Source organism: Erigeron canadensis, chromosome 1 (genome assembly GCF_010389155.1).
Source record: "Erigeron canadensis isolate Cc75 chromosome 1, C_canadensis_v1, whole genome shotgun sequence".
Taxonomy (NCBI): Eukaryota; Viridiplantae; Streptophyta; class Magnoliopsida; order Asterales; family Asteraceae; genus Erigeron; species Erigeron canadensis.
This window is the reverse complement of record NC_057761.1, coordinates 38,697,170-38,841,348: the sequence shown is the minus strand read 5'-3', so window position 1 is coordinate 38,841,348 and position 144,179 is coordinate 38,697,170. Positions and strand designations below refer to the sequence as shown.

General features: G+C 32.3%; 11 protein-coding genes and 1 pseudogene across 14 annotated transcripts; 5 read left to right on the top strand and 7 right to left on the bottom strand.

Annotated features, from left to right (window-relative positions):
• The first annotated feature begins 6,080 nt into the window (after positions 1-6,080).
• On the top strand, positions 6,081-9,340 carry LOC122584843 (ACT domain-containing protein ACR4-like). The gene is made up of 7 exons (XM_043756908.1): positions 6,081-6,260; positions 6,478-6,599; positions 6,911-7,025; positions 7,546-7,613; positions 7,797-8,390; positions 8,475-8,579; positions 8,691-9,340. Exons 1-7 carry the CDS (start codon positions 6,257-6,259, stop codon positions 9,030-9,032), a joined length of 1,350 nt encoding a protein of 449 aa, XP_043612843.1. The 5' UTR covers positions 6,081-6,256; the 3' UTR covers positions 9,033-9,340.
• An 8,916-nt stretch (positions 9,341-18,256) lies between these two features.
• Positions 18,257-23,573, bottom strand: LOC122584787. Its single transcript, XM_043756846.1, has 10 exons — positions 22,404-23,573; positions 21,718-21,760; positions 21,548-21,593; positions 21,205-21,416; positions 20,990-21,035; positions 20,688-20,802; positions 20,313-20,380; positions 19,539-20,129; positions 19,343-19,447; positions 18,257-18,796 (listed from the first exon to the last, which is right to left on the bottom strand). The coding sequence occupies exons 1-10, from the start codon at positions 23,398-23,400 to the stop codon at positions 18,443-18,445; spliced, it is 2,577 nt and encodes an 858-aa protein (XP_043612781.1). The 5' UTR covers positions 23,401-23,573; the 3' UTR covers positions 18,257-18,442.
• A 16,016-nt stretch (positions 23,574-39,589) lies between these two features.
• LOC122586175 (cytochrome P450 CYP749A22-like) lies at positions 39,590-41,610 on the top strand. Its single transcript, XM_043758281.1, has 5 exons — positions 39,590-39,869; positions 39,936-40,162; positions 40,310-40,542; positions 40,643-41,033; positions 41,153-41,610. Exons 1-5 carry the CDS (start codon positions 39,590-39,592, stop codon positions 41,579-41,581), a joined length of 1,560 nt encoding a protein of 519 aa, XP_043614216.1. The 3' UTR covers positions 41,582-41,610.
• A 7,469-nt stretch (positions 41,611-49,079) lies between these two features.
• LOC122578270 (cytochrome P450 CYP749A22-like) lies at positions 49,080-52,514 on the top strand. 3 transcript variants are annotated; one of them, XM_043750200.1, is made up of 7 exons: positions 49,084-49,210; positions 49,490-49,816; positions 49,904-50,127; positions 50,618-50,850; positions 50,942-51,320; positions 51,409-51,839; positions 52,183-52,514. In XM_043750200.1, the coding sequence occupies exons 2-6, from the start codon at positions 49,543-49,545 to the stop codon at positions 51,835-51,837; spliced, it is 1,539 nt and encodes a 512-aa protein (XP_043606135.1). In that variant the 5' UTR covers positions 49,084-49,210; positions 49,490-49,542; the 3' UTR covers positions 51,838-51,839; positions 52,183-52,514. The 3 variants fall into 3 exon arrangements, with proteins under 3 accessions (XP_043606143.1, XP_043606135.1, XP_043606130.1); XM_043750208.1 differs by having other exon boundaries at positions 49,080-49,816; positions 52,180-52,514; XM_043750195.1 differs by having other exon boundaries at positions 49,084-49,816.
• Positions 52,515-55,696: 3,182 nt separating this feature from the next.
• On the top strand, positions 55,697-57,611 carry LOC122592023 (annotated as a pseudogene).
• A 3,316-nt stretch (positions 57,612-60,927) lies between these two features.
• LOC122585161 (selenoprotein K-like) lies at positions 60,928-62,449 on the bottom strand. The gene is made up of 4 exons (XM_043757269.1): positions 62,314-62,449; positions 61,430-61,533; positions 61,195-61,333; positions 60,928-61,110 (listed from the first exon to the last, which is right to left on the bottom strand). Exons 1-4 carry the CDS (start codon positions 62,330-62,332, stop codon positions 61,073-61,075), a joined length of 300 nt encoding a protein of 99 aa, XP_043613204.1. The 5' UTR covers positions 62,333-62,449; the 3' UTR covers positions 60,928-61,072.
• Positions 62,450-67,665: 5,216 nt separating this feature from the next.
• Positions 67,666-74,695, bottom strand: LOC122597772 (nucleolar protein 14). 2 transcript variants are annotated; one of them, XM_043770343.1, is made up of 14 exons: positions 74,417-74,695; positions 74,083-74,217; positions 73,480-73,633; positions 73,062-73,141; positions 72,916-72,975; positions 72,636-72,806; positions 72,415-72,543; positions 71,655-72,305; positions 71,262-71,454; positions 70,990-71,183; positions 69,213-69,317; positions 68,973-69,112; positions 68,608-68,886; positions 67,666-68,139 (listed from the first exon to the last, which is right to left on the bottom strand). In XM_043770343.1, exons 1-14 carry the CDS (start codon positions 74,639-74,641, stop codon positions 67,872-67,874), a joined length of 2,784 nt encoding a protein of 927 aa, XP_043626278.1. In that variant the 5' UTR covers positions 74,642-74,695; the 3' UTR covers positions 67,666-67,871. The 2 variants fall into 2 exon arrangements, with proteins under 2 accessions (XP_043626278.1, XP_043626286.1); XM_043770351.1 differs by lacking the exon at positions 73,062-73,141 and having other exon boundaries at positions 74,417-74,509.
• Positions 74,696-80,475: 5,780 nt separating this feature from the next.
• On the bottom strand, positions 80,476-88,486 carry LOC122597789 (truncated transcription factor CAULIFLOWER A-like). Its single transcript, XM_043770362.1, has 8 exons — positions 88,224-88,486; positions 82,484-82,559; positions 82,221-82,285; positions 81,991-82,090; positions 81,840-81,881; positions 81,165-81,206; positions 80,856-80,980; positions 80,476-80,611 (listed from the first exon to the last, which is right to left on the bottom strand). Exons 1-8 carry the CDS (start codon positions 88,406-88,408, stop codon positions 80,476-80,478), a joined length of 771 nt encoding a protein of 256 aa, XP_043626297.1. The 5' UTR covers positions 88,409-88,486.
• Positions 88,487-98,843: 10,357 nt separating this feature from the next.
• On the bottom strand, positions 98,844-115,675 carry LOC122597798 (MADS-box protein 04g005320). Its single transcript, XM_043770374.1, has 8 exons — positions 115,491-115,675; positions 111,016-111,094; positions 103,523-103,584; positions 103,205-103,304; positions 103,011-103,052; positions 99,588-99,629; positions 99,030-99,166; positions 98,844-98,922 (listed from the first exon to the last, which is right to left on the bottom strand). The coding sequence occupies exons 1-8, from the start codon at positions 115,673-115,675 to the stop codon at positions 98,844-98,846; spliced, it is 726 nt and encodes a 241-aa protein (XP_043626309.1).
• Positions 115,676-120,963: 5,288 nt separating this feature from the next.
• On the top strand, positions 120,964-127,598 carry LOC122582918 (microtubule-associated protein 70-2-like). The gene is made up of 11 exons (XM_043755350.1): positions 120,964-121,428; positions 121,521-121,606; positions 123,407-123,472; positions 123,566-123,736; positions 124,251-124,421; positions 124,527-124,682; positions 124,769-124,915; positions 125,024-125,095; positions 125,178-125,696; positions 125,778-125,965; positions 127,062-127,598. The coding sequence occupies exons 1-11, from the start codon at positions 121,233-121,235 to the stop codon at positions 127,099-127,101; spliced, it is 1,812 nt and encodes a 603-aa protein (XP_043611285.1). The 5' UTR covers positions 120,964-121,232; the 3' UTR covers positions 127,102-127,598.
• A 4,244-nt stretch (positions 127,599-131,842) lies between these two features.
• Positions 131,843-132,941, bottom strand: LOC122603323. The gene has a single exon (XM_043776003.1). The coding sequence runs from the start codon at positions 132,861-132,863 to the stop codon at positions 132,123-132,125; it is 741 nt and encodes a 246-aa protein (XP_043631938.1). The 5' UTR covers positions 132,864-132,941; the 3' UTR covers positions 131,843-132,122.
• A 4,649-nt stretch (positions 132,942-137,590) lies between these two features.
• LOC122592013 (receptor-like protein EIX1) lies at positions 137,591-141,341 on the bottom strand. Its single transcript, XM_043764233.1, has 2 exons — positions 137,965-141,341; positions 137,591-137,791 (listed from the first exon to the last, which is right to left on the bottom strand). The coding sequence occupies exon 1, from the start codon at positions 141,339-141,341 to the stop codon at positions 138,000-138,002; it is 3,342 nt and encodes a 1,113-aa protein (XP_043620168.1). The 3' UTR covers positions 137,591-137,791; positions 137,965-137,999.
• Positions 141,342-144,179: the final 2,838 nt, after the last annotated feature.

The following is a 144,179-nucleotide window of genomic DNA, read 5'->3' as shown; positions in this document are numbered from 1 at the left end:
CTCTTCAAAATGTTCAAAAGTTGTTTATCGTTCAATTTAGTAGAAATAAACATTTCCTATAAGTAGTTACATAATACACCATAAATAAATATCCATCTTAGATATATCTTTTAAGGGTTTTGATAATAACAATTTTTAAGAATATCAATATAAATTATTTATATAAGTTTTAGTTTTTATAAATGTAATAACTTACTAATAACAATAAAAAAAAAAAAAATTAAAGTTGTTATTACCATTTTTCATTTTTGAGTTTTGTTAATGACAGTCCTAAGGGCTGTTAGTATTAATTAATTTGATGCATTAAAATTTATACTTTATTTAGCGAAAATTTAGGAGGCGGTTATTGATATATAAAATACTACTTTTTATGCATGTAATGAGCTGTTGATGACAACCCTTAGAAGCTATCATTATCATTTTCCTTTCATTTTTTAAAAACAAAAACATTTACACATTGAAAAACAATCCCAATCATCTGAGAGTGGAAGAGGGGAAACATGTGCGAGAGACAAAAGGGGCCGCGGTAACCGCAAAGACATGCGCATATGTGGCCGCACCCGATATTTGACCCCCCACTCCCCTCACACTATGCGGGGCTCTAAATTTCACACTTTGCAAATTTAATACTTTATACTTTTACAAACACGTCCATCCGACTTTCGTTTTCTTGTGATTTAGATACCGATAACGTGTATATTGTGTAATGTTTATTCATATGACATTACCAAATATAGGATCAAATCGTATCCAGCCATATTCATTAGTCAAATAAGATTTCATTTTGAGGTATTTAATGCTGATAAAATGAATAACCAATAAGCTTATATATATATCTATCTATATCTATATATTTAATAAAACAGTAGTTATCCTAGCATTCTAAAGCCATTTAACTCATCTTAAAACTATCCTTATACTTTGCCACATAAGATTTTTTTTTATGTGTCATCTCCATGAATTTTTCCATTTAATATATACTACATTCATTTTTCGTTACAATATGAATAAAATAAAATAACAATATATTAAATAAAATAGTCTAACTTTTTATTTGTTTCCAAATAAATAATTGGTAGCACTTTTTTTCAATATATAAGTTTGTTAATTACTAACCTATAAATACGTCTATATCAATATGTGTTTTGTACGAAGTGTCTAAGTCAGTATATCAAGTTTATTTCACAAAATTGTTATTGCTAAATGTATGTATGTATTCTAATATTTTGTTTTTCCACTCATTAATGTAGTGGATCTGATATTAAGAAAATTTTGAATATTAGATTTTTAAATACTTTCAATTAATTTTATATAATTTTTTATTTAAATGTTGCTTATTAGAAATCTTATTAATTAAATACTAAAAGTTTTGAAAATATAATTCAGGAAACCGTGCATCGCACGGGGCAAAAATCCTAGTATATATATATATGTTTAATGTATCCTCAACTTTGATTGTCGGATATGAATCCATACTCAATAGTCAACATAATCACATTTAATCTATATCACTATATAAAACATCAATTCATTTCCTATTTTCTCAAAATACAAGATTAATGTACCTAAGATACCTTCACCATTCAATACAATTACAAGATTTACTAAAAATACACCTAATAAAATAGTTTACAATATTTATCTCCCGACTTCTAATATAACTAAACTATCTTCTTTTATACAAATTATCTTTATATAAAAAAAACCCTACACTATTCGCCACTCACTGCCGATACCGACATCATCTTCGAATTGCGCAGACATTAATCTCAATATTAATAAGTAATCACACGCTTCTGTAACATTCACTAACCCAATTCAAATAAAGATTAGATTGGTAGCATGAGATTTGTTAATCAACATATTGTACAAGACTACAAGTATCACAACATGTTTAACTACCACATTTAATTACGCACGGTTTTTATTAACCTACCACATTTAAACATGTACAAATATGTTATATTTGTACAGTATGATAACTTAATAAAAGTTACGGTACCAAACTCATTCCTTCAAGTGAAAAATGTAGTTATAAACTTATAATCATATGTTATTATGGATAGTTAAACATCAACCTCTAATCACAGCAAATAAACGTAAAAACTTCTAAATACATGTCAATTAAGTTGTAATCACAAGTAATTAAATATGATCATATATGAATTAACATTGATCAATCAATAATCATATATAAATTTTAGATTTCAACCTATCCTCACATTGGGATGTTATAATGCAATTTTTTTAATAAATTAATCGTGACGATGTACAAATATCATTACTCTATTTATATTTATACGGTAATTTTTGGCTTAACGATATGTGTATTCATATATCCAATTTCAATTTAAGAATAAACTCATACTGGGAAAACCTATTTGTATTCTTGAAAGTATTTTGCTCACATAAGAGTCTCCATACTTCAAATTCTCTATTGATATTTGGTTATAATTAGATGACCCGTTTACGTTAATGGAATACATCCATTAACTATTTTTGAAATATTTTTTCCAAATAATCTGCATGAAAGCATTTCATATATTATATTAGTATTAAGATTTGTTAAATAGAAAAACTTAGAGCCATGTTTAACAAATTCTTAGGACCTATGTTTAACAAACTCTTATTATTACTAAACGAGTAAAATATTATAAAGGTTTTTTAATTTGTTGATTATCTTAAACATGTTCTAAAACATTACACGGAGTAACAAATCAAAACAAAATGTTGCCAAATGTTCATCTTACAAGACCAAGATACGTGCTCTACGTTTGGACCTGTCGTTCCAATCGGGTTGTAGTTAGGTAACTGCTCCCTACCATTTTCAGCTTTTGTTCTTTGCTTTTTTAAGAACATGTAAGATGAAATGAATTAACTTGCTTGATGGTGTTTACCTTGTTAGTTTACCAAATACTATTTAGTTTATTGATACCTTATGACCAATAATAGCTTTTTTTTCCCCTCAAAACAAATAGCAAAAACATTAATGTATAAAAAAGTTTTAAAATAGTCCATTGTCTTTCATCTCTACTTCTCTACTATTTTATAAAAATTATAACACTCCATCTCTTAACAATTTTTAACACTCTTTCTCATAAAAATGTCTCATGCAAAATGACTATTCCACCCTTAATGAATTAATTATTTCTCTTTTCTTATTGGTTAATTTAAACATATCCACTTAAAATACTTATAATACCCTTAATAAAATTATTTACAACATAAACTCGTCAACTCCTAAAATAACTACACTAATTTTTTTACATTAACTATTTTTAAAAATAATAACCACATCGCTACCACCGCCGCCAACACCATACCGCTGTTACCACCACCATCACATTGCGCGGGTAAAATGCTAGTTTAGACATATATATATATATATATATAATAGCCGATTTTATTTATGAAAATGTTAAAATTACTCTATGCAATTTGACTATAATATCCTTACTCTTTTCCTACATCATCATCTTCTTTATTCACTAATTTAATTATCTCCACTAATATATCTAAATTCCATTAATGTTATAAATTACATCACTAGTTGCTCAAGTTTCAAAATAATTACACTAACCACTTTATTAATTACGTTTACATTAATAACCTACATTATTCGTCGTCACCAGTTACGACACCACCCGTCACTAACACATTACCATCACCGTCAATTGCGCGGGTACCATGTTAGTATAAATTAAAATATAATCATAATCATTTACTTTTAAAGATCGCAAAACAATAAATCAACGTGAACATTTAAATATACATTAATCTATAACATATATTCAAACTTTCAAAGAAAAAAGTATTCCTCATAAATTATTCATACTAATGTTTATATCATAGATGCGACAAAAACTAATTATTGTTTATATGATTTTTTATGAATTAACCAATAATTATACTAACCATGAAAGCTTAATACAACCCATATGTGACATGGGTCAAAATCTAGTGAGTATATCAATATAACTTTTTATCAATTTTCCAATTGGTTGATTATTAGACCAATGTAAAAGGTTAAATCTTCGAAAACCCAAAAAATTAATTAAAATGTAAAAAAACTAACAGATTACAGTCCTTTCAACAGGGTCGACCCTAAGGAACTATGGGCCTTGGCTGAGCCGAAAGAAAAAGGTCCTAGGCTAGGAGTGATGAATTTGATCACCCAATGACGTAAAAACAAATATACATGCATACGTAACATCTTAATCACTCAAACAAAATGCTTATAGTATTAAAAGTAGTGATATCGTATATATATATATATATATATAACATATAATAATAATAATGTGTATATCAAATTTACATATATATAATTTAAAAAAACGAGGCCCTTAAAAGAAGGGTCCTGTACGATCGCCCACTTCATCCTATGCCTTAGCCCTCATGCTGTTCAGAGTGCTAATTAAAATATACCGAGTAAAATTACTCATGTGTATTTTTTAAAATGTTAAATAGACATGCTCTATAAAATCATAATATAATTAATTAATAAAAAAATGTTGCCAATTGTTGAACTGAAATATAAGACCATGGTACGATCGAATTGTCGTTCAATCGGGTTATTATTAGGTAATTGTTCCCTACCCTTTTCAAGTTGTGCCTTTTTGGAGAATACGACGCAAGATGAGATGAGAAAAAACGTGTTTTGAAGGTGTTTACCTTGTTGCCAAATGCTTGTTAGTTTATAGATGTTTTTTAATGTAACTGGAAGGTATGTATTTTGTCTTATTTACAAAACAAAGATTGTAAACGTACTTTCGAGTTTAAATTTTATTGACCACACGATATGAACGCATAAAATTTTGTTGTATACAAAATATCCCTCGAAGTGATACAATAAGTTTCTGCTTGTTAACCACATTCTTTAGGTCTATCGTTAGCAAATGCTTTCAAAAACATTATTACCAAACTAACTCGAAAGAGTCAAAACTAACAATATGCTATTAACCAAAAAGTTATGGGTTTAAATTTTGTAATATACTACTGTAACTGTGTAACATATATATAAATTATTATATTATATATGGTATTTATATCTATATCTTTCAAAAAGAAAAATAAAGCTATTAATTGAAAGATTAATTTTAAACTTACATATATAAATCCGAAGGAAAATGATCTATCATCCTAATTTATCCTCTTAAAAATTATCCTAATAATATGATCATGTCACATGGTGCAATCAAATAATGAAATTACGAGAGTGAATTAGTGAATTACACTTATTAGAAGGATGAGTTAAAATGATTAATCATTTCCCAAATCTGAATTGAAGACTTATATAAGGCATACACGGATACATATGAGTTTTTTTTTTTTTTTTTTCATTTTTTTGAACAGGAGTCATAGACAATCTATTTAGTGTTAAAATAATAAATCATTTGATTAAACTTATTTGAATATATAGACATCTATACCATCTAATAAAATTTATCCTTAAATTTTTTGCCTTTGAAAACCAAAAATATCTTTCTTCTTTATTCACTAATTTAAACATCTTCATCTAATATACCTACAATATCTTAATGAAATAATTTACAGTATAGATCATCCAACACTTAAAATAACTATAATATCATCTTTAACATTAATTGCTTTTACATTCACCACCATCGTCGCCCACATCACCGTCCCCAGTACCGCCGCCACCACCGTCACCACTCACCACCACCTCCGCCGCATTGTGCGGACACAATTCTAGTACAAAAGAATGTTCGTATTATCACCACTCACTTCTTGCTATTTATCTATCATTTTTTTTAAATCTTTTTTGATTAATAAAATATTAACCTTTCAAAAACAAAATTAATAAAATATTTACTTTTGACAGACAGTTTGTAAAGTAGTAAAGTCTTCCTCTCTCCACACACTTTGGAGATTATTACAGCCATTTACCAAACCACGTTCTTTGGTACTAGAAAAGTAAAACTAATGTCTACTTAGCGCATTTTAGCAATTCCACAATATACTCGCTATCATGCTCATATTAAACGTTAAAATGCGCCTGCCCCTTCCTTTTTAAAGTAACCCCTGTAGGCCTGAATTTTTAAAAACAGCCAGTTGTATTTGCGTTTAGCACGTTCATGTTCATGTGTTTAAAGAAACCAACACAAAGTTAGTACTACTAATTTACAATCCTTTTAAAAGAAACAATCACACACACACACAAAGAGAGAAAATACTTAAAATCCAAGAAAACAAGACTGACCCAAATCAAAGTTTCTTTAGATTTTCGTTTCAAATGGGTATGTTTTTATCTCTACATCTTTCATGTTTTTAATTTTTACTTTTGTCCGTGTGCATCATGTCATTTCATGTTGCAAATATTTTTGCAAGGTGTGTTAGAAGAGTAGTAATATATTTGTTTTTTTGTTGTAACTTGAATTCTTGATCATTTAATTTAATTCTGCCTATTTTTGTTTGTTAGTTTTTAACTTTATATATATATATATATATATACAGAAACCATAAGTAGGACTTATTCTCGAAACATGGAAGAAGAATATGAGAAATTTATTCGTCGAATGAACCCACCTCGAGTTGTTATCGATAACGAATCCTGTAAAAGTGCTACCATCATTCAGGTTTATATATCTTCACTACACAGCTCCTTTTTTTTATTACCTGACTTGCGAGATTTGAACAATAAGATCACCAGGTTCATAAGTTGATAAAAATGAGCTTATTGGTTCATCAAAATTTCAACCAGCCCATAAAATAAGCTATAATTGGACTATTCTGTCTAAATTGGACTGCTGTTGAGCTGGAATTCTTGACACCTAACTTTTTCATGATTTGGGCTGTTTTTTATTTTCTTGCAATTTTATTGTGCATTTATAAGTAACTAATTAGTTAATGTAACAAACATGTACTAATAATTAATTTGAAAATATAGGTAGACAGTGCTAACAAACATGGCATACTTTTGGAAGTGGTGCAAGTGCTCACTGATCTCAACTTCATTGTTACAAAAGCTTATATCAGTTCTGATGGAGGCTGGTTCATGGATGGTACAATGATCCCCATCCTCTCATGTATATATATATATATCTATACTCCCTTAATAAGCAAACTACCCCACCCCTCTTTTAACACCTCTACCTTTAAAATGTCTTTTATGCCCTCCTAATTTACACTGCCCTATTTTTTCTCCATCACGCTCATTACACACACATACGTTCATCCGATTTTCTCTCCCTCCCCCCTTCTCTGATTTTCTCCCACCATAAACACCATCCACCACCGCCCCAAATACCACCATCCACCGCCGCAATCCACCTTCTATGTACGCTATCCCCCCATAAACACCATCCACCACCGCCCCAAAAACCACCATTAAACCACCATCCACCGCCGCCGGCTTATTTTTTTTTTTCTTTTTCATCGCCGCCGCCCCACAAACCACCGGCGTTTTTTTCTTATTTCCCGCTGCATCGCGCGGGTACAACGCTAGTATATATATATATATAAAATGTATACATTAGTTTAGTACTAAATATTCAATGATGATATATTATTATTTTGGGACAGTATTCAATGTGACTGATTCAGAAGGGAACAAAATAACAGATGAAGAAATCTTGAATTACATTCAAAAGGTAAAGATTCTTTTCCTATGTTTGATTCACAAAAGGTTTTTATCCTAAATGTCTTCTTGTATATATCTATCTATATATGCTATATATATGTATAGATGACTTGTACAACACAACTTCTATATATACATGGTCCAAAAAAGCAATACTAACAATATGACATTTTGTGTTAATTTGGTCTCTCAGGTTCTTGGGTCCGAAACTAGCTTCACAACATCTATGAAGTCCATTGGGGTCGCATCCTCAATGGACCGAACAGTTATTGAGTTAATAGGAACCGACAGACCCGGATTACTATCTGAGGTGTGCGCGGTTCTTACACATTTAAAATGTAACGTTATAAATGCTGAGGTGTGGACGCATAACACACGGGCAGCATTTATAGTCCAAGTGACCGATGATGAGTCAGGGTTAGCCGTTATTGAACCCGAGAGGCTATCTATTATAAAACAAATGCTTTCCAATGTTTTAGAAGGTAGTAACAAAGCACGAGAGGCTAAGACCGTGGTCTCAAATGGGGTAACCCACACCGAGAGACGGTTGCACCAAATGATGCTTGAGGACCGTGATTTTGAAGGGGAGAGTAGTTTTAGTAGTTTAGCCCAAACAGAACGGCCCGATGTGAATGTGGTTAATTGGTATGATAAAGATTGTTCGGTTGTCACTATTAGGTGCAAAGATAGGCCTAAACTATTGTTTGATACCATTTGCACTCTGACGGATATGGAATATGTCGTTTTTCATGGGAATGTAGATGCCGATGGGACTAAAGCTTACCAGGTATGCTAACTTTTCGTCTTTTTTTTTTTTTTATTGATTATACTTTATATTAACACGCTCATAATGTGTTTTTCGTGTTTATAGGAATATTGTATTAGGCATGTAGACGGATCACCTGTGAAATCAGAAGCCGAGAGGGAAAGAATGGTCCAGTGTATCGAAGCTGCCATTGAAAGAAGAGTATCTGAGGTAAAACAGAATAACTTTTTATTATTATTATTATTATTTTTTGTATTATAGAAAAGATGGTAATGTTAATGATAATATTAGTAGAGACTAACTATGACTTGTTTTATGAAGGGCTTAAAGCTAGAACTATGTACAACGGACAGAATTGGGCTTTTATCTGACGTGACACGTATATTTCGTGAGAATAGCCTTACAGTCACCAGAGCTGAGGTGGCAACACGGGGCGGTAAAGCTGTAAATACGTTTTATGTTCGTGATGCCTCGGGTTGTCTGGTTGACTCCAAAATCATCGATTCAATAAGGAAAGAAATCGGGCAAACAATACTTAAAGTAAAATACAACCCTGAAGACTTGAACCAAAGTCCTCAACAATCTCCCACTAGGTTCCTCTTTGGTGGTCTCTTCAAGTCTAAATCTTTTTGCAACTTTGGTCTGGTTAGATCCTACCCTTAAAGTATATGTTGAAAGCGTGTTTGTACTACTTGTTTAAGCCTAGATTCACGCTTAGTTACACATATGTATGTCGGCATGATGCAAAATAATGTTTTGCATTACGCATAGCTTATATTAGAGATAAAAACACAAAAAGTCCCATGTAAATTCGTCGCCTTTTCTTTAATTCTTTTTTATGACCCAACTAGCTGTTGGATCATAGTCTCTCAGCTCATGGAACTTATGTTAAATCTGTCTAACCTTAGCTGAAAATTGTATGTAAATATCATCAGGGTTCAACTTATTATATATTTCTTCTTTGTGTTGAACAAGTGGTTTGTTCTTGATTAACTTCTAGTTATGGCTTGAATAAAAGTCTATGTGTTTACATTGCAATATTGAATTTTGATGTGCCTTTTCCATCTTTATCAAGAAAAACTAGAATTAAAAGTTGATTTGAAGTTGAAAATGTCCAAGTCAAATTGAGAAACATGAATAAGTTGGTAGAGACTATGCAAATATTTGGAAGTTTCATTCATATGGTTAGATTTGAACCAGCAACATTGACCCAACTAATCTAATGTGACACATGCATATGTACCTTGTACTGAACAATGTAACAAAGCTGCTACATTTCAGATTCAAGAAAAAAAAACATAGGTTTTTAATTGTTTAAACCATCACCTATTGGGGAGCAGTTTAGAATTAGGAATTGTTGGTATTGAAAAAGATTGACCAATATCAAAAGAAAGCAAGAATCTTTTGACAAGAAAAGTAGTCTTTGATTGAATATTCAAAGATGATATCAAATCCACATAGACTTAATTTCAAAGAAAATAATAGACCTTTGTTGGTTTCATACTTCCATATTGGTCACGACCATGTTAATTAGTATTTTGACCCTCTACTTTTTGCGGCGAGGGTTGCTGCAAAAAACCGGTCGCTGCAAAAAACCTAAACACGCCAGCTTTTCACTAACCACGCGTTTAAATGTTTGACCGGTGTAAATACACTTATTGCAGCGAGGGTCGCTGCAATAAGTTAATCGGGACCCATTTTCGGAATAAAAACTGTCCACCCATCCATTTCATCATTTTCATCCGCCTTTTCATCTAAGATTTCAACCAAACCCATCCACCAAAACGCCTCCGGCTACTAACAATCCGGCCACCACGACACCACCAAAACACCTCATATTTTAACAATCCAGTCCCCTTGTTGTAACAATCCGGCCACCATGAAGTTTCGGGATCATCACCCCCGCCAGCCACCACTACCAGCCACCGCCAGCCACCACCGTCGGTCCCCTTTTACAGGGAAGTAGTATTAGTAGCGACATCTGGACTTTTAGGAGCCCACTATTTCCTGGCCGCCGTTTGATTTTCCGGCTATCCTCCCCCAAATTCCGGCCGCCGTTTGATTTTCCGGTCGTCCGGCCATCTCAACTTCTGGTATGTATTTTCCGCTTTTTGATTTTTATTATATGTGTTTTTGATAGTTAATTGATTATATTGGTATGTTAGTATAGTTTTTGTATACATATTATTTTTGTTAGGATTATTAGTTTACTTTAGGATTTTAATAGGTTTGTTAGTATAGTTAGTTTAGTTTTGTTGATAATTTAGTGATTTGTATTACAATGTTTAGTGATTTGTTAAGAGCCCACTAATTTGTTAGTTTTGTTAGGATTATTAGTTTACTTTAGGATTTTAATAGGTTTGTTAGTATAGTTAGTTTAGTTTGGTTGATAATTTAGTGATTTGTTAGGAGCCCACTAATTTGTTTTGTTAATGATTTGTTAGAATATTTAGTCATTAGTGTTAGGTGTTTTAGTGTTTGGTTAGAATATATTCTTAGATGAAAAATTACGTAGATTAAAATTTGTTAAAAAAATGATTAAAATAAATAGCCAAGATTATGCTAAAAATATATGTATCAAACTAAATAGCCAAGATTCTGTAAAAAAATTGATTAAAAAGAAACTACTTAAAACGTATAAAAAATTAGTTTAACAAAAATATAGAAAAAACTATATATAAAAATTAAGTTAAAAAATATGACGTGTAAAAATTTTAGTTAGTTAAAAATATATTCTAGAACTAAATAGCCAAGATTATGTAAAAAAATTGATTAAAATAAACTACTTAAGACGTATATAAAAGATTATAAAAAATTGATTAAAATTAAAAGTATAAAAGTCAACATATATTGTATAAACGAAGTTCAAAAAATTATTATAAAGTTAAAAAGATATATATAAAAGTAATAAAAAAAATAAGTTATAAAGTTAACTAAACATTTGCATAAAAAGTATATACAAAAAATATAATTGAAAAGATATATATAAAAGTAATAAAAAAAAAGTTACATTGAATAAAATATTTGATAATTTTGGATCTTTCTTAACCTTGATCATTTTGTTATATGTATATGTGATAATTTTGTTATATGTGATAATTTTGGATCTTTTCTTAAACCTTCATTTTGTTACGTTGAGTAAAATTTGTGATAATTTTGTTATATGATTTGTATTTTGCAAAAAATGTATAATATGATTTGTATTTTGCAGTATAAATGGCTACTTACCATGGCGGTGATGGTGGTAATGAAGACCCGCGTAAACCATGGTGGAGGATAACATGGGGCTGCAAAGGCAGCGGCGGTAAGGAAAATGGTTGTTTATAGTTCATATTTTAATTTAATATATTTTTACTAATTTGTTTTTTTAATTTTTGGTAGCCCCAAAAAAGGGAAAGGGGGGGGGGGGCTGTCAAAACTTAAATCTCGAGGCCGAGTTCGCCAAAAGAGGTCGTCTGTCGATTGACTTTCACCCGCAAAACGTGGCAGGCGATCGGCCCAAACTATAGCATGTACAAGAGCCTCATTGACACACTGGTCCGCTACATCCCTCAGACCTACGACTATTGGGACCATGTGTCTGCCAAAAGAAATGAGTTTATCATCCCGACATTAAATGTAAAATATTTATAATTTTTAATTTCTTCTTTGATGTTTGTATAAATTTTTAATTTCGTTAACTATTACTTTTATAAATTGCAGACGAGGTTCAAATTGGACCACTTCATTCATATTCCTAACCCCGAGGATCCTATCAAGTAGGGATTCAAATAGTGTATTGATAGGGACTGCTCAGATCAGTATCGGCTCCGAAAGAGCCAGTTTAAGAGAGCCCGCTTTTCCAAAAAGGGGGGGCCTGAAAGCAGTTCCCCAGTTGGAACAAGCTGTTCCTCAGAGGGTATGTCGCAGGAGGACTGGAGAGCTTTGTTGAGGTACTACCAGAGGGAGGACCGGGTCAAGAAGTCGGAGACAAACAGCACGAACAGGGGCAAGTAAGTTCTTGCGGAGACCCATGGTCGTAAGTCTTACTCTCAGTACGTCCACTAGGAGAAGGTTAGTTATGAAATATATAAGTATTAAATATATATATACTTGTGTTTAAAAGTATAAGTTAAAGAATGTATATTCTTATGATAAATTGAAGTGTTTACAGGTTGAAAATAACCAGGACGTGGACTTGGTGGATTTGTTCGAGATTAAGCACAAGAAGAAGAAGGATAAAAAGTGGGAACACCCCATGACCGAAGAAATACATGTAAGTGTCTCTCTTTAAGGTTTTTTATTTTTTAGTAATAAATGTAATCAACTTATGTATAATGTAACGTTTTTTATAGGCTCAGCTCAAGAAGAAGAAAGAGGAGGTTGAACAGGACCCCGTTCCAACACCACAGCCTGCCATTGTCATGGAGGTGCGGGGACCCTGGGCGGGGCATCATCGAGGCATAGGGCGGGTCATCAGGCAGATGGGTACCCAGGCATATGACTATACGCATCTTACAGAGGGACAGGGTGCCCAGCCTTATCAGTCAGGGCCTAGCCAGTCTCATCAGGCACAGCCTACCCACGGGACTAGCCAGGCACGTCCAGAATTCGACTTGAACAATGACCTACCTCAGACTAGCAATTCCTCCTTATTTGAGGAATTATTTAACTATGCTAGTTATGCACAAACTTCTTTTCCTCCTCAGCCGGCCCAACAGTTGCCCACAGCCCCTCAATTCTCAACCGGATCGTATCATGTCAACTTGGATGATGATGATGATGATGAGGTCGATGATGCTCATCATTAGTATTTTGTGGTTATGAACAATATATTTTGTGTCGTATGAATTATGTTTGTGGTGTATATGTATTTATCTTTTCGGATGTGTTGATGATGATGTTCATAATAACAAAAAAAACGTAAAAAAAAATGTCTCAACTATATAAATAAATAATAACAAAAACAGCAAATATAGCTATAGAATACGTCAATTATTATTAGTAATCATGATAACAAATATAAGTAAAAAAATACATCAACTATATCTAGTAATTATAATAACTATTATTACAGACGTTAAAGAATTACAAACCAATAATTATACAATATAAGTAAACTATTTGTCTATGGCATGCGTAAAAATGCTTCCATTTCCTTTCCCCTTTTAATGATGGCATGCTAAATTTGTCTATGTTCCTCCATATGTGAACTTTACACAGTAAATGGTATGCTTCCAGCATAACGGATTTGCATGCTTTCATTAGCGCCAGATCCCCGTCCGTGAGTACCACGCACACAATAAACCCTTCACCTAATGTCGACTTCAAACACTCCAACACCTATCTGTAATTATGCTTTTGTTCGCTTATGATAAACGCATACTAAAGGTCCTGTTTGTTGGAGTGACACCGACGATCTCGACCAACGGCATGTTGTACAAATTGGTTTTGTACGTGGCGTCTATTTGGATAACATAAGGAAATGCACGCCACAACTTAAATGATGTCGGATGTATAAAAAACAGATTCTCCAACTAGGGATGGCAAAAAGACCCGTACCCGATGGGGAAAACCGAAACCCGATATTTTTGGGCCGGGTTCGGGTCTGCGGGTCTAGGGGCGGTTATGGGGATGATATTATTTTTTTTCAGGTCCGGGTCCGGGTTTGGTATTAGATTTAAACCCGCATACCCGACCCGTATACCCGAAACCCGCCCCAAACCCATGTACCTGGCCCATATATATAAATATTTCTATTTCTAATTTGTATTTAAAGGAATGTAATGTCAACTCAGTTAACGTATTCGTGAGTAATAATCACAGTATAGTATGGAATGTATTCATTCTTCATTTTATCAGATTAATAATCGTGAATGGAAGTTCGCTACTTTGCCTATAGAAGTTTTTAATACATTGTAGTATTGTATATTGTTATATTGGTATTCTGAACTTACAATCTTAAATATACATTTGATATTTTTATCATGTACGTCATGGTTCAAACAACAATAAATATATTAACGGATCCCCGATTACCCTTGGGGAAACCTGTTACCCGACAGTTAGTATATAAATGGGGACCAGTCGGGTCCGGGTCCGGGTCCGGGTATGGGACGAGGATTTTTAATCGGGTCCGGGTCCGGGATTACATATACCCGGACCATACCCGGCCCGTTGCCATCCCTATCTCCAACCGACCAGATACACTGTTTGTTATACGATAATACAAGTAATTATGCTCCTTAAGCAAACTGAACATAACCTGTGTCGGTTGAACAATATGGCGTACGTATGTCGTTTCAGATACTCTATCATATTAAATAAATAAAAAGATATGTAAATTTGATATAATAAACCTGCATTGGAGTGTTCCCATGTTTTTCGGCCGCCTTCTTCCGCATAGCTTTTTGGAAATTGTAAATGTCTTCGCTGCGGGTCAAGTTTCCTGGAAATCTTTCTTTCAATAGATTTAACATCTTACGGGGCGTAGTACCGCGATGATATTCATCTTCCAGAAATGATCTCTCATCTTGAGTCAACCTTCTTGCGTACGCGTAACCCTCCAGATTCTCAGCTGGATAGTGATTATGTGTGTCGTCTATAACAGTTTCCCTCAAACCATCATCAGTCAAACGACCGATTAATCTAAAGGGGCACTGACATTTAAGTGTCTTTTTAACGAGCCCGCTTATCCTATCATCCATTTTCCCAGAAAGATTACCGACTATCGTCACTTTATTTTTTACACCAGCTAAGTTGGAATTTATTCGTCGTTTGATTAACACATAACCAAGCTGAAATGCTGTACTTTTGGCCCAGTTGAACAATTTTTCGTGTGAATCGAACACCTAAATAAGTTTTTTTTATTTAAATTATCATTAAATTGTATACTTATAAATATCTAACATTTTAAATATGCAATAAATTTAACAACGAAACACAAATTAAATGGTACTAAAAAAATTGTTTAATGATATTTGGTATAAAAAGTAAAGTGATTTCTTTTAATGCAAGTATTCTTTATATTAATTGGGAAGGTAAGTGATTCTAAAAGTTAACAATGATACCTGATCGGTGTGAAAAACCCTAGCGTCGTAGTCAAAATGAGGGTTCGCTAGGTTCTTCCAAGTGAAACTCAAAACCTTCCGCACCTGATTCGCCCCATATACTTTCAAAATCCATCTGAAATATATATACATATACATAAACAGTATGAAAAATTCAATGCTTAAATTTTTATAAAGATTACAAACGAACCTTTATAACTAGTATATATATATACTTACTATATTTAAACATATATATATATACACCTATATATATTGAAAATCTATATATATTGAAAATCTAATAAACATGAACATATATATCTATAAACATGAACATATATATATATATATATATATATTGAAAGTCTATAGAGAACATACCTGATTGGTGAAACGAAAACGAAATTATATGAAAATGACGCTATGCGAGTTTACATATATAGAACTGTCCGTACACTGTGGACTTGATGGTCCACAGTGTACGGGTATGTACGAAGGAGTTTTTGCAGCGAGGGTCGCTCCAATAAATCTGGTCAAGTTACCAAAATAGTGGTTGGGTCACAAGACACCTTTTCATATTAGAAAATCGTCCTCATTCAAAATTTAATACTATGATATTATCATTTGGAGTACTATGATATATCAGATCAAATGATCAATTAAATTTGGGTTATGTGGAAAAGGGTACATCTGTCATTTAATTTGGTATGAATGGTTTTAATATGTTATTTTTTCATTGATTTGATTGGAGTAAAGATAAATAGTCTAATGTTTTGGAAGGTATATCCGCACTGGTGTAGAACTTTCTAAGTCGAGCCAAATACTCGTTATAAGGTAAGGCGTTGAGTTGACCCGAATTGGTTAATTACTCTCGAGTATCTTCGCCTTGACGCTTTGACCCCCTTAGTACTTTCCGTATAGACCTGATCGAATACTCCCAACTCCTTTTACTTGTGGGCCTAACGAATTTTACAACCTTGTATATTGATAATATTGAAATTTGAAAGGATATGTATATAATTTAAAAATGTTAGAAGGATATGCATGAGATTTTATTTTATTCCTATGATCCTATAGATACAGTAAGATACATTGAATTATAACACTGTCTAGACTATCATCATCGTACATATAAAGCTATTCTAGGAAAATGTCTCAGTGATAGGTACTATGACAGACAAGCTTTTACTCTATTATACCGTAACATACATGATGCATGTGTTAAATTTGTATTGGACGGGCCACTATTGCTATTTCCAAACTAACCACAAAGAATTTCCATGCATCTGCACTGTCTTTCTATGCTGATATGCAAACATGTTTCACTCAAGCCAACAAGAATATATAATCAAGAACACACCTTTTATCAAAATAAGTTTATAACCAAAAAAAAAAAAATCGATATCATTATGCTGACAATCGACATTTACAAACAGCTTGGATACATTGTTACTTGAAAAGGTTAAACCCGAAATCACGTAATAATGATGATACCTTGATACAATGAATAAAATACAAAAATGATAAACCCCATAGATAGTTAAAACCTGGTCAGCAGACAGCAATGGTGGTATTGCTAATTTGCTATATGCATAGGCAAAATAGTTTTGAAGGCAAAGAGTTACACGAGAACGGTCACATGGATAATCTATTTAGAACGTGCAGAACGGAGTTAAAAAGACTTGTCATTACCAGGTTTGAGTAATGTAGACAAATTAAAAAACATAATCGGTTAATTTACTTTTAATCTCAAATGAAAGCAAACCCACAACCTATTAATACGTTAATAATGTAAGAACACATTGTCATTATTAAAACCCATAAGATTTATTTGAGAGTTTACATGATTTAAATAACTGATGTTCAGGTCAGATGTAATTTGCCAGCCACATATTGCGGATTCACGATATTTCATGGAGTTTGTTATGTTCTTCTTTGGGTAGCTGCAATTCATTTTGGAGTATGATGCAGGTCCGAATTTGTATGGGGAACTATCAAAAACGAGCTAGGGTGAAAACCAGTGGCACGACCCCTAATTTCGGGGATTTTTTCCTGGGTCTTCTCAGGTTTTTTTCATCCATTTTAATTCCTTCGCAGTTAAAGATTCGGACTAAAGGGTTTTAAAAAGGTGTTCTTCTTTTGTAAATTTGTTCATGTATATTCTTTCATGCTTGTACATATTTAACTATCTAGCATTTTGCTAGTAGTTGTTTATAAATAAAATCATCTCTCTGCCTTTAAAAAAAAAAAAAATTTCACAAAAAAGCCGAACCACGTACTGTACGAGGATAAGCTCTTGGTCATTACTCCCACAGTCCTACTCATTCGTAACAATATTACTACCTAGTACCTACATATTAATATTAAATTATCAATAGCCCATTGCATATTTGCATCATTGTAAGGTAATTACATATTAAATATAATCATTAATTTTTCTGGAAACGACTCTTTTTTCAATTTCAGTAAACAAACTTAATTTCCTTCCGATCATTGGACTGCTTACATCTGAAATTTACAAATTTTATCCAGACCATGCCAAAGACAAAGCAACGGGCCACCTTCGCTAACTTAATCATTCAGTAACCATCAATGACGATTTTAAAAACCATTCATGAGTAGTTTCAGAATGAATCCAAATTTGAAATTCTGGTAGTGTAGAATTTGCATATTCAGCGTGTTTAGTTTTTGCCTCTCAGGATATACCGATCATTTGAGATCCTTTCGTCTCTAAAGTTAATTTATTTTGCGAAATCTTACTTCTGAAAGTCGATACCAATTAAAAAACAGAGACATGTTAATCGTTTTTCACCAAAAACCATCCATTCTATGAATGATAGCATCATGATATGTATGTTATGCCCAAAAAGAATTTGTATTACTGTACATTAGATTAGATTATAGTAACATAATCTATTGAGATGTTACACATGAATAATAAATAGTAGTGAAACTATGTACAAATTAGCTACTTTCATGTAACAGCCTGCAAACTATTAAATTAGGTATCTACTTGATGAAACGTCAAGCATTGTTGCAGGTTTACTTTAAAAGGGAAAATACCTGATGCTCGGCCAATCCCACCCAACCGAGAAAAGTTTTTAAAACCTCCTTGAAGGAAGACCTGGTTAAAGCTTCCTGAGTCGATTGATATGAATCTGTACGTTTGCCTTTGACGTGAAGTATATTCTCTCCGATTTCCTTTTTAACGTCCTCTATAATCTTCATACTTACAGGATATCCCAGATTATCATCCAAGTAAAATGCAAACACGGCTTTGTCACCTGTAGTTGCAACCTCCGCCCGTGTAATGTTTAGACTGTTCTCACGCATGATGCGGGTGACATCAGATAACAACCCAACTCTGTCTTTTGTACGTATCTCGATCTTCAACCCCTGTATCAGGAGTATAATTGTGAAACTAGAACGAAAAAATGTACCCCCACATATATTGCACGAACGAAAAAATATACCCCCCACATACATTGCATGCTTAAACCCTAACTTTATAGAGGTTACAAAGGGTAGAAAAAAAAACTAGATAGCTATCAAGTAAAAAGTAACTAGATAAACTATATAATATAAACTATAACCAAGGAATTATAGAACTCCTAATTGGGATGGAGCAAGGATTTAGCCAAAGTACATCAAAATTTACCTAACCTATCACGTCTTGCTAATCTGCTATTGTGTGTATCATACTTACAAACAATCACTTTTTCGGGTAATCGTGGTAAGTTGGAGTCCATAGCCACACAAATTGAGGTTATGACCAGTTTTTTTTTTTTAATAGATATTGCATCCTTATCTATCAAATGGCATAGATCATTCAAAGTTAAGGAAATTGGTAAGCACTCATATAGGAGGGGCACAATTCAACACGTACGCTAGTGAAGTAAATGAATAAAAATATTATATTGAAATATTGCGCTTACAGCTTACCTTATAAACTCTTCTCTCTATTGCTGTTTCAAGATATTTTATCACTTTCTGTGTCTCTGTATCTGATTTGAACGGTGATCCATCGAGATGTTTGATCCAAAATTCCTACATATATGACAGAAACTATTTGAGTCGGAAGAAATCTAATATGTCAGTGATATCTTTCAATACACATATAAAGATGAATATGGCAAACCATGTATGCTTCTGGCCCATCAGCAAAAAAGTTCGATTGGAAAACACAATACTTGAGGTCTGTCAGTGTGCAAATGGTATCAAATAGAACCTTCGGCGTAATTTTGCACCGAATTCTGATGGCCGAGTAACCATTATCAGCCCAGCTAACAATATCTGCTTTTCGTCTTCTATAATCATCTAGTGTCAGCCCATCTTGGTAGTATCTATCAGCAAACATTATTTGGTGAAGTCTTCTGTCAAACCATGTACACCCATAAGAGAATGTAATCACAGCTTCCCTATTATCACGGCCTCCCTTAAGGACAATCAACAGAACTTTTTTGATCTTGGAGAGCTTCTCTGGTACAATGATGGGTGATTTTGTCTCCTTGTCACTTACATGCATCACGGCTGCAAGTCTAGTGTTGTGGGTCCATACTTCAGCACTCACTACATTACATTGCAAGTCGCTGAGTATAGCCGTTAGTTCTGATATCAACCCAGGTCTATCGTTTCCTATTAACTCAATAGTTGTGTGACCGGCTGGAATAGATCTCTCCTCACATTTCCTTCCCATGGGTGAGGTGGGACTTGAATATACAAGTAGAACCTGTACATACAGCATCACTATTTACAAAGTTCGTATACATTAAAAAAGAACAAGTGATATGTTGAATCCTGTTTACAGTTCTTTACTAAAAAACACGAACACAACTTGAAAATAGTGTACACTCTATGATTGCAACAGAAGCTACATTAGAATAACTAGTCATGAAACATGGAAATAAAATACCTTCTGTAAATTCTGTATTCTGTCTTTATCAGTGACTTTGTTCCCTTCTTGATCAATAACAAAGAAAACTGTAAGAAAGGGTAAAATCTTATGCTTCAAATCCAAGAATAATTATAGATACTTTGTTAATCTACATCAAGTTCAAAACACTATTTCGCATATAGTAAGAAATATTTTTGATGCACCTACGTAGAAATTATTCTGCAATCTTTTTATCGTTAAATTATATATTTTAAAGGACATTACTTGGAAAATATTAATTAGTTCGTTTAAGATGAATTTTTTCGTTTGCTCAAGAAGCCCGTCAAATTAAATGCTAGAAATAAACCTCAATGAAAACGGCCAGGGGGGTCAAGAGAAAAGAGCATATTATACCATCCATAAACCACAATCCATCAGAATCTCTGGAAGCTTTAGTAATTTTGAGATGAAAATCAGTCAGAACTTGGAGAAGTTCTAATAGCACTCCGGGTGTGCTAGTACTATAAACCTGCATAACCATGTAAAGGTGCACCAAGAAGTTACAAAATGGCCGACAAACAGAGAATGTTGCATATACACATGATGGCATATATTGAGAGTTTGAGTTATTAAAATTAGATATCCAGTAAAAACATTATACGAGGCAACACATGATACATCCATATCATTCCAGGTAGCCATTATCACTTATATACCTTTATGACAGTAGCATTTTCGCATGATTCATTATCTACCACTGCACTGAAAAAAATTGAGAAAATTATAAGTTATGGTGGCAAGTAGGTGTATATAACGAGAAGCTGTCTAAGACATGTGTCAATTATGAGCACATTTAACCAGTATTATGAACGAAATTACTCTTGACTTTAACGAGAACAGCTTGCTAAAAATGTTGAAATGGTATCGATACCTGGGTAGGTGCATTCTCATAGTCAGTTTGTCATACTCAGACAAGCTATTAGATATTCCAGACATCATACTGCTATTCGTAGACACACCAGCTTCTACTTGATTACTTTGCACATCAGCCGCAGCGAAACCCAAAGCCTTGTTTTCAGAAAATGATTTTGACTTTACAAAGTTCCTAGGTACTGTGGTGAGGTTTGACTCGGAGCTGGGAAACTGCAGAAAATCCATTTCAATCAGTATGAAGCATACACATGACTACCGTTTATTACCTCTTCAAGAACCAGAGATATAAGGTGAAGCAAGAAGATGAAAGTAGGAAAAACATAATGAAAGGATAGACATGCCTGTTTGACGTTATCACTTTTACCCGACCCACTCTCAACTGCATGTCTGTATAAATCAAAGGGTGAATTAATGTCAAAACATATTAGAACAAGAATACTGGATAAATAAAAGTGTGAACTAATGTCAAAATACTTGGATATGAAATACAGGGTACTGGATACAAGGATACCTGAGTGAGCCTGCATCTGAGTTTGAAGAGCTTGAACAGTCAACTGATAAATTTAATAACCAAACTTAGTGACAAAACATACCAAGGGAATCAAGTGTGAACAACTAGATTTTAGAACAACGTCACGTGATAAATCGCATTTTTAAATTATTGATTAACATGATACCAGAAGATCCTGTTCATGAATGATGTTTTCTTAGATCATGGCCCATAAAATCTTGAGAACTTATTTAATTATTATTCAGAAAAGTGAGAATCCGTTTTGAGAAGTAATTTACATCTCCCGCAAAATTACCGTAAAAGTAATTACCCTCTTGACCAGGATTCTCAATGAGTTCACGCGATATGATGTTCCATATTGACTGGAAATGTCTCCTTTCAGGGCTGCCCTTAAATTATAATCATCTTATCATATTTCAAAAATACAGAAGACAGCAAATTGATCTTGGTTAATAGGATTTATTTTTAATGTACAAACCAAAAGGTAATTACAAATACTCTAATAGAATAGGTCATGTTGGAAGGGCATGTGAAAGATTTGACTAGAAGTTCATTGATGCAATCTTCATAGGATAATCAGGTGGTAATAAGGGAAAGGAAATACAATATATAACCAACAGTCCAAACATCATTGGGTATACACACACCCACGCACAATATATTGGTGTTATAAAATTGTTTCTCACCTTGGCCAAAGTAAACTTTGATGAAATCATCTTCATCAGAAGAAGAATATTGGGGATTTTGTAATGCCAAAGCAGCTTCTAGCTTTGCCACAACTTCCACCATAGCAGGTCTTTTATTTGGACGCTCTTGCAAGCATTGCAGAGTGATGTCCTGAAAGATACGTAAGCCATCATCAGCTATTCTCCCCTTGAGACTACGGTCAATGACCCTATCCACATATCCGTCTCTTATGCATTGTGGAGCCCATGGTAATAGCTTCTTTGGCCTACCAGCCACTGCAAAATCTAATGACCGCTTACCACAGAGCACTTCCAGTAACACGACACCAAACGCATACACATCGGTCTTTGTTGATAGCTCTTTTGTCTTCCGATAGTGAGGATCCATATACCCAGGTGTACCTTTCACGCTAGCACTAATCGGAGTATCAGCGTGGTTGCTGAAATACTTCTTGCATAAACCAACATCTGATATTTTAGCTGCCCAATCCGCGTCTATCAGAATATTGGAGCTCTTCAAATCATGGTGAACAACTATTTGATTACTTCCTGTGCCAGTGTGAAGGTACTCCAATCCACGGCCAACACCTATGCATATCTTTAGACGTTGTTCCCAACACAGATCAGATGAATTCCGCTTTTTCTTGTATATATGATCAGCAAGCGTTCCATTTGGCATATACTCATACACAAGTATCATTTCCTTGGCATCTTGGTAATCGCAGTAGCCAATGAGAGATATGAGATGCGTGTGTCGGCTCTGTGACAGTAGCTCTACCTCTGTCCAAAACTCATTTGACCCCTGCTTGGAGTCAGAATTCCTTCTTTTCACAGCAACAGTTGTTGTTTTTCCTTGGATAGCAATTTTGGCTCTGTACACAATCCCAAAAGAGCCTTCACCAATGATCAAGTTAGTGGAGAAATTGTTTGTGGCGGATTTGATCTCATGAAGTGAAAATTTACGACATGAAGTCTCTGATACAGATGGTCTAGGCATGTTTAAGGTAGTTTGATAGCAAAAAGAATGCCCCGAGCATCATATATTATATAGGAATTGTGACCAGTAACTAGCTTTACAGGCTCAAATAACTTCCTTAATAAGTAATTGACCAAATATGTCACATTCAAACTTGCTAACAACTCTTGCAGGTGAAAAAGTCTTGACACATATACGAGGAAATGCCAAAGAAAAAAAGAGGTAACTTTGCAACAAATCTTGGAATAAGATATTCAAACTTAGTTCAAACAGCACAATCCAAATCCAATTTAAAATTAAAGTATACAACTATTATATATATTACTAATGAACATGTATATATATATATATATATATATATATATATCATAACTGACGCTTCAGAAACACAAAGGTGTGCATTTTTAAATTAAAAAATCATTTGGTTTGCTGACTTTCTTGCCTTTTCAACCATTTGAAATAACATACCTATGTTTTGTCCCATTGTAACACCCACACCCACCCACAAGGAAAACATTGAAATATATTGAATATGTTTTTACTACAATTGTGAAGTTTACCAGGAAGGTTAAGTCACATTGCCTATATATGCCATTGCATGCATCCATCGTTGATTTCCAATACAAGACGCCCCCACCTTCCCGGCGAACTAATGACCCCGGCGAGAGTAGCACTCAGGCGCCGACCATGACTGATGCAATGGTTTGGGTAAAAAAACGACTTCATATGTATGTAGATTTTCCTTTTTACCTTTATCCGTGAAATTCATAGTTGTCCAGTGGCTCACAGATCTGGCGTATGAGCTTCATGTAGTTGAAAACCGGAGTTGCGCCGGCGGCGGTGGAGGAAAGTGGAGTTAGCGCGTCGGCGGCTTCCAAGGAGCTGTTTTTACTTTTTTTTTTACCGGGAGATAAAAAGATGAAATGCTATATTGCTATGTATGTAAAGATAAAGAAAATCAAATTCAAAATCACTTGAAGAGCTAGTTGTGTTAAAAAATTCCAAATAAATGAATCTTTTTACAACTTTTACCTTTTTTTTTAGAGTTTAACTAACCATAGGTAGCTCAAGTGGTTGAGCACATGCCTTACAAGCAGTAGGTCTTGGGTTCAAGACTTTGGAAGTACATAGAAAGTCTTTCTATGAAGGCTTGGTTTGGGTATACCTAGGTTCAAATCTGAGGAGGCAGGGTTTATCCCTATTGATCGTCATGCCTTCGGGCGGATTAGTAGGAGGGTTTTCCCCCATCGGGTATTTGAAATAGGCATTTTTACTTCGAGGGACTCTCTAACGCGGACCCGGTTAAGACAACGTATGTTAGACCTTCCGCTGTCGAATCACGACACGAAGTTCTTAAGCGAAATTCACCTTTCAAAAAAAAAAAATTCTCTTTTTAACTTATGGAAAAAAAAAAATCATGTGAGAAATATTTAAATTAAAAAAAATAAATTATAAATGTTAATTTGATGTTTGAACGAAATATGTATAAACAACTTTGTCCAAATATGAATATATCAAATTATATTTAATACTAGATTTTAGACCCATGTTTAACACTGGACACATAGTTTATAATATTACCAATATTAAATATTCATACATTTAATTCATAAAAGCTTATAATATTGAACGTATACGGTTCTAAGTGTTATACTTTGCAAGTTGTAGTACAATAATAACATATTCGTCACTACCATTATTAGCTGAGACATATTGATGGAATTGTTTGTCGTAGTCATTCCACAAGACACATGCTACAATAAATTCTTTATTATAGAACTTTTGAAACCAGTTGTACTCATAATTTGATATTCTTATTAAAATAATTAGGAATTAAAAAATATAAACATATTTGTGATCCTGTATTTGACAAGTATATGTATTTGATCATGATGCGGACTTATAACACGAATAAGTTTACTTTCAATCACATGTCCTATGATAACTAGATTACAACTAGGATTGTTTTCATATTATTTGATAACAATTAGGATTCTTGATTTGAGTGACAATTGAAACTTTAAAAATTTAGATATAAATTAAGTATTGAGGGCTAAAAAGTGTAAAATATTGATGGAAAACAAAAAAATGTAAATTAGTGAGATTTTTACTACATATTAATATAAATACTAATATAATAATATATTTGGATAATGATTATTAAAGTTTTTAATTTATAGCTAATCTAAATGATGACATAAACGAGAGTTAATTTGATGAAATTGAGCGATTTGATTGGTTAATAAGTCATTAATTCAATTGTCTTATAATATAAATTAAGATTAAGATTATCAATGTTGTAATGGTTCTCTCATAAACCTTATTATAATTTTTAATTTCTAAGTATAAATATTTTGGTGTAAAGGGAAAAAAAAAGTTAAAAAACTTAATAAATTTTACTAAAAATTGTTAGTATTTACAAATTACTATGAATCAAAACAACATGAATCAAATTTTTTTTTATCTTTTTATTTCTTTTTTATAAAAATTAAAGGTTCTATCATCATGTCTTAAAATAGAAAACTCATTCTATTTTAGTGAAAAATAAAACTATTATGATTTTATATTATGGTGGATATTCACCTTCCATATTATAGCTCTTGTAAATCTCTAGAATGTTCTATATATTGCCTATAAATATAAGGCATATTGTAATCCTCATTAATAAGATGAACCTCTCTTTTCTCTCCCAATTCTTCTTCTCTTCTATCTTCATATTATAACACGTTATCAGCACGATAGTCTTTAAAAACCCCAAACAAAATAAACTCTCGGCTAACGACTTCTCTTGAGGTATAACTTTTCTTCTCTTTTTCCGAAACATCAATAAACACTCAAAGCAATTTCAACATGCGTATTAAACAAAGTTGAAAACAAAGGTTTTTTTTTTCTAAACTCTGCGTCAACTATCTTTAATTGTTTTTTTCAATCAAGATTTTCATATGGAGTATCATATCAACAAGTTTTTATAAAAGATCAAGTTTTTTTTTCTTCAAACCTTACTATTGTCTTTATTGTACGTATTCATCATATGATATCAAATTAATGTTATGTTTTTATTAATATTTGTTATAATCATCGAATGAAACAAGTTTTTTTTCTTTTGAATTATGATGGTCCGAATTCGCTATTAACAGTAGTTGAACTTGGTTACGGCCTTTCTATCTCGACAAGTAGTTGGATTTGGGTGACTCTCATTCTTAAAAAGAAAAATATATGTTTTGTTCATGCTTCTGTTATTTGTGTTATACATAAGTATGTATGAATGAATTATCTGAATTGACTGTTAACTGTTGATAAACTTGATTACGATCATCTTTAGTTCGACAAGTGATTCGATTTGGATAACTATCATTTGAAGTACAAATTTAATTGATGACAAGAAAACAACTCGTCGGCTTCATGCTTGTTTTATTTGTTTTACAATGGGTAAAAACTCTAATAATAAAAACATACTCTCGGTCGAATGAATAGTCAACTATTTTTTTCAATTCTAATGGTTTCTTGAATTCATAAACAAATTTTTTTTTAACCTCCATTGCACAGATTTTTTTATAGTCTATTAAACAAAGTTTATTTTTATAAGATATAAATTTAGTTTGATGACATCTGTTATCTTACTCTATCGTAATGGTGATATTTATCAAAAACAATATTAAATCATGAGAATAGTACATGTTGTTAATATTTATTAAACATACAATTTTTTAATGTATGTTTCCAATCCACAAGTGAATCAAATTGCTTTAGTAATAGAAAAAATTGTTATCATTCAGCTAAAGGTAAGTTGATCCGCAAGGTATATATAGTTTTGATCTATTAAGAGTATTTTCATCGTAGAAAGTTCTGATTTATTATTATAATTATGATATTATAACATAACCTCAGTTATGTTTAATGAACTTATTGTTCTTCTTAAAGATTGCTTAAAGCAATAAACGACTATATAACAACGATTATGCATAAAAGAACAAATTGTTCTTTAAAGAACTTATAGTTCTTCATAATATTGCTTGAAGCAATTCATGATTTCATAACATCGGTTATGCATTAAAGAACTAAATGTTCTTTCGATATTCATCAAAGTGAATCATAACGTATTACTGTTATGCATAAGAAACTTAAGGTTTCCTTTTTCTTAATTTTTAAGATTGCTCGAAGCAATTCATGGTTTCATAACATGAGTTATGCATAAAAGAACAATATGTGTTCTCCATATTCACTATGGTGAATCATAACTATAGTTATGCATTAGAAACTTAAAGGTTTCCCCACTAATTGTTCTTTCGATATTCACTTAGGTGAATCATAACTACGGTTATGCATAATAAACTTCAATGTTTCCTTATCAATTATTTTTCGTTATTCACTAAAGTGAATCATAACTACGGTTATGCATAAGAAACTAAAAGTTTCATCGTTTTGGATTGGATGAAAAATAACATGATCAAAGTTATGTTAAAAGATCATGTAGTTCTTTGCTACTCTTTGATATTATTCAAAGCATAAATAATTGTAGCTCATAAAAGTAAATAACAACAGTTATTTACAATGACAATTGAATTCAATATGAGGCTAATAAACTAAGGTTTATTATGCAAGAGCTACAAGTGCCTACATATTCTCCTGTTTTGTAGTTACAATGAAAAATCTTGCAAAGTTGGAAATAATTATATCGAATCCATCAATCTCCAAATAATCTTGGAGACACAGTTAAAGTTGATGATAAAACTTGTAACACCCCAACAAGGCGGAATCATGGGGTATCACAAGAAAAACACAGCACGACATGGAAATTATGTAGAGTAAGTCTATATGCATAAAAAGGATCAAGTAATCCATACGAACCATTCAATAATGCAAGTATCCGGATCACACATAAGCATAACCCCTAATTCGGGAAATGAATCACGGATCCAAGAAGTCCAAGTCCAAGTCTAGCATGATCAAACAATCAACCATCCAATACGTCTATAAGCTAAACTGTTCACCTAAAAAGTGTACTAACACGCGTCAACATAAAGTTGGTGAGTTCGTAGGGGCAAGTAATAGGAAACAAGTGTGTCAGGATAACAACCGTTAACGATATACGAGGATTAAAATACCAATTCATGTTCCAAGGGAAACCCTAAAAGGTTTCGCGTTATTACAAATCAACACATAACACCAATCAACACATATCGGCACGACTTACATATATTTCAAAGGCGTGTTCATTTCGGCATGACTTACATATATTCCAAATGCATGATCAACTGCATGACTTACATGATCAACGACATGACTTACATATATTTCAAATGCATGATCAACGACATGACTTACATATATTTCAAATGCATGATCAACGACATGACTTACATATATTTCAAATGCATGATCAACGGCATGTCTTACGTATATTTCAACAGCATGATCATAACAAACATTCATGAATACGTTTACGGAAAACAAAGCATTTAGGTTCACAAATCATCGTTTAATATCAAATCATTTCAAATGTGCAATATCAACGTTACGTTACAACTAAGCATTCATATACAATATACACGTTAAACAATATTGTTAACAACAACGTTATGCCACAAATGTGGACTTATTCGTTATGCCATCGACATGGCGGAATCACGTTATGCCACAAATCGTGGACTTACTTGTTATCACAAATCTATAATACGTTATAGGGGAAAATATTATCATGCAATGTCCTATGTCCCGTTCCATATCAAAACGTTTTCCATCATCCAACAACATAATGCACATACACTTCATACGATTTTACTTTCAAGGAACCTTTGATGCTTATATATAAGGTCACCTGCAGCCTTCCCACCACATCTCCAATTCATTGAAAGTAAGATCGTCTTATATGTATGTACAACTAACCAAATCACAATGTGTATACATAAGCGAAAGCATAATTAACCAAGCAGCAAGTCGATGTGTCAACGGAACAATCAATCAATCGATTAAGCAACAATAACAAGCACGTACACTTTTCGGCCCAAATCTCAATTGAGTAGGGAGGGTTTACGAAACTCACCTTTGTCGGCATAAACAAGTTCAGAATGATCACAAACGCACAATATTCGTCACACGATCCCAACCTATAGTTATACATATATGTATATCAATACACGTTCATAATTTCATTATTCGGGACTCGTTCGATCATAAGAATCAAAACGATGTTTGTTGGATTGATACGAGGTTAAAAGGATGTTAAGAATCGACTTGACAAGGATTAAACGAGTTAAAGACATACAAGAAGGAAGTAGGCTACAACATGGGTAAGAATGGTTTGACTAAAAAGTCAAACGTGACCAAGAACATCCAAACCCTAATTAGACACTTGAAACCGGTTTGTAATGCTTCAAAACTAAATTTCATGCTTTATTAAACATGAAATAACATTAACGAACATAACCCACTTCAAAAGTTTAACCCATGACTCACAAAATCATCAAAACCCGTTTTTGACCCACTTTGACTTTTGCAAAAACCCTAAATCAGTCAAATTGCCTTTTTGAAGGCTTGGAACTCATTTGGAAGTATATATGAACGAAAATTAGGTACATCTACTGCAAAAATCGATTTAGAACATCCATTTTTAGTTTAGATTCGGATTTGACCTAGTTTACCCACTTTGAAACCCTAATTTCGACCCATTTCACTTTTGACCTAAAATTTCACTCAAGAACACTTGGATTTGACTAGAAACATGATTATAAACATAAAATGGTGGATTTGAAATGAGTTTTACTTACCAAAATTATCTTCAAGGAGTCAAACCTGAATTTTAGCTAGATGGAAGAATTTCTTGGACTTTGACCTTCAAATCTTTGATATGTTGTTTTAGATCATGAAGATTATTATTCTAGTTTTAATCTTGCTTAAATTTCCATAAATATGATAGAAATCTAGAGAGATGGAGATATGTGTTTGTGTGTGTTCATGGGAGAGAAGTAGAGAGAGAAAGGGAAGATAGAATGAGATGGATGGAAGGGAAATAAGTCTAAGATAAGGGGGTGTGGGGTTCCAGCACTTAGACTAATACTCTACGAATTAGTCTCATTCTGTCTATTTAGACTAATACTCTACCAATTAGTCTCATTATGTCTATTTAGACTAATACTCTACGAATTAGTCTATTTTCTGATTTCGCCACATTTAGTCTACTAGAAGCATGAGTTATACACATGAAGGATGAATCCGGAAAGAAAAGGCAAATGTTACCTGCATAATTAACGAAAGTCAATGGGTCCATCACCACGGATGTTACAATTAATCACATTGTCAAATAGGTCAAAATTCGCGAATGTTACAAGACCACTTTGCAAGAGCATGCAAAATCAATGATTTTTCTCGGACATCACCTCGATCCATGAGGATTTCAAAAGCAACAATGAAAAAGTCATTGGAATCATGGGAACAATTGAATATTTAGCGGTGAAATACCCATTGTAATTATGAGAAATCTCAATGGTGAGTTGACAACTATTACAAATCAAATGCTCTTAATGATTCTTTGTTGAGAATCATAACTACATGACCAATGGACTAAAATTATTTTTGATTTTGTTGGATCAAAAATCGTATGATTTGCTAATAACATCAATTTATTACGCAACATGGTTATCGAATACCATGCAATTATGTCAAATACTTGAAAGCAATATCATAACTAGAGTTATGTTTATTTGACATGAAGTTGGTTCAAAATTTTCCGTAGAGAATAATATGGATATCCCATTGATTACTACTACTTGTAGTTCGTAAACAATAAAGAACATGAAGTTCTTTGATGATCTTTTTGCTTATATGCAATAAAAATAACAATAAGTTATTGATTTAACTATATCATGTAGTTCAAAAGTTCTTAATGATTCTTCGTTGGGAATCATTACAATAAATTATTGTGCAACAATGTACAACTTTTGTTGGATCAAAGTTTGGTTTGATTATGAATATCCATGTGATTATGTCGAAAAATTGACATAAAATACTATGATGAATTAGCATATCAAAACTTCAAGTTTTTGAAATACTTCAATTTTCTTGAAGAATAGGATCACCAAATTGGTGTGATATAATCACGAAGATCCATTATAAAGAGCTCAATATGAGAGCACATCAAAATTCGTGACAATGGTCATAAGTATTCCATGATAATCATAAACATGTGATTCTCCTAAAGACTTGCTACAGTTAGTTGCACATGAAGTTGAAACTCGTCAAATATACGCGAGTACAACTTCACATGGATGATCATGAAGTAGCAATATGATAAAAATTTTCTAAAGCCGTTTAACGGTGTGGTATTCATTCACTAAAGTGAATGCAATTACATGTGTCATGGTCATGGAAATTCAAATCAAGGTGTTTCTTTTAAGAACACGAGATGACACTAGCAATGATCGACTTCTATATGATCAAATGAACATGAGAGTTTACTAATCATATTGTTTCTATTATGAACACGAGTTGTCACAATGAGTGACCAAATTAGTAACTAAAGAAAAACGACTATATACAATATGTCGTTATTTGACTTCAAAGACATTTATATATGTATTCAAGATTGTCATATTATCGACATATTATTGGTTCCTAAAAAGCTACTTCGATAGCTAATAGAATTTGATCAAAAAGGAACAACATATAAGAGTAATTGATACAGTTTGGTATCATAGTTGTATATGAACTATATAATGCAAAATGCACTTGAATCACATCTGGTCATAACAAAAAGTTTATGAACCATGATTTTGTTATTATTGTTTGGCATGACCGGTTAGACCATCCCGAGTCATTATGATGCAAAAGAGAATCCGTAGATTCTTCAAAGTAATGAGTTCTTAAGCTCTCAGAAAATATCAATTATTCACCAATTGCTAGCCAAGTAGGGACGAATTCCCTTATATATCTAAAGATGATACAAGAGGATGTATGTGGCCTATACATCTAATATACCATTTAGTTATTCAAAAGCGATGCATCGTCTAAATGGTCATATATCATGAATAACGCAACATGAAGTTTGCGTTAAAAATGGCTTAGCTAATAAGATTGCGAGTATTCGTAAATGGTGGTGAATTTTAAAGCGCTTATTAAGCGTCTATTGCAAATTAAATGATTATGAGAGCAAGATTTTGAATTATATGTTTGGGGAAATTCATTATACAATGTGTTCTTGCATCATGCTAACAAAATAAAATATTTCCTCCCCGTTATCTTGGATATGGTATATATCCTATGACAATGCAAAATGATGTATTTCAAAAGAGGAATATATTCAGGGGGAGAGATCAAAGAATTTATAATGATTATTGTGTGAGCTTACTAACATGAACATAAGATTCATATGGTGATTGATTCACTTGAGTTGGCAATTGACTTACCTGCTCACTAAATCAAATAAAGTCATATACATTGATTTTCAATGCTCCAATGGTGATCGTATCTCAAAATGATGACTTATATGAGTCTATGGCACACACATAAAATGATATTGATTCCAAATAAAAAGCATCGAAAAAAAATGAAAGGGGCAATAAATGTGATGGGCATATCGATGTAAAAAGACCCAAACATGTGTCTTAAAAAGACAATAGACATGATGGTTTATGAAGAAACGATGATATTTGAATAATGAGGAGATCTCTTACAAATATATATCATGTCAAGTATGGAATCGTATCGAAATAATGGAATCGAAATAAGATTGATGTCGACAACAATTATATGTGCTATATGAAGCTCAATACTATGCGTGCGAAATTCTTAAGAGCATATATGCTATGAGGTGAAAAAAAAAAACAACTGAGATACGATGGCTAAAATAGCAAGATAAGTAATGCTACCGAATATTTAAAGCCTCTTATCGTGCACGAAATTATGGACATGAAATCCATGCATAAGAATGTGTAGCATACTTTATATAAATCGGTCTTTGTACTAAAGCGAAATGAGAAATTGATATATTGAGGTATATGGCGCAAATGATGCTACGATAGATTTTCGCAAAGACCTAGATACATTTCTCCCATGGTTAATCCTATTATTGGTATATTTGAATACCGTGATATACAAATAGTTATTTGTATCTCCTTACTATCATCAGAGCCTGCAAGTGGCTTAAAGTTTCACATGGATATAAAATGTTTGGAGCATGTATCATATTTTTCATGATCAACATATATGTGAATGATTCTTATCAACAATATTGGTTATGAGATTATTGTCATTATATGGAAAAACAAGATATGTGTATTGCAATATCATCAATTACATATTGACATCATTATGTTTTAATGAGGAATAATTTTGCAAACTGGACATTCAAGGGGTAGATTTATAGATTGTTAAATAATGGATGATCCAAATTCATATTAGTGAATCTCATGAAAAGATTGATATAATACAACTTAGTGTTGTGTTATCTCGAAAATTGAGCATTTACCAAATGAGACATTTGTCCACTTATGAAACTATATTGACTAAAGGTCAAAAAGATTCAATACAAGGCTTCGAATCTACACACTAGTATTGGAAGAAACTCACAACATATTTCGGTACATGATATCAAAAGATTTCAATGTCAAAGATGGTTGAATATATTTGCTTAAGATGCCCAAGAAGAATGTGTTCATAATATTGACAAGATATATTCAATAGTATCACTTGAAGATAATGTTGTGTTTATAGATCAAGCTCAAACAACGATATAGTTAATCTTGACATATGATCAACAAGATGGTGACACAATCAATCTTCATCAAACCTGATCGGACAACTTTTGCAGATTATTGAGTCATTTGTATACAAGATCGACATTTGATATTTTGAAGACGGATATTCAAATGAGGGGGAATATTATACGCGTTGCACTCTTTTTCCCTTCACCGAGTTTTTATCCCACTGGGTTTTTCTTGGTAAGGTTTTTAATGAGGCAACAAACATCATATTTGCGTATAATAAAGTGTGAATATCCAAGGGGGAGTATTATGATTTTATATTATGGTGGATATTCACCTTTCATATTATAGCTCTTGTAAATTTCTTGAATGTTCTATATATTGCCTATAAATATAAGGCATATTGTAATCCTCATTAATAAGATGAACCTCTCTTTTCTCTCCCAATTCTTCTTCTCTTCTATCTTCATATTATAACAAAAACTAAAATACTAAAATACATTTTTCATGGCAAAATGCGTCATAACTTACTTATTTTTACAAATTATTATGAATTGTTTGGTACTCTATCAGTCTATTGTTATGAAATATTTGTAAGTCTTTAAGGTTGTTTTGGAAATATTTTTAATATAGGTGTCATCAACATTCAACATATCCTCTTTTGACCGAAATTAGGTATTATTATTGTTGTCTTCGTTCATCATTAACTTTCAACAAGCAAAGTTGGATTGATTGAAAAATCTTTTACCTGTAAAAACAAAGGATTTTGATACCAACTAAGATACACAAAAAATTATATCCTACAGTAAAAAGTTTATATGGGATTTTAATGACAAACCGCAAACGTACACAACATTTATAAAAGCTAAAGACAACGCATAGGATTGTCGTGAGCAAAATCCAAGAACAAAAGTCAAGTATTGGATTTCCTTTCAACGTAAAATGACCAAAAGTTTTTCTTAAAAAGGAGTCTTTTTATTGAAAAATTATTGAAAAGAAAGGGGGCAATCTATTTGTTTAGAAGTTCAAAAGTTTGCGAGAGCAAAAGCAGGAGCAATGTTTTGAAAATCAGACCGGACATTAAACTGGTATTATAAAATTTTACTGGTTGGATGATCAAAAAGAAGTTAGACCGGGTTTAAAAAAGATAGGCATTTATCAAAGTTATACGAAAGTTTTTTTTAATTTAAACACAACATAAGCTTAATATGTCATAGTTCTAACATCCAACATCTAAAACAAAACCAAATTTTAACACAAAATCAATAATTTAAACAAGTTCTAACACTAAAGATTTAAATTATAAACAAATTCAAATATCATCCAATTTCACTTCAAACATGAGAAATCTAGATTCTAAGGCCTCTCTTTATACATATTACTTCTTTCCCAATTCTTCCACTATTCATCAGCTTTCTCTCTCCTAGAATACCCCAAGAACACCCCCTCCTTATACTACCCACTTTTTTCATTATTCATTCATTATTTTATTATTTCATTTTTCTTTTTCATAAAACTAAACAAACATATTTTATTATAATTAAAACACATTACATTACTTAAAAATATAACATTACATCCCTAAAAACACATTAACCTGCAAATTTAAAAATAACAAAATTATATCTAGGGTGTTAAAGTGAAACATGTAAATACATAATGATTATTTCACATACAGTTAAAGTTCAGGGGTTAAAATGAAAATATGTATTAAATATAAGAGTTAATTTCATATTTACCCTCATTAAACCATACAAATATCAAATATACCCAACCTAAATATTAAAATATCAAATATACCCAAATCACTAATTTAATAATATTTATACATAAAAAAAATCAATAATAATAATTTTTTAATCATAGAATGACAATAATGTCCTTTAAAATTGTTAAAATCCTGTTTATTTTCATTTTCATAACATGCTTTTATGAATCAAAATTGTTATGATAACGCTCTCCATTATTGTTTTGTTAATTATTTCTTTTTTTTTGTTTGTTTATTTTTCTCAATGTTTAGACTTTAGATGATTCATAAGGTTTGAAATTACCCATTACGTAGTCAGTGACCTACTGTGTTTTGTCAAAAACATAATCTGCTAAGAACGTACAAGATAGTTAATTTAGTATTTTATAATGCATATTTAGTTTATAAAAGTTTGGATGCAGCCGTGTAGATTCCATGATCAGACTAATAAGAACAAGAAGTGTTTTATTAATCACATGGAGTAATTTATCGAGAAGTCTTTTTGTTAAATACTCGTATATGGCATTTCAATAGTTACACATTTTAAAATTCTTTGATATATGTAAGAGAATGTTGCAGATGCATTATCGTTGTTTCAAGTAGGGTATTGTAGTCATTATATGATTAAAAAATAATTATCATTGAAAATTTTTTATGTATAAATGTTATTAAATTAATGGTTTGGGGATATTTGATATTTTAATATTAATGTGGGGTAAATTTGATATTTTTAATGTGAGATGGGTATATTTGATATTCACATGGTATAATGAGGATAAATATGAAATTCACTCTAAATATAATAATAGGAATCAGTGTTGTCTTTTTCATTTCCCATACCCACATCACCTGCAACTTATGTACTGCCGCCTTGCCTAAACTCATTTTATTCGTTTATGTATGTAAAAAATTGTAACAGCCCATATATATATATATAGTGTATATATATATATATAATATAATAAGTGAAAAGAAAAAATAAAAAGAAAAATGTTTTTTTTATTTAGTTTTGCACCGTTCATCGTCGACTTGGACCCCACAAACCAACCAAAACGCGCGTTCAAAGTTAGAACAAACGGCAAGGACGCAGGGGTCGACGCAGACGTGCTAATATCGTCCTCCTCCGAGTGTGCGTCTGACGCGGGTATAAGGACCGGCCTAACGCCTCTCCTTATAGGATACTACTTTATCCACTTCTAACCCATTTCTAACACTATTCATCTCTTCTATACACACCGAGACACACCCCTTCTAATAACCCCACTTCTAACCCACTTCTTACACTATTCATTCATTATTTTATTATATCATTTTATTTTCACAAAATTAAAAAAACACATTAAATTAAACTCTTTTTAATAATGATAACAAATATTATACAATTTCAACAAAATCTATATAGAAATTTAAGGTCTAAAAAGTAGAAGTTTAAAATTATAATAACTATTTTGTAAATAGCTTAAACTTCAGGGCTCAAAAGTTAGATTACATTTTTTTTTGTCTTATTATCCTTCTTCTTCATATGTATATGTGTATATATATATATATATATCACACACAACACACCTGCAACTCGTTTTTTTTGTTTTAGGATTAAAAAAAATGTTTTTTTTTTAATTTGCAACGGAAACCATCAACTTGGGCCCCCACTTTCTTCTCCTTTGCCGCGTCTAAATTCGGAAGCAACTAACCAGACGACAACCAGACGCAGGTGGTGCTACTAGTATCTTGGTGTTTCACTGTGTCGGACGCGCGTGGGACGTGGCTAGAAGCCCTATAAGGAACGGCCTAAGAAGACACACCAAATACACAAAAACAAATAGAATTATAAAATAAATAAAGATGTTTATAAACTAAAAAAACATCATAGCCTGTACCTCATTCACTCATATCAAGGATTTGGACAGACATTTGATCTCTTTTCATCTCAACCTTTAAAAAACAATAAAAAAACAAAAAACAAAATAGAAAAGCCTTTATCCCCCCTTCCCTTGTATCTGTGTCACATTCCTTCCACCAGTAACAGTAACGAAACTTGAATGATATTACAGGGGTAAACAAAAACTTTTATACGGATTATAGATACAGGATATAGATATAGAGGGGTAAAAACACTTAAAAATTTTTTTTAGGGGATATCAACCCTTTTTAATCCTTCTAATGTTCCGCCTCTGCCTTCCACCTTGAAAACCAAACACAAACCATTAAAAAAAAAAAAAAAATCAACAAGTCCTAAATATCCTTAAAGCTCTCGATTAAAGATTCTCATGATTTACAAAAGATCCCATCTAACAACAAAACATCAATCAAGGATCTGCTAAAAAAAGAAAACTAATCGAATTCTATCTTACAAATCGACCCATATTTAAAAACTTAGTCAACTCACTTGTCATCTCTCAAAACCTTAATTCAACACCCATGTAGTCACGATCATACTCACGCTTTCAAAAACATAGTTTCACGATTTCACACATTGAAAAAGGGGGGTTTGACCAAGAGTTGACCGGTTCATCAGCGGTTTGGTTTGGTTCCGGTTGGACCAGCCGGTTCGAGCGGTTCAAAGTCAGGCATACGACCGTTAGGTATTGAACCGGAATTCTAAAATTACCGGTCCAACCCGCGGTCCGATCGGTTGGTCCGGCCGGTACAAAAACATTGCAGGAGAGTCAAACAAGTAATTTGTAAAAGTACTAAATCCGGGGTTTGAAAACAAGTAATGTGGTTAAGGTCCGACCTTGCCAAACTTATCAGGATGTTGTAAGAGATTTTGGCTAGTTACAAGCAAACATTAACAACCAAAATGAAAACAATTATCACATGAAGGCTGCGATTACAAAACAAAACCATGTCACATGAAAGTTACACATGAAAACAAAAGGCTAGGCATAACCAGAGTATAAGAAATTTGGCTCTTTCTTCTTATCGCACAGGATTTAGACACGCGTTTAATTATATATTGATGCACAACCCGCGTTTGTTGTTCTGTCTTTTCAAGGTACTTCATTTATACATGTTTATGTATATCTGGAATGCATCAGGATAAGGTTACCATTATAAAGACTCTGGATAGTTACATACGCGTCATGCAATCTAATAATAGTAAGATTCTCCTCCTTGTAGAAGTATATGAACGCAAACAAACTCTGGATGATCGATTAAGTATCTATTTTCTGTGATGATTCAACTTTGTACGTAATTAATAAACCAATTAATCAATGTATATATATATATATGGTTTGCACAAGACTAATTTAAGGTTACGAGCAATAGTACCCGCGCAATGTGGCGGTGAGATGGTGGGGGTGATAGGTCATAGAAGGTGATAAGTCATAGAGTGTAATAGCCAAATGCTTTAACTGTACGGGCTCCGTACTCGAATTTAAAAATTCGTCGAAAGTATATCGAATGACATCTCTAATGAAAGAACATGAAATTTTAAGAACACCCATACAATTTTTATAATTTATCTATATACGGTTCTTGAGATAAAAGATTTTGAATAAATTAGAGGAATAAAATGATTTATGAAAGAGAGAGAAAAAATGAGTGGTTGACATTTAAGGGTATTATAGGTATATTAGGTAGAGATGTTTAAATTACTGAATAAAGAAGAAGAGTAATTTAAGTACTTCAAATCATCTTTTGAGAATTTAAAAAATGGCAAAATGCTTTATAAGATAGTATAGATAATTTAATCCAAAATTTGAGAGTTTCATATATAGAGCTCATCATAGTTTATATTTCCATACTCACACACTTGGCCAAAATGGTGATATCTTTGGGAATTTTGATGATAGGAATAATGCTAAGCTCAATAGTTATATTTTCTCTGATGAAATTTTTTCATAAGTTTTGGTGGGTTCCAATGCGCATAGCCTATGTGATGAGATCGCAAGGAATAAGGGGCCCTCCTCATAGCTTCATACATGGAAATAAAAATGAGATTTCTATCATGAGAAGCAGGTCGATGAACTTGCCTATGGATATATCACATCACATATTTCCACGGATTCAACCTCATTTCGATTCTTGGTTCCAATTATATGGTTGGTGTTATATATATATATACTACATATGTCATATAAGTGTTTTAAGTGTTTATTTTGATGCAGGAAAGAATTTTGTTTATTGGGTTGGTCCTCAAGCCGAATTAGTTGTCACAGAACCAGAGTTCCTCAAGGAATGTATGAGTAACCGAGAGATTTCGATGGGGATACTAGATATAGATCCTATTTCTTTGAAGATAATTGGAGGAGGAGGTATAGTTTTATCTGAAGGTGACAAGTGGGCTAATCAACGAAAAATAGCAAATCATGCTTTCCATGCTGAAAGGTTGAAAGTAAGTTCATATAATCTGTTAAAAATTAATCAGGGGTTTAGCAATGAGTAAAAACTAGATTTAATTATCTCCTAGTTTATTTAAAGAAAGTGAAAAAAGTTACCCGGAAAACAAATTAAGTCTTCTTTCTTGTTTGTTTTGCTACAGAACATGGTTCCGGTAATGATAGAAAGTGTTGCCATTATGCTTAAACGATGGCAAGATGCCGGCGACAAAGAGGTGGATGTCCTTGACGAGTTTAGAATATTGTCATCAGACGTCATTTCTAGGACCGCCTTTGGTAGCAGCTATGAAGAGGGAAAGCAAGTTTTCCAATTGCTCAGAGACTTATTCGTATTAGTTGGCAAAAACTTTTACAAAACCCAACTTCCTGGTTTGGGGTAAAGTTAATTAGTTAATACATCTTTTTTCTTATTAAAGGATATACATACATGACTCCTTGAAATGATCATATATTATATATTTTCATATATTTATCAGCAAGGTATTCAAAAGTAAAGAAGATGTGGAATCTGACAAAATGGAAGCTACCATTCGAGATCAAATAATGCAGATTATAACAAGTAAAGAGAAAACATTAGTTTCAGGAGAGGAAGACAAATCAAGTGATGATTATCTTGGACTACTTTTAAAGGCATATCATGATGAAATGGATGGAAGTAGTTACAAGCTTTCCATACAAGATATTATTGATGACTGCAAAACTATTCACTTTGCGGCCCATCAAACGACCACTCTTTTGCTCTCGTGGGCTACTCTTCTTCTTGGAGTCCACACGGATTGGCAAGAAAAAGCACGAGACGAGGTACAGGAGGTATTTGGTGATGATCAACAAAACCTAACTTCAGAAGGGATATCAAAACTCAAGATAGTAAGCTTAGTTATTCATCTAATTAATCGATCATTACATTTTCAACTTTTATTTTTTTTAAAATGATTTTGTAAGTTTTATTTAAAACTACTTTGACATTAATTCTTCATGTTATACAGATGGGGATGATAATCAATGAGACTCTAAGACTATACCCTCCTGGAGTGTTTGTACACCGAAAAGTTTGGAGGCAAACAAAAGTTGGAAATTATGTTCTTCCTGCTAACATAAAATTGCATATACCCGTATTAGCACTTCACCATGACCCGAAAATATGGGGAGAAGATGCACATCTCTTTAAACCAGAAAGATTCTCGGAAGGGATTTCTAAAGCAACCAACAACAATCCAGGAGCTTTCCTTCCTTTTGGTTATGGACCTCGATATTGTGTGGGCTCAAATTTTGTAATGAATGAAGCTAAAATCACTCTCTCTATGATCTTACGCCGTTACAGATTTGCTCAGTCCCCAAACTATGTTCATTCACCAGTTCAAGAGGTGATGCTTCAACCAAAGTTCGGTGTCAAGATAATGATTCAACCTCTGTAATATATAGACATATATTTAAGCCTTCGATATATCTGTTCATTAACATTCAAATGGTACCCACAATTGAACAACAGAACACGGGAATCGAACATATATATGATAGAGATATATTGGCAATAACTTAATTAAGCATATATTTTGAAAGTGTGATAGTGATACATTAGGGAGTTAATGCCTAAAATGGTGTATTTGAAAAAAGTAATTACCAAAATGGTGTGTTTTAAAAAATATTTACAAAAATGGTGTTTTTCTAAAAATTATTTATCAGAATGGTGTTTTTGTAAATTTTTGATTATTTTGCCTAAAAAAAACTAGATTTTACTAAGTTTATCATCTTTAATAGACCATTAAAATTTAAAAGCTTGAAACCAAACTAATATTTAACCAATACGAGCATATGACCCGCGCGTTGCGGCGGAATTTTGTTTTAAGAGTGACAATTTGTTATATGGGTAGATATGGTAATTTAGTGTTGTAGTATATGGAGAGACATTTTTGGAACCATAAATGTGGTGGAAGGGGCTTTTTTGGAAAAAAAATATGCTTAATTTTTTAAGACATACCATAAATAAAATCTTAAAATGCTTTATAAAGGAGTATAGATATAGATATTTAAGAACTTATCATAGAAATAAATTTTAATATTTCGTGATGTAACGATAATCGATCAACGTAAAAAAGTAAAATCTAAAATACGATACAAATTAATGTATCATTCTCTTTTTAGTTCTATAGATAAGTAGTAATCTCAGATTACAACATTCTACCAAAAAATATTCAGGTAAATATATAATAAAGGGAAAAATCCATAAAAATCAATATTTTTACCAAAAATTCTTAATAGGTTCCAGATGAAAACTAAATAAGTTCCATTTAATAAAAATTTAGTGTAAAAAGGTTATTTTTTATGAATTTTTCCATATATTAAAAAAAACAAGTTAAAGAATGCAACGTAACTTCTGTTTGATTTGTAAATTAAATTTGAATAGAAGAAAAGTAAGTTAGGTTTTATTTTATATGTCTATTTCATTACAGAAATTAAATCAATATTTCAAGGAGGTTTTTAAATAAAAATTGTAAAAAGTTCCTAACATATGTTTTTGCAAGGAGGGTCCAATAACTACTTTAAAAAATTGGTTTCAAGCTTTTAAGTTTTAATGGTCTAGTAAAGATGGTAAAATAAGCAAAATTTAACTTCTAAGTAAAATAATATAAAACTTACAAAAACACCATTATGGTTAATAATTTTTTAAAAAACACCATTTTAGCAAATATTATTAAAAGTACACCATTTTGCTAATTATTTTTTCCAAACACACTATCTTGGGCATTAACTCTACATTAGGCTTAGTGTTTGTGATACATATATGTCTTAACTTTATATGGTTCATGTTAAATCTTGGTTGGTTTGCATTTCATATTTATTTATATATATTATATGTGCTTAAGAAATAAAGTGATATTTTAACTTCTATTATAGTCTGTATGTAGCTTCAATTCCATATATACATTTCATATATTGAAGGTGCTCTAATATGAATTATAAAAAGAATAGGAAAATGATTAATCAACTTAATTGGTGTGTTTAAAGATATGTCTAAAACTTTAAGAATTTGACATGTGGATTCCACTAATTCTCTTTACTAATCTTGCCTCCTGATTTTTCCACATGTCATCATCTTACAATTAGACACGTCTTTAAACACATCAATTAGGTTGATTTATCATTATTCAAAAGAATATGAGGCTTTCGTTATACACTTGATGACAAAAAGCTTTTGATATATGGGTCAATAATTGTTGATGTAATGTAAATCATACAGATGTGTAGGTGAATAACTATCCAGATATTTGGTGTGTTAGTTAAGATAGAATTTGTAGCATATGCATTTCTAGTTATAACTCAAGGATAGTAATAGCTGGGTTGTACGTTATGTATATGTAACTGTAAATGAATGTGATAAAAGTAGATAGTAAGTTTGAACTCATTTTCACGGCTTCAATTATCGTTTTTATTGTTTTCACGCTTGTTATTGATATGCTACCAGACGAGAAAGAAGAAAGAGGAAAATGAGACATTCAATTATTATTTAACGAGGGTAGTTAGACAATGCTACCAAGGCGATTTCTTTATGACCATGAAAGGACCCCGATGCTAGTTGTTTATAAAAGTTCTTGTATGAAAATACGAATAAAAACAAGTTTAAAGAATAGTTACAGTAAATCAAATGATATATAACAATGATATATATATATATATATATATAGGGGGACAATCAAATAAGAACAGATTTAAAATAAGAACGGTGAGAACACCTTAAAATCATCATTTTGATGCATTAAAAGTCCATAAAACTGACATAGTGCATAACTAATTATCATTATTTAAGTGTTTAACAACACATTGATTCATCAAAATCGAAAAAACCACGTTTTTTGTTGAATGCATCATTTTGATGAATATGCATTCAAGATGGATGCACAAAACAAAAAACATGATTATTTCGATTTTGACGGATGAATGTGTTGTTAAACACTTAAATAATGATAATTAGTTATGCACTATGTTAGTTTTATGAACTTTTAATGCATCAAAATGATGTTTTTAAGGTGTTCTCACCGTTCTTATTTTAAGAGTGTTCTTACCGGAGTGTTACCCTATATATATATATATATATATATATATAGTGAAAAGTTAGATTAAGAACCCAAAAAAAAATAAGAACTCTTGAAAACCTTTTTGATTTAATCTTAACCATTCAATATTTAATCAATGGATATAAATAACAATGGCAATATGGTAATTAAGTAGCATAATTACACCGTTTAAAAGATTAAAGGACAATCAAGGAATTTAGGATTATTATCTTTTAGAAACCGTCAATATTTATATGGATTTTACTAATTTTACTTAAATATTAACGATGCATCCTACGAAACCGTAATGGTGGTTGTGACAATTAAGCGATAAGTGCATTCACAAATTATATTTTTTTTCAATCCCATAGAATAAATAATTGTTGGTCCAATTAAACCTGTTGCAAATTGCAATTAATTAAATCATCCATCAATTTTGTTGAAATGCATTGTGGTCGAGTGGTTGTTGAAACTAATTTTTCAAGTTTCAAGCAACATTTTCAATTGCCTCAATTTTTTCTAAAAAACTTTATGAGCATATATATATATATGTAAAAACTCTAGAAATAGATTTTGTGCAAATATTTTATACAAAAACAACAAAATTAGTTGGTTGCAAAAAATTTATATAAAAACTTCATAACATTAGTTGGTGATCACATGTGCATGGAGAGTCATATGAGCATATGTATGCAAAAAATTAATACGGAAACTTCATAAGATTAGTTGGTGATCACATGAGCATGAAGAATCATATGAACACATGTATGCAAAAAATATATACGAAAACTTCATAAGATTAGTTGATGATCACATGTGCATGAAGAGTCATATGAGCACATGTATGCAAAACCTTCATAATATTAGTTGATGGTCACATGTGCATAAAGAGTCATATGAGCATATGTATGCAAAAATTTGTACATACATTTTGTACGAAAAATAAAAACAAAAACTTTATAAGATTAGTTGGTGATTATATGTGTATGAAAAGTCATATGAGCATATGTATGTAAAAGTTTTGTACATATATTTTGTGCAAAAAATTTATTAGAAAATTCATAAAATTAGTTGGTGATCACATGTGCATGAAAATTCATATGAGCATATATATACAATGTATTTTACCAATAAATGTATTATGAAATTAATTGGTGCATATGTATACAAAATGAGTAATATAAATGTTTGTTTCATGCTGTTAAAAAAATGTTTGTTTCATAACTCAGTTTTGTTTTGTTTAAAAAGATGCATGCATGTTCATTGAAATAAAATAATCTTTATATGTGTGATATAAATGAAATTGAATTGTTGCAAGAAATCTCGCGTCCGATCATAAACCGTAATTGTTGTTCTAACCGACGGAAGTATTTGATTTATTTATATCATTTAGTTAGTTAATTAGAAAAGTACAAGTTCACCCTTATTAATATTGATGGAAAAGAGTTCTTAAAAGTTATTGCTTTTTTATAGGTTCTCAAAATAACCTTTCCCTATATATTTTGAGAACTCCTAAAAAAAAAAAAACCCAAGAACCATTTTGGACCACACATTTTTTTTCTCTTTCTCTCTCTTCAATTAAATAATAAAATTCACCCAAATCATTCAAAATGTTCTAACTCATAAACCGTAAATTGTTAGACAAAACAAAAAGCATGGGTAGTCTTCAAATTTCGTCCTCTTTCATTAGAGATCCAATTTGATACACTTTTAACGACTTTTTAATTTTTGTTTTCTTTTTGGTAGTTACACATAACTTACACATGTGTAGGTTGAACTTACACATGTGTAGGTTGAACAAAAATTATGATTCGGAACGGGCTTCGCCCTTAAGGATATTCATAAACCAAAGCTAGTGAGGGTGACAGGTCATAGGGGGTGACAGGTCATAGGGGGTGACCAGTGAGGGGTGATCTACCTAACGGGCTCCGCCCTTAGCCGCTATTTCTCCGCCATGGACTGACGGGCTCCGTCCTTGGCTACCATGGCTCTGCCATGGATTGACGGGCTCCACCCTTGACCTTCATTGTTGTGTGCATATGTTTATTTACTAATTTACATGTGAAAACAATGATCTTACACATGTGTAGGATGAACCTACACATGTGTAGGATAAACGCGATGGGAAAAAAAAACGAAATTAAAAAGTTGTCAAAATTATATCGAATTGGATCTCTAATGAAAGAGGACGAAATTTTAAGACTACCCATGCTTTTTGTTTCTTCTAACGATTTATGGTTTGTGAGATAAAACATTTTAAATGATTTGGGTGAATTTTCTTATTTAATGGAAGAGAGAGAAAATATAAGAAAATGAGTGGTCCAGAATTGTTCTCGCGTTCTTTTTTATTTGTGAGTTCTCAAGTAACCCTTCCCCCCCTTCTCTCTCTCTCTCTATATATATATATATATATATTGTATACTAATAGAAAAATCAAATGTAATAAATTGAATCCAATATTCTTAAAAAATGACTTAGTTTATATTTAAAAATGAAAAATATTAAATCTTTTAAATATTAGCATAAAAATCTTTCTAAATATAGATGAATGTAATATGTGAATTTTACTTAATCTCTTTTGTTATATTACCATTTGTAAATCTACATGTCATATTAATATATATATTAAAAACAAAGTTACGGAAATGCGTGCAAAAAATAGTAACGGGCCGTTTTATTTCTTTGGGCCCATTTTTATTTTCTTGGGCCGCTTTATTTTCTTTTGGACCCATCTTATATTCTTAATTTTGGGCTTGATAAATTATGTTTTGATATTTTAAATTGCTTCCAATTTGTTTACAAAATATCACTTATTTTAATTGCATATTATTATTTTTTAAGTTTTTAACACTTTTAAAATTATCTCATCTTAGTACAAATGAACTATCACATAGTATATATACACATAACAGTAGGGTGTATGTTTTGGATATATACACCTAACCATCTCCGAAAATTTTGATTACTATACTTATTAGTTTCAATGTTATTTCGGTTGATGTTTTATTATTATGGATTTTTTTCACTTTTTATTTTCAATGATTTAAGAAATCAGCTTTAATTATGTTTTTATTATTAATTTGTTTTTTTATTTTAAATATTCTACTTTCATGCTTATTATCTTTTAGAATTTATATAATATATTAATCTGTTATAAAATTATATCGTCGATTTTTTTCTAATTTATAATTGCTTACCTATTAAAAAATCAATATCAACTCAGGTTTTGAGCTAAATAATATTTCTAAAAGCATGTAATAATTTTTATATAGTACGAAACACAATAAATATAATGTCTTCCGGGGCATCGCCCGAGTAACATTTCTCGTTATGAATTAAAATAATTAATCATTACCTCTAAAAAAAATGTTAGATGCTAGACCCAACTAGATAAAGGAAAATGATAAAAACCAAATACTTTGTGGGGTAAAAAAACCCAGGTTGAAGGAACCCAAAATATTCTTCTAGCCCAAATGATAAAAACCAACTAGTTTGTAAAGTAAAAAAAAAAAAGTGGCTTCTGCGGACTGCGATGGATTCAAACCGAATATTGACAACTATTCTAAGGCTATCTCCAATGGAAGTGTCTTTGGGCTCCCTTAGGTACCCTTAGATATCCTTTGTCGTTGAAGCTTGTCCAAAACTAAGGATTTTTTGAAGGATGCCCTTACCTAAGGGCATACCCTTACTTGTCCTTACCTAATATATTTTTGTTTTTAGTAGAGGTAAAAGGATATGTAAGGATGTTTGTATGGTTGGAGATAAAATTATAAGATTTGAAGGATTTGTAAGGATGTATAAGGATTTGTAAGGATATGATGTGGCAGCTCAAAGACGCCTAAGGGCATCCTTAGCAAGGCTATCTCCAATGGAGGCGCCCTTAGGTGCCCTTGGATATCCTTTGTCGTTTTAAGGATTTTTTGAAGGATGCCCTTACTTGTTTTTACTTAATATATTTTTGTTTTTAGTTGGAGGTAAAAGGATATGTAAGAATATGTAAGGACATGTAAGGATGTTTGTATGGTTGGAGATAAAATTATTAATTATAGGATTTGAAGGATTTATAAGAATGTATAAGGATTTGTAAGGATATGATGTGACAGCTCAAGGACGCCTAACATTGGAGATAGTCTAATGACTCATTTGCATTTTGCTTTTTATTTAACTTTTTATAAAATATTGACATGAATGTAGGACACATGTCCAGAACCGAATAGAGAATGTGCTATTCACATAGATTTACAATAGCAAAATGTTAAACAAAACCTTTTAGAGTTTTACTAAATATGCATAAAAAATTATATATTTTCATATTAAAAGTTCATCTTTGATTTTTATGGTAAGTATATAACTAATTAATGCATTTTAACGAAATCCCTTAAGGATTCGTTTAGGAAAAATCCTTTACAATAAATAGAGCTTGAATTAGCACGATACCAACACAATACGACAAAACGACAATTAGTGGTGGAAACGGTGACGAGTTTTACAAGTGATTAATGTAAAAATAATTAATTAAAAGCATATATAGTGTATATATTTTAAAACAAAAAGCTGATGACATAATTTAATTAATTAAAGATAAATGGTGATTTTATATCTAATTTTAAAAAAAAATATATTAGGTTGATTATTATTTTGATAGCAATGTTTTTTTTTTTAAAAAAAATTTTAGGGAGGGAAAATGACCATTTATCACGTATCAAACTTAATGGTTTGGCCGTTTGGTACAAAACGATAAGACTAGAACACTAAATACACGTGTAGTTTGAGGTACATATATTATCCAAGAAAACAAAACAGGTGTACACTGAATGTGATGTTTTTGGTTTGTCATGTCCTCCTCATGTTTTATCATTCAATTTCTTTTGAAAGGCTTTTAAATTTCTTTGGAAAGTCAATTGATTTGTCAGTCATCCATAATTTGTTTCTAGAATATCCGATTGGCTTCCCGCCGGTGTCCACATTCCACATACACTACACTATACTTTAGTAAGTTCTGTTCTGTTTTATTTCTAAACTTTGATTCCCTTTTAATATCCTTTTTCTTTATATTGTAAAACAAAAAAGAAAAATGTTTCTCCTGAAAACTAGGATATGATATAATTTAGGTTGCAATTTTTGGTAATCTGCAACTATGTACGTATTATTTTTTGGTACTTAATTTATGGTTAATGACTTTGATTTTGTATATGAAGTTTGCTACTAATTAATTTGATACATGAATTGTTAATTTTAATTACTTTTTAATTTGACACATTGATTGTTTAGTTAACTAAGTAAGTAGGGATCGACACACGTGATTTGAATCCTGGATTAGGAAAATGGGGACTATTTTAGGACTTTTGATATGCCTAGTATGCTTTTGGATCGTGTTAGCTCTGTTCAAGTTTTTTCGGAAATATTGGTGGGTTCCGATGCGTATAAAGTATGTAATGACATCACAAGGAATAGATGGACCTCGTTACGATTTCATCCATGGAAACACTAAGGAAATTTCCAACATGAGAAAAGAATCCATGAGTTTGCCCATGGAGATATCACATTTCACATTTCCGCGAATTCAACCTCACTTTGATTTGTGGTTTCGTGTATATGGTTAGTGTTAAACTCGAATAGTGATTTTGTCATTTGAGATATGTTCATAGATTGAAACTTGAAACTGTTGTTTTGATGATAATGCAGGAAAGAATTTTTTGTATTGGCTCGGTCCTCAACCTGCATTGGTTGTCACAGAACCGGAGCTCCTTAAGGAAATAATGAGTGACCGTGATATATTGATGGCTAAACAAGACGTGGGGCCTATTTTCAAGAAGATTTTTGGACAGGGTCTAACTTCATCTAAAGGCGATAAGTGGGCAATACAGAGAAAACTAGCAAACCAAGCTTTTCATGCCGAAAGGTTGAAAGTAAGTTCATGTTAGATAGATTATCATGGATTTTAGCTTTGATTTAAACCAAGTTCAACTCTTATTTTGTTTGATCAACGAGTTGCGCATGTTTTTTTACCAGTGCATTTGTTTCATAATTGTATATCCATGGTGATCCTTTGAAGTTGATATTGTCCCATTTTTACTAGCATAAGGAGTTGAGTTTTTTTCAAATATCATACTAAATTACATACAATTCAACTATGAAACATCTCTCGGATAACACTGCAAGTTGCATCTTTAATGCTGATAATAGCCCATGTAATTAGTTCTACTGTACCATTGTAGCCAAATAAATGAATATTAGGCGCACCTGACCCGAATAAAATTGTAGTTTACATGTAAGCACATTTATATTGATTTTGGATCTGGATAACAAGTCTAGCTCCTGAAAATGGGAAAGAAGGCTTGTTATGGAACAAAAGGAGAAATATCAGGGGGGCAATTGATTATGTTCATTTGGATGTAGAATATGGCTCCGGCTATGATTGAAAGTGTTGACATGATGCTTAAACGGTGGAAAGATACTGGGGTTAAAGAGATGGATGTCTATGAAGAGTTCAAAATACTGACATCAGAAGTCATTTCTAGGACGGCGTTTGGCAGTAGCTATGAAGAGGGGAAGCAAGTATTCCAAAAGCTCGGGGTTTTAAACCTATTAGCTGCCAAAAATTTGTACAGAGTTAGGCTTCCTGTCTATAGGTAAATTCATTTAATATGTGTTTCCAATGTATAAAGGTACTTTGGGTTGTTTAAATAAGTGAAACTGTAGTATGTTTTTTGACCTTCGCAGGAAGGTATTCAAGCATAAAGATGATGTAGAATCTGATAAACTGCATGCTGAAATTCAAGATATCATCATGCAGATGATAAGAAGCAGACAGAAGAGCGTCATTTCAGGAGATGAAGACAAATCCACAAGTGATTATCTCGGGTTACTTTTGAAGGCCCATCATGACAAGGGTGAAAATTCCAAGCTTTCCATACAGGATATAATTGATGAATGCAAAACTTTCTATGCTGTCGGCCATATTACAATCTCTCTTTTACTCTCATGGGCTACTCTTCTTTTGGGAATTCACACTGAATGGCAACAGAAAGCGCGGAAGGAGGTGCAAGAAGTATTTGGTGAACAAAACCCATCTTCAGAAGGCATAACAAGACTCAAGACAGTAAGCTTATTGATCAAACATTCTCATTTGTAGTTCCTTTATATTCTAATCTTATCTTGTAAACTCAGTGGTTAGTCGTATCATACAGATGGGCATGATAATCAACGAGACACTAAGACTATACCCTCCTGGAGTTACTATAACCCGGAAAATTCCAAGGGAAATGAAAGTTGGTAATCTGGTTCTTCCTGCAAACATAAATGTGCAAATACCAGCGTTTGCACTCCAACAAGACCCAAAGATATGGGGAGAAGATGCCCATCTCTTCAAACCAGAAAGATTTTCTGAAGGGGTCGCTAAAGCAACTAAAAACAATCCAGGAGCATTCCTTCCTTTCGGCTATGGACCCCGAAACTGTGTAGGCTCCAGTTTTGCTATAAACGAAGCTAAAATTGTCCTCTCAATGATCTTACAACGTTACAGCTTCACTCACTCCCCAAGCTATGTCCATGCACCCGTTCAAATTGTGACATTACGTCCAAAGCATGGTGTTCAAGTTATGTTACAAGCTCTCTAAAGGTCTGCTTCTTGTGCTTCTACACACTTAAGAATTGTCTGCATTCATATTGTGGGATTTACCATCTCATTTTATCTTCATAATATGGGTCCAAAAATAAATATGTGAATTTAAGAAAAAGAGGCAAAATGGATAGACATATTAGCAATCTATCCTGATATATAGTTTTGTATATTATGTATTGTTATCGTCTTTGCAAAAGTTTTATGTGCTTAATATAAACAATGTTATCTATAATGATTGCAATACAAATTACTTGCATTTGTATACTCCAAACTCTTTTTTTTTTAACATGTTATTTTAGCAACTTAAATGTGGACACTTATTCTCTATGATGAGTAGCAGGTATGCATTGGGAGGATTTTGTCAATACTTGAAGATGGAGGGCTGAAGCTACAAGGAAATAGAAGATTGAAGCTGAGGGACTAGAATGCTGTTTTCTATACTTGAGGGACTGGACTTGTTTCTTGCTGCTCTTTATATACTCAACCATATCCATCTAGGGATCTTAACATTCCCTAAATTATTTTCTGACCGTTATCTCACAATACTCTCCTGAGATGTAATCATTTAGGGGTTTGTTCAAATTAGTTTTGTGTTTATTCTAAATCTATTTTATTTCATGTATAAACTATTTCTGTTAGTATTTATCTATCAATCATATGGCTATTTTGGTATATTGTGAACTTGTGATTGAATCATCTCGTGTTAGTATCAAGTTTTATATAAAGTTTAACTAATTTTACATAACCTTCAATTAGCTTATTTTTGGCCTTAATTAGATTGTGGTAGCAAGGGAAAAACAATATTGGAAGACATATCTTTTCGAGTGAATCAAATATTGGATAACTAGCTAAATAACCAGGTTCAACCCGAGCATTTTAAGATAACTTTGCTAATCAATAATCAATAATGTTTACTAAAAGGAATAATTGCAAGTTTGTTTTATTCTTACACATAAAAAATTGATATGAAAAATAGTGAATCAAATAATGCAATAATAATTGAACACGATGGAATAAAGTATTTTAGCATTGACTATATATCATATATATGAACGAAACTGAAAATATATACGGGAATGGAAAAAAAAGTTATAACCATAATCAAGGGCGTAGCTACATAGGGGCCGGGAGGGGCGCCTGACCCCCGAAATTTTTTTTTGGAATGTAAGGGTATATTATTTTCGTGTAGAAAAATTTCGATATATACTGTTTCGACTCCCTATTTTAATTGTGAAATAGCATTAGAAAAAAAAATTAGATTCCGACCCCCCACTCAAAAATTTCTAGCTTCGTCACTGACCATAATAATGTATTTAAAGATTTAAATGGATATAGACAATTAACTTTTCATTTGCTCCATACTTTAATGTTCAAAAGAATGAAACTTTTTTATAGAAATTATTACTTAAAATCAACTATTTAGTGATTAATGTTTAAAAATAAATATGTTCGGTCCGGTTCTTGGACCGTGAACACCCCTATTTTCTAGTTATATAAAACAATATAATAATATATGAGAAAATGACCCGTACTGCAGACTTTACTTAAGTTTAGGTACTGCCACTTTAAAAAAAGGTTACAAATTAAACCTTTGAATTTGATAAACATACATAGTCTTCCTTGATTTTTACATGACCTCCCCTGACTTTTACATAATCCTCCTTGTTTTACCTAAAATAAGTACTGCATGCTTTACCTAACATTTCCCCATAATATATTATCACAACTAAAATTATTATCACTACTATTTCTAGTTATATACAAAGAGCACTACAGTGTGAAAGAGAGGATGACCCTGACCAACTAATAATATTTTAAGCAAAATAGGATTCCCAATATTTATTATATTTAACATATTATATTATTGCTAGTCATATTATTCTAAGTATCTCTATATATATAATTCTCTATCTCAAAGTGTATACGTGACATGGTTCTTTACTCGTCATATCATTTTTTTCTTAGGTAACGATCTTACGTCGTTAGTTTTTTAAACGTTGACACATAAACTATCACATATGCATTTAATTTTATATCATCCCTATTACAAAAGGGGATTAAAACACCTTAATGCGATACCCGAACCCACATCCATTTTTTATATATGGATAACAATCTAGCCAATCCGTCTAAATTGATGTTTGTTAATTGTTTTGTATCCCAAATATAAAAAGCTGAGAAAATCGACTTCCCAAAACGAATAAAATATACCACTCAAACAATGAAGATTCCATGTACAAACATATAAATAAAATAAATATGCATCACGTTCTCAATAACATTCATACATAAATTTGTTTATTGTTTTACCTCCATCTTATAATTTGATATATAACTTATGAGCTAGACATCTATCTGTAGTTTTCATGTCCATAATTTTTTTCATCTTTAGTTTAATTAGTGGCTCATGCCTGATCATCTTAGTTTTTTAGTTTTTTTATTTGTTTATTTTATGAATGATATGTCATTTAAATTTAAACTTAATATATGTCTCTTATAATAAAATCTATGATTTATATATACAATTCTACAAATATTAATATATAATAATAGATTTCATACCTATGTAATAAATATTTTTATACAATAAATATTCTTAGGATTATAGCTTTTACGAATATTATGTATATGTTCAATATCTTATTAAATTAAAATAATTATATTATTTTGCAAATATATATATTATGTAACCAATATATTCCTAAATACGTATTAGATAAACAAAATTCCAACGTTTTCGTTGTAAATGATAAGGTTGCAAACAACATGAAAAATTTTGTTTTCAAAAAAGTTTTGGCAAATTTATAGCTAATATTATATTATATTATATTTTTATTTAGTTTGTTTCCTTTCATTAATCTTTGCACCTTTCTATTGGTTAGACTATTTAACACTTTCAGTTTTGTTGACTAAAAGCAGGGTGGTTGAATCAGTGGTAAACACCATTATTTTTAAAGACATGGGTCATGGTTCCCATGCAAAGGTTGGGGGTCTTTTCTACCATTTAGGTGAAAAATGAAAGCAACCTCTCTACTTTAATAGTGGTAATATCTGCCTACATCTTAACCTCCCTCAAACATCGTTAAAGTATTAGGGCTCAAAATTTACGAAAAACGACACTAAACAGTTTCGTTCTTTAATTTTGTTGACGTTAGTTATATGGACATTTAGTCATCGGTATATAATAACTTTTGGATTTTGGTAATAATTCATATCACATGCATTTAAAGCGATACATTATATACATTTAAAAAAACTCATCGTCTAAATTTTATAATAAAAATACAACTTTTTATACATGAATTGTTTGTCCAACTCATGAATACGCATGGGTCTTTTAGACAACCTTTGAGTTGTTATTAGCAAAACTCAAAACTTTTTAACCCAGATTGTTTAGGCTTATTTATTCAATATATATCTTAATTACTTTCTTTTTCTTTTAATTTAGTTTCATAATTTATTTCAATGGACGATTATAAGTATGTACCCATTGATTATTATTAAAAGAGAGCAAACAAAGCAATAAAAAAGAAAAGACATTTTTTTTTTTAGTTTTGTGAAATCTTTTAAATTAAAGAACTTACCTTTTGGCAAAAAAACAAAACTTTTGTTTCTTATTTGATTCGAAAAAAAAAAAAGTCAAGTTTGGAGTTTGTTTATTATTGAATATTTAACTCATGTATCTTTCTTTATGTTAAATTATGATTTTATGTATTGAAACATTAGATTCTAAGACATGCAATACAAGTGTAAGAGTTCGAGTCTTGAATATTTGGTGAGAAGATAAAATATATAAGTAAAGTAAATAACACCAATGTCATCTTTTATATGCTTTCGGTCTCAATACAACGATAATGTATGAGGAGGTTGAGATGTAAACAAGTTATGTTGGAACTTATGTTAGGAGATATTCGAACATTATCACTTCTATCACGCATCTTCCATTTTAACAATTTTAGCAAAACATATTATGTAGAGATAAACGTGCAACGCACGAGACTAACCTAGTTATTAATAATGCTATTACATAAAGTATTATCAAAGCAGACAAAGACTTGTTTGTTATTCATAGCCCCAAGGGTTATGACTTATGAATAGCAATGGCCGAAACAATAAACACGTACAAACTAATAACTTTAAAAACAAACCAATCATCATATATATCGCCTTATTTATTTATTTTTTATCTTTTGCTAACAAAATACCTCTATGATAAAGTAATCTTTTGATTTGTATATTCAGTTTTACCAAATGATTACATGCCAATGATCAATGCATGACTTTCAGTATTACTGTGTTTTTTTTTTTTTATCAAACCGATGCTTTTGACCAACGGTTTAAAATTCAAAGAAAATTTGATACATTCGTTTAGCATCTACATATTGTATTTGATGGTGTCGGCTATACCAGGAGTTCCTTTTTCATAACAAATGTCAAGCTAATATCTAATTAGCTATAAGCATCTACTCTAAATAAGAAAGTTAATCACTAGCATCTCTTTGTTTTGAATAAAAGTGTTGATATGATGTTAAAAAGGTGAAAAAATCATGAAACTAAAGAGATGGAAGTCTATGAAGAGTTCCGAATAATGACATCCGAAGTCATTTCTAGGACTGCGTTTGGTAGTAGCTATGAAGATGGGAAGCAGATTTTCCAAAAGCTCACGGCGTTAACCCTACTAGCTGCCAAGAACTCATACAGAAATGGACGTCTCAGATCCTGGTAAATTTCTACTCTTTCGAGATTTTATGTATTGAAAGATATAACTCTTTAAATTGATATCAATGTCTCAAATTTTCACAGGAATATATTAAAAAATAAAGATGATGCAGAATCCGACAAATTAACTGCAAGCAGACATTCGTGATCTCATTATGCAGATGATAAGAAACAGAGAAACTATGATAACATTAGGAGATGATTACCTGGGACTACTTTTGAACTCAAATAGTGATATCAAGGAACATTACAAGCTCTCCATAGAGGATATTATTGATGACTGCAAAACGTTTTACTTGGCCGGCCATGGAACAACCTCCCTTTTGCTCTCGTGGGCTACTCTTCTTTTAGGAATCCACACCGAATGGCAAGAAAAAGCCCGGATCGAGGTACAAGAAGTCTTTGGTAAAGGAAATCCTTCTTCGGAAGGCATAGCAAGACTCAAGACAGTAAGAATATTGATTTATAACTCTCATCTATTTGCTCCTTATCTTTTATGCTGTTGAGAATTTCGATGTGCACTTTCTTGACTCTTCTTATTATGCAGATGGGCATGGTAATCAATGAGACATTAAGACTATACCCTCTGGGAGTTGTTATCCGAAAATTTCGACAGGAAACTAAAGTTGGAAATCTGATTATCCCTGCAAACATGAATGTGCAAATACCAGCATTAGCACTTCATCAAGACCCCCAAATATGGGGAGAAGATGCACATCTCTTCAATCCTGAAAGGTTCTCCGAAGGCATTATCAAAGCAACCAACAATAATCCAGGAGCATTCCTCTCTTTTGGTTATGGACCTCGAAACTGTGTAGGTTCCAATTTTGCTATAAATGAAGCTAAAATCGCCCTCTCGATGATCTTACAATGTTACAGATTCACTCGCTCTCCAACCTATGTCCATGCACCAGTTCTGCTTATAACACTTGGCCCAAAGTCAGGTGTTCAAATAATATACGTAAGCAAGGTCTAGGTTGCTACAACATGAGGTTCTAAAACATGAGACAAACGGGACATACATTCAAGGTTGGCTATGAAATTTGTCAAACTATTGAGAATAAATGGAGACTGCACAAAGACTTCCATCTACACAACTATTGGAGGTGCTAATTAGCATCAAATCTTTCATGTAGTTTGACAACCTGGTTTGGAAAATCAACATCGCGTATAGTATATATCCAGATAATTAAATCGTGACTTCACTATTAAATGAATAACAGAGATACTCAGATAAATGGAACAAAGACCCCAATGATCGAACATGAAAGGTACGTAGTAAGTAGCTAGTTCCGACATATATATGCATGGATGATCAAAGTTTGACAAGATTATTAAAAAAAAAACACAAATGATATTGCGATATATATATAGCCTGATGATCAGGCTTATATATGCTGGAAATCATGACATTATACCCTGGCCTCCTCATAATAATTAATAATTGGGATGCTTGATCTTGGATCAGGCTTATATATGCTGGAAATCATGACATTATACCATGAATTGCCTCCTGCGATACCATTCTATGCGGCTTTGGGTGTTTTTCTTCTTCTTTTTTTAACCTTTTCTTTTTTACTGTAATAATAATTTAGGGTCGATCGTATGGGATATATATAATTTTGGAGGGTTTTATTAGTATATTGGGCTAGGATTATGTAACATACATCCTAACCGAGTAGTATTTGTAAATCAGATGTTTTGGATTGTATCTTATCTAAATTGTTCAAATCGGAGAATTCAGCTAAGATTTTTATCTATGTATATGTGGTTGTGATTTAAAAAAACAGATGCTTTTATTACCGCGATTTCTTAACTTAGTATCATGAGGTTAAAAACTTCCGATGTTATGGGTTCTATAAGAAAATCTTTTAGCTTGATTATTGTTATTACTATATGCGATGTTCCTATTTTTATACCGGTTGGTTTAATTTCAATACCTTCCATTTTGGTTCAGCTGTTGGTTTAATTCTTTGTGGCTTGGGTTGGCACTGGAAAGGCTGAAAAGACTTACAATGGAATGGCTTGAAAAGTGAACACCACTGCAAGAAAGCTGCATTATTTGTGTTAAATGAAGGCCTACATTTCAAATTTTGTGTTGAAAATGTTACCTTGTAACCTCCATAGTCTGATATCTATTTCTATTAGTCGTATACTTTGTTATACTGTGATTTTTCTGCTTTTGTTAGTAATTAGTTTCCGTTTTTTTGAAAAGTTCAACTAATTCCAAACATTTAGCTTTCAGAACTCGAGAAGACCAGGTAATAATGTAATATGCTAACATCATATCAACTTTTGTGTTGTGAGTTGAAGTTCTATTTAATAATTCTGACCATCTGATCAATCGAGTTGAACAGGAGGATGGAAGAAAAGCTAGCTCCTTATTCACATCACAAGAGGTATTTCTCAATGCAGTTTTTGTGTAAGGTATGGAGCTTTTTGTACAGAGGTATAGTTTATAGTTATTGGCAACTTGTAAGTGAATAAGAAAGTAAATATATATTGATAATTGAGGGAAAATCTCTGAAGGGTATAGTTTATACGAGTCGATGTGTGATCTTCATGTGTGCATATATTTGGGGGGGGGGGGGGGGGGGGGGGGGGGGGGGGGGTTCACATGACCAGAGTATCCGCTTATAGAGATGCATTGAAAAGCTTCATATAAAATTATCAAGAAGGAATACAAGTCATGGAGAAAAAGGATGACTCTAAACCCCTTCAACAAAATGATGACCCAAAAAAGTCCATTAGATCAACTCTATGTACCCCAGATGTATATTTCGCTTTTTTCTTATTATAAAATTGATCAGTTTATGAGTGTTGAACCATTTTATTATGATATTAGATTGTTAATTTCTAACCATCCTAAGATGTTTTGTTAATGAGAGATGAAATTTTTTTTTATCATACATTGAAACACCGAGTCACTTCATAACTTTTGTTTAGCATGTAAAATTCAAGTTTTTGGTTTTAATATAATACACCCAATTCAGCACCTCTTATTTCTGCTGACTGTGTTCAGGTGTCTGTAACAAAGGAAGAAAAGAAGTAACTCAACACAAACCTTGGATATTCGTATCTGAGATTGATCCTATTATAAATTAAATACTCATCTTTGTATGCCCAGACATGTACTTAAAATGTACGTACAAACTAGCCAATGAATTGAATAGTAGACCAAGCCATTGGACATGTTGAACATTGTACCTCTTGACAAAAAAGAAATATGATTCAAGTGGTGTAGTAATTATCGATAGATATACAACACAATACATCATGGTAAGGACACTGATAAACTAACAGAAAGCCAATAACGTTATAAATTATCGCTGTCACGAAAACTCACGTGCTATGAACTGGAGCCGTTGAAACGCGTAGGTACTAGACTAGTAATAATATATGGAAATATCAATAGAAGTTAGACTAATCAATACAAGTTACATAATATCAATTAAAAACGGAAATAAACAAATACTCCATCCGTTTCACTAAACTTGTCCACTTATAAAATTTCAAGGTCAAACTTTCAATATATATTTCAAAGTTATACCAATAAAACATACCTCTAAAACACAATTAGTTCATATAATTTTCATCAAATATTATATAATACAAACAAACATATTTATGGCCAAAGTTCGTAAAGTTTGACTTTGAAAATTTGAAAGTGGACAAGTTTAGTGGGACAGAGGAAGTACATCATCTACATATACAACCGATCTTAAAATCTTGGAAAAACTAAACTAAACAAGAACATCTTAACTTACCCAGTCATCCATTTCAAAGAAGATGAAAATGGGGAAGAAGAAACTTTAACCGTTCTACCCTGCTAGTAGCATTCAAAATCGTGTACAATATAAGCCTAAAATGAAGGGGTTCTAGGGTTGATTGTACGATTTAGCAATGTTTTGTGGTCGCAAACAGCCTAATTGGAACACTCTGACAAGTACATCTTTTTAATGATAACAATAAACACTATCAAATCGGTGCGATCTGTCCAGTCAAGTCTTGCTTCCGCCATAGGTTGCAAGTAAAGAGGCAGTCACTTCTTTCCCCTAGATGGCGGGATTAAGAGACAGAGGGAGAAGTAATCGACCTACAGTCCTACGCTACTACATGTCGTTAAGCCTTTGTCATACATGAGTCAACAAAGAAAACTTTGGCATTTTGAATACAATTAAACAAGTTTCAACTTGTTTGATCCATGTCGTTAATCTAAATTAGGTTAACCAGTTTCAACTTATATTAGGAATAGAGCACAAACCAAATCAAACAATTTACACATTTTGGGTTGAAACAAGGCACAAGTCACATCTAGGTATAACGTACATAATAGATTGATATGATACTACTACAAAGACAACCATTGAAAGGACTAGATGATATTATACAGGCATAAAGGACAAAGATGTTATTTGAACAGAGTAAATGACTATGAAAAAGTTATAAGAATGGAAGTGTGTACATGAGCATTATAAAAGATGGCATACAAATTAGTATCAGCTATGATATTAACCTCCACAGCAAGATCCACAAGCTGGAAGAGAGCCTGGAGAAAAGAGCAAATTGCATTATTATCATTAATATTTTTTTAAAAAAGGACTGTATAGAATGAAATATATATGCGACTTACTGTGGTCAATGCCTCTAACGTTGTCTAACCCACGTGGGGGTCCACGTGGCCCACCACCATACGGGCCACCTCCAGGACCCCCGCCACCCCATTTGCTGCTGCTACCTGAGCTTTTCTTATAACCATCAGACTTCTCCATCTACAAATGTAAAGATAACAAACTTTGTATTAATAATTAAATTCGACAATAGTGACCATGTTAATTAGAAGTAAAAGGTTAGAAGTGAATATATACCGAAAACATAGTCATGAAGAACACACGGAAGAAATTAACGATGGACCAAAAGAAATCAGTGAGCGTTCTGAGTCGCCATATGGTTCGCTTGGATTTCACAACACCTGCGGACAATGGGCCAGGCAATCAGACATCACCATAACTTCAGCCATACACATTTGCAAATTGAAACTATACAGATGACAACGGATAAACGATAACAAACACTTTCTGAATAACTATACACCAAATAAGACCAACAAGGAGTTAGCCTAGTAGTAAGGAAAACACTTGATGACCTTAAGGTCTCAGGTTCGATCCCCGCTTGGCACAAAAAATAATTCCTCGTTACCAATGAAGCCTAGACCCACAGACGAAGTTTAAATACGCGGATCCGATCGGGATGCCAAAATCATGTGGGGATTAGAATGGAGGTATTGTACCGGCGTCATATGGATCATACGGGGTGAGTCGAAGGGTATCCAATTGTGATACCGGGGCTAGGGTTCCCTCCATTAGCTTTTTGTAAATAGGATGAATAAGATCTTTTGTAAGGGCAGATTTCAGCTATTCTACCTATCTCAATCATTCAAAAATCAGTCCATCACAAGTTCACAACTAGTCCAACTTTACTTTTTTTTTTTTCCTTTATAATTAACATATATACAGGGAGAAATAATAATAATAATAAGCAAGAACTTTATGATCACAATAAATACACCATATATTTCTATATATAAAATTTTCTACATCTACATATATATTAATATATATGCACAAACATTAAAGTAATTACATACAGTAATTTATTATGAATAAGACAACCCCCAATTCTTATATTTATTAAATAAATATAAATACAACGAAATTGGTTATCAAAAGATATAATTGAAATAGAGAGATACCTCGTTCGACGTATGCCATGGAGGAACACGTTCGTTGACTTCCAGAGTCTTCTCGCTCGCGCTTAAGATCGGCGAATTTTGGTTGGAAAACTCGATTTTATATGAGACTTTGAGTGGGGTGTTACACGTGGAAAATTGTTATTGGTTTAACTGACGTAAATTTAAGGGGTATCGGGGGGTTTGCTTACTTTGTTGCTTTTTTAAACTTTTTTTTTTCTTTGGCCAACGGGAAATTATTTTTAGAAAATGCTACTCTTTTTATTAAAATTTTACTTAAAAGTTTATGTTAAATGTATGTTACACTATGTTCATGAGATTAATTTATAAGGGAAAAAAAAATAGGCAAATAAGTTTGTTTCCTTTAATATCATCTTAAATATGAGATTGAAAATTTTTAAAACAAAAATAAATAAATTATCTCTTTAAATCATATTATTTCACTTCATTTTTATTTTAAAAATAAACTCAAGAACATAATTAATTTTATAATTCATTATATTTCTTTCTTTTCTTTTCTTAAAAAAACTTAAGAACATAGTATAATCATAACTTTAAGAATCCGTTTAACAAAACTCATTATATTATATATAACAAGACACTAAAAAACCTTAACATCAAGAGCTTTACAATAAAACACTGAAAAATAAAAGTAACTAAAACCCAAGTTATAACAACCAGAAAGGACGTTAAAAGACATCCAATCCTCCCAAGACACACTATTACGATTTTTGAACAACCAACCAAAAAAAGTTTATTTATACTACTAAGATGCTAGAAAAAGCATGGACCAAAAGTTATACATTGCCGCACCAAAAAAATAATAAGAGACATATCTGTACTTACAAGATGTAAAACAAAAAAATATATAGAAAAGAGGATTTGATGATACCTAAAAATAAAAGGATAAAGAGGTTAGGGTTTTGAATTGAACCAATCTTTCCCAGAAGATTGGTTACAAACTAACGTAAATGAAATGTGTATTATTCATGTGTTTCAAGTTCGTTCATGTAGATGTTACTGCCGCCTATAATGTTAGGCTTGTGGTAGTTTTAAAGTTTTGTTGGCACCGCTAGTCTCTAGAATACAAGATTTGTCATGCTGTTGTGAGCCGTCACACATGCTGATAGAATCGAGAGCCCACCCTGATGAAATTGAGAGCCCACGATTAGGTGACCATGGATGGTTTGGTCAATTAATTATATGATTGTAAAAAATTCTTTAAGTTGATAACTAAAAATAAATATAAGTTAAGTATTTAGGGCTAAAAAGTGTAAATTATTGATGGAAAACAAAAAAGTGTAAATTAATGAAATTTTTTCTACAAATTAATATAAATATTAATATAATAATATATTTGGATAATGATTATTAAGATTTATAATTTATAGTTAATCTAAATGATGATATAACTTAAGTGATACAATAAAAGCTTTTTCTTTTCTTTTATTAACCGATTTATTGTAACAACACGACTCAATTTAATAGAAAAATAAGGATATTTTGGTTTTTTTTTTAACAACAGACTAATACTCCACATATTAGTCTACAACAGACTAATACTCCACAAACTTCTGCACAAACCCATTTTGACTCAAAAATTTATTTCCACATATTAACAACTAGTAAAACTAATCACAAACACTAAACATTTTTGCTGAACTTCCAAAAATTTTCTTAATGACATTTTAAAACATTTCTACTCAAATCCAAACTTCCCACTACCAATCACTGATACAAATAGGACATAATCTCTTCACTAAACATTTTTAAAAAAAGTTTCAAAAGTTCAAGAGCAAGTTTACCACGAAATGGGTCATTTTACCCAAGTTGACACATTACAAAAGACGACTTTCAAAATTGGAAATTTCGGCATGACCCATTCGTAAAATCATAATTGTTAATATGTGGAAATGAATTTTTGGGTCAAAATGGGTTTGTGCAGAAGTTTGTGTAATATTAGTCTGTTGTAGACTAATATGTGGAGTATTAGTCTATTGTTAAAAAAAACAAAATATCCTTATTTTTCTATTAAATTGAGTCGTGTTGTTACAAGTGGTATCAGAGCCAGGTTTCGATCCTAGGACCTGTGTCTACAACAGACTAATACTCCACAAACCCATTTTGACCCAAAATTTCATTTCCACATATTAACAACTAGTAAAACTAATTACAAACACTAAACATTTTTGTTGAACTTCCAAAAACTTTCTTAATGACATTTTAAAACATTTCTACTCAAATCCAAACTTCCCACTACCAATCACTAATACAAATAGGACATAATCTCTTCACTAAACATTTTAAAAAAAAGTTTCAAAAGTTCAAGAACAAGTTTACCACAAAACGGGTCATTTTACCCAAGTTGACACATTACAAAAGACGACTTTCAAAATTGGAAATTTCGGCATGACCCATTCGTAAAATCATTATCCAAACTTGTTATGGATTATGAGTTTCTCCAAAACACTTTTAAACAAAATCAATACATTACAACTACAAAACGACCCATTGAAAATACCCAAAACTCGAGTCTAACACTAGATATCATAATAATTTTCCAAAAAGACATAACAAGAGTACAATGAGCCGATAGTTCGAAGGGGTTACCATGGGTCCTATTACCAATACCATTATCCGCATTTAACCAAAGCAACCTATATCCATTAAGCATCTTTAACTTCAATCCTTACATTACTTAACTTTCTTCCGCATCCGGGACAACCTATAAAAAGGGTAAACAACTAAAAGAATAAGCTAAACGCTTAGTGAATGCATACACATATAATCATAAACAAGTTACCATACAAAAGTGCATCAATTATATCCTATCAATTGATAGGCATCTCATCCATATCATTCATAATACTAGTAGGACTTTACCCACCTACTAGTCGTAATCAACAATTTGGCTAGTAAAAATTTACCCACCTACTAGCTCTCATAAACAATTTGGTTAGTAGGAATTTACCCACCTACTAGCTCACAAAATCAATTTGGCTAGTAGGAATTTACCCACCTACTAGCTCACACAATCATTTTCAACATGGCCATGGACAATATGGCTAGTACAAATTTACCCATCTACTAGCTCTTGCAAACAAATTGACTAGTAGGAATTTACCCACCTACTAGTTCTATTTAACAACTATCAAATGGGTCATAGGAATTTACCCACCTATGACCTCTAATAACAAGAACGTGATTATATGCATATACACTCACCTTATTTGCGACTACAATTGCAAGATGACCATAAAACAACGTATTTGCAATCAACATATCAATTCACATTAAAAACACACATATGGTCATTCATCACGTATAAGGTCACCTAGCCATAATCACTAGCATTCCAACACCCAACCCATCATTTACACTCTTATATTAATCTTGGGTTAGTTCACATAACATGTATCTCTTATATCATTTTCATATGGCCAACTCACTTTCATACAAAAAGTACCATTTTCATCATTTGACCAAGCTGCCTTCAAACGAGTGTAACTCAAGTTCTACTTACTCTTTTAACATGATTCCAGTGGCCAAATTTACATGACACATATACCTACCTTTTATCTTTAGTGACCAATACGTGAATTGTCCTTCAAAGGTGACTTCTGGTCGTTTTAAAAACAAAAACTGCTGCTGTTAAACAGTTTTGACGTTACTGACTTCAAATGCCCATAACTTGAGTTCTACACAATATTTTGACCTCATTCTAGTGGCCACTTCTACTTAACACATTTATGTACATTTTCTTTTTAGGACTCAACAAGGGAAAACTCTGTCATGAGGGTGTTTAACTCGTTTCAAACTCAGGGACAGAACCTGTCTAACTTTGTTATCACTAATACTCATCAAAATCTAACATGCACCCTACTAAAAAAAAGCCCTAAATTGATTAGATTGCAATAACCCTAACTTGTATTATATAAATTAACTCATATATATGAAAACCCCCAAATTTCCCAATTTATATACTCAAGAACCCTAATAAAAATATAATACAAGAATTAAAAACAATACCTCAATTTGCAATTATAGATGGTGATTTCTAATTCATGCAAGCCAATTAACCTTTCTTCTTAATTCCCTTTATAATTTTCGGATTTAACCTCCCTCTTAATCTCAAGAATCAAGTAGAAGATGATGACTATTATTATTATTGTCATTTCTTGGGGAATTATTTGATTTAAATGAGAATTATTATACAATGACATAGAAGAAGATTAGAAGAAGAAATTGGAAGAATGATGAAGAAGAAGTTGTTTAAAGGAAGAGAATGATTCACAAGGTGAAGATAGCTAGACATCCTTTCCACATGCCACGTCCCATAATATTTTTGGTGGGTAAAATACCCGCTATCCACTAAAGTTCCAACTAAATTAAACCCGCATCTAAAAATGAAATACCTGGAAATTATTTTAATGTTAAAACTATAATAAAGGTTTATTTTCTTTACTTTAAAATTTCGGGATGTTACATTTATGTATCGGATTTCATTCGCCGCATGGTTGGGAACTGATGATTGGCTTTGTCTACACGGATTTTGGATTTGTTCATAATGATCAAATTATATCTGGCCTTATTTCAACTTTTCCAGTCATTTCAGATACAATTTTAAAATATTGGATTTTTCGTTATTTAAATCGCGTATCTCCGTCACTTGTGATTTATCATTCAATGAATGACGGAAAATTTATCTACTTAATCCAATTATAATGTTTCTTACTTTGCAGTTGTACATAAGCAAAGCATTGAAAATGGCTTTCTATTTCTACCCAGCCCGGAGATTCATCCTTCCTATATTCCTATATATATATATATTAATTTAATCGAGTCAAAACAAATTATTCTAGTAAATAACAGAATCATGGATAGGAAACTCCATTAGTGACCTACCCAAATTTATTGTATAAATATATGTTCGGGATCAATGGTTGGATTATGCAAACTAGAAATACTTTTTCTTGGATAAAGGAACAAATTACTCGATCTATTTCCATGTCGCTCATGATATATATCATCACTCGTACATCCATTTCAAATGCATATCCCATTTTTGCACAACAGGGTTATGAAAATCCACAATAAGCGATTGGACGTATTGTATGCACCAATTGCCATTTAGCTAACAAACTGGTGGATATTGAGGTTCCGCAAGCGGTACTTCCCGATACTGTATTTGAAGCAGTTTTTCGAATTCCTTATGATATGCGAGAGTTAATTTGATGAAATTGAGCGTTTTGATTGGTTAATAAGTTATTAGCTCAACTGTCTTTTAATATATATTAAGATAAGTTTAAGATGCATGTTACAACTTGTATTAATATGGGGGTAGTCGGGTGATACTTGTGTAAAGTTCGGTTATTATAATGGTTATAAAATGACATCCCTAAACGGGTCAAATAGTCAAAATAATCATTTTGGTGATATACGGCTAAAATTCATCCCAAATTTCATCTATGTTTGTGTATAAGCACTAGAGTTCCCAAAATCCATCAAGGTAACTTCTAGAATACATTGCCCAAGATACAGCTAAATTGTAAACATTTGTTCTACTTCCTCCGTTTCTTGCCCCCTTTGCCAAGTTGTCCAGATTTGAACGCATGCTCTTGTTCCTGAAGAAAAGCTCTCACTCTACCGTACTCCTCCACCTTTTCTTTATCTAAGCGTGCCTTATCTTTAGCCTTTGCTTCCGCTAAGAAATAGTTATCCTTTCGCAGCTCACGAGCTGCTCCTTTAGCTTCGCGCTTTACAAGTCTCTGTAACTTTCTCTCCTCGGCTCGTTGACGATCAGGATCGTAGTCTCTACTACTCACAAAGCTGCCAAATATAATCAACAAACAAGAAACTTAATCAGTCATTTAAGCAGGCAATTCTTGACTGAAAAGTAGTTCCAGTCAACTAAAAGTTAGATAGGGCCAATTTCGGCCCATTACTGAATGAATTGCTTACTTTAGTTCAAGTTTTCTCTACCAGGTCAAACAATAAAATTTTAATTTTTAAATAAGAAGATTCGGGTCAAAGAGGTTGGATGGTCAAACGGGCCAAATTTGCACAAATTGTAGACGCGTAGACACATTTTGACTCTGGCTTAGTCACATAGACACATTTTGACTTAACCTGAAATGTTAGCCAGTTTGACCCGTTACCCAACCTGCCCTAGTTACCCACTTTGCCACACCTCTAGAAAAAAAATGAAACGGAAAGTAGAAAAGAGAAACAATAAAAGGGCTAAAGAACATGTCTGGTGGTTGCCATGGAAAGTAATCAAAATTCAGAAAGAATTACTTTTCTTCAAACTTCGGATTAAGTAACTTAATCGGAACTGGTTTTTGCTTCCTCATTTGCAATGGTCGACGCAACATGTGGTGCTCATCAGCTTTCTTCTCTATCAGCTGAATAGTAGCTTTCATTTTGTCTTGTAAAACAACATGCATGTGATCTTGTCCTGCTAGTTGCACTAGTAATTTGGAACTTGGCAAGAATATTTCAGGAAATGATTTAAACTCTTCATAAATGTTAGCATATCCTTGTAGAGTATCAACTACTACTGCAAGCATGCTCGCTCTGTATAAAACCACAGTTATTCAAGATTAAATAAAAAAAACAAGAATTCAATAATATGAATATGGCATGTCAAAGCAACTACAAACTTGAAATTCTCAGAGGTGAAATAAGGGGAGTCATCTGGCGAGTCCATCAGCATAAGAAAGTCCAGGGGCTTTATCTCATCCACAGTCCCACGTATACATAGAAGAGGCTTTAGGGATCTCAATTCCATTAGGTTATACAACTGCAACAAGATTCACTTGTAAGTGTTCAAGAACACAGAATCTTCTTTCACCAATATATTGGGATCTTTATTTCAAACTCCTAAAACTGTAGAAATTTACCTCAGAGTCATGAGATGGTTCAGGCTTTTTATTCAAAGCTGCCACTAACAAGGTCTGTAAAAACACTAATGCCTCCGGGCAGAACTTTTTTGACTGCTTGCAGACCTACATGGTAAGACCATAATCATTTACAATGAAAAAGGGATCTCTTGGTTGTGAACAATACATATCAATTTGCAGTGTGCCCTTGTAAAGGTATACTTGGAAGTACAAAAAAACACTATATATGAAGACATTGTACTTTTTTAGCTATATATATATATATATATATATTATATTATATATATAGGGGTATGATATAACGAGTCCACCTAAAAAAGGTCGATTGATTTTCATAACTTACACACCACCATCATCATCTACTACGATATACAAGACTTTTTTGTAAAAACACTAAGACTTTCCGGCGGCGGGCCCACTGGAAAATCATGTGTAAGTTACTTACACATGATTTTAGATATATATATATATATAGTAAAAAGATAAAATGAGAACCAATAAAATGTCGAGAACTGTGAGAACCTTTTTAGATAAGGATAATTTTGTACTTTAATAATTATATGACAATTAATACTAATTTAATTTCTTGAACCCCTTAAATATCTCCATAAGTTATGCTTCCCTATTTTTAAGATAACAAGATTAATCAATTTTTTCCCACGTTTGTTTTGTTCTGCACTCTTGAAAACTTTTTTTTTTAACCTGATAAAAAAAGTTCAAAAGATTTAACTTGATTAAAATGTAATATCTATAGCAAGAAAAACAATTTTTACGTGTTCTCTTTATAAATGGTTTCCTAATATTGTACTACTAATGAATAACATGCTAAAAATAAATTACAATTTGACACTTTATGTCTCATCGTTTAATAAAATCTTAACAATTATATAATATAAAGTTTTAAACGTAAATCACATTAATAATTTATTAAAAAGTGTATTACAATTTATTTACATATTAAGCCATATTTTATAAAATTATTTACGCGTGAACATTATCATACACAAATGTAAATAAAAGTTGTTTACATGTGATCATCATCGTACACATATATAAATAAAAGTATACATGTAAACATCATCGTACACATGTGTTAATTAAAGTTGTCTACATGCGAACACAATTCATATATGATTTTTTTTTAAATACACTAGCAAACTTTGTAAAAAAAAATAAATTGTACGTATACATGTGTGAACATGTTCATGTACATGTGTACTAACCAAAAATTTATAGTTTCTAAAAATGAATTATTTTTGTGATTTATATGTTCAAAAGTTAAATATAACAACCTATTCATAAATCCTATATTATTATTAATTAATTTAATAAAGTTATGTTAGCGAATATTAAAATAAAATAAAAAAATTTATACGTAACGATGGATAAGAGTCTTCATCTTGACAATTATTAAATAATTTTGAAATCAAATAACTCCTTATACTAAATGTGGGTGCCGAATTTTTTGGAGATTTGTTTTGGAAGAGACGGTTTGTTTATTTTTTTATTTTATTATTAATTTATAATTCCATGTTTACCCTTTTATATTTAATAATTATTTATTTATTATTTTAAATGCATATTAATTCCTAGCCATTGATTAATCTCATCTAATGGTTTAAAATAGTTCTCGCAGTTCTCGACAAATATTTAGTTCTCGTAATAACCTAACTATATATATATATGTGTGTGTGTGTATATATATGTATAAAAAAACATATAATGAAGTGTAAGAGACCCCTTAAACAAATGGAAGAGTGGATTAAACTGAACTTACAGAAAGAACCATGGAGCACAAGAAGGAGCCAATCGCCACATCACGGCCAGATATAATTGGACAGCGCATCAAATACTCACACATCAATAATATTGCAGGGGTCATAACAGCATGACGAAAATCTGAGCAAGGAAATATCATGGACCACAGCCTCAAAAGAAACAATGTCTTCATAGTAGGCCAACAGCTTTTCTCTGCAACAAAAGTCAGATTTGGCTTGTTTAATATAACTGTAAAAATCCAAAACGAAAGGGATGGCAATAAAATAAAACCTGAAATCTTGACATCCTCTGCAAATAGTGTCCGAGTTCGAAGCAATCGTTGGCGAGCACATATGGCAGCAAAGTATGGGATTTCAATACTCATTTCCATCAGCGGCTTTACTAGTAAATTTAACAACCTAAAATTCAATGGCTTTTTGTTTGCTGAAACAGAAAAATACTGCAGCAATAGGCCATAGAATACCTGAGACAGAAAGGTAAAATGAACAATCTCACTAATGGTAACTGATTATAAATTATAAAGAGTAGATTGAAGTATGATAAAGCATGCAGCTACAAGAAACCAAGTTATGGATGATCTTCTAGCAATTATACACCAGAAATTGAGTAAAATTAGAATGAAAATTATATGATAAATATATATAACCTAAATATTAACCATACTTGGATTTTCTTTCGATTTTCTGCAGCAATTTTAATTGCATTGAATGCACGAATTCGCCTGATTGCTTCAATGATTTCATCGTCAGAACGATTATCTAACAGCAATGACAAGTCATCCATGGTTTTTGGAGCTTCAATTGTATATGGAAGCTCCCCTTGTAGAGTTTCAGGAACTTTGACAGATGCATCCTTCTTCTCAGAATCTTTATTAGTTCGTATAACCTTTTTATGATCCTTTGGTTTTACCTCATCATCCTCTCCTGCTTTCTCCTCCAAGTCTGTGTCATCATCTTCATCATCATCATCATCACTTTGTTCCCAGTCTTTGAGAGATCGTGGCACTTCACTTGCCAAGTCATCTTTCTCTGCTTCATCATCTTCTCCCTCTCCATCCTCCTCCTCCTCCTCATCACCGTCATCGTCATCATCACTGCTGTCCTCGCTTGAAACATCGACTTCATTTTCTTTTCTCAACATCTGTTGGATCCAAGCCAATTTGGTTTTTGGTTCCTCATCAGCAAAAGAATCTCCAAGATCATCCCCAGAAATAGACGTTTTAAGTTTCTTGGAGGCTGTCTTTTCCTGATCATCATCATCATTATCTTCATCACTTGTATCATCAGCAGCATGCATCCGTTTTTGCCTCTCTTCCTAAATGACAAGCAATTGTAACATGTTAAAAAAGTTAGATGGAAATGAAAGAACATTATAACATAAGTCCTGCAATGACTGTCATATTGTCCATTACTGCATTTCATACCTCCAATTCTTCTAGCTGCTCTTTTTCATCTTGTGCAAGTTCTTCGGGTGTTTTTGTCCTATTTGATGGACGAGCACGAATATCCAGCACCATTTCATTCAGTAATTTATCATAAGTATCAGCTTTCTCCTGCAATTGATTGATTTGAAAATAATACATGAAAACAAAGACCAAAAATTGATTTAAAAGTTCATATATCTCTTTGATGACATAAATCATACCTGATCAGGTTCATATTTACTGAAACTAACTTCTTTTGTGCTGTTGCTTGCAAAATCTTTAACGACATTTATTTGATTAGGTTGTGCCAAAGAGGACTGCAAAGATGTAAACTGCTCATCCAACTTTTTGATCAAGAGATCATTTTCTTCCTTGTCTCTTGCTTTCTCTGCCTAGAATCATATCAGCAATGGAAGGATAGAATCATGTTATGCGCAAAAGTTAGTAAAAACCATCAAGGAATGCTCCAAATAAAAACATAATAGTAGCTATATACCCCACCTTAAAAAATTTGCTCTTGGTTATTATCTCGCCATACACCTCCTTGCTAGTCTTTTGCCTCTGAAATCAAAAAAACGCCACATTAAACAAAAGATATGAGTAGATAGGACACACCAGCATTCATATAATCCAACAGCTACACCCACATTTTCTTCTCCTCCGCCTCCACTTTCATGAGAGCCAGGGGTACCCTCGGCACTAAGCTGTTTTAAAATGAAAGATTTCTCTGTAAAAAAACGAAAACAATTTTTTAAAAAAAAACAAAAAATAAAGGGTATATATAATAATGTGACTTAAAGCATAAGATATGCCTTCAACCACTTTTGTGAAAATAACTGCACTCTAATAGAAAAAAGGCAGCAGCCTTAATCTATCAGATAGTCATTATTTATCATATTAAACCAATGAGCTTCATTGATAACCCACCATTTCACCATCTAAACTATAAAATTGTGTAGCTTTAAGTACTATATATCTTCTGTTGCAATTTGCAATTGCGTTGTCAATTGTCATTTATCATAAGAAGCTTCAGATAAAGCTTTAGGTAAACAAATGCGAACTTACTTTCAGCCTCTGTTGCTTCCCCATCTTCCTCATCATCAAATGGCACCACTTCTTCAAAATCATCTCTTTCAGGATACAAACCGCCATCTTGCATCCCATACTCATCTTCTTCCCCATCGGATAGATTATATTTGTTTTTCTTGCCAAGTCTCCCCTATTAAAAGTACAATAAAAAAGATCAAGAAAATCGAAAGTATTGATTGCCCAGCTTAAAAAACATGCATTGTATATACAGAGTTTAAAAAGGATACAACAAACTTAGAGCTTCAATCATAAAAAGAAAAACTCTTTAATAGTTAAAAGCGGTGATGAACTTATCTTTCTTTATCTCCTCAAACCTCAAGCAACACGATCAAATTGATTCAACAATAATAACATACCGAAAACCGTTTTTATCCATATTTTACCATAATATTAGTTACTCATAGCTACCTATTCCATAGATAAATAAAGCTTACTAATTTCCGACAGCTAAGACGTTGCATAACTCATAATCCTATTTAAACCGTTACAAGTAGTAAATACATCTTAGTTGTGCAATTCATCCTATAACAAAACAGCAAAAAACACAAATTCAAACTTTTATACTAGAAACTAAATTACCCGCATTTCTCGTTGTGATCTGAGAATGGCCTTATCAAACTCACCAAGCTCCTCATTTCCCTCTCCAATTCTCTTATCCACAAAAACCGACGATTTCCCACTTCTCTCATAATCTTTCAACAATGTCTTCTTCCTCTGCAAATTTCACAAAACAAATCAACACCCACATTCCAAAATACCCAATATATACATATACTGATATACATACATACATATATATATATATAATATAATCTATGATAATGGGCAATCTAAAAATACAATCTTTAAACAACCCAACAATTCCAAATGAGCAAATTACATACAAACAACCTATATCTATCAAATCACACACCTTTTCGATAGCGAGTGACCGAGCAAGCCCAATTCGGCGTTCTTCTCCCTTTCGTTTCTTTCCGAGGATATCGAATTTACGCCGAGACCAAATAGTTTCAAAAGGGTTATCTTTTGCAACTGGAGCTTTGACTTTCATAGCTATGGCGTTTGGATTGATCTTTTTCTTGTTTTTCTTTTTCTTGTCATTATTATTGCTTCCAGTAGCTTTTACTACTTTCACCATTTTTGAAGCAGCAGCAGCAGAAAGCTTTAGAATTTGCAGGGTTTATAGACAGAATTGAATGATGTGCTGAAACAAGAAAGAGAGGGGTTTTAGGGTATTGAAATTAGAAACATAATTTTATGTATTGGGCTGGTTTATATGGGCTTGTAATATGGGCGATGTTTTGTAAGGTTGTGGGCTGAATTAAGTAAGGTTTATTGGGTTCATGGTTTTAGCCTTTTTTTTCTTTTATTAGAATTATACAACTTATTTATTTATTTATTTACTTTTCTTTTTGGGCTGAGGCAAGTATATATCTTATTTTTTGTTTTTTTTTTTTCAAATAGGACAGTACCTCTTATTTATCGGTCGTTAATTATATTATTATTTTCTGCCATGTTCGTTCATGTATATTTTCCAAGGATTGGAAACTAGTGTATATTTATTATCACTAGATTTTAGACCTAGACAGATTTTAGACCTAGAACTGTGTTCAACACTGTACACGAGACTTACGATATTATTAATATTAGACATTATTACTTGTAACTCATAAAAACTTATAAGTTCAGAGTTAAAGAGATAAGTGGATACCAAATGTTCAATTCAGATGTCAAAAATGTTAAGCTAGTAGAAGGAAAATAAATGTAATAAAAGAACATTGGAAGCATATACCATGCTTCATCATTTGAAAGACTTCTTTATAGGCGAAATTTGTTGTAGTGTTTTTTGTCTTTTTATCTTTATCACATATTAACACCTTCAAGCCTCTCTCGACTTAACTCGAGATACACCAATGTACAATTGTTCGTGTGTGAAAATCGGGCTTTATAGATAGAAACCAATTTTAATAACATTGTAAAAATAATTATTTTAGTTATTTATTTTTTATTAATTAAATAAAGTTATGTAAAAAACTAAATGATGACATTAGCAATAGTCAATTTAATGAAATCAAGCAATATAATTGGCTAATAAGTTATTAGTTCAACTGTGTTTTAGTATATACTAAAATTAAAATTAAAATAGGAAAATAATTACTATTAAAATCTTAATATATTTACATTAAATTTTATTTATTTTTAATTAATTAATTATATATATATTAGTTATTATTTTATTAGATAAATATTAGCTATTATTCTATCGGATATATATTAGCCATTATTATTTATTTACTATATTAAAGTTATTGGATAAAAAATGTAAATTTGTGATGAAAAAAAAAAAAGTGTAAATTTGTTATTATTTTATTGGATAAATATTAACTATTATTCTATAGGATATATATTAGCTATTATTATTATTTATTATATTAAAATTATTGGGTAAAAAGCGTAAATTTGTGATGGAAAACAAAAAAGTATAAATTAAAGTCAAAATTGAAAAATAAAAGAATAAGTTATTAGAGCAACTGTGTTTTAGTATAATAAAAGATTGTTATTAAATTTACGAAAATAATATATATTTTTCATACTTTTTTGCTTATATATAAATCTTAACTACAATCTTGACCTAGTTAGTTTAGACTCGTGTTTCTCAGTTGAATTTTGGTCTCTTTAGTATCAGGGGCGGAACATTTAAGGGGCAAGAAGGGGTTTAGAGCCCCCTAAAAATTTGGGTATTATTTAACAATTACTTAAAATTTTAGTTAAAATTTTTTTATATATATACATTTATCCCCTAAAAAAATGGGAAAATTTCTTTACCCCCTCACAAAGGGTTCATCTTCCGCCACTGTTTGGTATATGTGATAATCAAATAGGAGTATCAATTAACACGTATGCTGTTAATTTTTAATTCTATAATAAACACTTATCCATGGAAATATTGAATACGTACGAGTATATTTTATCGATTTATTTTGTTGTCTTCCTAAAAGCAAATTACTAAATTAGGTCCATGTTTCACTATCAATTATTTAGTACTATAGGAGCTTAAAAGCCCTAAACTTTAAAAAAAAAAATTCCAATTATTACGGTAGCCTTGTTTGGACATACATTTTAAATTAAAAGTTTCAGTCTCAAAAAACCCCTAAAAACCCTGAAAGGTCTTTAAAATAAAACTTGGTGGAAGAAGGGTTGAAATATAAAAGCTTCTGCTCCTAGTCCCATTTTTAAGCTACAGCTCCAAGTCCTTGACCACAGCCCCAACTCTAAGTTTTTTTATCAAACATACCCAGAGTATTGATATAGATGGGTCAACAAAATTTATGTTTATGTTTATGTTTATCTTTACTCCTATATAATATAGGAGTCTTTTTCTAAATCTTAAATTACAACTTTGAACTATCTCTAAATTACCCTTTTTCTTTATTCATTAATTTAAACATCTCTACCTAGTATACCTATAATACCCTTAAATTTCAATCACTCATTTTTCTCTCTCTTCTCAGATCTCCACCACTCATTTTTTTATCTCTTCTCCATAAACCATTTTATTCCTTTAATTTATTCGAAATCTTTTATTTCAAAAACCGTATATCGATAAATTATAAAAATGATATGGGTGTTTTAAAATTTTATGTTCTTTCATTAGATATGTCATTCGATATTCTTTCGACGAATTTTTAAATCTGAGGGCGAAACCCGTACGACTACGACATCTGGCTATTATATGCTATGACTTATCGCCTTCTACAAGGGTGGATGGTACGCCTCCCTGACCCTCCCCGGTACCATCCAAGCGTTTATTTCTCCCCACTTATAAGAAATGCTTGCCTATTCATCCCCACCCTTTTTTTATTTTCTTTGTTTTCTTACTTTAAAGTTTTAATTTATTATATGATATTTACAAAATATATAAAGTATTAAAATAGTAATATAAACAATATCTATACTTTTATACTTCTATACTACTATATAAAAATTATCACCCCTATGTTGAAAGTTTACATATATGGGACTTGCGAATTGACCAAAATACCCTTAATGAACTAAATCACCATCAAACCTTAATATTAAATTACATCATTAGTCCATTATATTTTAAAATATCTCTATTAACCCTTTTAAATCAAATACTTTTACCTACACCAATAGATGTCGCCACCACAATCATTGCCAACTCGCCGCCGCATCGTTTTTCATTAAAATAAATGATATTACAGTAAATTTGTTGCATTAAAAAGATATTAAATTTCACTAACATTTTTAATGTAATTTAACATTGCGTTTCTCAAGATAATCGGATAGTAATATCACTTATTAACCTTATTATAAAGAAAGGGTCAAACATGTAATGTCTAAATACCTTAGGGATTAAGAAGAAAAGAATGAAAAAATAAAAGGGAGAGGTTAAAAGACGCCGTCTTCTTCTTCAACATATGAATCTGAAAATACAAGTAAAAAACTCCATTAAAAAACCTGCAACTTCAAAAAAAGGTTAATGTTGATGAGAAAAAAAAGAAAAAGGGTATAAAGAAACGGTCAAAAAGAGTTGAGAGCGGATTAGGCACGACCTTCACAAAATAGCTCACCACCCGGATGAGCGGAATGGTATTCCCTCCGGTACCTATGCATTGCCTATCTCCTCCCCATGGCATACGGTCTAACCTAACATATAACCTCCACCATCTTATCGCCGCAATATGCGAGTACTTTCTCTCGTTTAAAAATAAAAATGAAAACACAAATGTAAATGCAAATAAAAGCAAAAACACAAACATAATAACAACAGCAACAAGAACAACAATATTAATATATATGAGGTATTATAAGCACTTGCTTAACCAACCTGAATACTCTATTTCATTTATATGGGTGTTAATCTATACTTCTATACTACTATATAAAAATTATAACCTCTATGTTGAAAGTTTACATATATGGGACTTGCGAATTGACCAAAATACCCTTAATGAACTAAATCACCATCAACCCTTAATATTAAATTACACCATTAGTCCATTATATTAGAAAATATCTCTATTAACTCCTTTAAATCAAATACTTTTACCTACACTAATAGATGTCGCCACCACAATCATCGTCAATTCGCCGCCGCATTGCACGGGTACCATGCTCGTTTTTCATTAAAATAAATGATATTACAGTAAATTTTTGCATTAAAAAGATATTAAATTTTACTAACATTTTTAATGTAATTTAACATTGCATTTCTCAAGATAATCGGATGGTAATATCACTTATTAACTGTATTATAAAGAAAGGGTCAAACATGTAATGTCTAGATATTATAGGGACTAAGAAGAAAAGAATGAAAAAATAAAAGGGAGAGGTTAAAAGACGTCGTCTTCTTCTTCAACATATGGATCTGAAAATACAAGTAAAAAACTCCATTAAAAAACCTGCAACTTCAAAAAAAAGGTTAATGTTGATGAGAAAAAGAAGAAAGAGGGTATACAGAAACGGTCAAAAATAGTGGAGAGCGGATTAGGCACGACCCTCACGAAATAGCTCACCACCTGGATGAGCGGAATGGTATTCCCTCCGGTACCTATGCGTTGCCTATCTCCTCCACATGGCATACCGTCTAACCTAACATATTACCTCCACCATCTCACCGCCGCAATATGCGAGTACTTTCTCTCATTTAAAAAAAAATGAAAACACAAATGCAAATGAATGTAAAAACACAAATTAACATAATAACAACAGCAACAAGAACAACAATATTAATATGAGGTATTATAAGCACTTACTTGACCAATCTGAATACTCTATTTCATTTATAAGGTTGTTAAATATTTGAGTAGTCGGTCGGTATCCAAGCTAATGAAATTATATGGATTTTTTTCAACTATGTAAACATCAACTCAATATAAAATCTGAAATTAAAGACACCTGAAGATAAATTAGGGGTTCATGTTTCGGATTCTATGAAAATGAATTATATTTTGTAGCAATAAGCAATTTTATTCAAGTATATCCCTCCATGAACCCTTATTGTTTTTTTTTAAAGGTGAATTTCAATAAAAGTTTCTTGTCGTGATTTTATAGTGGGAGGTCTAGCATACGTTGTCTTAATTGGGTCCGCGCTAAAGCGTTCTCTTAGAGTAAAAATGTTTATTTCAAATACTAAACGAGGGAAAAACCTCATACTAATCTACCTGAAGGCACGACGATTAATAGAGGTAAACCCTACCCCTCAAACTTGAACCTGAGTAAAGAAACGTCATATAAAACTTAAACATAAGAACTCTTAAATGAGGAATGACCTTTCAAACCATTAAGTTAATACTCAAACTATTTGTTCTTATCTAGTTACATGAAAAATTAAGATTAAGAAGCTACCTCAATTAATTACATCCACTAAAGCACAATATAATGTCTAAATTTCATTTTTACGTGACTTCAATAATTAGTTTTACGTACACAACACAAAAGCGCATGCATTGTCAAATCATATATCATCATGTCATTTTATTTATCACCTATATATATGTTTACATATATATACTATTGCACATGTTATTCTAGCTACGTCAAGTAACAAAATATATTATATCACGAGGTACAAAACTACAACTTTCTACCTTTTTCAGTTTTAAGCAACATAACACACAGATAGAGCAAAGGCAATGAAAGTTTAAAACCAGTATATAAATTGTTATAAAGCATATATATAATATATACAACAAGCTAACAACAATACGCATTGCTATGAATTCCATTTTATAACATAACATTATATCAGTGTTGAGAAATCGTAGTTTCATATGAAGTTAATTACTACAGCCAAATAGATAGTCTTGAGCAAACATACATACACTAGAGAACACGTTGATCGTTTGATATAAATGTTTTTTCTTCGTTAATTTGTCACATTAACAAAAACATTATTCATAATCACGAATGCGTTGATGATGCGTCATCAGGAGGCTGGTGTTCACCTTACGAAGGAAAGCACCTCATGTGGCATGAATATATTGGCTGCAGACTCAGGTCAAGTCCGTTGCTCCTCCCGTCACCTGCAACTCCTTCACCACCACCACCACCACCACCACCGGCACCTTGGTTGTAGTTTTCTCTAAGACAAGTAAATATGATGAAACACGAACATGTTAAAGAAAGCTCTCGATCTAATATATATTTGGTAGATATTTTATTTAATATATCATAACTCAAAAGACCGGCGTCGATATTGATGGATATGAATTACGTACAAATTAAACAGATAAAAATTTGGGTGAAACTAGGCATGAACAAATTGCAATGAAAAACCAATTAAGTAACTTTATCAAGAAAAATAAAAATAAAGACAATTAGTTTACCCCATGTTGAGAGGTTGAGGTGGAGGCATGAGGAAGGCTGGATCGTGGTCGACATAGTTATGCTGTTCCCATTGATGATGCGCGTTTTCTGTTATTGATGTTTTGTTTTTCTCCTTCTCCTTGATCTGCTCGATCATATATATGGAATGGAATGAACATTTGAGAATCAATCTAATTAAATATGCTCTTAATTAATAGTAAGAAATTCTATAGCTAGTAAATGAAAAGGCCGGCTGGAACTTAATTAATTGAACAGTCATAATATTATGATTTTTTAGAATGAGAAGAGGCAGATATATGGCAACTTACTTTCTTTGTCAAAGTAGCGTTCTGCTCCTGTATGGCCTTTCCCTGATAATACATACATTATATATATAAAAGTCAGATAAGGCTTCCAGCTAGCTAGCTAGCAACAATGAAATGAAATGTTATAGGATCGGATATTCTATTAGTCTAGATTGATGAGGAAATCATATCAAATAGTAACTTTTAATTTATCCGAGGTCAAGTTAATTGTAACTTTTAACTATTAGCTAGCTTAATAAAGGCTTGTCGAGCTAGCTAGCTAGTTAACATCCTAATCTATCATAAGCTATGAATTGAATTCATCTCCATTAATTGTTGACTAATTAAAACTCCTAAGGCCAGTCGCCCTCCTAATATATCCATGAAATACCATGATGTGGTGGTACGTGGTCCAAATGAACACTCCCCTTAATTGCACTAACGAATGAACGGGCTCAACAAGGGACATGGCTAGCTAGCTAGCTAGATTCTGAATGTTCAAAAAACATGGACGTGAAATATTAAGTTTACTCAATCCACCTCTTCTTGATTCATTAAAACAGTACTTGATCCGATGTTCATTATTAAGCCATTGTAAATTACTCGTAATTAATTAGGATCGATGTTAATGAAATGCAAAAGAATCACCAATGTAGCTAGAAGCAAAAAGTAAAAGGAGCGAGAAAATTAAATGCGGACCTTTTTCTGAAGCTCGGAGATTGATTCATGTAGGAGCTGATTCTGTAATTAAAAGAAAACTTCCGGTAAATCCACAATCTAAAATTTGTACTCAGTACAAATATAAGTAAAAGATCAATTATATATTCTGCAGATCGAATTAAATACGTACTTTTCTTGTGCGGATGTTCTTGAGACCAGTATCAAGTTGCTGCTCCAAATTCTGGATTTCCTTCAAGCTCAATGACTCAATATCTTCACCCATATAATGCCTTAATAATTCAATATAGAAAACATTTTTTAGAAGAAGAAATAACTAACTGTTTAAGAAAGAAACATATAAATGCAGTTCTTCTTATGAAGAAAGATAAAAAAAACTAATTAAGAAAGGCTGTCGATCACCTGTGATTTCTTTGTAAAAGCTCAGCCCTAGATTTGAGTTTGTTGTACTCTAGGGTCCAGCATCGCTATGGATATACATATATACAGATATAATAATTAAAATTATCAAGTAAAAACAGAAACAAATTAATAGGTGCAGTAAAATCTCATTAAAAGAACTAGATCAAAAACATATGTCATGAATTAAATTGATGGCTATATATATATGGCAAATTATTTTAGCAAAACTAGATTAATATATATGAACTAGCTAGATAGGGTACCGGGGTAGCATCGGTTGCAACTAGCTGCCTCTCAGTGTAAGAGTATCGCTCATATCGCTCCAAGATGCTTTCCATGCTGCGCAACAAGTCAAGAAAATATCATATACTGTAGAATATTTACTAACACGTCCAGATTAGTCATGACATAAATTTGTGTATGTCATTAAGAATTCAAATTAAACAAAAAACTTGGTCTAGATCGGACTATTAATGGGAAGCAGCGAAAATTCTGATCAATGCTAAAGGTTTATAAGGTGAAATAGTAGTAGCATTTTTCTTTTTCATGATTGGATCGGAGGACAACATTAGCTAACAGTCAGCTATAGTGAGGAAGATTAAGGGGGTGTTTGTTATTGCGATTACAAAACAGATTTTGCGTTTTCAAAATAAATTATGCGTATTCCAAAACTGCATTTTGAAAAAGCATGTATGTACATGCTTCTCCAAAACAACGTTTTCGTAGTATATAATCACTTTTTCATACAACGCTTTTTTAGATTATCTACGTTTTACAAACATAATAATCCGATAATCACTTCAAAATGTAATCCCAAACACTTTCTAAGATTATATTGGCAACCTAACTGATTTTCCATTGACATCACAACAAAATTGTGGATATATATATATATATATATATATTGATCAATACAAAAACTATCTTGTTTAATTGTTTTGCGTGTGTAAACAGTAGTTTCACATGAACATAATCTTTGCAACTTCATAGATGCAGACTAATACGAAATGCGGCATGATGATTTACTTTTCGCATATACCGTATTACCGTCTGCTGGTTAGAAGCCGATAGGCTATCCATTAAATATAACCTAAAAATAAAGAAGTAAATTTTTGGCATTAATTATATTTCAAATAAATCATTAACAGGTGATTCTAATGTTAATTGAACAATACTTGTGATAGATCAAGGGCTATCTTATTAGACAAAAATTTTCATACACTGCATGTTTCTCTTAACACATTTTTGCAACTATGAAAAAGATTTTACTGTGGTTGCAAACTTCCTCTTATTTGGTATTAACCTTAATACATTTGCTCATATTCCTTTTGCGTTGTTAATCTCATAGGTAGGATCCTCCTATCTTTGGGCTAGGAATGAGATCGAGTCAAAACCTGGACTAGACTAGACCAGTCAATCCCGAAGAACAAAAAAAAAAGAAAAAAGGAACCCCAAAAGTTGAAATGTTGTTCGGAAATTGTACCTGAAATTACATGCAGTTTCAAATTTATATTCAAAGACCGGACCGACTCACCCTGAACTGGCAAAAGCCAGAAAATCGGACCAAATATGTCAATTAAGATCTATCCGATCCCGATCCCAGTCCTAGTCCAAGTAAAATGGTTTCGTTCGATTTGCGGGTTTTTGGGTTTTTTTGGGGCATACTGCCAAAGGGGAATCAAAGTGGTCATAAATGATAATTCTTTAAAAATCTGAAGTAGATGATGATATGTGTATAAAGATACAAGGTGCATGGTAGCTCAGATAAATATACAAAGAAAAATTAAATAAAAAATATTAGAAAGAATAAAGTATGATACAAAAATATGAAATGTCCAAAAAGAAATTAAGTTAATGAAGTATAAAACTAAAAAAATTAAAAAATATTAAGAAAAGTAAAAAGAAATTAAAATCTAAATATAAACAAGAAAGAATAAAAGTTAGTATTAAGTAAATAATAATAATAGTTAATTACAAAGATCGATATGGTTTGTCAAAAAATAAAGATTATATTTTTATCTTTCATAAATTATGGTTTTGATCTTTAATTTTGAAGATAAAAGTGTTGATTTTTTGACCAAAGGTGTTGACTTTTTGACCAAAATTATTGATTATTGATCATTGGACCAAAAATGTAAACGAATATCAAAAGTAAGAAAATATAACCGTAATTTATCAAAGGTAACAAATCACATGAGCTATGTGTAATTCAAAATTTAGTATATATTTGACATAGTTATTTGTTGCAAAGCTTTGATGTTATACATTGAAAATGGAATTTTTTTTTCATTAGAAAGACATTTAATCTTATGTTTACTCTTAAATTGTACGAATGCCTAGAAAGAAATCCATGATTTTCGAAAACCGGCCTCTAATATTCCAACCCCACAGATGTAGGAAGTTGGACTCAAACCCATATGTGTATATCCTTCCAAAGTCAAAAACTTTTTTAACCATATCAATAGGTCATCAATCTTATTAACTAAAAATGAAATATATCTGATGCTCGAAAGATACTCTTATCTTTACTCTATTACTGACCTTTTTTTTTCAACCATTCTACTTTTAAAATACCAAATTTACCCTCCACATTTATACTACCTCCAAACATTATAGTCCTAAATTACCGTAACTACTCTTAAAACATTTTATCCCCTAAACCAAAAACACGGTTATACAAAATATTTACTCCACTCTCTCTCTACTGGAATTCCCCCCCCCTCCTCTCTCTCTCACACACACACATCGTATTTGTGCTCCGCTGAAACCATCACCACCACCTCCACCACCAACCATCGCCTCTAAATTGGTGATTCGGTTTTCTTTTCCGTTCATCAATCAACGTCGGTGCGTGATTCATATAAAACTTGTTTTTATTTTATAGATCTAGGGGTTTTATCAAGAATTTTGATTATTTCTAAATTATTTGGATTTGTTTTTGGTTGATTCATTTCTTTACTTGCTTATAACATATTTTGATGAGATAAAACTGCCAGTTAATTAGCGTCGCTGTCCCATTGTGCAGGTTAACAGTAAATGTATTGTAATTTGTTATGTCGTTGTAACGCACGTATACCATCTACTTCTATCAAAATGGTGTAAAACTTTGGTACTTACTTTGGAAGTGCCTTAAATGATGATAGATTCCAAAATTTCATTCTATCAAGATCTGTTGAAATGTATATACCAAACAAACACTTCGTTTTTATTATATATATATATATATATATATATATGGAGGAAGGGAATATGAGGCTGTTAGGCACCTAATTTGAGTGAAAAACCTCTCACATACCTTTTTTTAAAAGGTAAAAATCATGGGGGGCCATGTATATATTTAAAATATTAAAATATTAGTATGTGAGGGGTTTTTCACCCAAGTTGGGTGCATAACAGCCTCATACTCACTTTTCCCTTTTTTTAAACTTCTTTTTAGAACGGCTTTGAATGACATATTAGATCACTGACAAGCCATTGGCTCACCGGATCATCCTCAATCCTTGATTACAGGACCTAAAAACCATTCACAGGTGGAACCCGTCATTGGTAAAAGACAATCCCCGATCCAGCATTTAACCTTAATTTTTTTTCCACGAACACATGACTTTCGTAATTGAAAAACTAAACTTAACCACTTAGAGGGTCATCGGCAGACCATTTATATAAGTTTAACGCTTCATTAGTCAATGTCGCAACACTTCCCTAGTATGCACAACTTACACAATGACCCTTATCATTTTCTTTATCATTTTATTTTTAATCTTCAATTGACTAAACGAAATTAAAAGATACATATTTGTGAAATAAAAACATTACATTAATACGAATAATAAAAATATTATATTTAATAGAAAAATATTACGTCAATTTTTTTGTTGCTTGTTTGCGGAGCGCCTGAAAAATGAGTCAGTGATGAAATTAAGTTGAGAATTTGGTAAATTTGTGAACAAACATATTCGTTAGCTAGTGATTGATTGTTAATTTGAGCCAGCATGGCCGGCCTTTGATATTAAAATAAAAAAACAAAAATCAAACGCAAGCTAGATCATCTCCACGTACTCATTACAAACTTAAGTGAAGGGAAAACAAGTCAAAAACCGATGTAATGCAAGTGGCGTCGGTTTTGAAGGGCAACTAATGAACATTTTGTCGAACTGAACACTCTATCATCAGGAGAAATACCATGGTGGCCGGGCATTAATTGGAAACTTCTGATCGATGCTTCCCCAAGAAGTTTGATTTATTTTTAAATGCAGTTTATACCTTTTTCTTAAATGTGGGAAAATAGTAAGGCCCGTTCAGTTGTTCAATTCATATATGGATATATATAGCTAATTAAGACGGAGCCTAGATCGTGCCAAGCATAAATCGGCTTGGCGAAAAAAAACATCGCTGAGGTTTTAGTAATATATTGATCAAGAAGCCGCCAGGTTGCGAGAAGAGGATATATTGGGAAAAGGAATTTCAAAAATATAATTTGGGAAGGAAATATGATTTGCGAAATGAAAATTAGACCTAACAAATAGTATGCGTATAACTAGGTCCCATATATAGTTTAATTTCATTATCGTTGATGATTATAAACTCGATGAAGCTTCGACATATAGTTCCGGCCTGTTGTGATCATCTCCTCTTTGCAAATCCTTAATTGGATCCCAGTAATATATAATTACTCCAAAGACTAGCTAGTACGTAACTTTTGTTATAGTGATCGATGATTACAATTTAATTATCGACTAAACCCTCAATTAATCTGTAATTCTCTTTTTAAGTCTGTACTATATACGTAAAACTGATTTTTGATAAACAAATTACGTATATTCCATTACTATACGTATATTCTCTTTCCGTTATACAAAAAATAATCCTATATATTAAAGAAAATGTTTTTGTCACAAAAAATGACATGAATTTCAAAACTCAGCTTTTTAATATAACAACGAAAGATATTAGAAATTAAGGTTGATTAATTTTATAATCAAGGTTATTTTATTAAGACTGCTTTTAAAGTAAAATATTTGGAGGTACGTACGATCAAATCGGTTAATTTCTTGTATACAAATAAAAGCTTTTCAATACACGGTAAGTATATTATACAAACCATACAATTAATTTATACAAATTATTTAATTATTCTATTCTATATATATATATAGCTAGACATCCACATACAATCATGTATAATTTATGTATTTTAATTTTTTCACATCTTCTTTTAACATGGTTATAATAATTTTTCCCTTTCAAATTCACTGAGACATACCAAATCTACTTTGGATCATTTACATGACTTTTAACATGAAAACATGTACACCTAGCTACTCATAAGAAGTAGTACATACTCTTTCTACATTTTTCAAGTGTATGCACAGATATAGTAACCAATATATATTATACAAAAAGTATATATAAAAAAAGTATATATAGATTAACCAAGTTATTACTTTTATTATAAGAAAGAAATTATCAGCAAATTATTAAAACATAGCTTTGTTATTGATTTAGATTAATATTATTTTTCCGAAAAATATTAGATCTTAACTTATAATTAATCAGCATATTATACACACACTTTAGAGTAAATGGAAGAAGAATCAATCAATTATATATATCTATATAAAAAAAAACAAAGTGAAAAACTGAAGGTTATATATATTTTCCATTGTGGTTTAGGTTTATCCAAGAGATCACTGTTGGATCAAATTTTGAGAAATAGAAGGTGACAGTTGTATAGTAAAAGGTATACCAAAAAGTATTTGTTTTTTCCAGATCTGAATTTGGTAGGTTAATCTATATATCTTAATTTTAAGATCATTTTTTTAATTGATCCATGAGGTTGAGATGAAAATATTATAATATTTTGTATTATTATTTTAGGTTTTGTATATTAAGTATCTGTTTTTGGATACAAACCTGAAAATTGTTGTAGATTTATAACCCTACATAAAATAAGATTTATCTATATCTGTATATATAAAAGAGGAAAGAAAAAGAGTAGTGTACCAAGAGTCAGTAGAAAACTCAAAGAGCTTTCCTTTGTTAGAGAAGACAATTAAGGCAACTTCAGCATCACAAAGAACAGAAATTTCATGGGCTTTCTTCAATAAGCCACCTCTCCTCTTTGAGAAAGTTACTTGCCTGTTTATCTTGTTTTCTATCCTTCTTAACTGTACCTTTCCCCTACCCATCTTTCTTGAGAAAACCAAACAAACCAAATCCAGAAACTGAAGATACTCTTGGCTAGAAAAGGAAAGCTAGATGTAAGTTTTTTGTTGTTGTTGTTATCTTTCTAGAAATAAGGGGGTTATAAGTTACTTTTTTTATGGTTTACTGAACCCTTCCTTTTTCATCTAATGAACTCCAAACACCCTTGGTTTCCATGTTTCAGCAAAAAGGGGAAGAAATTTATTATACAAATTGATAAAATCTTATATACTACTACACATGAGCCAAGATGCCAAAAGAGTTATGTCCCAACTTTGTTGGTCAGTCTCAGCAAACAATTTGCTTGTTCCTTACAATAGCAATAATTGTACTGTAGTAGTAGTGATATAAGGTCCCAAAAAAGACGTATTTACCCTTACAAAAATGGTTATACATCAAGAGTATAAGGAGGGTTGACACATTTGGCTAAGCTTCAATTGGAGTATATTTATTATTTTGGGTTCATATTACATATGGTTTATATAATAATGTTTGGTGTTGTGCATATTTCTTTTTCAGATGATAGATTGGTATGTGTTCTCCATTCTCTTTTTGGTTCCCATTCGGTTAAAGGAAACTTTGATTGGATAATATTGTATCGTACATACTCAATGTATTTATGTTCCTTTATCCAACGTGTTGAAACTTTATACATTGGATATATATTAGTTTACAGGATAGTAGATATATTGGTTTAAACACTTCAAATCTACTATGGACTTCATTTATTATGTAGATCGTATATAATTGAGTCAACAACCTAACTTTGTCATAGCTTACTTGAATTATATAAACTTATATACTTCATTTATCTATTTTACATTTTTATGTGCAACTTATAATTTTATGAAGACTCTTGAAACTTATACGGTTTTTGTGTTAAAAGTTAAAAATGTCATTGTTATGGCCTTAATTTCTCCTAATTAATAACAACAACCATTGATAACTATTTTCCCTTTCTTTCATTTTTATCATTAATTAGCCTTAATATGAAGGACCAAGGACATAATTCGATCTTCCACCACTTATATATACGTATACATATAGAGGATAAGGCGTTCAACCAAAGGAAAGTGTTTAGGTAGGTGTACTTGGTTTTACCTTTATATTACAAAGAGTTCTGAGAAAAGTGTTTAGTAAGACTAACTTAAACACTCGACGTTAATGAAAAACTCTAGCCTTAATTAAGTCTGACTAATTAACAAAAATGAATGAACAATTTCTATGCTAAGCTCACTCTTACTTATTTAGGAGCTTGCTTGTGAACTAGCTAGTTAGTAAAAGACTCTTTAAAATATTGAATGCTAAAACAAGGAATGTCTAGAGATCGATGCATTGACTCCAACAGTCGTAGGCAAGGCCGGTGCTTTGTAGTTTGATTGTTGAATCATAATTATAAGTATGTAATTATAATTGTGGTTGATGTATTTACGTAGTCCAGTGTGTATATGTGATCTTCTGATTAATCAAACAGTTAATTAAAGTTCAAGTAACACTACAAGAAAAATGTTGATTAGTGACGATTTTGCTTAGTAATGACTAAAATTTGGTCACTAATAGCCCCATTTAGTTACCATTAAAAAAAAGTGGTCACTAAATTTGGCCACTAAACAAAATTAGTGGCCAAAAAATAACATTTTTTGGTCTCTAAACAAAATTAGTCACGGACCTTTAGTGACGAAAAGTGACGACTTAAAATTTGGTAACTAATTTATCATAGTGACGAAAATTTGGTCACTAATTTTATTTAGTGACCAAATTTAGTGACCACTTTTTTAATGGTAACTAAATGAGGTTATTAGTGACCAAATTTTAGTCATTACTAAGCAAAATCGTCACTAATCAACATTTTTCTTGTAGTGTAATTTGAAGAAACAATTTCGTTGAATGGGAGGTTTTATAAGAGTGTTACTAGAATAAGCAGTGTGATTTGGATCAATGGTAAACACCATGACCTCTGAGCCAGAGGTTCAATTTTCATCCTATGTAAAGGTCGGAGGTTCTTTTCTACCATTTAGGTAGAACCTGGAAGCAACTTCTACACATGTAGAGGTAAGGTCTGTCATCTTATAACCTCCCCAGCCGTCGAGTTATTGGTGCCCAAAACCTGTGGAAGACAGCAGTCGACAATTCCTTTTCCTTTTCCATTATAAGAGTGTTATTAATAGGAAAACTATGGAAATTAACTATTTCAAATCCTAATAATGAATCGGACTAACAGTTTAATTGCTTTGCTTACTCCATATATTATTGTTCATCGAAAAACATGCGTGTTTCTTGTTGTTGTCTAAATCAGGTGATGGCTAATAACATAATAATCTGTCCATGAATATATGCACATGGGAGAAAAATCAAGAAATCAAAAAAAGTCATTCGGATTCTTTGGTAGATGATCATGACGCACTTAAAAGACCAAGTGACGTATTCATGTGGTTCATATATGTATGTCTTGTACGTCGTCAGCTTCACATTGGTTACAAATTTACTGTTCCTTTTGTATATATTCATGATCAGTCATGACCGTGTGAATTGTTTCAAAATTAATTTACAGACGTACGTCTCGTTTTTTAATTAATTTAGTTAACTTAAATAATTCAATATATCTTAGTTTAAGAGCAAAAATTTGGGTTCAATAACTAAACTCTTGATAAAAGTTTGGTTTGTGCATGATTGACTTATGTACTTTTTATAAATATATTATCATTAAACTTCAAATAATTGTACATTTACCGGATTCTGATAACATTATAAAAAAAAAGTCGTTGAAATCCACCAATATATACGAACAAGACTTAAAATTAAGTTCAAAAGGTATATAAATTAATAGAAAAATATACAAAACGTAACAAAAAACTACGTTGAAATCAGAAGCTAGAATTCACTAACATTTTACGGTAGGGTGTTTTGTGGTTGGTTTGCGCTTTCTAATCAATTATAAATGGTTGGCGAGGTGTCAAATGTTCAAGTTGACACTCGTGTGACATACAGTAAAACCTTTATAAGTTAATAATATTGAAACCAGGATATTTTATCAATTTAATGAGATCGATATTATTATATCGATAAATCAATAAATTATTAATTTAAAGAGATTCATGTATGACTAATTTGCAGGTAATTCAGTAGCTTTGAACCGGTCATTTGAAAAGAAGCATTGCAAGCGACAACAACACTTCACAACTTTTGTTGCAATACGAGAAGATAATGCTTCAACTTTTAAATACAGTAAGGAGATTTTAAAAAATAAACTCATTATAGATTTAAAGTTGAAATTGAAAACCAATAATTATATATTTATTTTTACTAGACAATTTTAGAATATTTTTAGAAATATTAATTTATAAATTCGCTGGGACCAATATATTTACACTATGATTTCAAAAAAGTTATTATTTTATTAATTGGGGTCCAATTTTGTACTTATCCTAAGTTGGGACTGGAAAAATTATTAATTTTTTCGAGGTTATTAATTTATCGAGTATTATTTTATAAAAATTCTACTGTATATGGATCACCCAACGGGGTGTTTTAGTTATTGTCAAAGTATTCCTTCATGTTTCAAAAAATTACTCTCCATCCAATATAAACTATCCAGTTCTAACTTTTTAAACTTTTGAAAATTTTGATCTTCAACATTTTTTTTTATCACGAGAACGGTATTTACGTGTTACGGTGGTGATGGAGGTAGCGGCGGTGGCGTGATGTAATGGCGACGGCTGTGGTGGTGGTGACGGGTGGTGGCGACGAGCGGCGGTGGTGGTGGCGGAGATTGGTGGTGGTGGTGGTGGCGCCGGTGAGTAGTGGAAGTTATTTATGTAATGTGGCTATGATGTATGGTACATTATGCATTAGAATGTGTACATTGTTTAAACTTATAATCGGTATTGAAAATTTAAGTTCAATGTTGAAAATCAAAAGTGAACTTGGTTTATAATATAGTATAGATAATATTTGATACAAAATATAGAAAAAGGAATTAAGTTTTAATTTTACTTTCATTGTTACAAATTTTGTTATAATACGTATATTAAAAATATTTAAAGTTTAAGTTAAAAATAATTTAACTTAAAATTAAAAAGTGTACAATCTTTTGACGGAGGGAGTATTATTGTACTTGGCTTGATAGAAAATGGATCAAAGTGCTACGTGTCTATTTCCTATAGGAGACTCCGTACAAGGTTAGTTACTCACATACATTTCATTCATGTGTATGCTACAACAATTCCATTTCCATCTTTCCCTTTCCAATATCTCTTAGTCCCATATAAGAGAAAATTATATTTTTGACATCTCAATTCGTCAACTTTTGCATTTTTAGTCTCTAACTCAAAATTTGTAGCTTTCATACCTAAAGTTTAATGTTTTTTTCAGTTTTGGTACCACGTTCATACGACGTTAAATTTTGCCGTTAACGCCCTCACGTAACAAACATATGAGGGACATTTTAGTCTTTTGACCCCTCTTTTTTCTGAGAAAATCACAGTTTTGATACCTCAAGTTGTCAACTTTTTTATTTTTGGTACCTCAAGTAGATAACATATTTTTATTACACTCTCCAATTTTCATCTCAAACATTAGCATCTATCAAAGAACACACATGATTTTATTTTTTTTAACGGCTCCTAAAAAAACACCCAATGGTGTGTATCCATTCTTGAAATATTATATGTTATTGGTGTAATTACGGGTGATGGTGGAGGAACTGAATGCATTGGTGGATCGATGGCAGGAAAAAACTCGTGTCGCCGGAAAATCCTCTCTGGTGGTATATGATTCATATAAGAGATCTGAATCCTTTCACCCCTGAATTACCCTCTTCTTCTATTGGAATACTAGATTATTATCCCGCGTAATACGCGGGATGCATATATCTAGCTAATGACATTTTAATGTTTAATAATACTACTCATAACTATTGATAAAACATATTCAATATTTATATAATTATCTAGAGTTAATTTCACAAATCGTTCTTGTGGTTTTACCAAAAAATCACGTTTCATCCTTTAAACTTCAAAATGACACTAGTAGTCCTTTATACGTAGATAATGGTTACGTTTCGTCCTTTAATCTAACGGATGATGGTCACGTTTCGTCCTTTATACGGTCGACTAAAGGACGAAATGTAACCATTATCCGCGTATAAAAAACTATCAGCGTCATTTTGAAGTATAGAGGATGAAACGTGATTTTTTGATAAAACCACAAAGGACGATATTTGAAATTAACGCATTATGAATCAATAAGCACAATAATAATATATACACATTAAACCATGAAATATGAATTAATTAAATCTGTCATGTTAAAAGAAAAATATATAATTTAAAAATATACATAAAAGTAACCTGCAAAAAACCTACTTAACCCAAATCTAACATTATTTATGTCTTAAATAATTATTTAAAATTTTAATTTATAAATACATGTGTTTACTATTTTAATAGCATTTAGTGCAAAATCAATTAGTCAAAACAAATTAAAATTAATTTAAACCAAAATTTAATATAATATTTCAAATTAAATACATAACATCACAACAGATGTAAAACTAAGTCAGATGAAAAACCAACTTTAGAGCATAATATAATTATAACTTCCTCTCTAACACAATCATCATAGATGTCGGTCATCATCACTCCAACATTTTAGTCACGTGTCCTTAATTGTTAGAATTTGGAACACGTTTGGTTCTCGTGTATTGCATTGGCACACTCCTAGTCGCTTTAAAAGACTAAAATTTAAACAACAACTAAAATAAACATAATGATCCAATTAAATCATAACATATGAACACATCAAAATTTTGACATTTACTTGTATGATAATAGTATGTTATGTGCATCTCTAAATCTCTAAATATATATAAAAGAGAAGCCTCAATTTTAAAATGGAGAAGTTTGATCTCTTGGATAAAGTTCAACGTTTAATTAGAGCCATTAAATCAAACTGCTGATGTCATGTACCTTTTATAACGTTTTGAAATTTTAGTTCTAATTTAATAAATTCAAATATTGTCATTAATTATGGAAAGTTTTGTCTACATTTTATAATTATAGAAACTAATTTATTTAATGATATTTTAATTAAAAATAATTACTAATTTATATTATCTTTTTTAAAATCAGTTTTTCGGTTTTTTATTATTGTTATTTTAAATTATGACTTTATATATATTTTTATCATATAACCTAATAAAAGATATTTCAAATAATCAAAAGATAAAATTTATAAAAATAACAGCATCATCATTTTTTAACATCTTTTATTTATGTTTATTAAAATAGTAAAATAGTACAAATATAAAATAATATAAACAATATATATTTTTGTTTCGGTTTGGTTATGTTTTTCATATGAATATAAAGTTATAATTTTCGGTTTTCAGAAAATAAAAAAAATCATTGATTTTTTTAGTTTTTGGTTTTCTCTATTTGAAATTTGAATTATTTGGTTTTCATGGTTTTTTTGGTTTTTGGTTTGTTTTTTTCACACCCCTAGTACTTAGATTCCGTATATGAAATTAAATATATTAATAGTTTTTTGTATTTTTTTTGTTTCATGAAAATTCTAATATGCAAATAAAGTTGTTAATAGATGAGTAATATAATTACAAACTTGAAGCCCCTATGTTTGTTACGTATGAAGATTAGGTATATGAATAATTGATCACATAAATATCTTTTTTTTAATCTACACCGTGCCAATTTATATATATATATATATATACACTTAAACTCATTTAAATATATGTAAGCAAATATAACATTATTGTTTTTCTATACATTTTATTTACATTTTGTCATTATACAATATCATGAAACATTAATATTTTATTAATTATATATCCGCGTATTACGCGAGATATAATTTAGTTCATATGTATGTCAAAATCTAATATGAGACAAATAAATAAAAAGTTATAAACTAACTATTTAAAAATAAATAAATAAAGATATTCAATTTGATTTTAAAAAAATTTCCAAAACATACCCAAACTTTTGGTATCAACGAAATGGTACTGTTTCATAAAGATAAAATAAGTTTAGGTAATATATTTGATATATCATGAACATAAATATTATGCATCATTATCTATATAAAATTTATATTTATTTTCTTAAAATATATATCAATAAGAATAATCATCTTTAAGCATACATAAAAATAAAATAGATAAATACTGAAGTTTCTTTTAGTTATTATCCAATTAATTTATTAATTTATAGATAATATACCACATTCATATATAAGAAATAATTTCATATCAACTCAATGTTTAATAATTTATAAGGTATGTAATCTAGTATTTAGTTAGTAAATTTAAGGAACAAATTTAAAAAAGGTAAGTGATGTAAGCAAACAATCTAAGGGTTCAAATTTAATTTTAATTTTCATCCAAGGGTTATGGCTTTTTTAGATATGAATTTAAGGAGTTGTTTTATAGTTATTGGGAGATGCTACAACTGATATCTTAACGAAATCTGTTACAGATGAATATATTTGCAACAAACGAGATTTGATATGAATCTGGTGCATGGTGGGGAGGGAGATAGTCGGCAACCTTTTATGGTGATGTATGATTCATATAAGAGATCTGAATCTATTTATGCATGTTTATGTATTGGATTTGGTATGGTATAGAGATATAGGTATACATGGATTCATATGAATGTGTGTTGATTTTTAAGTGTGTATTGTTTGATAGATGCTAATGTGTGAGATGAAAATTATAGAGTGTAATAAAAAAATGTTGTCTACTTGAGGTACCAAAAGTGAAACAATTGACAACTTGAGGTATCAAAACTGTAACTTTCTCAAAAAAAACTGGGGGTCAAAAGACTAAAATACTCCTCACGTGAGGGCGTTAACAGTAAAATTTAACACCGTATGAACGTGGTACCAAAACTGAAAAAAACACAAAACTTTAGGTATGAAAGCTGCAAAATTTTGAGTTGGAGACCAAAAATGCAAAAGTTGCCAAGTTGAGGTACCAAAAATGTAATTTTCTCCCCATATAAATATATCTTCTTGGTCTGTATGATCATCCGATCCCTTCCTTTGTAGTGCAAACACACCAATGGAACCACATACCTAAGTACGTACGTGCACGATGTCGCAAACTACACCCTATGTTAGGAACGATGCCCGGGGAATAAAATTTCCAAAAATCAAGCAAAACTTACATTGTTAAGAGTGCATTGACCCTCCCCCCCCCCCCCCTTGTGTTTAGTATCGCCCATACCCACTTGTCGCCATGACTAATGCATATCAAAAGCCCATATCGAACATCACAACAAAATAAAGGATAACCAACACATTATCTGCAGTCTCTCATCAACTCGGATCGATGAGTTAAACCATGTAACACTATGATTAAAGGGACTTGAAGTGAAATTTAATTGAACTACTTAACGAGCATCACTGAAGCACACCCAAACAAGCAAAAGTATAACATACAATGATAATCTGATTCTTGGCATATCTACCAATTAATATACTAAAATAGGATTACAACATTGTTTGATCGACACGTGGCATAATATTAAAACGACACGTGTCTATTTAGTCTTCTTATTAATACAAATAAAATTCTATTACAATTAGAATTATATATTTTATTTTTTTAATTTCCTAATTCTAATACAAGTTGAAGTTCTACCCGATTGATCTTACTAACTAAACAATAATTCTTTAAAATAATATAAAATATTATCTAATAAATAAAAAAAGAATATTTTATTAACTTACTTATTACTCCCTCCGTCCCAATTTAAATGTCAAAATTTGACTTGCTGAGTCTTTCCTCTCTTACTTTGACCGTAAGTATTTGTATTTGTATAATATAATACTTAATGAAAGTTATATCAATGAAAAGTACATGTAAAGCTCAATCTATTCAATATTTTACATCAATTAATATATAACACACACGAAACCGTTTACGGTCAAAGTTACGAATAAGAGACTTCAAAAGTCAAAATTGGACATTTAAATTGGGACGGGGAGTATAAACAAGCCGTAATATAAATATGCATATGGACATATCTTATTTAAATATATTATTATAATAGTATTAAATTATTTAAGTATGTTATTTGCATCTTTTAATTTAAATCCTAAATTTAATACAAATTATCATCTTATGAAAATTTTCTATTCCACAATGTCGATGCTCACCTCCTGTCACCTATTTACGTAAGGATGATATTTGTATCACTTTTTTTAATTTTCTTACCACTATGTATAAGTATCATTGCAGATTGTACAAGTATTAACTACACCGATGTGGTAAAATAATCAAATAATTTGGTACTAATATCAATTTTCATTTACATAGTATCTAATAATGAAGTTATTCATCGAAAGTCTAATTTGAGGTATTGTAGTTCCTTCGATTATTTCCAGTTTTCCTTTTTTCCTTTAATCTTCTAAATTGCTAATTTATGTATTTTAGTTACTTCATTCATTCAATTTATTGTTTTTTTTAAATATAGTGTTGTTTATGGAATCATGCAATTGGGTTTGTATACTCTGTCTGATGTATTCGTATCTACCAATAAACTAAAACATTGATATGTTTTTGAAACAACACGTAGCGTAATCCTTGATTGACGCGTGTCATTTTAATCTATTTATTTTGTTAAATTAGCTTTTTTTAGTTGTATATAAATTCAATTCACTTATTAGACTTAAAATTAAACTCTAACGCTTGGCTTATTAATAAAAAAAACATTATAACCTTATTTGATTGATCGTTTTCACACTAATAAATTGTCACTTTTTCTTTATCAATTATTCAACTCCTATTACTTATATTAGTTATAATTAGTTATTAATATGAATACTTCAAAATTTTGAGTTTACGATTCGAAATCACAAGGCTATTTGCCATCATCCATTATGCTTACAAGTTCCAATTTTGATGTAGTTCTAAAGTTTAAGGTAAATCTAAAATTCTAACCAAACATATATTATATTTATCATTGTTGTTTATATAATTTAGCTTTGATAATCGGTTTACTTTAACCATAATTTATTTCATACTAATCATGTATGAGACATATTTGAATTTTTTTATGATACAATCTATATATAGCTACTGTATATCATATGAGTATTAGGACTATATGGTCATATAAACCTCTCAATTGCTTTCAAGGACACTTTCCTTAATCATATTTCCACTTTAGGTATTCTTAATTAAGCTAGATTAAGTACATAAATCCTGCTTGATAGGTACGAGAAAAGTAAGCAATAGAAAGTGAGTAACAAACTAAACAATAGCAACTTTTTTGCCTTTATTATTGAGCACAATAGATGCAATACTTACCGCATGCATCGGCTTGCTACTTTATCAAATAAGAATTAAGACAGTAAAATAAATGTACTATGCATAATCTATCATCTAAAAATTTATCAAAGCATCCATCCTGGTATAATTCCATTAGCATTTTGTAATATGCTTGGATCATCATTTGGTGCCTCATTATTGTAGCTGATGTAAACAAAAAATCTATCAGTGAATTCAAGTAGTACGAGTAATATATATGATTGTAAAATACATACAGTTTTTACTTTTAAGTATGATAATAAATAATGTACCCAATTTGGATATTGTCATTGCAATCAAAACTTTGGAAATAACCCTCCCGGCGAGGAGGCATTATTTGTCCGTTCTCAAAGTTACGCTCGTTGGCTTTCCATGATACTTGGTAAGCTGCACTACTACTTTCTTCCAACTGTCAAAGCGTACCGAAAATACTATTGGTATGTTTAAAATAATATTCAGACCCATAACTTATAATAATATCTGTGATATTATTGGTGCATGTTTGATAAATTGGTTGGGTTAGATTAATTTTGCATACATTTTTCATTTTTGAGATGTATATATCAATAAATTTGCCAACAAAATAATCTGAATCCACCTACCCCAACACCAAAATATTTGCTATCCGCAATTAATCTGTTATAAAACTCGGATTGTACGTGTTTGTAATTCTAGCTTGCTATTTTCTTCATTTCAACATATAACATCTTTGGGATGGTTTATAAGTAATGTAGACCTAGATTTACAGTTTAAAAAAGATGAGTTAAAAAAAAAAAAACACGATATAATTAAAAGCAATCAATCAGGGTTTGATAACAATCATAACATACCTTATGTTTAAGGGATTTGTTAACTTCCAATAATGACTGTTCCTGTAACAAAATTATAATTAGTTTTCTTTCATATATATTTTCTTAAGATATTATGTAGCTAGTCCACCTTAATTATAAACTACAAGATATATAATTAAATAAATCTAAGAACTAATAATATAATAATGTGATGAAATTTATGTGAATATATGGTAGTCTGGAATATGTTCAGACTGTATATAGCATGCAGCTAGCTAGCTACTGCTAGGATATGATATGATGGTACCTTGACAATATGGGCACTGCAACGGATCCAAAAGAGAACAAAACAAAACAAACCAAAGCCTAGCAGAAAGTACGACTTCCTTAATTACTTTATTATATAAACCACGACAAATTAATGCTGGAGATGTAGACGCATATACGAGTATATGTAATTAGTATGGAAAATGATACATACATGATACACCTCACCGGGACACACACCATCACGTCGCTTTTGACATGGGACAGAGGGGTTCAAATGAGGCGATCGAGTCAGTTTGGTTAATTAGTTAGAAATTATGAAACATATTTTACGTTTCGGTAATTTTTTTATTACTTGAAATTGAATCGGTTTAGACGGTACATCAGGTACTTAAAAATTTATGTAATTTTCGGTTTGGATTCCGGCTATTCATTTATTAAAGTTATATTAATATAAAGAATAATGATATATCAACCAAATTTATTAGCCTGAAAATTAACCCACTATAAGATATGGGAGATGATAAATATACCACATATTTTGATTAATGTATTTTATTGTACAGTTTTTACAATAGAATGTACAAATTAATAATGTGATAGTGTGGTAGATTTATTAAGTTATATGGTACTAATATCATTTCCCATAAGATATATATACGTAAGCATGTATGTAATTGGTTTCAATCATACAGTTCGGTTTGTTTTTCACCCCTATAATGGTGCATGATCAAGGCAGTTAGCGTGTCACGGCGTACATATATTTTGTTCTTTTAAGGTATTAAATGACGGTTTGAATATTTCATTTGAAAAATATTGTTCAACTAGCTAATTAGCCCGGGTTCAACCCGGACATATTAATGAAAGTTTTTTAAAAACGTAAGATCATCAGTGAGTTGCGACAAAATGGATTGAATCTATTCTTAAATATCTATGTGATTATTTACTACAACTTTTTTTTTATATAGTTTTGATAAATAAAATGCATATAGCTATATATATTTTACTTCAAAATATTCTTTTTGCTCGGAAATAAATAAAAAAATGTCTATATTTTTTAAAGTTTCATCAAGACTTAAATGTAAATTATAAAATTATATGAAAAATTAATAAAGTAATTAAGATAGTGTTAAGATGGATTAATTTTTAAAAAAGCTAAAATGTTGCTAAAATTATAATTTTAAATATGATGTCATAATTTCTAAAATCATTTGTAGGAAAGATTGTGAGTTTGCCACATAGGAAATTTTCTACAAAAATCTTCTATTCTAGAAACAATTCTCTTTTATTTATATAAGAGATTGTGGTTTTTACTTGACCAACTTTTTTGGTGCAATGTATTTATTCTAACGTAGTCGTTACTCGTACTCTTAGTATACTTTTACTGGTGGCTCAATTTTACTCTAGTCGGGAACAAATTTTTTTTCTCCAAAATTATTTAGTCTCGTGAATTTACTACTACAATTACAATCACTACAAGAAAAAAGTTTTTTAATGACCATTTTTCTTAGTGACAACTTAAATTTGATCACTAATAACCTTATTTAGTTATCATTTAAAAAAAGTAGTCATTGAATTTGGTCATTAATAGTGACCAAAAAATAACATTTTTTTGTCTTTAAACAAAATTAGTGACGGACTTATAGTGACGAAAAGTAACCACTCAAAATTTGGTAACTAACCACAATAGTGACCAAATTTTGATTGTTAATGACGAAAATTTGGTCATTATAATAAGTTAGTGACCAAATATTTTTCATCACTAATATCTGACATTTTTCTTGTAGTTAATGTTCATGTGCGAAGTATATCACGTAGGGGACTCATCCATTTTTATTGGTTTTTTTTTTCTCTAGTTTTCTTCTTATCATTATATGTAATGTAATCAATCGATCTTATACGTATCTAAATGTCTAGTCTAATCAAATTAATATAGAGTTTTAATTCACGCAAAATTTTGTTTCATAGCCCAACCATTATAAAGCCCGTTAATATATTCACTTTGACCTTTTGTTGTGTTATATCATTGACTTTAATTTTAAATACTTTTATTTATATTGTATGATATTTGATAAATATTATACGAGTATTTAAAGTATTGAAAATATATTTAAAATTTAAATTATATATATATATTGCATCAATTATTTCATAACAAACAAAAATATTTAAAGTTAAAAGTTGGAAAAAAAAAAACCTTTACAAATTCAAATTTGAGCATTTTAACTAAAAAAAGGAGTTAACTTATATAGTGTTAGAATATTTAACCAACTTTGTACGTTTGATGATAACATTAAGAGTTTAGTGCATGTAACTTTTTTGTACTCATTATTTTCCATTTTACCTTAGACATATGTTTATAATAATATTATCCTCCAATTATCATCTCTATCACATCAACAGTACATCAACCAAGATACCCATATGAAGACCCCCTGCCTATAAAACGTTGCATGCCTCCTCCCTCGTGTACGTTGCCCCGAAAAATTATACCACTCGAGCCCCCCCCCCCCCCCGCTTCTCCTCCGACGCCATATGCCTAGCTATAGCATCTTTGAAGACGCCATGCCAAGACGCCCTCAAGTCAAGACACCTTAGGCCGGTCCTTATACTCACGTTCTGGGGCGTCCGACGCTCGTTCATCGGTGGTCGGTATTAGCACACCTGCGTCCATGCGTGCGTCCGACTTGTTCCTTCCAACTTCAGACGCAGCAAAGGAGAAGAGAGTGGGGCCTTATGTGGTGGTTTCCGTTGCAAAATAAATAAATAAAAATAGGAAAGAAGTGGGGAAAAAGTTGTAGTATAAGGAGGGGATGTTTTTGGAGAGAAAAAGCTGATGAATAATGAAAGAAGGGAGCAGACCTTATAGGCACCAACCTTATAGACAGGCAACAACCTTATAGACAATTGGCTAATTTTTATGTCCCTTTTAAGTAAATAAAACTTCAAAAATGTGTCCAACTAGGCCCTTTTATTACCAAAACGATATCGGTTTGCTAACAGTAAAAACGGGCTAATATGGATACATTTTAAATTTTATGAAATTGGAAGATTGAGAAATATGATATCTTAAAATAGAAAAAAATAAAAATAAATTTTGAGAGAAAGATTTGACGGTTTGCATCGGAAATGATAAGTCAAAATGCGTACATAATACAATAACCCTTGAAATTAAGTAAAGATAAAAGCAGTTACCTTTTGCTGTAATTCTGAAAGTTGACTAAGCATACGTCGAGTCTGCAGTTACCATTTGCACAACAATAATATCTCAACACTGTGCCCACAAGTAATAGAGTACTCAAGAAATATATATATATATATATATATAGAAGTCTTAAGTCTTTATCCTATAACTAGCTAGCTATATTAAGCCTTGTTATTTGATTTACCTTGGTTGACCGGACTTGCCTTAGAGAAGAATCCAGTTGACGCTCAAGCCGGTCGAGCTCCTTTGATCCCAACCGCTCCAATTCTTCTCCTAAATAATTCCTGAATCGAGATCTATGCAATTAACAAGATTTATATACGTAAGCCTACAAAAGGTTAGCTAGCTAGGGTGTTCTCAAAGAAGGCGTTTTCAAGATTATAGTCACATAATTAAACGGTTCACATGGAATATCATATCATGGATCGATGTCGCTGCGTTTCTATATCACTCAATCGATCACTTGTATGGTTACTAGCTAGCTAGATCCAACAAATTATACCTTTGAGATTGTTGCAAGATATCAACTTTTGCTTTCAACTTTAAATACTCCTGGTAGTTGTCCTGCAAGGTTCATGATGACTGATATTAATTAGTCCTACTTCTGCTTGTTCCTTAGAAATATATGTTGGAAAAATAATGATTCGTATTAATAAATATAATGAAAACATGATTAAGATTACTAACTTGAAGATCTTGAGGAACCTGTTAATTGATTCAGCATACGTGCCATTGAGATTGGTTCCCAAATTAAGGTGATTATAGATTAGATGGGGAAGAAGATTAGAAAAAAAATACACACACACTTAGAGAGGGGACCGAAATTATTAGTGATGGATTAGTCACTAATGACTTGATTATGTTATATTTATATATATATCATTTATACTTAGCCCCCTCGGTGTTTTGTTTTACGTGTATCTTAAACCTCTTTATTTCTAATCACCTAATGGGAAACCCTATATTATGTCATTAATGGTAAATACGCCCATCGTATATTTACCGACATAAGGATTTCAATTATTTGTCAATTATCATATCGGACTGATATATGATCGGTGAAGGTCACAACTACGTGAGTCCAACATTCTTCCACTTGACCAAGCGATCATTTATCTATGAGTATCACAGTTAATCCGGCCGGGATCATACTCATTTTGTTTTAAACCGAAATCATAGCCAATAAGTAAAGTCGTAGAGAAGAACATCAACTCAGGACCCCCACTAGTCAAACTATGACTCAAATTTAAAACTAAATAAGCAATGATCAATTGACTAAGACAAATTTTGTTATAGCAATGTCCATACATCATTATGCATGCTGAATGTAAATAATAGACAAACAAAATCTGAATACAGAGGAAAACTTTATTACATTTAATAATAATGACCTAACAAGTACAATATGCTATCAAATTAAATCTTTTGTAAGCCCCATCTTCGACACGTGTCCTACGAAGATATTAGGAGGAAGACCTTTGGTCATCGGATCCGCTAGCATATCATTTGTACTTATGTACTCAATACAAAGAACATTTTCCTCAACCCGTTCGCGTACAAACAGATACTTTGTATCGAGGTATAGTCCAGCGCCAGTCGAACTGTTACTGTTCGAGAAAGTTACGGCAGCTGAATTATCACAGTAAAGCTTCAATGGTCTAGAAATAGAATTGACGATTTTAAGTCCACTGACAAGGTTCCTCAACAACATTCCATGACAAGTGGCATTGTAAACGGCAATATATTCAGCCATCATGGTGGACGTTGCAGTCAGTTTCTGTTTATGACTTCGCCAAGAGATAGGTCCGCCAGCTAACATGAAAATATATCCAGAAGTAGATTTCTTGTCCTCTTTGCTTTTAGCAAAATCAGAATCAGAATATCCTACTACTTCTAAGTCATCACTCCTTCTAAAAGTTAGTTTGTAGTCTTTGGTACCTTGCAGATATCGTAGAACCTTTTTAGCCGCTTTCCAGTGTACCAATACAGGATTAGACAAATAACGTCCTAGCATACCGGCAATGTAAGCGATATCTTGTCGAGTGCAGACTTGAGCATACATAATGCTCCCAACTACTGATGCATAAGGTATCACCCTCATCTGCTCCTTTTCAATCTCAGTACTCGGGGTTTGGAAAGAACCGAATACGTCTCCTTTAACTACTGGAGCTACAGTGGGCGAGCAGTCCTGCATTTTATAGCGTTCCAGAATACGGTCAATATAGGCCCTTTGAGAAAGACCCAGAACACCATTACGCTTATCCCGGTGTATTTCGATACCTATGACATAAGAGGCCTCACCGAGATCTTTCATGTCAAAATTTTGCGAAAGCATGCGCTTCGTTTCATGCAGCATATCCAAGTAGTTACTTGCAAGTAGGATGTCATCTACGTACAAAACAAGGATTATGAAGTTACTCCCACTGATCTTGAGATAGGTGCATTAATCCACTGGATTCTTTAAGAAATCTTGTCCTTTCATGACTTCATCGAACTTAAGGTACCATTGACGTGACGCTTGTTTCAACCCATATATGGACTTCTTCAACTTGCAGACCATGTGCTCTTTACCTTTTGGAATGAATCCTTCAGGCTGCCACATGTATACGTCTTCTTCCAAGTCTCCATTAAGAAAAGCGGTCTTGACATCCATCTGATGTAACTCAAGATCAAAATGAGCTACTAGTGCCATGACGATCCTTAGGGAATCTTTACGAGACACAGGAGAAAAGGTCTCTTGATAATCAATTCCAGCCTTTTGAGTATAGCCTTTTGCAACCAGTCTAGCCTTATAGCGTTCAACATTTCCATTCGGGTCTAGTTTGGTTTTGAAGACCCATTTACAACCTGTTGGTTTGGATCCTTCAGGAAGTTCAACCAAATCCCAAACGTCATTATGTTTCATGGAATTAAGCTCCTCAATCATGGCGTCATTCCATTTAGAGGCTTGGTTACTATTAATGGCTTCTTGATAAGAGGTAGGATCAGTAAGCTTTCCAATGTCCTCATCTTCAGCTAAGAAGGTGACATAATCATCAAAATATGTGGCCCTTCGTTGCCTGGATGATCTTCTAAGCTGAATTTCGGGTTCTGTAACGGAAGGTCCTTCATCATTCGCAGCATCAACATTATGATTAGGAGAAGGAGGATCATTGATATTAGAAGCGTTGTGATTAGGAGAAGGTTGATCAGTGGTTTGAGCAGCGTTGGGTACAAGAGGAATTATCGGAGGACTAATAACCGACAAGTGGTTTCCCCCCGCATCTTTTACATCATGCAAATCCAAGTTATGATTTGTCGTCTCCCACTGATCTCTGATTTCTCAAGAAAAGTAGCATGCTGCGTGTCAGTGATGGAAGTAGTATGGGTAGGACAGTAGAACCGATAACCTTTTGAGTTATCTGGATAACCAACAAAGAAACATGTAATGGTTTTAGGGTCCAGTTTCTTTAGGTTTGGGTTATAGATTTTAGCTTCGGCAGGACAGCCCCATACTTTCATATATGCTAGACTTGGTTTCTTACCTGTCCAAATCTCATGAGGAGTTTTAGGGACAGATTTGGATGGAACCCTATTGAGTATATGAACGGCTGTTTTTAAGGCCTCAGTCCAAAGGAAATTAGGTAAGTTGGTGTTGGCAAGCATACTTCTCACCATGTCCATTAAGGTTCGGTTTCTCCTTTCAGCAACACCATTTTGTTGAGGAGAACCAGGCATGGTGTATTGGTTAATAATGCCATGGTCTTTGCAATAATTATGGAAAGGACCAGGAGCTTGACCAATGTCAGTATGTCTGCCATAATATTCACCTTCCCTATCTGATCTTACAACTTTTATTTTACGATCGAGTTGGTTTTCAACCATAGTTTTATAATCAATAAAAGTTTGTAAAGAATCAGATTTTTCCTTAATTAAATACAGGTGCATATAACGCGAATAATCGTCAATGAATGTAATAAATGATGTATGACCAATGATTGATGTGGAATAAGGGCCGCTAATGTCAGTGTGTATTATTTCCAACAAGTTGGAACTCCTAGTGGCTCCTTTCTTATTACCTTTAGCCATTTTGCCTTTAAGGCACTTAATACATGTTTCAAAATCACTGAAATCGAGAGAAGGTAAGATTCCATCTTTCACTAGTCGTTTCATGCGATCTTGTGAGATGTGGCCAAGACGTTTATGCCACAACATAGAGGAATTCTCCAATTTCTTAGGTGATTTTGTCTTTGCTTTAGTTACATCATCAACATTAAGAGACAACAAAGACTGGGAAAATTTATGATCTAGTTCTAATTTGTACAATAATCCATCCAAAAAACCACGACCAAGCAATTCATTATTTAAAGTAATAGCAATCTTGCCGCTACCATGAATCATTACATAACCTTCAAGATCAAGTTTACCAATAGATACAAGATTCCGAGTAATTCTCGGTACATATAAGGTATCTACTAGTCTAATAGTCTTTCCGGTACTCATATGTAGAATTAAAGTTCCCATGGCTTCGACATCTAAGAGATCACCACTTCCAACTCTAAGCTTTCTTTGGCCCTTTGGTAGCTTCCGGATTGTAAGGAATCCCTTCATTGAGTTGGTCACATGAACCATAGAACCAGAGTCACCCCACCATGTATTAATAGGTACATCAGTCATAAAAGAATCAAATATTGCATAAAGTACATTACCTTTCTTAGCTAGCCATTCATTGAATTTAGGGCAATTTTTCTGAGTGTACCCATTTGCACGACAGAATTTACAATAAAGTTTGCCACTCAAGGGATTAGAGCTAGAAGCAACTACACCAGGATTGGTCTTAGGGACTTTATTTGCATTCTTATTACCAGAATTACCAGATCTACCCTTCCTTTTCTTAGAATTAGTAGTGGTGGTAAGATGAACAGACTCAGGCTGTGCCAGTTTGATGCGTTCCTCTTCTTGCACACACATCGAAATTAGATCACTTGTTGACCACTTATCATTCATAGCATTGTAATTCACTTTGAAGGTGTCAAAACGAGCAGGTAAGGATGTCAATATGAAGTGCACAAGAAAGTTATCCGACACTTCCATTTCAAGGCTCTTAAGCTTATTAGCCATGTCAGTCATCTTCATAATGTGTTCACGAAAACCACTGCTACCATCATATTTCAGAGTAAGCATTTGCAGCATCAAATTACTTGCTAGCGCCTTCGATGATCCCTTGAAATGATCCTCTACAGATTTGAGGTATTCCTTCACCTTGTCAGAATCAGGAATTGCTCCTCGGATGCTGAGGTGGATTGTATTCTTGACCAGCATAAGTGATAAGCGATTCGCCTTTTCCCATCTATCATAAGCCGTCTTCTGCTCCTTAGTGGATTGCTCGGTAATGGCAGCAGGTTCATCCTGACAAATGGCAAGGTCGTAATCTAACATGCCTAAAGTCAGCATTAGTTGATCCTTCCAAGAAGCATAGTTCGCGCCAGTGAGTGGCTCAATGCCAAAGTTAGGTACTGACAGTGGAGATAAAGAGGATATGAATTTACGATACGAGTTAAAGAAGGTTATTTATAGTGACGTAGTTAGCTGTGTAAAGCGGACTAAGTGAGGTCTCTTAGAGTAATGGAACTAAATTAAGTATGCCTAATGTTCCTAAAGTTATGAGACTGTGACCATTATATTAATGAAGCAAGTGATAAGTACGCTTATGATAAACACCAAAACCATAAGCTAAAATTAGGCTCCACTTAGATGTTACATCACCTTTGGGCAGAAGTAACTAATATCTAAGCGAAAAACATGAGCTTTAGGTTCATGCAACACAACACTTATCTTTTGACCTTTGGGCACAAAATTAAGCATCGTGTATATTATGCATGAAAAAGAGTTCCTTTTGCTACACATAACATATTAAATCACCTTTGGGCAGAATTTAATACGCTAAGTGTTTATTACGCTAAAGGAAAAGAAAAAACGCAACACGAGAATCATATTTGACCTTTGGTCACAAACAATGAAACCATGTATTAGTGCGAAGCCCCCAAGCATTACAGGGGTCCGGGGGCAGCGCCCCTGGAAGCGGGGTCCAAGGGGCAGAGCCCTTGGCTGGGCAGAAATTTTTTTATTCCCATTAACTTGTTATGGCAAAAACGTCTCAGAAAAAATTATTTCTGAAAAATTAGAGACAAATTTGACCATAAAATTATGGGGTTATTTCGATAAAGACTAAATCAAAAGACGACTTAAGTTAAATCAAGATCAAATTCAATAAAGACTAAATCAAAATCGACTAAAATTAATGTCGAATTCAATAGAGCCTAAATCAAAAAAGAGCGACTTAAATTAACGTCGAATTGAATAAAGTCTAAATCAAAAAATTAATATACGGTCAAATTTAATGATGCAAATGAGGTCGAACTCTTGTTTTGAATACACAAGATTTCTCTTATTAATTACAATGAAATATATGAATTTCCATTATTACTTACAATCAAAACATAATGTATTCAAAACAATTTTGAGGTCGAGTAAGTTGCTTAGGTCGAGCTCGAGTGAAGCAATGTAAGGTCGAGCTTGACAAGTTGAGGTCGAGCTCGAGTTAATCTTAGGTGGTCGAGCTCGGGTAGTAAGGTTTTAAGGTCGAGCCCACTGATCTAATGTAAGGTCGAGTTCGAACATGATGGTTAAGGTCGAGCTTGACATGGATTAGAATTAAGGTCGAGCTTGACTATGGTTCTTAGGTCGAGGTCGAGCCTAGCTAGGTCGAGCTCGAGTAAGATGCCTAGGTCGAGCTCGAGTTATGAGCTTAAGGTCGAGCTCGAGCTATGAGCTTAAGGTCAAGTTCAAGCTGTTTAATTAAGATCGAATTCGATTTGTTTAGTCCATTGGTCGAGCTCGAGGGGAGGATTAAGGTCGAGCTCGAGTGGAGCTTAGGTCGATGTCAGCTTGATCTTGGTCGAGGTTAGCCAAGACTGAAGTCATTTAGGTCAAGGTTCAACCAACATTTAGGTCGAGGTTCGACCATTAATCTTTTGGTCGAGGTTCACTAGCTTTAAGATCGAGGTTCACCTAGCTTTATCTTAGGTCGAGGCTCGACTAGATTGAGGTCGAGGATCAGCAGCTAGGTCGATGTTAAGCATGAAGGTGAGGTCGAGGCTTGCTAGTAAATTGAGAAATTTAAATTAATTCGTCCATTGGTATGGACTTCAACCCATAATTATAACCAAAACCTTAACTTTATGATCAAAACCTTAACTTTATTTATTAAAATCATGTTTAATTTAATAAACCATTTTCGGTTTTAAGAATAATACGAATCAAGATCATAAAGAACGAGTCTCTGATGCCAGATGTTGGAAAAATAATGATTCGTATCAATAAATATAATGAAAACATGATTAAGATTACTAACCTGAAGATCCTGAGGAACCTGTTAATTGATTCAGCATACGTGCCATTGAGATTGGTTCCCAAATTAAGGTGATTATAGATTAGATGGGGAAGAAGATTAGAGAGAAAATACACACACACTTAGAGAGGGGACCGAAATTATTAGTGATGGATTAGTCACTAATGACTTGATTATGTTATATTTATATATATAACATTTATACTTAGCCCCCTCGGTGTTTTGTTTTACGTGTATCTTAAACCTCTTTATTTCTAATCACCTAATGGGAAACCCTATATTATGTCATTAATGGTAAATACGCCCATCGTATATTTACCGACATAAAGATTTCAATTATTTGTCAATTATCATATCGGACTGATATATGATCGGTGAAGGTCACAACTACGTGAGTCCAACAATATAAACTAAACTAGACTGCATTCGACTAAATTAAAACCCCCTCATGAGTATCATCGCCTATAGATCGAGCCGTGGAAATATAGTTTTGCTTGCTTGTAATATTTGTATTGTGACCGACCAAAATGAATTGAACGGAATATTTAAACATAAAAGAGCACGTCAACCTATACATAGATCAACATCAAAGACCGAAACGCTACCTGTGAATCTTCATCTTCATGGTTAGCTTCCATTGTGCCGTAGTTGCATCTGTGGTACCTTTCAAGTGTCTTGGACATGCTAATGATGTATAATAAAAGTAGATTTAGAAAATATTTGGTGGACAAGAGAAAAATGAACGAGGTCTAAATATTTTGTTAACCAGATGGTTCGACCATGGTTCTACCACTGCATTTAGCCATCATTGCAATATTGAGTTAGAAAAATACCAAGCAGTATCCGGTATGCTATATAATTAATCTAATACGACTATACCAGACTGATTTATGAAGTAATTAACACAATCATGCATCTAAGAAAGTTCAATTCAATAAACTCAAAATAATGGAACATGTCTCCTAGAGGCCAGCTAAATATAATTGGGCATGAAGCACTTATATATATGACTAATGAACAAAGAGCACAAATTTCATTTAACTGTATTTATTTCTTCTTTCCTTTTTTTACAGTAGATATATTTTTCTTAGACGTCTTTTTTTTGCTACACAAAACGAATAATATGATTATATACACTGTCATACCATATGAATCATGTAATATTGATAGTGATCATTTCTGCATATGGGATAACTTAATTAGGCTTATATTAGACCTTAAATTAGGTGTGTCTAGCTAGCAAATTTTAGAATCAATCGATAGATTAGAGACCACCTATCGAATTATCTCATAAGGAACTTCCAATGTATCGCAAAAGCATTAGTAATCAGACTAAATTATACAACGTATGTGGCAACAACTGCTCAAAAACTTCATAGCACATATTATTTTGGATAATTCAACTTAATTAATATTAATATCAACTATTAGTGCTACTTATCGGTTTTTATAAATTATATTTACTCCTAAATTGAACACAAATGTTGGTTTTTCTCAATTTACTAAAGTACATCTTAATCAACACTTGCATTAGCAGTGTCTAACTTCTAGAGATCCTCATTTAATGGTCCCCTAAGATTAACTGAATTAGAGGGTGTGGCAGTCAATAGGCGTTGTCTCTTTTGGAAAGACATATATTGGATTGTAACTCATCAATCATCTGTATGAAGTCAATCTTTTGACTTTGATAAGCAACATTTGCAGTACAGCCCCCTAGAGGTGTATAAAATAACCGGTTAACCTAACCGACCCTATAAATAACCGGTTAGGAACCGATACCGTACAAACCGGTTATAGGTTATCATTAAACGTAGGTTAGGAACCGATCATTAGTTTCAAAACAAAATTCGGTTATCAACCGGTTAACCTATAACCGGTTGACCTATATATTTATTATCTATCTATAGTATTTTATTTATTACATACTCTAAAATCTTGTATATTTTCTTCTACTTCAGTTAATAAAAACCGAAATAGGTTAACCCTAAATTGGTTACATCAGTTAAGGTTTTTAAGTGTACAAACCGGTTATTAACCGGTACCGGTTATTTTTATAAAAAAAATTTATCGGTTTCGGTTACTAAAAAAAATAACCAAAACCGGTTAACCTATATTTGCATCTCTACAGCCCCCTATCTAACAAGCCCTCCTTTGTCCACTAGGAACACTTTGTGGATATTGTTAAAGGAACACTTTGTGGATATTGCCTAGACCATCTGCTCGATCTCTTATTATTGTCAGTAGAAACATATACAACAATTTAGTAGATTATTTGAGCCATGATGATATACCCCTTCGAGTCCTCATACGAAGAATACTCTTTACAAAGCATAGTAACGAAGGTCATAAGCTCGGAGGAATATAATTAATTAGTTAACATATATCTGTTCCAAAGATAAGAAAATATTCATCATTATCTCGGATAAACATAGCAACTCCCTAAATCTAAGGGGGAAAGATTAAACCTTAATCTTCTCCTGCATGAAAATTCTCTAAAGAGATAACCCTCATTCAATAAGCATCATAACACCATTAGCCGATCACACAAACAACCACAATTGGCGTAAAGAGGCATTGCCATACCTTCGGGAAATCGCCAACAAAACATAAATCCAAATCCCACTTGACCCTCGAATCATATTAGGCCTATGCGTTTCGATGTACAATCAATCCATTAAATTGTAATGCATATATATGTTTCTACATATCACATTTTGTAGAATAGCATATATAGCACTCGTAGTAATTAACCCAAAAACTATAACTTCACAGACTCACAAAAAACTGCACCTTAGATGCTTTTGATCGTCTTGGTAAAATCTCTCATCTTTTATAGGAAGAAGATACACTTGGATGTCGTTATTCAAACTGCTAGCTCTTTGCGTTATTTGGAAGAACATAAACCAAATATGTTTTCAAAGCATTAATATAAAACCGGAGGCTACGTTTAATGAAATAGTGCTACTTTCTTTTAATTGGATAATAAATAACGGCAAAAACTATAATTTTAGCTTGTTAGACTTGAAGATCAATCCATTCTCCTGTTAAGTGTAATATGTAACTTTTATCTTCTAGCATCTTGCTAGAGTATATACTTTATATTGCATTGTTGTTCAAAAAAAATTATTAGATACTATATTTAATTATCGACCATGTCTTTTACCTGCAAATAAGCCCGGATAAATATAATACACTATAAGTATGTATATCTTCGGATTATTAAAAAAAAAAAAAAAAAAAAAGAGAAAGAAAGAGAATCTGAAGCACCATTTTCTGTGCATTCCATATGTAATGAGTGAAGGCTCGATCTCCATGGCCACAAACTTAATCAAGAGATCTTTTGTTTGTCATAATATGTAACATATAGGGGTTGTTATGAATGTTATCGATTGTTTTTGTATTATATGATATATTCATAACTGGATTTGCGTCTTGTAAGTATTCAATTTGATCTTGGAGTAGTACTTAACTGTTCGATAATTGATTCTTCATCACATTTCGTTAAATCAAATAAAAGAGGCGAGTTTGATTTAATTTGTCTCCAAGAGCAAATATGGCCGGCCACTTCTTGCTTGAATTGAAGGCGGTGTTGTCCGTGTGCTTCCATTATATAACCAAAAGAGGGGACTTAACAAGCACACCAAGATGCTTTCGTGTGTGAATCTCAATAGGGGCAGAGGTGTGTTAGTTGACGACGTGGAAAGGGGGCTAATCTGTTGTATTATGATATATATATATATATATATATATATATATATATATATATATATATTATGACTTATTTGTTTGTGATCTGGTGAATCATTTACTGAATTCTTAGTATGATTTAGCAGGCAATATTACCGTGAAGCATCAAAAAACACATATTATGCTAACAGCCCTAGGCCTATGTTCTATGTATAACGACCGATCGAGGATGCAATATCTATCTCATGAAGCATATTTATTTGTATTAACATTTTGTTCGAGTCTTACCCCCTTGACATATTGGGGTCCATTGGTATTAAATTTCTATCTACGGTAGACGTGCTTTCTTTTTCATATCTATGGGTGATAAAAGGATATTCTTATCTAAAGATATTAATTAAAATTTATTCAATGAGAGGCAAGGTTTGGTAAAACACGTTCAGTTAAAATAATAGTTAGAATAACATATGTTAAACTTCTCGTTATTAACGGGGTAATTCACCATTAAAAAAAAACTACTGATTGAAAAACAACACCTACGTCATCATTGTTGAGTAAATAAACCGCCACTGGTACTTAAAGGAAAAGGGTAAATAATTATTAATTCTCTTAATAAAACATTCTAAAAATTCTCCTAATAATAGGATGATGACACTTAAAATATTAAGGGATAAGATTAATAAAGAAAATGAGTGGAATCCACATGTCATAATTATAAGGTTTTAAGAGAATTTTTAGGTAATCATTTTCCAAAGAAAAAGGTCACTACTAAATTACCTAATATTTTATTTTTAATTAGAATATTATTTAATTAGTTAAAATTGGAAAATTAAAAATCCCATCACTAGCTATTTAACAAATTAAAGCAAATATAACCAAAATTCTAGGTCAAATAGATGAAATGCGTGAGTTATTTTATGCTTGTATCAAGAGTCATCTAGCTTAATTAACTTCTGAGTTAATTGAGCTTACTCTCATCAATTGAGTTGACATTAGCTAGCTTAATTACTTTAACTTTTGATCGATCTTGTTGATTATTATAGTAATATATAAATTATCCATCGATCTCTTTTGGAAGATAATTATGCAACTTAATTGTATTAGCAACAGCTAGAAAAATACATAATTCTGCCTATTATATTTTTCTTGACTCGGATCTCAATCTTATTATACTTTTGGTTTCAAAAATCAAAATATAGAACAAAAATACAAATATAAAGTCTTGCTAATCAATATAGAAAACAAACTTATCTCATCCAACTCAAAATTTAGGGGGGCTATATATGAACTTGCGTATTTAGATTATGTGATTAGTTTCAATCATTTTTATTTAAATCAATGAATTGAGTATGATACTTATTTATATTTATATTGTATTATTGTATGTACGTACCTAGGTCCACTGCAGAATTCATGAAGTTTGCCACAACTAGAGAAGATGATAAGAGCAATTTCAGCATCACAAAGCACAGAAAGCTCATAAGCCTTCTTTAATAATCCATTCCTTCTTTTTGCAAATGTGACTTGTCTGTTTATCTTGTTCTCTATCCTTTTTAGCTCCACTCTTCCTCTACCCATAATTATTCTTTCTTTATATAAATATGATGAATATGAATTAATCATAGATACATGTGCAAATATATATGGTATTTAATAAGGTTGATAGATCGACAATATCATATTAGACTACGACTAGCTAGAAAACGACAGGAGGAGAGTTGGACGTACAGGTTTTTTTTTTTCTTTATACAATATGATATGTTAAACTGACAAAATAAATTAATAACTTTAAGTTTCATACACACAAAAGGATATATTGGTTATAGACAATATATTTCCTTTGGGTAGTGGTTGTCTTAACTTATGGTTTCTTATATGGTTTTTCATTTTACTAGAAATGGATACTATTTTGCATTGCTTTGTAATGGGCCAAAGCTTATAGTTTTTCGGTTGCTAGCTTTGTTTAAATTTTATGTCTATTATGAATTAATGAAGTCTTATTCTACCTAGGGATTTTTTATACTAGCCTTTTCTGTTCTAGTTTGAATCTAAATGTGTGTGAGGAAAGAGGACTGGATTGTGTTCATAGTGACACAAACTATAAAATACGTACAAAATTAATTATTTGGTCCTACATTTTGTGTTTAACAATCTAATTAATTTGTTACGTACTTAATATATATAATGCTGCGAATATATTACTCTTAGTTTATGGCGTTGTTAAATATTATTTTGGAAGTGACCTGACTAAGGTCCAAACCGAAGTACAACTTCACGTTGAATTTGATAGAATGATCGATCACCGAGTCACCCTAGACTGTTCGTGGTATTTTTAAGTATTCGACATCTAGTTTAATGATGTAAGAGATTGCAGTACACCATACCATTTACTCGATCTATCTAAAGTATTTGGGAAGGTTCTCCCTATATCAAATTAAACTGCGTGTTGTAGAGTTATGTTCGAGAGCTCTTTGAGACTTTAAGAGCTTGACTACGCCTCGGTGCTCTTCAATTCGAAACCTACCAACTTGGGCTCGAGTGGGAAATTTCTTTGAAGAACAATTTCTCTACAACAACTTCAAACATAAACTTCACACTAAATATCTACATTATCACCCTTAAGATTATTGGTTATATATATTAAATTCAAGTTTCCAATTGATTATATAATGTATTAACCAAATCATTCATACGAATGCACATAACATTCTATTTTACAACTGTATCTTGAAATAGCATATATTAAAATTATGTCAAAATTGGGCATATACCAGAATGGGCAAGCTAGGGATCTTTCAACATAACTATTTATGCAATAACAATTTCGCTAAAACTACTTTAAAAATCACTATTGTCACATTTAATTATATAACATTGCTAACGAGGTAGGCAAAACGTCAAACCAAGAAACAAAAAACCCAAAAAAATAACCGAGAAAACCAATCGTTTTTAATTTTCTAAAAAGCTACTCAATTTGGTTTCAACTTCTTAAAAAAACCTCTACCACAAAGTCAACCTTAAACCGAAGCATATATGTTTTAACGTATTCTAGTATTATCATTTTATTAATACGAGAGAAAGTATTCGTGTGTTGTGGTGGTGAAATGGTGGAGGTGATAGATTATATGGTGTGATAAGTCATAGAATGTGATAGGTCATAGAGTGTGATAGTCAAATGCCTTAGGCGTACAGGCTCCGCCTTCGGATTTAAAAATTCGTCGAAAGTATATCGAATGACATCTCTAATGAAATAACATGAAATTTTAAGAACACCTATATTTAGAATTTATCGATATGCGGTTTTTGAAATAAAAGAGTTTAAATGAATTAGAGGAACAAAATGATTTATAAAGGAGAGAAAAATAAATGAGTGGTTGAGATTTGAGGAGAGATGAAAATGAAAGTCGAAAGTTGTGGGGTATTGATGTATTGGTACATCATGCATTATCATATGTACATTGTTGAAAGTTGAAAGTTGAAACCTTATTTGCTTTATAATATAGTATATATAGAATATATATATATAGATATATATATATAATATTTACAACTTAGTACTAAACATTGAGTATACTAAATAAAATCAATTGCAAAGTTTAGGTTAAAATATTGCACATATCAATTCAGTTTTATTAAAAAATGCATAAAAATCTCAAACTATGTAAAGTTTATAAATATAAATTCAAAAAATTATGTAAAGTTCGAGTATTCATTTAAACATATATGCGGTCACCCTCAAATATGTTAAAAGGAGGACTTGAACTTTACAAAATTTCTTGAATTTATACTTATTTTGAATGGCCATCAATTTAAGCATAGTCCACATTGTAACATTTAACTCGCACTTTACATAATGTTTTAATTTTTTTGTTTTTTTTTTTGTTAATGGCCACTTAATTTAAGCTTTAAGACATTTCTAATTGTGAGTTGAAGAAAAAAAATTGAAAAAGATATTTAAAAGAAAAGTTTATATAAATGTTGATACCAATAAAATAAATAATTTTTGATAAATAGGTTGATGATTTTTAATCTTTTGATAAAAAGTTTTTTTTTTTGTCCGGTGATAAAAGAAAGAGAAATGTTATGTATATAAACTAAATACAAATAAATTTTTACAAAATGATATGACAAATTAGGTGGACCAATTATATGTTAAGTATGTTTCCCTTTCTTCATTTTCTTCCTTGATTTGATTAGTTAGACCAAAATTTATAAAAGTTTGTTTGTAATTCTAGCATTATTAGAAATAAACTTTAGAAAATTTTTGTCACCTAATCAATTCATTATCTTCAATTTATTTATCTTCAATTTATTGAAAAGTATTTTTAAATAAGTTGAAAATAATAGATTAATTAAATAATAACATAACAATCTTTCAAATCTTTTTGCCATTGTAAATGCTTATAATCCCTATCGCGATATTCATGAGTTGGGTACTCCACTCTCCTAGGGTTTTGTAGTATTGAATATTTTAAGGGAAAAAAATACTGAAAATTTTATTTAGTGAAGAGTGGGAGACAGCAAGTCACCTCAAACCTCAAAGCAAAGTACTTTATTCAAATACGTGTCAACCACCTAATGGCCAGTGATGGACCTCCAATCAGTAACTACACGGGGCCCCCGTAATCTTCCGTAGTTTAATGCTCCGTATTTATTAGTTTATTTATCAGTAACCACCTAAAACTTTTTGGCCCATTAATTTCTGCAGCGGGCTTGTTCTCCACTCTAGCCCAACATGTGAATATAAACTCTCTGGCCCATAAATTTCTGCAGCGGCTTGTTCTCCACTCTAGCGGCTAGCCCAACATCAACATGTGAATATGTAGATACTAGATACATCGTACATGGGGTCTTTGGTTAGAGGGAATTAATGAATCATAGAAATTGAAATGAAGTGAATAATAGTAATGATAGGAGAGAATAAACATTTCATTCTTTATTACAAACAAATAATGAATATTGAAATATAAAAAGTTAAACAAATTAATATGAAAAAATAATTTACCAAAATATAATTATTCTTTCACAACATAAATAATTAAAATTAATTACAATAAAAAATCATAAGAAAAAAAAAGGTAATTTAATTTCATTCTCATCATTCCTCACCATTTTAAAAGGAATGATGAGAATGAAAATGACTCTCACTTCTACCTATTTGATTCAATTACTTGATGCAACCAAATAAGAAAAGTGTTTCTCATTTCTTTTTAACTCTTTCCATTTTATCCTATCAAACCCTCCCTGGTGTAATAATAAAGAAAAGTCATCCAAATAAATTGGAAAGCTAAAGTCAATTTTTAGAAAGAAAAGAAGAATAACGTACCAATGAATAGCAAACCGTAGACATATTGATTGATCAAATAAACAAAAGAAGAATACATAAAAGATTAAAGAAGGGATTTGATACCTGTACCACAACAGTTAATGAATCTATTACAACTGTGTATCACGTATTTATACAATAACGAGTGTTATATGTGTATATCTATTATTTCTCATTACAGAATGTCTATATTACCTATTAACTCGTAACTAGTGACATGTAAGAGTGTTATATATGTATATGTTAAGCAATCAATTTTATCCGAATTCATAAGGAATTGTAGTATCACAAGATGGATAAGTCGACAAATGGTAACGAAAGTCAAGATAATTTCAAATCAACATGAATATGTTCTTTTTCGATTTAGACATAGACATTATTTATTATTATTGTAGGAGTATATTATTATAATTTTATTTATAATAACATAAGAAGAAAAATGGGTATAAAATTGTCTCACGTTTAAGCTTAAATATGAAATCTCTCTTATATCAATTTTTTAATACTTGTTGTATATATAATAAATAAATGACATTAGCTTAATAAATTTAATGGTTAAATAATTAATATGTGAGAGTTTTCATAAGCATATATATGAACAACCTTATATTCACCTTATTACGTATATCAACTCAATAAGTATTTTGATATATTTACCAATGACACTTAATTATGGGGGTTTCAAAATGATCCATCAAATATGAGATTGTCAGTGTAGCTTCATTATAAACAAGTTGTAAAAAGTAAGGATTTATGTGGTTAACTAATTTCCGAAAGACAGGTTAATCTACTTTCATATGGTTTATTAATGTTTTGATTGTCATCATATGATTACAAGTTACAAAAAGTTCATACATAAAATAAATGGTGAAACAATTTGTTTTTTTTTTTTATGATGGTGATCGTAACGTACAAAAGTAAATCAAAATTTTAAATCTCAACATATCTCTGATCCTCTTCGTAACAACAATGTTATATGAATTGCCTTTTTTCATATTCGTAGTATGATAAATAATGAGTGAGTTATCCGTTTTTAGTATAAAGCTTCAATGTCGAAACATCAAGTGAACAAAAATTAAAACTAGTCTGTCAAGGCAAGTTTTTATCAATGAAATAATATACGAGTAATGTAGTTTCTTAATTATCTATATCTATATCTGCAAATTTTATTTTCAACTTTCTAACTTTGAATATTACTTTCAACAATTTATCAAAACCACATTACACTAATAACTCATACTACTCTCCGCAGCTACCACCACCAATCTCCACTGCTACCACCGTCGTCACTGCCACCGCCACCACTACCCATCACCGTCGCCGTCATTTCATCGCCAGATCGTACGGGTACCGTTCGAGTTATATTAAGATTATATTATAGTTTGAAGTTTGAATTATCTCACAACGTAAATAAATGCTTAGTTAAAACCGCTTTAAATAGTCGAAACCCCCAAATCTTTTTCACACTAAATCACACGCACACAAACGTACACTTCAAAACATCTTTCTTTCTAGTTTCTACAGTATAAAATAAAACTAAAACTCACTCACTCACTCACTATACAGATTTAACTCTAAACACAAGCAGATCATTCATTCATTCACTCACTCCCTCGCCCTCCTAATATAATCAAACTCCAGTTTTCATATACATATACTCCTACATCTCCTCATATACATACATATCTTATATCTATATCTATATATACGTTCATCATATATATATATTTACATACATCAGAAACCCTAACTGTTCAATTCTACTACACCAACTGTTAATGTGTGATTGAGTAACTTCAGATCCGTGTAATGGAGGAAACAACCGAAGTCGGAAATGTACGGTATCCGGTTGGCGAAACGACGTCGTTTCGAGGTTCAGCTACAGGTAGTCGCAGCAGGAGAGCTACTGTGAGACCTAGTTTAGATGCTGATGAATTCATGAATCTGTTGCACGGTTCCGATCCAGTCAAACTTGAACTTAATCGTTTAGAAAATGAAGTTAGAGGTCTCATAATCACTTTCTATTTCTTCTTCATTTTGTATAAATTTCAATTATTTTTTTTGTGATTTTGATTTTTTTTTTGTTGAAATTTGCAGATAAGGATCGAGAATTGGGGGAAGCACAAGCTGAGATCAAAGCGCTTCGGTTATCCGAACGATTACGAGAAAAAGCTGTTGAAGAGGTTACACTTATTCCCTTTTATTTTTATTTTATAGATAAAACTTGTATATATTTATTGATTTTGAATGCTAGATTGGCCTGTTTGAAGTTATTGAACTGTTAATAAAATGTAATTTGAGTATAATGTTTATTACTCCCTTAGTCCAACTTTTATCATCTATAAACAAAAAAAAGCTACATCTATAATGTCAATCTATATCTATTATGCTGACGTAGGAAGTCTAGATTTATTATTATCGTAATCTAAGGCAAAGTAGATGAAATAGTAATCATTCAATACCTTTTATTATATAGAAGTGGTCAATTTGTTTCGAGACATATAAGATGGTAACGTGGACAATAAATTTTGGGACGGAGGAAGTATGATTCTTGTTATGTAAGACATACATGTGTTTTTTCGTGTGATTGTATACAATGTTGTGCGTATTTCAACAAAAGCACACAATGTCATTGTCGGTTTTTATTTCTTATGCTAATGAGTTGGACAAGAACATGCTCTTGTTGTGTTTGTTTTTCTAAATTTGTATTACTTACTAATTTCGATAGAGGGTGCTTGTTTGAATATGGAAACATAGGTAAATCGTTTTCTTTTTTTTTTTGAGATTGTGACTACTGTGATTTGAGATGGGATAGGTTGACACGCGTTACTTATAAGCCACCAATACTTTTGTTGGTTTTCTTTTCTATTTTACAGGGACATTATCGAATCGTTATATTTGAATAAGTAACATGGTGTGGAGTATTTCATTTCCATGTCAATTGCCTTATGTGCTATACCATAATAAACTAGGAACATGTCCATCCTTTTGAATACTAAGTTTGGTTTAATAATTCTGAATTATAATTTATAAACATATTTAATGATTCTTTGTGGGTTTCTTTTATAATTCTTTCTATATTGAAGTTATGTAATGTTTCCTTTTGGACATTTGTCATCCAAGTTCCACCAAGATATATCAGCTGATGATATAATAAAATGCCACAATGATTTTTACTCACTTTGAGCTTCCATCTTTTCATTATGTTACTTTGATTTGTGGAAAATCCTAGAAACACTAAACAATTCGGTAAAAACCTAACCAGATGATGGAAATGCGTAAAGAAATGAACGTTTGTTGTATTTATAAACATTTCAAGTTTGCAAGTGTTAGGAACTAGCTAGAACTCCATGGCTCCATACTCATTAGTGTCTAGGAATTATCAGACTATCTACACCCATAAGTATGATGCAAATAGCAATGTGTATATTAGAAGTCCGTAATCATAACATAAAAATGTGGAGATTAGAATATTTCAGATCAAACCAAATTTTACATGCTTAAAGGTATTGGAGAATTTAACAATATCTTCAATTCTTCACTAGTTTTTAGCGTGCAGATATTGACTTCATATATTGCTGCGCAGTTTTTTTATGCATCTGGATAGGCCCAAAAAACTTTGTAGAATTGGATATTTTGTTGTAGTTAAGTAGCAGCGGATAGGTTATCTACAAGCCTTGGGCCTTGCAGTATCCAGCCATCCAGGGAAATCTTAGGTGCTTCCAACCAAGTCGTTATGGGTTCAAGTCCCATTTAGGACAAAAGGTGTAGATTAGGAATGAATTTGTGAATTTGTTTAGAAGAAACCATAGTTGATGGTCCAAGTGAACGCAGCATAAATAAATCAATTTCCACATAAGGAGTTTACATGTTGTATTTTCGTTTCATCCTTTGGTATCTGGTACATTTTTTTTTTATTTTCTAAGTATTATTATGGGGCTAACTTTGACATAGTTTTCTTTTAATTTTGTGTGTTTACACAGCTAAGCGAAGAATTGTCGAAGGTGGATGAGAAGCTGAAGCTGACAGAATCTCTTCTAGAAAGCAAGGTATTGATTGAACACTTCCTCTATCCCCCACTTCTACATTTTTTCTTGACAATGTCATGCATGACAAGGTCAAACACTTGCTTGAATATGTAGAATCTTGAGGTCAAGAAAATCAATGATGAAAAGAAAGCATCAATGGCAGCTCAGTTTGCAGCAGAAGCCACTCTGCGAAGAGTTCATGCTGCTCAAAAAGATGACGATATGCCACCAATTGAGGCTATCCTTGCACCATTAGAAGCTGAGCTCAAGATTGCTCGGCAAGAGGTGTGATCCTATCCTTGTGGTGTTATAAGGGGGAAATTTTGACTTGTTTACAAAAAAAATGGGTTGATTTGCGTGGTGTTCTACTTTAAGTAATTTGACTTGGTTACTTAAGAATGGGTCGATTCGGGTGGTGTTCTATTTTAAGTGGGGCAGGTTAAAATTTGAGCTAATAGGGGAACAGGTTCAACTGGTTAAAAGTAACCAAACTGTATTCTTAACGCAGATAACCTTCTAATGATGCTATTCGTAGATTTAGATAATGATTGTAATAAATTTAGTTTTTGTATACATCTACAAACACATTTTTTATTAAAAGAAGAATTTTCTAAAAAAAATGGAGAAAAAAAGGGTTGATGAGTCAACCCAAGTTGTTTTCCCCATTACAACCCATACTGAAAATAACTAGTTTCAAACCATTATCCAACGTGTCCCGTCTTGCCACCTGTTGGTGAGACATATGACGGGGATGATAAAGGCTAATTTAGGCATCTTGTGTTGCCTTTTCGCCTTTCAGATTGCAAAGCTACAGGATGACAACAAAGCATTAGATAGACTGACAAAGTCAAAGGAGGCTGCTTTATTGGAAGCTGAGAGGACTGTTCAGGTTGCCTTGGCAAAGGCTTCGCTAGTGGATGATCTTCAGAACAAGAACCAGGAACTGATGAAGCAAATAGAAATTTGCCAGGTACTTCCTCTATTTATTTTTTGTTTTTAATTTTGTGCAGGCCATTAGTTTCTAACGATGCTTATTAGATACACATCTATGTGTTAATTTGTACTTGTTTATCAGGAGGAAAATAAAATTATGGATAAAATGCATCGTCAAAAGGTTGCTGAGGTTGAGAAGCTTACACAAACAGTACGGGAGCTTGAAGAAGCTGTTCTTGCTGGTGGTGCTGCTGCCAATGCAGTGCGGGATTACCAACGGAAAGTTCAAGAGATGAATGTAACTTTTCATTTCTGTCCCTGTAGTTAACTTATCGTGTGGTACTCTTTAGTCATCATAACTAACCTGCGGATTTCAACATGTAGGAGGAACGAAAAACTCTTGACAGAGAACTAGCTCGTGCAAAAGTTACAGCAAATAGAGTGGCAACAGTTGTAGCTAATGAATGGAAGGATTCTAATGATAAAGTGATGCCAGTAAAGCAATGGCTTGATGAAAGAAGGTTCTTGCAGGTATAATGGAACCATAGTTTTAGAATTTTCATCTTCTTAAAGTTTTTCAATTCTCAACTGTTGGCTTGCCAAGCAATAAGTTTTACTATATTACTCTTTTTCCATCAGGGTGAGATGCAACAATTGCGAGATAAATTAGCAATAACCGAACGTGCTGCAAGATCTGAAGCCCAGTTAAAAGTAGCCTTCTATCTATAATCACTCTTAATACATTGTCTATTTACTTTCATGTCTAAGAAATTTATTTTATTTCTATCAATAGGAAAAATATCAATTACGACTTAGAGTGCTGGAAGACACTTTAAGATCACCTAACCCCATTAATCGTAGCAGCTCATCAGATGGAAGAAGCATGAGCAATGGTCCTTCACGCCGCCAGTCTTTAGGTGGAGCCGACAACTTTACCAAATTGCCCTCCAATGGATTTTTGCACAAGAGATCACCATCATTTCAGATGAGATCTACGTCCTCTTCAGGTTCCAGTTCTGTGTTGAGGCATGCAAAGGGTACATCAAAGTCATTTGATGGTGGTAGCAGATCACTCGATAGGAATAAGCTTAACTTAAATGGCTCCAATAGTCCTACTTTTAATCTCGGACAATCCCTTGAGGCAATCCAGGTGAAAAGCACAGATGAAAAACCGAGTGAATTCTTGGGAACTGAGACCGAGGATGCAGTACCGGGATTGTTGTACGATTTGCTGCAAAAAGAGGTGATTTCTTTGAGGAAAGCGGGGCATGAGAAAGATCAAAGCCTAAAAGACAAGGATGATGCCATCGAGGTTCCTATACTTAGTTCTTTGTGACTATTTATTTCTTTGTAAGGCTGTTATTTATTTTCTGGATTATAATATTGGTTTTAGATGCTAGCAAAGAAAGTAGATACGTTAACCAAAGCTATGGAAGTTGAAGCAAAAAAGATGAGAAGGGAGGTAGCTGCAATGGAGAAGGAGGTAGCTGCTATGCGTGTTAACAAAGAGCAAGACAACAGGGCTAAACGGTTTGGTAGCTCGAAGGGTTCTATGAATAGCTCTCAGATAAATCCTCCCAGGTATACATAATTATTTCAATTATTGTTGTTGGGGGGAAATGTCACTAAATAGTATATAAATTCACCATTCTTCTACTTCTACCTAGGTCACCCATGCTTTTGGTCAGATGTTTGGTATAGTTTTCCTTCAGTATTATGGATATTTTTTTGAAAATTGACATGCAACATATATTACTGATTACATGTTTTAATATGGAATGTCTATAGTTTAAAATGATTTGGCATCCCTATGGTAAGTTGTGACTTGGCGTCCCAATTGTGTAAAATTCTGGAATTGGTATCTAATGTGTATATAAATGCTTATGTGGCATCCTGTCATAGTGTCATCTAACTATAACAATGGGTATCAACATCATCTGTTTATACAATTGGCATGTCATGGTAACTGTTCTACACAATTGACAGTTGGCATTGCACACAGAAATTGTAATCCTGGGTGAGGCAGGTTTTATTTTATACAATTTCACAATGTTAAATCAAAATCTAAACTGGAGTGGTTGCTTATCCTTAGAAAGTTCCTATAACTTCATTGGAACATTGGTGAAACATAATTACTATCTGGTGACATGTACCTTTTTACCAAATTTGACATGATGAAGTTTCTTTCAATGGATAATTGTAGTATAGTATTGTCGTTAGGAATCACCATACATGATCAATGTGCTTCCCCATACTAAATATAAATGGTCTTTTTCTTTGAATACCTGATTTACCACTTTCCATCAATTCTAGACATTTTATACTCGTAATACTAGTCTTACCTGTTTGGCTGTATTAGAAAGTAATGCTACATGCTTTACGTGAAACAATTTGAATGTAATCCCTAGCTTTTTTAGGCCATTAGCTGTGAAGCTAGGGGCAATGTACAAAGAAGAATTACATTCTTATCATCTTGTAGTTTTAGGGGGGTTGGTTAGTGGCTACTGGCGTTTGAAGTTCCCATGATCTTTCCCTGTCTTGAATGTGATCTGAATTACTTGCTCAAGGCTGAAGACATTTCTTGAGCTAATATGAACTTTATAAATTCTAAGAAATTTGTAATACGTTCGATCTTGAAAGTTTTTGCTTACTCTAAGTTGTCACTTTATCCATACAGGAATGTGGCACGAGGTGGGTTGACACGGAGCACCCAATAACATTACAAAACAACTACCTTGTCTCTTCGTTTTCAGCCTTCCTTTTTACCATTTTACTATTTTACCGTTATCATGGTGGATATGAACATGTAAGTAACGTACCAATATCTGGTGTCTTCCGGGCACTCTGAAGATGAAAAAAAAAGAGAGTTGGAGAAGACAACTGGTAGGGGGTGTATGCTTTTTGACCAATTGGTAGAAAGCAGGGAAACAAGTGGAAGGATACTAAATCTGAGCTAACCTTTCAGCAGTTGGTTGTGTGGTTGTATAGCTTTGGTATGGATGGAAACGGGGTCAGGTTGACCTGACCTGGAGTTTGCAGTTCAGTATTTTGTTATCTGAGCTTCCTGTATTTTCATCCAAGCTTGTTAATATTGTTATTAAATGAAGAAAGAAATGAAGAGTTTAAGTAGTAGTGTTTTATTGATTGTGGGTTGTATTGTTACAATTTTCTGATTCAACAGTTATAAAGTTTAAACCACAATTATTTGTGCTCATGCAACTTCTTTTTAGTGTGGTGATGGAACTGGGTTCGTTATCTATTTCTATTTTATTTTTGGCTTTCTTGGTAACTTGACTTGAAGTTTGTCATACGAATGTGGTTTTGCCCTCAACCAGAACAATTATCGACCAAAATTATCTTTGGTTATTATTCTGTGGGACTGTAATAGTAAAGCACTACGTTCCGTTGTATATCTCGTCTACTATGTCACCTTCTTTTCTTTTAGTTGATCAATGTGTTTCTGATTTGTATTTATTTCTACTCATTGTAATGTATATGTAACTTACAAAGTGTGGTCGAGAGATTGTACAAGGTGCTAATAATGGTTAAAAAACCGGTTTTTTACTCAACCCGACCCGAATCCAGACCCGGTTTTTTGGTCAACGGGACCAAAACCGGGTTTGACCCAACCCGGACCAGTTTGTAACCGGTTTTGGGTCAAATTTTGACTGGTATTGACCACCCGACCTGATCTCAACTCGGTTTCGACCCGATAAAAAACAAAAACCCAAACAGGTTAGTAACTGGCGGGTTGGCTCAAACCCGAACCTGTTATGGTCAAAATCGGGTGTTGACCGGGTTCGATTATGAGTTGACTTTCGGGTTCGGTTTTGATTTCGGTTAGTATTTTGCTACATTATTCCTTCTCACACACTGACATTCATGCCTTGTTATATTATAGATCGTATCATATTTTAGTTTCACTTAGGGGATAACATCTTTTCCTATAATAATCTAGGATGTTTTATCGATCAGCTTTTTTACCAAACATAAAATGATTTATACGCCAATTCCTAATTACACAAAATTATTTGGTGCAAGTCCGTGCAATGAATTTCGCATTGTTCAATAGATGGATTGGTATATGGTGAAGCATGAGACTCAGAGGTTTTGAGTTTAAATTCTGCTGTGAGCAAAGCTCTCAGGAATGGAGACAGGGTTTCCCCATAATGAGTTTCCTCTGAAATTGGAGTTGGGTATATAAAAAGGCATGTCGCTGAACCCAAATTTATCGTTAAAAAGAAAATATATATAGGACCTGTAAAAGATAGTGAACATCCTATGAACTTAGACATGTTTGTGCAAGAATAAAAGTAGTGAACAGTGAATCAAAATGTAAGTAACTAAGGACAGAATGTTATAGTGTGTATGAAGTTTCATAACCTCTATTGTATGCACGAATGCTTATATGAGGTGCGACGTATACTTGTTATATGATTAGAATATTTTTACTAAATTCGTGCATACAATAAAGGTTCTGCTAGATCGTACATACTAAAACATTTTGTCCAAGAATAAATATAGTCCATTAAGAGTTACTCCTCCATGATAACACCGGTAAGATAGTGAAATACCAATTTCTTAATCTTATCTAAATGTGTTTGTGAATTTAACATTTATGATTTATCTATAATGGTTTAGTGGGTTGTGTTGAAAGCAAAATGAGTCGATTCACCGACACTGCTTAATTGCTCGAACAAAACTGACCTTTCCCTTGGATATGGGCCTAATAAGATAAGATATGCTATAATTTGGTTCCTAGCGATCTTTAAGTCACGATCTTATCGACCTTTCATTTTCCTACTTCTTATGTTTTATGAAAAAAAAAATAAACCAACCTCCCGTCAGTCTCCGGTGGCATAACTTTGGCTACAGGTCGGTTCCAATCTCCAGCTTTCTTTATCATCACAGGTTTACTTGTTTCTTTTTTTTTTTTTTTTTTTCATATTTTACCGTCAATCCGAACCTTCCTTTGAATCTCCCACCAATATTTACATTTTTAAGCTCATAATAACAGACGAAGTCATTCAGCAGATAGTTTGTATTTGGAAGTTCTTAATCTCACAATAACCGTTTCATAATACACAAATATGTATATATACATATATATCTATAGTAATCTACTTTGTTATGGATTTACCCTAGTATACAAGAAGCTTTCTAGAAATAATGAAGGATTTAGGCACCTCCAATAGGTTACACTCAATATATATCATATATATATATATATATATATATAGGGGTGGGATAATTTGAGACCACCTCTTATTTTAGGACCAACTAGGACCATTGATTTTTGTACACCATCATGATCTACTACGATATACAAGATTTTTTTGTAAAAACACTAAGACTTTCCGGCGATGGATCCATAGAAAAATCATGTGTAAGTTACTTACACATGTGTAACTTATATATGTGTAAGTGTGTAAGTTAACTTACACATGATTTTTCTGTGGGCCCGTCGCTTGAAAGTCTTAGTGTTTTTACAAAAAAGTCTTGTATATCATAGTAGACCATGATGGTGGTGTGTAACTTACGAAAATCAATGGTCCTTTTTTGGACTTTTTTTAGTTGGTCTCAAATTATCTTTCCCCTATATATATACACCTATCTTACATTCTTACAAACATATTAAATTAAGACATTGTAAGATCAATATTTTGTAAATTATTCCACTCTCCTGACACGCCTTCCGTAATCTTGTATTACGAAAAATCCATAATAGTGATGCAAATATATATAAGTGTACATGCTTAAATTATTGCCATATGAAACGGTTTTTTGTGAGATTTAGAATATCCATCTACTGATATACCCATACTTCAATGCGCTAAGATATAAATACGGTTCTTTGACCCATGTAGACGGTAGAGACAGAAGCCCTTGCGCGCTGTAAGTTTTGAGTTATCTAGTGAATATGTATAAGTGCAATCTATTTTTTTTTTTTATATTAAATTGTAAATTAATCACAATTTGATATTCACTATGTCTCAACAAGCATACAGAGGATTTTGTATGTACATTTCAGCAGATATGCACTTTGGACACCTCTTCCTTGAAGCGCTTGTTATTTCTTGTTACTTTTGTGCCTGTTATTGATGTGCAGAGTTCTGTAGCGGAACCACAAGGCATTACTTATCTGCAATCAAAGAGGCGATTTGGCCTATTGTATAGGTAAATTGCTATCCCTTACTGATCTTAATACTAATAAAGTTTTTTTTTTTTTTTGTTTCACGAGATAGTTACTTGCTGCGTAAATTTGCTTTAAATATCGGGCTGCGTTTGCTGGGTTTGGGGTTGATTATATGTATACTCATTTGAGGCCTGTTATAGAGTTTGTGGCCTTCAAGTGCTGTACTGCTGTATGCAGGTTTGATACCTATAGGTTAGTATTCAAAAAGTTTTTATTCTGATCCTGTCATTTTAACTTTGCTGTTTTAGTTACAATATAATATACTTCAAAAAGGTGTTTTGTCGAGGGAAAGAATACGAGGAAGAGAGGGAAGTGATTAGCTTTATTGGTGGTTAGTGAGTCCCATGGCAGGATAAGAGCTCATGATATCGCTTAACTGTTATCGTAAGATTCCTAAGATAATCACACATGATAAGAACATGCCACTTTTGATGCTATAACTTTTTTGGTTTTGTATAAGTTGTTTGGGATATTGGTCATTTGATTCTTGATCCAAACTAAAAATTGTTTTTAATTTTGTGTCTGCAAGCTCAGTTGGGTAATGTATAGGATCTTTTACAAAATGAAATATTGCACTCATAGGCTACACAAAAGGGGACATGATGTCTAAAGAGCCTATAGTAGGTAGTGTTTTTTGGTGTTTGACACTTTGTCAGCAATGTTTGTTATATGGTATGTCAATATGATAATTATTCAGAATTATTAAAGAAGACCCATAAGGATTTACAACTCCTTGGTCACATATGGTGGCTTTGCTGGATCCTCAAAGCCTCGCTGGAAAACAGAAAATACTTGAGTTTGACCCGAGTATTACTTTTTGACATTCTAATGAGATATATGTAATTATCACAAAGTGACTGGGATTGGGATCTTTAGGTTAGGACTGAGAAACGCGGCACATGCTGGCGGTGATTGGGATCGTTAGGTTAGGACTGAGCAACGGTGATTAGGATTTGGAAGGGACAATTGGAGAAGTCGAGAATGAAGAAAGATAAAAAGGTTTGCAGAGTTAGGGGCATTGATTGGGATTTTTTCTTTTCGACTAAAAGTATGCTTTAAAAACTTGATTTTTATTGTTTTACTAAAATGTATTCTTTAAAAAATTTATCGGGTTGGTGGGTCCAGCTGTTTAACTAAATCCCAACAAGAACATGAACTAGGAATTAAACGGGTTAGGATCTCCCAACACTACCCGTTTATTTTCGTGTCACATTTCTTGTTATATCCAGAGTTGCCATGCCTTGTTTATGGTAAGAGGTACAGTTTACTTATACTATCAATATCTAAGGAGGAATGTCTATAAGATTTTTTGGCAGCAATGGCAAGCATTGTTGAACATAAGATGCTTACAAAGAAAAATAATAAGTATTAAAAAGAAAAATTGGAACAAAGTGACAAACTTAGAAACTCTACCTACAGGCTACCATGCACATCCATCTTGTTCATAATGTGAATTGAACCGACAACCTCATGGATCATGGAACACCCTAGTAACACTGAAGGACCTTTGTTGTCACACATTAGACTTAGACTTTCAAAAGCTTAATGTATCTCTACTGCAACCGGCTTCATCACACAGTATCCGGTGGTGGGTCTTGAACACGAACCGTTTACACCATGATTGCTATCAACTTTTCTCCTCTCCATTGCTTGTCTATCAGAGTTTCTCATATTTTGTTTTCTAACAAGACAAGAGTTCTTCCTATGCTTTAGTCTTACAGGAATGGGAATCGCCTCCAGTCCCATTAGCTTACCTACCACACTCGGTTTGCACCAGATAACCCTCTCCCCCGCAACTTTTGCAGGCAAACACGGACGACGACTACGATCCAGTGATGGCCGGTTTCTTATATTTGCGGTGACATGATCAAAATTACGAAAAGAAGATCGATACATTGCATCCTTGCCATCAAGAGAGAACCTAGGATACTGATTTAGAGCATTTCTGGCAGACCGCAAGATGTCTGAACTGTTGACACACGACATCCGGTGGTGAAGGTGGTCTAGGCTTTGTCTAGACGCCATTTTCTCTTCCAAGTCCAGCTGCTTGATCATCTCCTCCAGGGTGGGCTGCTGTGAATGGCTGTTGCTTTCCGGAAAACTGACCAATTCAGGGGAGTTTTTCTGGTTGAGAGTAGAAGTCGAGGCATTACCAGTGCACATGTTTTTGAAGCCTTTCTTCATCTTGTAAGCTCGGAAGGTCTCAAGGAGGAGGAAATACAAGTCTTTCATTTCTAATAGAGTAAAAAAAGGTAGATCAATGGATATTGGTGGTAATGACATTAAAGCAATCACATGACCACAAAGAGAGCTTCACATGATTTCCGCAACAAAGATAAAGTTGCAATAAAAAAAGGGTATCAGGACATTGCAGTTGGGTATGATCATATTAACTGCTAACCAACCATTTCTTCAGCTTGTTTACTCTTTATTTGTAGAGAACTTGGAAAGTAAATAATAGTAAACCTAACAATTGCTAAAAGATATACCCAGTATATTTGACTGAATTTAGTTTAATAAATATGTATTGTAGTATTTATAGCAGTATATGGTCGGGTCATGTGACTAGAGTTTATGTTCATCATTATTTGGTGGTAGTCTATTAACTGTGAAAGATTTTATGAGGATGGCTCAGTTGTCTTGGCTCGAACGGATCGGGTCACTAGTGTATCTATTAAAAGACACGCTTGTACTCACCAGCCAACTAATGACTGAACTTAGGTGATGGCAGTGTCTGTGGTGGCTATTTGTTCCTAAGTTCCGAATGCGTTTAGATTTGGTGTGGCGAGACGGAATGGCCTGGCTTTGGAAACGGGTTGGGTTACTAGTAAACCTGTTACAAGACCAACATGCTACTTCATCTTCCAACTAATGTGTGAGCTCACATGCTACTCACGTGTTTACAATATGTCACAATTAATTTCAGAAGTTTGTAGAAGTTTTGGACTTCGGTTACGGACTTGTGAGGTTTTCAAGAAAGAGTGCTAGGAGATTGTTGGTTTTTTAAGGGTGGAGGGAGTACTATCCAATTATACCCAATTCATCTTACAATCAAAATTCTCCAATTCACAACTACTCAATTTTTACCCAAATTACTTGTAATACATATCCAATTTTTACCCAATTTCATTTTCTTTTTCATTTAATTTTAATACATATAATTAAAACCATATAAACATAAAACATAATTTCATTTAACTTAAAACCACAATACATAATATGAAAAATTATTAAATACGACTAAAACACACTTAAATAAAACTAAAATACTTAAATAAAACTAAACAACTTAAACTTAAACACTTAAATAAAACTATATAATTAAAACTTAAACTAACACTCGGAATAATCCGAGTCAACAGTGTTGTCACCGTCATTGCGGTGAATGTAGCGGTAGGGCTCAGGAGACTCGGCGACCGCGCTTGGTAGAGGAGAAACATACTCTTCCCCCGGGTCAGAGTAGTAAGGTACATCATGACCGCCACCCACATTGGCTTGCGAGAATACCCCATGGTCTAGCGTCCGGATCAATGTTGAAAAAGCGGCGTTTAGTTGAAAAATAACTTGATTCAGCCAGTCGATCTTCTTTCTCATTCTCCGCGGTGTTACATGCATAACCCGAGGCAGTAAGTCGGTTGATTGCGGCTTCGTAAGCCGCTTTGTTCTCAGAAACGCCCTGAATGACGTTATTTACACCTGAGAGGTGTTTGGAGTCATAATTTAGGTGAGTTTGGATAGCTATTTTACAATCATGAAGGTCCATTGTAGTGATTTTGGTTGAAAGGAAGTTGTGGAGTAAATGGAAATTGGGTGAAAATGTTGTGGTGTAAAAATTGGAAGAAGAATGAGATTTTTATGGGTGAAAAAGTAGAAAAGTGGATTAAAATTTTTTAAATTTAAAAAAACAAAATATGATCTAGCCGTTTTTGAAGGGGAACCCACCATTCCCAACGTACAAATTCCTTACCCAACAATCGGTTACATAACCCGATTCCTTACCCGAATTGACCTACCCGATTGCTACCCGATAGGTTGTGGCGGTGTAGCCGATCGGATACCGCGAACCCAAAGCCTTACCCGACTAGTACTCCTCCCAGCCTAACAAGCTATTGTCTGAATTTGGATATGATTTTGAATGTTAAAGAGGTGTTTAAAATCATCACCAAATGGTCTAGTGACAAGGAGATCTGTTTGCTCATAAGAGTTTCATATTTGCGTCATACTTTAAGCATATTTAAAGGTGTCACAAATATTTAACTTTTATTTATGAAAGACCTGAATGAGTTTTCCACTATTGATTTTTGGAAGATATGAGTTTCCATAGAGAGTTTAAGTTGGAGGTGTATTATGCAAAAGGGCTTTCTAGCTCGGAATTGGTTAAGAAAACATAACGTATGTAAGATATCTCGTCATTAAGAGCTAGGGAGTACTTACATCTTTCAATATATAAATTGAGGTATTTAAATGCCTGAAAGTCAAATCAATTTAGTTTGCTTAAAAAAAAATATTAATCATGCTAAACATAAAACTATGACAATTAATTTAAAAGTGCACTTACATTTGTTTTTTCTTTTAGTAGAAAGGGTAAAAGTTCACTCTCAGTGAAGGACCGTAGGCTCGATCTCTAGATAAATCTCGGATTAAAGTCTTGTGGGCTCTAAATTTATTGAGAAACTAGCTAGTCCTAATGCCCGTACGATATATGGTAGTTATATAGATTGTATAATAAAGAAATTCGAATATGCCACATATATGATTCGTGTGTATGAAATAAATTATGGTAAAGTAAACCGATCATCGAAACTAAATTATAATAAATAGTAAATGATAAATATAGTATATGTTTAGATAATACAAAAGATTATTGGGCGTATAGAAAAGAAAAAAGGAATTTCAAATCAAAGATTCATATCATATCCATATTCATATGGTCTTGAGTGTCGACAGTCTATACGAGTATACGCTATAATTCCGATAATTTGGTTAGCATGTCCAAGTTTTTGCCCTAACGAAAATGCAATAACTTGGTATCCAAGCAATATATATGTAGCCTTTATATATCGATGCCAAAAAAGGAAAAAAAAATATTTACTGGATTTTATATGGTTCTTCATAATATATATGTCACTTTGTATATTTATATAATAATAATTAAATTATTATTGTGTCTCATTTAATAGACAAATCACTAGAAATTAAACCTAGTTATTATTCAATCGTGAACTCTTTAACCAGATCTTTTGTTCAAGTTCCAATTATTAAACTTATATAAAAAGACATAATACGAGTAATAATTAACTTTAAGATATGGGAAACTCTTTAAATTCGTCTTATCGTAAACTTGCACACAATAATGATGAAGGAGATGGTGCATGGTGATCAATGGAATATTATTTATGCCGCCATATCCAAAGCACTTCACCTTGTCCGAGCTTAAAAGTGCCACAGGAAACTTTAAGCTTGCTCCGGGAAGGTGCTGGTACTTTCCAACAGACGGTTTTTACATAGGCTGGGTGAACGGAGTTACATACAAACCATCCAAGACTGCCGTCGGTTTTGGGGTTTCTGTCGCCATCAGGAAATTCAAAGCTAAAGCCGGCCTTCTAGACTTCTCACAGGTAAAATTTGTGAATTATAAAACTACCTCCAGATTTGGCCTATATATATGTTTTAATTGTATTTTAGTGATAAGTACACTATAAACGAATGTTTATGTTGTGTAATTACTTGGATTTTTATTGTATGTACACTTCAAACAATATTGCATTTGTTCACACTTTTAGGTGAGTGTGAAAAAATTTAAAAATTTTGTCACGTTTTTTAGTGTGTAGAAATATATTGAATTAAAAGTGTATAGAAATTTCTCCACACTAGTTACCGTAGACAAATGGAGTGTGACAAAATAACTATGAAAGTTCACACTAAAAAGTGTGAACTTTTATTTCTACACACTTTTTAGTGTGGAGAAAGTTTCACACACTTTTAATTCAATATATTTCTACACACTAAAAAACGAGACAAAATTTTTAAATTTTTTCACACTCACCTAAAAGTGTGAACAAATGCAATTATTTTCAAAACAGATATTCTTAGAAACGTACATATTCTTAATTATTATTTTCAACTTTTTAATTAATTCTTGCATGATTTGAACGCAAAGCTTTCTTACTTTGGCTTTGCAAAGATACATCTCAACTCTTACGACATTGCCATTCGCATTACAGGTGATGGTTATGAGCCTCCTGAATATGCGTTAACCGGTTAGTTCTCCTGACTCATTTTATTAGCCTATCATCATATACGTATATGTTTTGACTACTTGTATATTTATACAAGGACCAAAAACCTTTTGTTTTAAATAGATACGTTTGTTGATTTTGATATTTTAAACTAAGGTTTTGAGAGAATGTCATGTGGAGTACTCGTATAATTTAAGAATGAATTCTTGCATATGTAATTCCTCATATCAATTTTTTGTAAAACTGTCTGTTGAGTAAGGTTTTACCATTTAAATGCAGGTTGTGTGAATGTCAAAAGCGCTTTGGTGTCATGTTACTAGAACTAATAACAGGTCTACGTGCATTCGACCAAGATCGGCAGCTAGCCTAAACACAGACATTTGCTTAGCTGGGCTCGACCTGCACTGCACGAGGAAAGGGAACTTACAATGAAGATAATTGACCCACGGTTACAAGGCCCACTCGGGTACCCTATTGAGGGAGTAAAGAAAGTCGCTGAGCTCATACTCAATTGTACTACCGAAACAATTGAAAAGCGACCTCCAATGGAAGAAGTTGTTGCCAAGTTACAAGCCATTGGTGCTATCACATCCTCCTAATTCTTTTTTAGATATTACTTTGGGTTATTTTATTTGTAGATTATAGGCACAAGTGGTATGCTATTTAATTAGCTAGTCACAAAATCATGTTACATAAACATAAGATGTATGTGAAAACTTTCTCAACTCAATGATCAATCCACATGATCAAACAACAGATCTTACACTACCAAATATAGTAAACGACATATGTACACTGAATACCACAAATCAAATGTTCAAAAAAAGAGCACCAAGATGAAAGAACAATACACAGACTCAGGAAGACAGAGGGAGTGATCAGAATTTTAAGGTTCCTTTGGCCCTCTTGACTTTAAGTATCCACAAGATGCCACCCTTCACTTGTAACTTCGAGAAATAGCATGAGAGGTCCCTGCAAAATACTCCACCAAAGTATAAGTGTTTAAAGTTGATAATATAACAATATGTACCGGCTATCAAAGATATTTGGTCTCAATTGAAGCATTGTTAAATAGTACTATATATGTGTTGTAATATGTTTTTGATGTAAATTATGCATTGGCCATTATATCCAAAAGGGCTTACTAGAAATTTCCTTTTTGTGAATCCAAGAGTACTTGCTAGAAAAACTTTCTCTGTAGTCGAGCAAGAGTCACTAGAATTAACAACCTTGTCCAACCGTAAACATTCTCGATAACCTCAAAGTAAGCCAACCTCCAAACCCTGATAAAGTACAAGCTACTAGTTAGTCCAATAAACCCCACAGCTAAACCCGGAGCCATGCCACTATAAAACCACAAGGCTTCAGCTTCATCTTGACTTTCATCTTCATCATCATGATTGTATGAGGCTTCATTTCCTTTGCAACTCCTTGATAGCGGCGGTCCACATAGTCCGTAGTTCCCTTCATAAATAGATGGATCGACTAGAGTTTGGAGCTGATTTCCAATCGGGATTGCACCAGATAAGTTATTGAATGACAAATTCAAATAGCCTAGAAAGTTCAAACTAGACAGACTTTGAGGAATCTGACCAGAAAGCTTGTTCATCGAGAAATCTAAAGATTCCAATTGATTTAGATTTCCAATCGACATTGGAATCTGCCCATCTAGAAGGTTTCTCGAAAGATTCAAGTTCTTTAATCCCACAAGATTCATCAATACATTTGGAATCTCTCCAACAAAGTTGTTGCTTGAAAGATCTAAGGATGTAAAAAACTGTATCGTCTTGGTGTACACCAATTGTTTTCCCTTCGTGGAAGCCATAATATTTTCATCATAGTAATCGATTGTGTATCCTGAGTTAACTTGATTAGTCATCATACCACTTAAATTACCGAAGCAATGAGGGATTGTCCCACTTATGTTATTTTGTGCCAAGTTTAAATGTTGAAGAGCATGGAGTTGGCAAAGTTGTAGCGGAACTTTTCCTGTAAACTTGTTTAATTGGAGATTCAAGATTCTAAGGTTCGGAAGATTTTCTACATTCCAAGATGGGATAATACCCGTGAAAGAATTGTACCCTAAATCCAAGGTAACCAATTCTGTCAAATTCTGAAAAGAAAATGGGAGATTCCCCTGAAATTTGTTGTTATGCAAGTGCAATGACTTGAGTTGTGTAAGAAAGCCCAATGAATCTGGAACAATACCACTTAGCATGTTATTTGTAACATCTATCACTCGCAAACTACTCAAGTTACCTAAGCAACTAGGAAGCCTTCCAGAGAACTTATTCTGCGATAAATCCAAAATTTTGATACTAAACAAGTTGCAGAAATGTATTGGAACAGAGCCCGTGAAATGATTTTTTGCAAGACTAAGAATATTCAAATCTGGGTTCATCGTTGCATTGATCTGAGGAACATGTCCAGACAATAAGTTATCTGATAGATCTAAAATCATGACATTTGAAGGAAATGAAGTAAGTGATCCCTCAAATTTGTTTGAGTTCATCTTCAAAAGACTTAATGGACCAGAGCCATGAAATGCTGGCAGTTTGCCACTAATCTGGTTGTGGGACAAATCCAGGTTGGAAATAGAAGACAAGCAGATGTCCTCAAACCACTCTGGTATGGTATCTTTGATATTTGAATTTGAAAGATTTAATGTCTGAAGATTTTTTTGTGTTTGAAGCCAGTTTGGGAAATGAGGTCCAATGTTGCAGAAGTCTCCATCAAATTCAAGTAATTGGAAGGGAGGCTCCCATTGAGAGCTTACCGTAAATGATAATGAGTTTGAAGACAATGCCAAGACACTTAGATTATTCATTTTGCTAAAGTGAACTTCAGATAGAACCCCAACTAATGAATTATTGGAGACATCTAAGCTTTCAAGGGTCGAAAGTTGTCCAAAACTCGTGGGAATGTTCCCACTTAACCGATTATCATTAAAACGAAGCTTTTTTACCCTGGGAAGTAGTCCAATGCTCTCAGGTATGTTCCCACTCAATTGATTCATAAAAAGATCAAGCTTTTCTAGCCTTGATAGTAGTCCAAAGCTTGCAGGTATGTTCCCACTCAACTGATTAACCGAAAGATCAAGCCTTTCTAGCCTCGAGAGTAGTCCAATGCTTGCAGGCATGTTCCCGCTCAACTGGTTAGCACTAAGATCGATTTTTTCCATTGTTGAAATTCGTCCTAAGCTTGCTGGTATGGTCCCGTTTAATTGATTATAAAAGAAATCTAGCTCTCTTAGACATGACACACCACCACGTGAGGAAGGTATAGGACCAGAAAATTCATTTACTAAAAGGAGAAGGTGTTCAAGCTTCTTCATTTCCATAAACTTTATTGGAATGCTTCCGTTGAACTGGTTGTATCCAAGGTTAAGATACTTTAAACTATTTAGCATGCAATCAGAAGTGTTTCCCATAAAATTCAAAAGGTCTCCCTCAAAGCGGTTCGCCGATAAGTCAAGAAAACTTAAATTGCATAGCTTCATATCCGGAGGAAATGAACCATGGAACTGATTTGCATTAAGATCTAGATGAACGAGGCCAGTCAAATTCGAAAACAGATCTGGGATGGAGGTATTAAAATAATTTTCAGAAAGGTCGACGTAAGCAAGATGGGTCAATGTTCCAAGCAAAGCTGGAATTTGACCATAGAAAGAATTATCTTTAAGATTTAGATGCATGAGGTTAGTAAGGTTGGATAACCAGACAGGAATGGTGGAATCGATATTATTGGAAGAGAGATCAAGTGAACTAAGAAACGTAAGATTAGTAAACTTAATGGATGGGAGATTGATATCACACGAGGCCAAGTTCAACGTAAGCAAAGAAGGTATCGTGTTAACTGAATGGAACCAATCAGTATCGGTACCAATAGATACCCATGATAAATCTAAGTGCTTTAACGATGATAATGAAGATACCCACGACATATCATCCATGACTAAAGAATAATCACCAAAAGAATACCGGACCCCATCACTGTCTTTGACAATATTGTTACTATTAAGATCAAGATATTGTAACCTTGAGAGATTTCCTAGACGATGAGGGACTACACCGCCAAATCCTGAGTGAGAGAGGTTAAGGTATTCTAAATAACTAAACGCCCCTAAGAATTCTGGTATATCTCCTGAGAAGTTATTCACACTCAAGTCCAAGTAAAGCAAATGCGTCAAATTAAGTAACGAAGGGCTTACCTCACCTACGAGCCAGTTGTTTGCGTATACAGTCCTGCCCGTGAAAGACACTGGAGTTCGAAGATCAAGTTTCACAACATGACCATTTCTTCTGTCACACCCAACTCCCTCCCACTGGCAACATTCTACTCCAGTCCATGTTGACAGACGATTTAATCTGTCAATGAGGCTTTGTTTGAAAATAAGCAAGGATTCGCGCTCTCTTTTGATACATGTAACGTTTGAAGAAGTCGTTATCATGGTGTAACTGCTGCTAGTACCAAATATTTGTAACAACAGGAAAGTAAACATGACAAGAAAAGTGGTATCCATTTTGGAGTAAGATAAGAGTTCAAAGAGATCAGTGGATGATATATATAGCATTGCATGTCATGCATGATATGTATGATAATTTTTGTTATGTAGAAATAAAATATTAATCAAAGTTAAAATTAAAAATAATAATCATTGACAATTATTGCCTACTGGGGAGTCAACTATATTAGAAATTAGCAGCATATTTGTATGATGATGAATGGCATCAAATTCTTTCAAGAGCTGATAGCCACAGCCCACATGCAGAACAACTTGTAAATTTCCGTTGACTTTGACTTATATGTGTACATTGCTTTTTGCAGTCAATGCTTGTTGTCCTACAGTGTTTTACAACAAAAATTTTATTCCCACCTATTGAATAAGATTATCAGGTCAGTTCAAGATATCCTTCTAACAAACATCCTAATCAATATGCTATTTCAGTTTTTCATCCATCTTTCCCACAAACACTTTTTACCCGCAACAATAATATATCCATCCTTCTTACAAACAACCATATAAATTCCAAAGTAACATTTGTCTTTTACTTTTATCTCTCCTCATCCTTCTCCGTCCTTCTCTACAAACAACCATGGATGGACATCCTCCATGTCACCACCCACATCAATAGTCTTCCTACAAACACCCTCCATGTCACCACAAATTTCCTATGGACATCCTTGTTGTGAATGGTCTAAATGTTTTTAACTAACTTTATTATTTATTTAGAATTGGGACAGTTTAGAGAATATCAAAACCTTAGTTCATAATGGTATTTGTAGTTTGAATTGCCAAAGAAGATTTGAGATGTACCATTAAAGCCATTAGACAGCTAAGAAGTAGAGGTGAGTGAAGTAGCAGCCTATATATATATATACAGTATATCATAAAGATTTTGTACTACATATTATAAGGAGTAATGCATACTAGTGATGGGTGCGTAACCAATTGAAATGCGGCATATATGTTTGTAATAGGTTCAATAAATATGTTCGGATAGACAGTCATTTAGTTTGTAATAGGTTCAGTAAATAGCTCGTCTTTTGTTATTGAACTACAAGTAATAAAAAAAATATGCAGATGTTGATGCAAAAATCAAAAAGGCGTTACTGCAATGCAAATTATATAATGATATTTAATCTAAAATTCAAACACTAAGTCTAATATACAAGATTTTGCGACCTTGGAAATTTGGGGGCCTAAAGCGATCGCCTAGTCTCATTCTACTGTTGAGCCACCTCTGTGGGTGCGTTGTCATTAAGTAGATGGAAATCAGACAACGAAGACAAAAGCTGGCATGCTTAGTTGAAAATTAGAAGGGAAAGTGAAAAGTTTTTACCAAAAAAAATGGAAAAGTAGAAAACTATCTATAGAAAAATGAAGGATTATCAATATTTCAACTGAAATCCGATCAAAAGTACCCTACTTACAGTCACAAATGTTCAAAAGTCTTCAAAGTGCTTGTGACCACATAGCATGCAAGTGTTGAATGATTGATTTATGTCAAACAATTGCTTTTTCAACGTGAACATTGATATCAATGGCCAAAGACTTTATGTTTAGATAGAGTAATATTTTTAATTTGAACGGCATTTTTTATTTCGAAATTGTAGCAAGTCACTAGAAAAATTAAATGATGAGAATAGGTTCGGTAGAGGGCTCACACAGTCACACAACCATTGGAACCAAGACAGATTACATTCACTAATTCTATATGAAACCCAAAGAAGAGCAAAAAGTTTAGTATCATGCATCTAGTAGCTTTCCGGCAGAATTCAGAGTCCCCCAAAAGATGATCTTGTTCTGGTTCTTCCAAAACATCCAAAGTGCTCATGACCGCGTTAAACATCTTCCTCTGTTTAGTCTTAAGAAAGCTCATTTCTCATGAACTCAATGAAGTCATGAAGATTAGTAGGTATACTAACAGAGAGTGGCCACCAATTATTGATATCTTCCCGAAACTTCTTTGACAAAAGAGGAAGGGATTAGTAGATTTCAAATACTATTATTTGATTACTTAACTTTGACTTATCTTAGTTGATGACCAAATGTTGATACAAAAGTAGTTAAAAATTATACAACTTATCTGAAAACTTAAAAATGATACTTGTGTTGGCTGATGTTGAAATAACCAAAGAAGGCTTATTTTCGATCAATTCTACTAACGTTGTGATGTCATTAATGTATTATATTTTCTATATCTTTCAATGTAGGTACAAAACCATACCATAAGTTGAAAGAGCAGCATGTTTTGAGAGTGTGCTTTGCTTATGTAATCTATCGGAGTATTGAATGTCTTTTTGCACAAATGCTTCCTGACGGCCATCAGATTGGGACCAAATGGGTGCACCAGTTGATTGGTTTTAGTCTTAGCTTGGTTATGCGAATCTGGAATCAGACCTGGTCAAGAATGTTGATCCTTGACTGAAAAAAAAAAAAAAAAAAAAAAAAAGGAAAGAAGAGAGTGTTTCTGGTTTGCTCATGTATTAAAAAGATTCTGACTTACTTTGTCAAAATGGGTGGGTTGGGTAATGGGGGAAAATGGCTTTGGGCAAGGGTTGCATGTGCTTCCACCAAGGAATAATCTTATTATTAGATCGATTTAGGATGTTGTATTCTTTAACAAGATACACTTTGTATTATGTTTTACTAGATTGACTCATTTGACTGTTTTTCTTCACCAGACTTGCCAGACAAGATTGCAATGTTCAGTGGGAATCCGGAAGCTGGGGTTGTTCCAGTCTCTTTTACCCAAATGGGCACGATATGCAGCTTTCAGAAAGTTCACTAGATTTGGCCCATTAACAGTACATCACATGTACCATCTGTACTATTTTAGCGATATAGGTAGTTTGT

Excerpts from the sequence above, each read along its gene's own strand:
- LOC122584843 (XM_043756908.1), top strand. Across the intron at positions 6,600-6,910 it reads AAAGTGCTACCATCATTCAG|GTAGACAGTGCTAACAAACA; the intron begins GTTTATATATCT and ends TTGAAAATATAG. Across the intron at positions 7,614-7,796 it reads TCTTGAATTACATTCAAAAG|GTTCTTGGGTCCGAAACTAG; the intron begins GTAAAGATTCTT and ends TTGGTCTCTCAG.
- LOC122584787 (XM_043756846.1), bottom strand. The coding sequence starts at position 23,400 with ATGCCTAGACCATCTGTATCAGAGACTTCATGTCGTAAATTTTCACTT. Across the intron at positions 21,417-21,547 it reads AAAGTGATAACGTCAAACAG|TTTCCCAGCTCCGAGTCAAA; the intron begins GCATGTCTATCC and ends GATTTTCTGCAG. Across the intron at positions 21,036-21,204 it reads ATGAGAATGCACCTACCCAG|TGCAGTGGTAGATAATGAAT; the intron begins GTATCGATACCA and ends AATTTTTTTCAG.
- LOC122586175 (XM_043758281.1), top strand. The coding sequence starts at position 39,590 with ATGGTGATATCTTTGGGAATTTTGATGATAGGAATAATGCTAAGCTCA. Across the intron at positions 40,163-40,309 it reads TCCATGCTGAAAGGTTGAAA|AACATGGTTCCGGTAATGAT; the intron begins GTAAGTTCATAT and ends GTTTTGCTACAG. Across the intron at positions 40,543-40,642 it reads ACCCAACTTCCTGGTTTGGG|CAAGGTATTCAAAAGTAAAG; the intron begins GTAAAGTTAATT and ends TATATTTATCAG.
- LOC122578270 (XM_043750208.1), top strand. The coding sequence starts at position 49,543 with ATGGGGACTATTTTAGGACTTTTGATATGCCTAGTATGCTTTTGGATC. Across the intron at positions 50,851-50,941 it reads GTTAGGCTTCCTGTCTATAG|GAAGGTATTCAAGCATAAAG; the intron begins GTAAATTCATTT and ends TGACCTTCGCAG. Across the intron at positions 51,321-51,408 it reads GCATAACAAGACTCAAGACA|ATGGGCATGATAATCAACGA; the intron begins GTAAGCTTATTG and ends CGTATCATACAG.
- LOC122585161 (XM_043757269.1), bottom strand. Across the intron at positions 61,334-61,429 it reads TCTTCATGACTATGTTTTCG|ATGGAGAAGTCTGATGGTTA; the intron begins GTATATATTCAC and ends TTACATTTGTAG. Across the intron at positions 61,111-61,194 it reads CGTTAGAGGCATTGACCACA|GCTCTCTTCCAGCTTGTGGA; the intron begins GTAAGTCGCATA and ends TCTTTTCTCCAG.
- LOC122597772 (XM_043770343.1), bottom strand. The coding sequence starts at position 74,641 with ATGGTGAAAGTAGTAAAAGCTACTGGAAGCAATAATAATGACAAGAAA. Across the intron at positions 73,142-73,479 it reads GGAAGCAACAGAGGCTGAAA|AGAAATCTTTCATTTTAAAA; the intron begins GTAAGTTCGCAT and ends GTTTTTTTACAG. Across the intron at positions 71,455-71,654 it reads AAAATCGAAAGAAAATCCAA|GTATTCTATGGCCTATTGCT; the intron begins GTATGGTTAATA and ends TTTCTGTCTCAG.
- LOC122597789 (XM_043770362.1), bottom strand. The coding sequence starts at position 88,408 with ATGGGTAGGGGAAAGGTACAGTTAAGAAGGATAGAAAACAAGATAAAC. Across the intron at positions 82,286-82,483 it reads TTGCAACCGATGCTACCCCG|CGATGCTGGACCCTAGAGTA; the intron begins GTACCCTATCTA and ends GTATATCCATAG. Across the intron at positions 81,882-81,990 it reads AGAACATCCGCACAAGAAAA|AATCAGCTCCTACATGAATC; the intron begins GTACGTATTTAA and ends TTTTAATTACAG.
- LOC122597798 (XM_043770374.1), bottom strand. The coding sequence starts at position 115,675 with ATGGGTAGAGGAAGAGTGGAGCTAAAAAGGATAGAGAACAAGATAAAC. Across the intron at positions 103,585-111,015 it reads ATGAAGATGAAGATTCACAG|GACAACTACCAGGAGTATTT; the intron begins GTAGCGTTTCGG and ends TGAACCTTGCAG. Across the intron at positions 103,305-103,522 it reads ATCTTGCAACAATCTCAAAG|GAATTATTTAGGAGAAGAAT; the intron begins GTATAATTTGTT and ends ATCTCGATTCAG.
- LOC122582918 (XM_043755350.1), top strand. The coding sequence starts at position 121,233 with ATGGAGGAAACAACCGAAGTCGGAAATGTACGGTATCCGGTTGGCGAA. Across the intron at positions 123,473-123,565 it reads AATCTCTTCTAGAAAGCAAG|AATCTTGAGGTCAAGAAAAT; the intron begins GTATTGATTGAA and ends TTGAATATGTAG. Across the intron at positions 124,916-125,023 it reads ATGAAAGAAGGTTCTTGCAG|GGTGAGATGCAACAATTGCG; the intron begins GTATAATGGAAC and ends TTTTTCCATCAG.
- LOC122603323 (XM_043776003.1), bottom strand. The coding sequence starts at position 132,863 with ATGTCATTACCACCAATATCCATTGATCTACCTTTTTTTACTCTATTA.
- LOC122592013 (XM_043764233.1), bottom strand. The coding sequence starts at position 141,341 with ATGGATACCACTTTTCTTGTCATGTTTACTTTCCTGTTGTTACAAATA.